Source organism: Amblyomma americanum, chromosome 2 (assembly GCF_052857255.1).
Source record: "Amblyomma americanum isolate KBUSLIRL-KWMA chromosome 2, ASM5285725v1, whole genome shotgun sequence".
In the NCBI taxonomy this organism is placed as follows: domain Eukaryota; kingdom Metazoa; phylum Arthropoda; class Arachnida; order Ixodida; family Ixodidae; genus Amblyomma; species Amblyomma americanum.
The window spans coordinates 219,570,300-219,714,478 of NC_135498.1; the positions used below are offsets into that span (position 1 = coordinate 219,570,300).

At 48.0% G+C, this 144,179-nt stretch overlaps 1 protein-coding gene across 1 annotated transcript; it reads left to right on the plus strand.

The window, feature by feature from the left end:
- Positions 1 to 12,921: 12,921 nt before the first annotated feature.
- LOC144119473 (uncharacterized) lies at positions 12,922 to 109,393 on the plus strand. Its single transcript, XM_077652073.1, has 4 exons — positions 12,922 to 13,125; positions 44,357 to 44,425; positions 65,280 to 65,369; positions 109,328 to 109,393. Exons 1-4 carry the CDS (start codon positions 12,922 to 12,924, stop codon positions 109,391 to 109,393), a joined length of 429 nt encoding a protein of 142 aa, XP_077508199.1.
- The last annotated feature ends 34,786 nt before the right edge of the window (positions 109,394 to 144,179 follow it).

Below are 144,179 nucleotides of genomic sequence, written 5' to 3' on the forward strand. Positions count from 1 at the left end.
GGCCGTCCTTACCTGCCGGTGAGGCTCGTCCATCCCCTCCTCCTTTCGCGCCTGACCGTCGTCTCACCTACGCCGAAGCCCTGCAGTCCCCTGCTCCAGCACCGGCGTCCTTCGTTCCGGCTCCTGCTGAAGTGCCGGGGCCGCCTGCACCCGTGCTGCAGTACGTGGAAGCTCCCCGACCGTCCGCGCGCAAAGCCGACGTGTGGCGCACATCCGACAGACGCCCCCTATGCTTTCACTGCGGGGAACCAGGTCACCTGTATCGGCACTGCCCCTACCGCCGTCTGGGCCTCGAAGGGTTTCCCCCCGATTCTCCTCGACCCCGCTATGGCGAACGACCCAGGGCCGTCGCGGATTTTCTTGAAGACCAACGTTGGCAACAGTCTCGTCGCCAGCGGGCTCGATCCCCATCGCCCGGGAGTCGTCCTTCACCTTCTACCGCGAGTTTTTCCCGGGCGGCGCAAGGCCGGTCGCCCAGCCCACGGCGGGAAAACTGCAACCAGCGACCTTAGGGGGTGGGCTCGCTGGACGTCGTTCTGAGGGGGACCCCCCATCGCCGCGGGCACGACATGCCGACGCCTCGCGGGTTCCGAAGTCCGCGGTCACCATTCACTCCGACACAGCGACACTCCCTCGACATAACGACGCTTCGACGGTTCCGAGGTCCGCAGTACCCGTTCGCTTCGACACATCGACACTGACACATGACGGCGCCTCACCGATTCAGACGCCCGCATTCTCCGATACTTCCGACGCACTGACCCCATTAGAAAGCACACGCCACGCCGACGAACTACCGGTGGCACAGCCTGCAGACAACGACGCCTGTGCCCGATCATCCTCTCCGGAGCCTGCATCTCGTGAGCGGCTTTCCTTAGACATACCTGTGATGCTGGATGGTCGCCACGTTCGAGCGTTATTAGATACTGGTGCTGATTATTCGATTTTAAGAAGCCAGCTCGCCGCCGTCCTCAAAAAGGTTCTCACGCCATGGGCTGGCACACACGTTCGCACTGCGGGCGGTCATTTGATTGCACCTCTCGGCATGTGCACCGCCCGAGTTCAAATCCGGGAGTCCACATTTGTCGTCTGCTGTCTTGTTCTGAATAACTGTTCGCGCGACCTCATCTTAGGTGTCGACTTTCTGCGTGAATATGGGGCGATTATTGACCTACGCGATAACAAGGTCACGTTTTCAACTGAGAGTGCTGTCGCCCTCCCCAACGCGCCGCGACCAAGTCAGACACTTCGAGTTTCTACGGACACAGTCACCCTGCCGCCTCGAACCAGCGCCTTCATTACGGTTGAGTGCGAATCATTTCAAGACGGTGACGCCATCGCCGAAACCAACCTGTCATTACTGTTGACGCAAGGCGTGTGCGTGGCCCGCAGTCTGATCCATCTTCACAGTGGCCAGTCACAGGTACTTGCTACCAATTTTTCGCACGAGCATCGGCATCTTTTTCGCGGTACTTCCGTAGCCTTTATCGAACGCATCTCCGATGTTTCCGAGTGCTTCTCCTCAGAACCAGTGCAGCCTCCTTTTCCCCTCGAGAGCCTCGATGTCAACTCCGCGCTGTCAACCAGCCAACGGGAGCAGCTGTGTGCACTATTGCTCGAATTCAGACAGTGTTTCGCCTCCTCGTCGAAAGTGCGTCAAACTACCATAGCCAAGCACCACATCGTGACGTACGATGACGTACACCCGATCCGTCAACACCCCTATCGGGTATCGTCTACAGAGCGCGAAGTCATTAAGTCCCAAGTTAAGGAGATGCTCGAAGATGACGTTATTCAGCCTTCCAACAGCCCATGGTTCTCGCCGGTCGTCCTCGTTAAAAAGAAAGACGGCACCCTCCGTTTCTGCGTCGATTACCGGAAGCTGAATGCAGTCACGAAGAAGGACGTTTACCCATTGCCACGTATTGACGACTCTCTCGACCGCCTTCGGCGCGCTCGTTATTTTTCGTCCATCGACCTAAAAAGTGGCTACTGGCAAATTGAGGTCGATGAGCGGGATCGTGAGAAGACGGCCTTTGTCACTCCCGACGGCCTTTATGAATTTAAAGTTCTACCTTTCGGTCTTTGTTCTGCGCCTGCCACATTTCAGCGGATGATGGACACTGTCCTTTCTGGTCTTAAATGGCAGTGTTGCCTAGTCTATCTCGACGACGTGGTGGTTTTCGCCGACTCATTTAGTCAACACCTTGATCGCCTGCGGACGGTCCTCGAAGCCCTTCGTTCAGCTAACCTGACATTGAAGCCCCAAAAATGCCACTTCGGTTACCAGGAGCTGAAATTTCTCGGCCATGTCGTCAGCGCCGCCGGCGTGAAGCCCGACCCCGACAAGCTGGCCGCGGTTGCGGAATTTCCACTGCCACGTGACAAGAAAGCTGTTCGGCGCTTCCTAGGGCTCTGCAGTTACTATCGGCGTTTTATCGAAAATTTTGCTGACCTCGCAGAACCGCTGACTCGCCTCACCCGTGACACCACACCTTTTGTTTGGTCCCACGAGCAAGAAATGGCTTTCGCCGAGCTCCGCCTGCGACTTCAAACGCCGCCCGTTCTTGCCCATTTTGATGAGCGAGGTGACACTGAGATACACACCGACGCCAGCAACATCGGCCTCGGCGCGGTTCTCGTGCAACGCCAGGATGGCGTTGAACGAGTCATCGCTTATGCAAGCCTGACATTTTCAGAAGCGCTAAAACACCGAGGACGCAGAGGGAACAGACAGCGCTTCTGAAAATGTCAAATCTGCACCAACTAGCCCGATCCGCTACCCTTCTACCCTTATGCAAGCCGCGCTCTGTCACGCGCAGAGATGAACTATTCGACGACAGAAAAAGAATGCCTCGCCATTATTTGGGCTGCTGCGAAATTTCGCCCCTATCTTTATGGACGCCCTTTCAAAGTGGTCACTGACCACCACTCCTTGTGTTGGTTGACCAACCTGCGTGACCCGTCTGGACGCCTGGCACGATGGAGCCTTCGCCTGCAGGAGTTTGACCTCACCATTGTTTATAAGTCCGGACATAAGCATGAAGACGCCGACACCCTCTCTCGTGCGCCTGTCGAACTCGCAGCCCCCGACACGGACGACGACATCAGTTTCCTTGGGGCTATCAATTCTTCTGATTTCTCAACCCAACAACGCGCCGATCCAGTGCTACGACCCCTCATCGATTATTTGGAAGGCCAGTCAGCCACCGTTCCTAAATGTTTTTCTCGACACCTGTCGTCGTTTTCCCTGCAACGAGGCGTGCTCTATAAGAAGAACCCTGGTTCCAGTTCGCGCGCGTATCTCCTCGTCGTGCCGACAACACTTCAGGAGGAAATACTTTCTGCGTGCCATGACGAACCAACCTCTGGCCATTTAGGATACTCTCGCACGCTTTCCAGAATCCGCCAGCTGTCCTACTGGCCCAAACTCGCCACTGTTGTCAAACGCTATGTGCAGAGCTGTCGGCAATGTCAGCGCCGTAAGGCCCCGACCGCCAAGCCTCCGGGACTCCTCCAACCTATTGCACCACCACGCGCCCCATTCGATCAGGTCGGCATTGACCTTCTCGGTCCGTTCCCTTTGTCCTCGGGTGGCAACCGGTACATCATCATTGCCACAGACTACCTCACTCGATACGCCGAGGCCAAAGCCTTACCCCGTGGCACAGCGTCCGAGGTTGCGGATTTCTTCGTGCATCAGATCGTACTTCGGCACGGCGCCCCGACCTACGTCATTACCGACCGAGGAACCTCATTTACTTCCCAGATGATGGCCGAAATTTTTCAGCTAAGCGGGACGACCCACCGGAAAACTACTGCTTACCACCCGCAGGCAAATGGGCTGACAGAGCGGCTTAATAAGACTATGGCGGACATGCTGGCGATGTACGTCGATGTACAACACAGGAATTGGGATACGATCCTACCGTACGTGACACTCGCCTACAACACAGCAGTTCAAGAGACGACCCGTTTCACACCGTTCCGCCTCCTCTACGGCAGGGAGGTTCAGACGATGCTCGACGCAATGCTCCCTTGCGCAACCGATGACCATCTTTCTGCTGACGCTGAGGAGTTTACCCACGAAGCCGAGCAGGCTCGTCAGCTAGCCCGTATTCACATCACCCAGCAACAAGACAAAGACTCGCGGCGATACAACCTCCGGCACAGACAAGTCTCCTACCATCCCGGCGACCAGGTTTGGGTATGGATACCTGTTCGACGACGCGGCTTGTCCGAAAAACTCATTTGCCGCTATTTTGGTCCCTACAAAGTCTTGCGGCGCGTCAGCGACGTTAATTACGAGGTAGAACCGGACGCTGAACTTTCCCAGCAGAGATCCCGTCGAAAGCCCCGTCCAGAGATCGTCCATGTTTTGCGCCTGAAGCCGTATTTGGCACGGTGACCCACCCAGAATCTTCGTGCCTCTCTTGTGTGATTAATTGTGCTTGTGTGTGCTTGTGTGTGTGCTTGTGTTCGCGCGCTCTTCTGCGCGTGTTTTTTTTTTAAGAGGGGAGGAATGCCAGGTGGCGTTCGTGGCGCTCGGAAAGAAGACGACGCTCGTGGTGCTCTCGTTTTTGAAAGACGTTGAAGTTCGCCGTCTCGCCAACTGAAGGACGTGCTGCCGAGCCCTGCCTTCTAACAGGTCCTCTCTTGTCACCAACACCGTGACACTATTTAAAAAATATAAACATTAACACGGGCACAACACATCGTCTACTCTTTGAAATAGACAAAAAATGAGCTTCCTAACAACTTTAGTTTCAAAACGCGGCTTCTTGTTCGAAACAGAAATTCGAAAATGAATCAGTGTTAGTTATGGATGCGTCTAGACGGTTCCATTCTCTTGTTACTATTGGAAAGAAAGAATCTTTGAAAGTGTCGCTGTGATGAGGATATTCGGTTAGCATATACGTGTGCTGGTTTCTTAACGCGCGTTTTTGTGACTGTGAATTGTACTTCGATGACTCTATCTTAAATGTATGATTAAGAAGCTGATAAACGAATTTTATTCTCGCGCGCTTTGCCCTTGTTGATATTGTTTCGAGCACGGAGACCACAGCTAGTTGTGCTGGTGAGTCGGTTTTTTTTATCGATTGCTAATAAACTTTAGTGCTAGCATTAGGCTGTATTCTTTAAAGTTGTGAAATATTGGTTAAAGACAGAGGAAACCAAACAGCGTAAGCATATTCTAGTACAGGTCTAACAAACGTTTTATGAGCTCACAGTTTACTTTCTGTTGGCGTAAGATGAAGACACCTTTTAAGAAAAAAACAGCTTCCGTAATGCAGTTGAAGTGATGTTGTGGATGTGTTTGCCCCATCTAAGATCGTTAGTTAATGTAACTCGTGAGCATTTGTGTTCGTTGACGAATGCCATTGGAGTAGCATTGTTTTTGTACAAGAAACTTGATGGTTGTTTTTTTCTTGTTCCTGCAACAGATTCCACCTAGTTAACTGACGTTTGCCAATCATTACACCAGTCCGAAAGCTTTTGTAGTCATTTGTTAAGTATGGCTTGATCTTCATGGCTTCTCATTTCTCTGTAAATTATACAATCGTTTGCAAAGAGTTTGATGGGGGTGGTAATGTCATTGGTAAATATCAGAAACAACAGTGGCCAACGGACAGAGCCTTGAGGAACTGCGGATGTGATTGGCTCCGTTTCAGATTGAACGTTATGATACAAAACGATTTGGGAACGTTGCCGCAAGAAACCTTGTGTCGTGTGTGTGTGTGTGTGCATGTGTGTGTGTGTGTGTGTGTGTGCGCGTGCGTGCGTGCGTGCGTGCGTGCGTGTGTGTGTGTGTGTGTGTGTGTGTGTGTGTGTGTGTGTGTGTGTGTGTGTGTGTGTGTGTGTGTGTGTGTGTGTGTGTGTGTGTGTGTGTGCGCGTGTGCGTGTGCGTGTGTGTGTATGTGGACTAACATTAATAGTTATTAGCAACGCAAACCACGTAGCAGTAAATATCGTGCTCTTTAAATCAGCTTGTATTTCTAGCGCAAACGGGAGGGCCTCAGCGATCGCGGGAACATTGTGAAAAGGGCCAGTGGCCCGCGCCAGCGTGAAGCCCCGCGCCTTGTGCGACTCTTTTTCCCAAATGGAAGACTAACAAAAATATCTGCGAGGGTGCAAAGTTATTTATTAAACGCTCTCTTCTGTCTGGCTCGTGTACCGTTTCAACACACGTATGGGAGAAAAGTTGTTGCACGACTCGGAAAACTATGCCCATCAGTCATCGCTCCAACCTCGCCCCAAAGCAGCCACGCCCTGCACAAACTCGCTTGTCGCCCTGGACGCAAACACTGCTCTCGCTGCCTTCCCTTCTGTCATTTTCATCGCGGGTTCGTTCAGATTCATTAGGCAGTCAAAATGAGATAACATTTGCGCTAGTGGTGCACGCGTCAATGCTTGAGTGACCGCTCGCGTCTTCGCGCACTGTGGTCCCCAAAAGATAAAGTTCAGCAATCTATCTTCGCCCCTATTTACACAATAGGCGACATACGCTGTTCGTGTTCAACTCTCGTCTGCTCTAATAGGAATAACGACCTGGAGGCCTCAGTCCTTGTCCAGCAGCAAACCTTGTGCCGCTGGAAGCGAACCAGCTTGCGTGTGTGGCAGGAGACGCACCCTGAACTCCGACGGCGACGACCGAACCCCACGTTCGCAGTGCTATTCAGATTACACATAAGCGCTTTTTCACCTCGGATCGAGACGATGACCCTGGCCGAAGATCAGTTTCGGCGTTCGACGCGCGTCCTTCGCTGGTCGGGAGCGTGGTTCGTCCAAGACGCGACGACCGGTGGCGGACAAGCGCCGCTGAAGGCAGCGCTGACACGACCGTACACTTGGTACTCAGCCCTCTGCCTGTCCATCCTGTTCATTATCGAATCTGGACTGATCTTCTGGACTCTACTGTTCAGCTTCGGCATGCGCAAGATGTTCCTAAACACACTGTACGTCGTCTTGCACGTGACCGTCGTCACCAAGACGTTCCTGAGCGTAGTTTCGCTCTCGCTCTCCTCCAAGAGGTTCAAGAAGCTCATGGCCAAGGCGCGCCATTTCGAGACGTCGCGCAACTTCCTGCCCTTGCCGCATGAGAAGCGGGTCGTCACCAAGGGTCACCTTCGCCTCTGGGGTCAGGGAACCCTCAGCCTTGTGTTCGTGGTCATCCGCAACATGGACATGATGTACATGGTGGACATTAAGAGCATTCCGCTGCTGGTGCTGCTCAACTTCGTGCTGGGGTCTGCCAGCGTGCTGCTGGTGGTGTATGACGGAGCCTACAGCACGGTGCTCAAAGCCCTCGTGGAGATCTTCCTGGCCTACCTCGAGAAGGAGGTGCACACCCTCAAGATGGCCCGCAACATGACGGGGCCTGCGGCAACTTCGATCTTGGAGGCCTGCCGCCTCGACGTCAACTACATACAGGCGAGATAAGTCTCCGTAGGTTTAGGCCGACAAGAAAAACGAGCTGGTTGCGTGCATAAGACGTAACTGCAGCACAAGAATCACACAGACATGCACGTAGGGACACTTTACTCATAACACGGTTTACTACAGAAAGACATGCTGAATGTAAGAGTTGCCGCACGCATGCGCGCACGGAACTAGAACACATTCCCACATTAAAAAAATACACGTGCCAGAACCAAGGCTAGAATGGTCATAGACAGAAAGAAACATCTTGTGGCAGATAAAATAGCAAGCCAGTATCGGTCAAGAGAAGAGTGTACAACAGCTGTATCTTACCGGTACTCACCTACGTGGTAGAAACGGGGAGGCTAACGAAAACCGTTCAGCATAAGTTGCGCACAACGCCGCGAGGTATGGAAGAAAAATATAGGTGTATCGATAACATACCTGTAGCGGGCAAAGTGCGTGAGGGAACAAACGCGGATTAATTACACTCTAGACGAAATAAAGGGGAAGAAATGGGCATGGGCAGGGCACGTGTTGAGAAGGCAAGATAACCGCTGGTCCTTAAGGGTAATGGAGTGGATTCCAAGAGAAGGCAAACATAGCAGGGGGCGGCAGAAAGTTGGGTGGGCGGCTAAGATTAAGTTTGCGAGGATAGTGCGGCCTCAGCTGGCCAACGGCAGGATGAATTGGAGAGACATGAGAGAGGCATTTTTTATTTAATATTTATTTGAAATACTGTCATTCTCTGTTAGAGACCTTAGCAGGTGGCCATTACATGTATCATAGCAAGGGATAACATTTCTAAAAGCGGCTGTGCAGAAGACAAGTATAACCTAGACAAATCATAGCACAAAAAATAATTGGAAAGAAGTGGACAGATTTGCACAAGTAACTTAAAAAAACATGCTATTTAAAAAATATAAACATTAACACGGGCACAACACATCGTCTACTCTTTGAAATAGACAAAAAATGAAAAGCTTTCTAACAACTTTAGTTTCAAAACGCGGCTTCTTGTTCGAAACAGAAATTCGAAAATGAATCAGTGTTAGTTATGGATGCGTCTAGACGGTTCCATTCTCTTGTTACTATTGGAAAGAAAGAATCTTTGAAAGTGTCCCTGTGATGAGGATATTCGGTTAGCATATACGTGTGCTGGTTTCTTAACGCGCGTTTTTGTGACTGTGAATTGTACTTCGATCACTCTATCTTAAATGTATTATTAAGAAGCTGATAAACGAATTTTATTCTCGCGCTCTTTGCCCTTGTTGATATTGTTTCGAGCACGGAGACCACAGCTAGTTGTGCTGGTGAGTCGGTTTTTTTTTATCGATTGCTAATAAACCTTAGTGCTAGCATTAGGTTGTATTCTTTAAAGTTGTGAAATATTGGTTAAAGACAGAGGAAACCAAACAGTGTAAGCATATTCTAGTACAGGTCTAACAAACGTTTTATGAGCTCACAGTTTACTTTCTGTTGGCGTAAGATGAAGACACCTTTTAAGAAAAAAACAGCTTCCGTAATGCAGTTGAAGTGATGTGGATGTGTTTGCCCCATCTAAGATTGTTAGTTAATGTAACTCGTGAGCATTTGTGTTCGTTGACGAATGCCATTGGAGTAGCATTGTTTTTGTACAAGAAACTTGATGGTTGTTTTTTTCTTGTTCCTGCTACAGATTCCACCTAGTTAACTGACGTTTGCCAATCATTACACCAGTCCGAAAGTTTTTGTAGTCATTTGTTAAGTATGCATGATCTTCATGGCTTCTCATTTCTCTGTAAATTATACAATCGTTTGCAAAGAGTTTGATGGCGGTGGCAATGTCATTGGTAAATATCAGAAACAACAGTGGCCAACGGACAGAGCCTTGAGGAACTGCGGATGTGATTGGCTCCGTTTGTGATTGGCTCCGTTTCAGATTGAACGTTATGATACAAAACGAGTTGGGAACGTTGCCGCAAGAAATCTTGTGTCGTGTGTGTGTGTGCATGTGTGTGTGTGTGTGTGCGCGTGCGTGCGTGCGTGCGTGCGTGCGTGTGTGTGTGTGTGTGTGTGTGTGTGTGTGTGTGTGTGTGTGTGTGTGTGTGTGTGTGTGTGTGTGTGTGTGTGTGTGTGTGTGTGTGTGTGTGTGTGTGTGTGTGTGTGTGTGTGTGTGTGTGTGTGTGTGTGTGTGTGTGTGTGTGTGTGTGTGTGTGTGTGTGTGTGTGTGTGTGTGTGTGTGTGTGTGTGTGTGTGTGTGTGTGTGTGTGTGTGTGTGTGTGTGTGTGTGTGTGTGTGTGTGTGTGTGTGTGTGTGTGTGTGTGTGTGTGTGTGTGTGTGTGTGTGTGTGTGTGTGTGTGTGTGTGTGTGTGTGTGTGTGTGTGTGTGTGTGTGTGTGTGTGTGTGTGTGTGTGTGTGTGTGTGTGTGTGTGTGTGTGTGTGTGTGTGTGTGTGTGTGTGTGTGTGTGTGTGTGTGTGTGTGTGTGTGTGTGTGTGTGTGTGTGTGTGTGTGTGTGTGTGTGTGTGTGTGTGTGTGTGTGTGTGTGTGTGTGTGTGTGTGTGTGTGTGTGTGTGTGTGTGTGTGTGTGTGTGTGTGTGTGTGTGTGTGTGTGTGTGTGTGTGTGTGTGTGTGTGTTGTCTTTTTGTGCCGCTTTTAGCGCATTCCTTCCTATACCTTCAATCCAAACCGAAAGTTCCCCATCTCAGATGTAACCCCGTAGTTTTGCGATCAGTTTGGAATGGCATAGGCAGTCGAAGGCTTTATTAAAGTGGAGTAATATGATTTCAGTTTGGTTGTTATTGTCAATACTTAAAGCTAGGTCATGTAAAACTTCTGTTAACTGAGTAAGTGTTGATAAGCCGCGGAGAAATCCATGCTGATAAGGGTATAATGAGTTATTGTGCTCTAGAAAGTCTGTTAGGTGCTTTGAAATATTATGTTCTAGTAGCTTACACGCCGTGTTAGTGAGTGGTGTCGGCCTGAAGTTGGACACGAAGTATTACCTGATTGATGGAGCTGCAATACCTCGGCGATTTTCCAGGCCTCTGGCAGTCTAGAAGTGGCAAACGATTTACGATAGATTAGACCTAGGTACCTGCTCCAGGGTTCGGCATATCGTTTTTAAAATTCACAAACAAAACGGCACGAAATGCGGGGACAAAAAGTGACATACATGACAGTACCAGCGCCAACTTACATCTTAATTTTATTTCGCGTCAAACCTGCCTTTTCTTAAGACAACACGCCGTAACATCCGTGCAGTCACGCATTTCGCAAACTCAAGAAGCCTACATACGCTATACAACAGAGCACTGAAAGAGATCTGATGCATATAGAACGATAAGTAACCACGTACCATATGTGATTATGGCCATCCGGAAGAAAAATCCAAACAACGTCAAGAAAAAATATAACATACAGATTTGCATCAGCATGAAAACGAAACGATCATGACTAAGCAAACCCTTAACAACCGAAAACTATAGAACCTCATGAGGTGTGATGCCAGATAACCAACAAGAAATGTGGAAAAAAAGGTAATGAATAATTAAAACCAAAGGCGCGTCAAAGCTACAAAAGACGAAAGGTGTGAAGAGTGCAAAAACCTTTAACTGCCAAAACCGACCACCCAGCACCCTTATGAATGATATCCGATGACCAACAAGAAACGACTTGAAAAATTACAAACCGATCAGCTTACTGTCCATTGTCTAAAAAGTATTTGCAAAGATAATCGCTAATTGATTCAATGCAGCCTCACACCTCAATCGAGCAAATGAAGAGGCAGGTTTTCGTAAAGGCTTCTCGAGAGTAGACAATATTCGCACTATCAACGCGGTCGCGTTAAAGAACCCCGGGTGGTCGAAATTTCCGGAGCCCTTCACTGCGGCGTCCCTCATAGCCCGAGTGGCTTTGCGACTTTAATTCCCCATAAACTAAAGGAACTATCAACCAGATGACAGAGAAGTGCGCAAAATATTAGCGACCCTCATAAGCAGGCTTTCTATAGATTACAAGAAAGCATTTTAATGAGCAGAAACTTCAGTAGTCATGCAGGCATTACGGAATGTGGGTATAGATCAGCCATATATAAAAATATTAAAACATATAGTAGACATCGGATCCACAGGCGCCCTACTCTTTCATAAAGTCACCAAGAAAATACGAGTAAGGAAGAGTGTAAGGAAGGGAGACGTGGTTTCGCCAGTGGAATTCACCCCCTCTTTACAACAGGGATTCAGAGGCTTGGATTGGGAGGTGTTTTGGATAAGAGTTAATAGAGAATGCATTAGTAATCTGCGATTTGCTGATGACATTGCCTGACTAAGTCTCTTATTGTATGATTGCAAAGCGTGATCAATGGCTTAAACAGGCAAATCAGAACTGTGGGCCTAAAATTTAACATGCAGAAAACCAAAGTGATGTTCAAGAGTCCCCCAAGGGAACAACATATCAGAATTGCTAGCGAGGCACTGGAGATGGCAAAGGAATACTTAGGGCAGGCAGTGACCGGAAATGAATGGGGATAGAGCGCATTTGACAAGTTCTCTGAGATAATTAATGGCAGTTCGCCAATATTCCTCAAGAGAGAAGTGCATGACAGCTGTGTGTTACCTTTACTCACCCATGAGGTGAAACGTGGAATAACGAATAGGGCTCAGCTTAAGTTAAAAATGACGCAGTGAGGTATGCAAAGAAAAATGATAGGGGTAAAGTTAAGAGACCGGAAGCGGGCACAGTTGGTGAGGGAACAAACGCGCGTTAATGACATCCTAGTGGAAATCAAGAGGAAGAAATGGGAGTGGGCACGCCATGTAGTGCGAAGGCAAGATAACCGACCGTCGTGAAGAGAACGCAAGGACAAAAGGTTGAGTGGACGGATGAGATAAATAAGTTTGCGGGGATTAGGCGGCCGCAGCAGCGACAGGAAAGGGTTAATAAAGATGAGAGGTATAGGAGGCTTCTTTTTCCTGCTTTTAACATTTCCATACGTCATGATCACTGACCTTGAATCTGCTAGACGCTATTGGTGGAGGACTGCCATTACCTCTGAGTCTGAGTTCCTGCTTTATGGGAGAGGTGAGTGACTGATAGCGCCAAACAATTTAAGTTATATTTATGATAGCTGCGCTGCTTGGATACACACGCACCCATTCAGCAGAGGCAAACACTAACGGCGTGTCTTCGCTAACTGCCTGCGTGTAAATCCAGGCCGCAAATATAATTGAAAAGTAAAGTGCCAACAGTCCAGTCACGAGTACTTTTTAATTTTATATTATGTTGCCAGCGTTAGAAACAGCAAGCTGTGGCCTGCTCGTTGATTTCGTGCACGCGTACAGTAGGCGCTGCACGAAATTCTCAGAGTGAAACCTTGACTGGGGCATGGCCGCTAGATACTCACCAGCCGACAAACCAGCAAAAGGAGAGAGCATTGTGGTTCCCTGGTCTAGTACGGCGTTGTTGGAAATTTTGACCGGTTTTCAGGGCAGTGGGGAATGAGGCTCTCAACTGCGCAGGGCATGATCCGGTACACGAACCGCATCCTGAGAGTCGCCATCGTGGTTGCCTACGGCGGCAACCTGGTGATGCTGTGTGGCATTGCGTACTGTCTCGTCGACCCGACGTCAACCTGGTCGTTGCGCATCTTCTGCTTCTGCTACGGCTTCCTCATCACCCTCGACATGGTCGACGTGGGTTTTCTCGTCGAGTCGCTCAAGCTCCAAGTACGTTGGAATGAAAAAGAAATGTGTAGAAGCATGTCTTAGTTGAACGTAACTGCTAAATACTGGAAGAAGGCTAACATTGTTGCGACCGTTCTCAAGCACATTTCAGCATGCAATTTAAAGCCCCCAAGGCATTACTCACGTACTTTGAACTGACGCAGTTGCAGCAGCATGTTGGGTTGTTAAACAACCACTTAGTAGGAAGTCCATGGTAGGGAGAGGTTGGTCAGGTGATTCCTGATAATCACGAAGTGAACTAAATAGGGAAAGCCTCAGGGGTGCTTGCCAACGTTTCGGCAAGAAGACTTGTCTTCGTCTGGGAAAAGCGTTCATCATTAGCGGGCTTTAAATAGGGTCGTCGCTCGAAGGAGCAAGGTCTGGTGTGGGGGAGGATGGTGTGAAGTGGGAAAGATATGAGGATGGGGAGGGTGAATCTTGTCCAGTCATGATGGCTGCTGAAGTTCATTAACCGGCTGACCCGTAAAACTGTCAAAAGGGCAGCTCATCATAAAGGAATCGGGGGTGTAGACCGGGGGAGATAGCGAGCGTGGGCTTTAAAAGCTGTGCGTCCAGCTGCGACAGGTGGCTTGGTATGACTGACTGCATTTATTTTATTATTTATTATTTATTGTCATTCCAGGTACATCTCGAGTACACAGAGCTGAGCGGATCCATAGCCACGGATCCATACACATGCATAGGACCTGGAAAACTGATATAAGAAATTATTCAGCATGGCGGGTCGAAATACCTGGAAAAAATAAAAGGAAAAAGAAACGGTGGCGAGTTCAGAAAAAGCATGAAATGAAAGGGGGGGGGGGGGGGTGGAAAGGAATGCGGAAGACAAGTGCTCGTGAGAAATGATGGCAAGAGAAGCAGGGCACAGGCTGAAGATAAAACTGAAGAAAGGAAAGAAGGAAGAAAAAACTGTCATTGGGGGGGTAAAGGACAGGTCGGGGCGCAAGGGTAGGATCAATAAAATAAACTATAAAGCGGCAGTAAATGCTGGTAAATGCTCTGACCATGCACAGACCCTGTTTAAAGAACTACGGCAGTGCCCGAATGTACCTGAGAGATTCTAATTTTCCTCTGTGTATGTTAATCCCAAATGGTTGTAAGGTCTTAAAGTTGTGTATCAGGAAAGCCTCTCTGTATTTTCTGCCCCTTGCAGATTTGAAGCCTGATTGAGGAATTATCAGTTTAAGTTGCTCTGACGTATAATGGTGATGCGGTGTCAGGCGCCGCTGTGTTAAGACGGCCGCAGAGACAGCGTGTACCCCCACGGCGTTTCGCATACAGGACGAGCTATTCTTTGTGCAGTGAGCTGATCCAGCTGTGCTTACAGACTCCCCTTTGTTCCTTGTTGTGAAAGAAGAAATGTGTATAGTATGTGCGATGGGCAGCGTGCGCATTGCCGGCGGATTAAAGGGCAACCGATAAGCATCTTGAAAGTAAGCACTGCGCTTGCCTTCTCGCCCTACTGTCGGTATAAATACGTGCTAGTCAATAAAGCTGGGCTTTTTTGCCCCCTGGAATTTGGCATGTCATGACTTCTATACTATCGCGTTGATTAAAATGTTGCACCACTGCCTTGAGCAGTAAGGCATGTTGCTGGGCAAGTTGGTTAAGCATTCTTGGAACTTGTAAAGAATCCACCTTGGCGCAAGTAAAACCACACACACAAAGGAAAGACAAGGAGACAACGGACAGGCGCCAACTTCCAACTGTTTATTCCTCAAGAAAACCACGCAGATAAATAGTCTCAGGATACGCCCACTTTTTTTCCACTCCATGTGCCTATCACAGCCATAATCTATCACCCTGCATTATCAGTTTTTGCACAGAAAATTGCACTCCGCCGCATACAAATTCACTGACGTATCACTCACACACAAAGCCGCCTTTTTCGTTACGTGAAACGCTTCCAACAAAAGCCTCGCCTGTTTAATCTTGCTCCTGCCAAGAATCCTTGCCTTTTCCAGTCGAGGTTCGCACTTGCACATATTAACATGGTTGACCAAGTTGGCATATTTATCTTTATTGTTTTCAACCTTTTTGCAATGTTCCCCAAGGCACCTCCCCGTTTGCCCTATATAGGACTTTCCACAGGTCAGGGGTATCTCGTACACCACTCCTTCCATACAACGGGTGAAGACACGCTGATGTTTTATAATGCATCCAGGGCGCTCAGTGCCACAAATCCGAGGTATAAGTTTGTTCAGCTTGTTTTGTGCTGAAAATACTAGCGGTACTTCGTGTCTGTTAGCCACCTTCTTCAGATTATGTGACACTTTGTGCACATAAGGCATAACTTCAGGTTTTACCGCAGGGCTCCTTTCTTCTGGATTATTTGGCCTGGTACAGCGTTTTGTTTTTTGGAGGAGGGTTTCAGCGACGGCAGTCAACACCACCGAGGGGAAGCCAGCAGCCAATAGGCGGCCAATCTGATTTTTTAAGCTATCGTGCATTTGGTGCGGACATGACTTTGAAAGCGAGGACTCAATGCAGAGAGAGGCGATGGCGCGCTTCACAATTTTTTAGTGTAGCCCCTATTTTATGTGAAATTTTTTTAGCTGTTTTGGACCAGGATCTTGCACAGTTGTTTTTAGGAGGACCTGTTTTTAAAATTTTTAGATATGTTGATGATTTTCGTATCCTTTTTTCCACCGGTTTTGACAATTCTTTTGAAGCTAATCTGTCCAGGATTTTAAGTGTTTTTAACCTCAAAGGTCGTGGTCTAGTTTTTACGCATGAAGTCCCAAGTGACAAAAAACTGCAATTTTTAGATCAAAGCTTAGCGTTCCGGGAGGACCATTTATGCTGGGGTTACTATCCCCGTACTAGCAAGGAACTCCTGCCCTTCAATACGGCGCATTAAAAAATTGTGAAGCGCGCCATCGCCTCTCTGTGCATTGAGTCCTCGCTTTCAAAGTCATGTCCGCACCAAATGCACGATAGCTTAAAAAATCAGATTGGCCGCCTATTGGCTGCTGGCTTCCCCTCTGTGGTGTTGACTGCCGTCGCTGAAACCCTCCTCCAAAAAACAAAACGCTGTACCAGGCCAAATAATCCGGAAGAAAGGAGCCCTGCGGTAAAACCTGAAGTTATGCCTTATGTGCACAAAGTGTCACATAATCTGAAGAAGGTGGCTAACAGACACGAAGTACCGCTAGTTTTTTCAGCACCAAACAAGCTGAACAAACTTATACCCCGGATTTGTGGCACTGAGCGCCCTGGATGCATTATAAAACATCAGCGTGTCTTCACCCGTTGTATGGAAGGAGTGGTGTACGAGATACCCCTGACCTGTGGAAAGTCCTATATAGGGCAAACGGGGAGGTGCATCAACAAACGCCTTGGGGAACATTGCAAAAAGGTTGAAAACAATAAAGATAAATATGCCAACTTGGCCAACCATGTTAATATGTGCAAGTGCGAACCTCGACTGGAAAAGGCGAGGATTCTTGGCAGGAGCAAGATTAAACAGACGAGGCTTTTGTTGGAAGCGTTTCACATAAAGAAAAAGGCGGCTTTGTGTGTGAGTGACACGTCAGTGAATTTGTATGCGGCGGAGTACAATTTTCTGTGCAAAAACTGATAATGCAGGGTGATAGATTATGGCTGTGATAGGCACATGGAGCGGAAAAAAAGTGGGCGTATCCTGAGACTATTTATCTGCGTGGTTTTCTTGAGGAATAAACAGTTGGAAGTTGGCGCCTGTCCGTTGTCTCCTTGTCTTTCCTTTGTGTGTGTGGTTTTACTTGCGCCAAGGTGGATTCTTTCCAAGTTTCAAGAATGCCTTGAGCAGGTTCCTTGCTGTGCCACCTCGATGACCATTTAGTCTAACGCTCATCGATTGCCCGGTTTCTCCGATATATTGTTTCTGTCAAGCGGAGCTTTGAGGCGTGTAAATAACATTAGACGATGCGCAGTTAAAGCTAGGCTTTATATCGAAGCTGAAGTCGCTTGCCGTGCTTCTAACAGCAGTGTCAGTTTGTAAATGCTTTATTGTCTTGCATCTAGGTCGACGACATGGCTTACTGTCAGCGGGGGTTTCTTATCAATCCTAGCGTGTACTAGGATGTCTTCAGGATTGTGTCGCGTCTGTATGTCACCCTTGATGCGTCGGGAAATTTTTTCTTAAGATGATCGTTGCCAGAGTAAATAGGGTAGTATTTCCGCGGAATATTGTTTACGTTTGGAAGGGCGTTCGAGAATTATGTTATTTAGTTATTTATTGGTACTATCAGCCCAAATAGGGCCTGGATAGAATACAATGATACATGATATAAGAACAAATAAAAAGACAGCGCAGAAGAGTTCAAACAACAAAAAGTGCGAAAATACAACAATAGGAGCCATTTCGTGCTGCATAGTATCAAGACGGAATGAAAAAAAAAAACGGTGGAAAACTGTAGAACACAAGAGTGCAAAACTCTTCACTAGAATTATTGTAATACATCGTAATGTGACAACTGAAAGGAGCAGAAAGTGGGAAATAGGCTAGATAACAGCGATGAAAGCACTTCACGACTCTCAGCTGTTACTGCTTGTTTGGGCAGGTTGTTCTGATCCCGCGATGTTATAGAAAAAATGAGTATTTAAAGCAATCCTTCGAAAATTATCTCTCTTGAACTGTCGTATTATGCTTACTTTGGCTTATACGTGAGAAAGTTGAATTGATGTACTTGCGTTTGTCTAGGAATGTTCTGTTATTCATAATATTATAAAAAAGATTCTACCTTTTTATTTTCCTTCGAAGAGGGATAGGTCAGCTTAGATATACGATGACGAAATATGCTACTGCCTCTGATACTTGGAAAAAAATGAAACACAGTGCATGTCCCTGGACATTCGCGAATTTAGATGTTGGGGAATTACTGCCGGGGTCCCAGACTTCACAAGCGTATTCCAACATGGGGCGTACTATCACGTTGTAAGCTACTAGTTTTGTCTCTGGTGTGCAAGTCTGAACGTCTTAAAGGGACACTGAGGAGAAATTGAAATTGGCTTGTATCGATAGAATACCAGCTCCTGATGACAAAAACTCCACTCTTACTGAAAACAAAGTTCTTGTGAGGTAGAAAATAGCAAGAACCACAATACAAGTATCGCCGCCACAGCCCAATCTCGCAGGTACAAGCGTGATGACGTCATAGGACAGGAGACGCCACCTTGGAGGAAATTTCCTTCCTACATAGAAAACCGCGAAGCTCTGCGGCTGACAAAGGAAGGTATTGAAGTAAGTTTTGTTTTAAAACCGATAATGCGCTTTTATCACACAAGGAAGGCAGACAAAAGACAACCTGAATGTTGGCAGCAAAGAAAACCGATGCTTGGCGGCGCCACAGGCGGCCAGGAGAGTTTGGATTTGTTATGGCGCTTCGCGTCCATGAGCTTTGCGTGCCTCATGGTTTTGTTTTTGACGCGCCTCGATTTACAAACGCCGAACAGCAGAGGACTCCAAGTGCCGCTTGAAGTGCTAGTTAACCTTTGAAGGAGCTGGCTGGTCACATGATCGCCACGGACGATGAAAAACTGATGGCACGATGGTCGGTGATCGCACAACGCATTTCGTAGTATAAAGAGCACTTGTGTCTTCGCACGCTCTACCGGCGAAATATTCCCGGTTCCGCCAGTCAACTTCAAAATACTTAAAGCAAATCGTTTATTAGGGACGAGAGGCAATGCACAAGGCAGTTAAGAAAAGTTGCTTATGGCCTAGCTCTGTTAGGCCAGGATATCCGTAGCGAAACCGCGGAGACTTCTGCATCGGAAGAGTGCATTCACTAGATGCGCCTTTATTCATGGTTAAATCTTTAGCCGTCGTGGCGGAGTGGTAGCGTCTCCACCTCAAACGCTAAAGGCCATGGTTCGATTCCATGCCTCGGCGCAGGTTTTCCATTATTATTTAGTGAGTGGGCGGGGAGTTTCAGTGGCTCCCATATATGCCGCTGCCGAATGCGTTGGTTAGCGGCTAAGCGCAGGCTCTGCTAAAGGTACTTTGCAATAAATCAATTGATATCACAGCCGCCGCGGTGGCTGAGTGGTTATGGCGCTCGGCTGCTGGCCCGAAAGACGCGGGTTCGATCCCGGCCGCGGCGGTCGAATTTCGATGGAGGCGAAATTCTAGAGGCCCGTGTGCTGTGCGATGTCAGTGCACGTTAAAAAAACCCAGGTGGTCGAAATTTCCGGAGCCCATCACTACAGCGTCTCCCATAGCCTGAGTCGCTTTGGGACGTTGAACCTCCTTAAACCAATAAACCAACCAATTGATATTACATAAAGCAGACGAGAGAAAGGAAATTCATCACTCGTCACCCCAACGCAAGAATTTCTAAGCTAGCATCAATAACACCGAAGACATAGACGATTAAAAATTACGCTCCTCCTCTCCCACCCCCCCCCAACTCGTACACGCGGGGCCACCAGACAAAATAAAGAAAGCAGCTCTGGGACTAGGCCCCCCCCCCCATGAATACGTCATCCGCTGACGTTCATTTTGCAACTTCCGGTTGTCGCTCCTACCACCCCCGCAGCAGCGTCGGCGGCGTGATTGCGGCGCGCGTCGGGTTTCTTTGCTTGTCGTCTGTTGTAGATAGCAGTGATGGGCCCGGACCTCGAGACGCGACTGCTCGCTCTTACGGCCGCGATGGGAATCGAGCCCTATGCGTTCATGCATTACCGGCTGAACGCCAGTGACGACAGTAGCGACTAGGCGAGCCACGGCGAGTGGCTCCGGAACTCCCGACAGAAGGAGGCGGCTGAGGAAAATTGAAACCATATGCGCGAAGGTAGTGCCCTCCTAGCTCGCGCTTGCCCGAGAGGCTCGTGCGGCGGCACGAGCAGACGATTTTCACGGCTACCGGAAGTGTGCCCGTGACGTCGTGGCTGCCGTGGCTCCAGCGAATGAGAGCGTGTGGCGGCCTGGCGACGTCGTGGTACAGTGACGTCTTTTTTCACAATTTTAGTTTCAAAATCGGTCACTACGAGGACCCCAATCGGCCCGCGAATTTTAAAAAAACACGGTTTCTAAAAATTCATAATAAAATGCCGGCTCAGCTCCGAAGACTCATACTTGGTGTGAATGCTGCTTAGCATCATTTCTAAGAATTGAAAACATTTACAAGCGACTTTTTATTCATTGCATAGTCCCTTTAAGGCGCGTTTATACTACGGCGTAACGCGCGCGCGCGCGCTGCAAGGCGACGTCATGTCGGCTAAGGCGAGACCCTCTAAACTCGAACCGCGCTTGACCGCCGACGCGTTCGGCGGCTTCGGCGCACTCTGAACGCACTGGCGGAGGCTTGGAACATGTCTCTATTTCGCGCCGAGTGCGCCAGCCGCCGCCGGCCCGGCTAGACCGATTCGGCTTCGCGGAGAGGTGCTTGATGTTACGTCATTCAATAGCTTCGGCAGTTGGGCGGAACAGTTCTTTTCGAGCTCTCGGCTAATTTAATCCACTCACAGTACACATCTGAAGGTACATGCAAGTGGGCGAGAGAGCCCGATCCAGTGGACCCCGTACCTCCGGCAACGAGAGGAAGCCGTAGCAGCGTCGTGCGTCGGCTTTACTTTCAAGCCGCCAACTTTAAACGCGAGCGCCCTTGAGCACCCATCCGTTTGTGTGGCAAAAAAGTAAATAAATAACCTGGCCCTTGCAACCATGGGAGACCTCGACGCCACCTGCTGCACCGTGCAACCGCGCCGTTCAAGGAATCACAATCCGTTGGCCCCAAAGCCCCGGCCAGCCTCCGATGGGCGCGACGTGCCGACCTTGTCCTGGCCCCTAGCGACTCCCCGCACGGGGGCATGATGTTTAATTTGCAACGGCTGCTCACAGCGCAAGGGGGAAACGTCCCGCCGGCGCCTAACCTAACCGTGCTCCCTCTAAAGGATCGCACGCTCTGTGGGGTTGAGGTCGCTGAAATGCAGGCCGGAGTTTTTGCGACAACTTCGTCGTCGGGTTCGGGAACGGGATCGATCGTAACGCTGGCAAGACGCCGATACAAACGTAAACGAAGCGACGGCCGCGACCCCCGATAGATCCCTTCAACGTGCGGCGGCGGTAGCTTTATTTTCGGCTGCTGCTAGACCGCACCGCTAACCGCCAGAAATAACGGAGTGTGCTTTTACGTCACGTTCACGTCATTCCGTCCTATGACGTCAAAATATTGCGCCGTGACGTCATAAGAGTTTCCGAGTTTGAATCGGAGTGGTGGGAAAAACTTTTTCAACTTCGAATCCAAATTTCTTTGAAATAAATGCATCTTTCCCTCTCGGACAAGCAGCAACAAAGCGATGACTTGCCGAACTATCAGATTTTGCTAACAAAAAAAAATTTGATAGAGTTCTCCTCACTGTCCCTTTAAGTGCCCTGAACGTTCTATTTGCTTTCCTTATTATGGTGTCTATGTGCGTGGTCCATGCAAGTTCCGAATAATTTGTTGCACTTAAGTAATTACATTCTGGGACCTTCATTAAAGCATTGTTTTGTAATTTGTAGTTTATATTGCAGGAATTCACATTTATGGAAAATTGTCATAATACGGTTTTCTTCAAGTTGAGAGACATTTGCTAGTCCTTCCACAAGTCGCTGATTTATTTTAATTGTTCCTTGGGTTTAATTTGATCGGCTACTAATTTTACTTCAGTGTAAATAACGCAATCGTCTGCAAAGAGTTTTACTTCCACAGATGACGTTTCAATCAGCTCGTTTACATACACCAAGCACAGCAAGGGCCCAAGGACCGAGCCTTGTGGCACACCAGACAGCACGCTGAATGCATCCGACCTGTATCCCTCAATACTGACAAAATGGTGTCCATCTTTAGTAAAAGCTTCTATGCATCAAAAAATACTATTATTCCCTAATACATTTCTTAGTTTAAGTGCCAGTTTGTCGTGTATAGCAGAATCAAATGCTTTTTTTAATCAAGGAATATTATATCTATTTGACTTCTGCGATAAGTGCCTCACTGATATTGTGCACTGTTCAGTTAGTTGTGTGACAGTTGACAGTCCCTGACGGAAACAATGCTGGCACTTGCTGAGGAAATTGTTTGTCTCTAGATGTTTACGAATATGTTTGGAAACAATGTTCTCTAAGATTTTACAACTACTGGATGCAAGCGCAATTGGCCGGTAGTTTGACACGCACTTTCCATGACCACTTTTTAATATGGAGATTATTTTGCTTACTCTCCTGCCTGTTGGGGTTGTGCCAGAGGTTAGTGACTTCTGGAATATCAGTAAGAGCTGTCCATTCAGCGCATCGTTTAAGAAAAGCGTCGGGAATTTCATCAGGGCACGGAGATTTGGTTTCTTTGAGATTAAGTAGCTGCATCAAGATTCCTTCAGTGCCTGAGGCCGCTCACTGTTAGCTTTTGTTCGTTTTTTAAGTACCTCGCCTCATTTTATAGTGAGTGCTAGTTGGAAAACATTATTAATGGAGTTACTAGCGTGTTTAAAATAGTTATAATTGTCGATACGTTTTCTTCTCATGCTCGTTGCCTGTCCTGCAAATATTCCTCGCTTACAGTGCCTTGGATGATGGCCAGTATTGCTGTCAGTCTTCAGGCGTCCTGTAGAGTGTGGTTTTAAGCTGGCTATTTTCTAAAAGGATGGTAGCGTCGAGAAAATGGATTTGCGCTGTAGAGTAAAGGACGGTAAATTTCATGCTTCAGTAATACCAATTGAGGTGCGATACCAATGCTTTTAGGGTCTCAGATCCCTGTTCCTATATCATAAAAGTGCCGTATATGTAACGCAGGTATATGAGCAGGTTTTTCTGAAAATGAATCTCGAAGTTTAGACTCCAGTAGCCCCATAAGAATGTTTGCATTAGTTGGTGCGAAATTAGTGCCCATATTTTTTCCAAATACTTGAAGGCAATGTGAAGAATCGAGCTCAAAATAGGTGAGCGTGAAAACCACATGATGTCCCGGGAGGTACAGTTCAGTTTCATGCGGGTGCGGAATTGTGTCAGAGCGTTCGAGAGCGCGTCGATCACTTCATTTATACAGGAATACTTGTGTAGAAACCGGCGTTGTCGAGTGCAACCAGTATGCTATCCGCTGGTATAATGGCTGCGTCATTAAGCGACTTCATTATTCGGAGAAAGTGCCGTGTGTCCTGGAGAAAAGAAGGAAGGAGGGTTGGAATGTCTGTAAGGCAGTGGTTTAGGAAATTGAACAAGCTCTCTGTAGGCGTGTTATTGATCGAAACGATAGGCCGGCCCGGGATATCTCCTGTAAAGGAAGCATACATAAAAACCGAATAAAACGTATTTTCGAGATTGTGACGGTCCTCTATTCCCAGTAAGCTGAAATGAAGTCTTATTCAGTTATTTGAAGCTCAGCAGCGAATCGGTGGAAGGAGAGAAGGATCTTAACTTTTGGCCTTTCAGGTGTCTTTCGAACTGTGCTAGATTCATTAATGGTTTTTCGGGATATTCATTGATGGTTCATTTTTAAAACTGAAATTAAGAAAAGAAATTAAACGATACCAAACATGTTCTTTCCAAGCTCCGAAAATTTCAAGCAGCTATGCAGAGCAGAGGCTTCTACTGCGGCCAAATATTTTCAACTTTCTTTTGTCAACTCGGCGGTCACTAAACATTGTGTGAGTGTGTCTCACCTTTCTGCCCATGTCTTAAACAGCTGGTTTTGATGAGTGCATAACTAACTAGCTTAACAAGACACTTTGTTGAACGTAAAGTTCTGCAATGCGCATAAAATATTCGACCAGTTTCTGCGAACACGTTGTTTTTACTGGAAGGTCATTGCTACTTACTCCGTGCACTTTGTCAAGGACAGAACGAGAAGAAAGCTTCGAACAGAGTTGAAGACATGACAAAGTGGGCAGATTTCATCAACAAAAGCCTATATGAATTCAATGTACCTCCTGAAAGCAAGCTTAAACAAATAACTTTACAACAGAAAGAAAACTTCCTATGTTCGGCAACGGATCTACAGGCTTGAAGAAGCATTCGCAGAATGCGAAAGGTTTTTAGACATGAGCGGTACAGGAGAAATAAAAATATCAAAATACAGAGTTTAAACTAAGAGGCAATTGAAGCCTACCTGGTAATAATAATAATTTCTTAACGTGAAATGAAAGGCGCAGTATCAGTCTCACTCCCAGTTGCTATATGAAAAGTGCAATAGAAACATAAATATTGGTTTCGAGCAATCGAAACACGCTGCAGCTGCCTCACACTTCGCGGTCACTTCAGTCACGTCGTGACTGAAAATCTGGAGAAGGATGTCAACGAAGAAAGAGAGGCGCCGTAATGTGGACAGTTCTCGGTTCCCTTTAATGATTTATTGCCTTTATTCAGGTCATCAATGCTCAGTGACCCAGTCGTTTTATTATTTATTTCTTTAACACAAGGGAGGCCTTTCGCCGGCTCATGCAGGATGTTCACACAAACCATCTACACAAATTACATAAAGCGAAATGGGTGTTCGCACTTATACTGAATAAGGGAAGGCAAAAGAGACTATTACACAATGAAGTCAATGTTCTGAATATATTTAACAATGAATTTATATTCGTACATGATACAGCATCATCGCGCAAATTATTCCAGAATTAAATGCCATGTGGGAACTGAGTACAGCTGTGGATATTTACACAGCTAACCTGTTGACGAACTGTCTCACTATACTTTGTCCTTTATGAATGTCTCAAAAGACGGTGCAAGTATTGAAATAAAGCATGAATTTGGGCCAGTTGGTTTGTTTGGTCAGTCATATTTATGCTTTCTATGTTTTTAAACTGCCCGTGAAACAGGAGGCATATGAACTTTTGTATTGCGATAATTTTGCATTGGGACAGTATTTGTAAATTTTCCCGACCGATGAGGTTACTTACTCTTCTGTGTTGTCAGTTAATAAATCGTACTGCTCGTAGAAAGATGACTGACGCCAACCAGGTTAATTTTGAAAAACACGACGTTTCGGGACTGGCTCGGGCCCTTCTTCACAGTGTGACCACGGGCGAGGCGCAGCTTGGCTTTTTAAGCCTTCGTGATGAATACCTCCGGGTCAATGGCCGCAATCCATGGATGTAAGACGAAGGAAGTGTCCCCAGGGAGTGATTAACATTCCTTCGTGTCTGCTGTATGTGCCACGAGTCCAGCAGAAGCCTCCTGCGCTGGTTAGCTTCGGTCTCCAGTACAATAGGGCCGTCAAAGTCAATTCGCTGGTCACATTCCTCGCAGTGTTCGGCCACCGCGCTGCGCTGACGCTTCATTTGTCGGACGTCCGCTTTGTGTTGCCTAATTCTTTCGGCGTAGTTCTTCGTTTCCCCCATGTACGAGGCCGGGCAGACTGAGAAGGAAATCTTGTACACAACCCTTTGGGCCCTTTCTTTTGGCTGACGGTCTTTCGGGCGGGGAAGGAAGCGTCCGATGGTGGTAACCGGTTTGTGCGTTGTTAGCACCCCTTCTTTACCGAGAATTCGAGCCAGCGTGTCGCTCACGCCTCCACGTATGGTATGCAAACCCGTTTCCGGCTCTGGTGTGTGCTTGGGGAAGAAATAGAGCTGTTTTTGTTCTTCTCTTTTGTTTTTGGCTGTCGCGTCGGATGAATGAACGGGAGTACCCATTTTTTTGGAGATCGTAGACTACTCGGTTCTTCTCGTTTCTTTTTTCTTCATGTGAAGAACATATGGTGTCGGCTCTCTTCAATAAAAATGTAATGACAGATCCCTGGTGGGGAGTGGGATGATTCGAATTGAAATGGAGGTACCGTCCCGTGTGGGTTGGTTTTCTGTATACCGAGAACCACAAGCCTTTGTCGTGCTTTGTGACTAGAACGTCTAGAAAAGGCAGACTGCCCTGCTGCTCACGTTCAGCTCTAAATTGTATGGCCGGTTCAGTTGAATTTAGATGGATTAGGAGGTTTTCTATTTCTGACGTTTTCACCACACAAAATCAGTCGTCTAATATCGAAGGAACAACTTTGGCTTCGGATTGAAGGTGGTAAGCGCCCGGCTTTCGACGTCTTTCACGGCTAAATTAACCATTGTAACCGATATCGACGCCCCCATGGCAGTTAATCGCTCCCTGGAGACACTTCCTTCGTCTTACATCCATGGATTGCGGCCATTGACCCGGAAGTATTCATCACGAGGGCTTAAAAAGCCAAGCTGCGCCTCGCCCGTAGTCACACCGTGAAGAAGGGACCGAGCCGGTCGCGAAACGTCGTGTTTTTCAAGATTAACCTGGTTGGCGTCAGTCATCTTTCTACTAAATTAATTTCACAACCAGACAGACTTCTGTGAACTGTTTTCTTTTGAATCGTACTACTAGTTTATGGATACACCCTACTTTCTCAAATATTTTTGATAGAGGCTGCAGATTATAATGGCATTTTCCAAGGCAGGTCGGTGGAAAGCATTATATGCGGTGAGTTTAATGTGAGCTGGTGCGTTAAGCAATTTCTTCCTCATATAAAAAATTTACCTTTAGCTTTTCAAGGAATCCATTTATTGCATGGTTCCCAACGAAGACTAGTTGTCACAATGAAATCAAGGTGCTTCACCTGATCATACGGTTTCACCCCTCATCCGCCCACCTAACCTTCTGCCGCCCCCTGCTACGCTTGCCTTCTCTTGGAATCCTTTCCGTTACCCTTAAGGATCAGCGGTTATCTTGCCTTCGCAATACATGCACTGCCGAAGCCCATTTCTTTCTCTTGATTTCGACTAGGATGTCATTCACCCGCTTCGTTCCCACACCCATTATGCCCTCTCCCTGGCTCTTAATGTTACACATATTTTCTTTTCCATGGCTCACTGCGTTGTCCTTAAAACATAAGCTGAACCCTTTCATCAGCCTCCACGTTTCTACCCCATAGGTGAGTAAGTACTAGTAAGGTACAGCTCTTGTACACTTTCCTCTCGAGGGATATTGGTAGCCTGTTATTCATCTGAGAAAACCTGCCATATGCGCTCCACCCCAATTTTATCCTTCTAGTTGTTCCCCTCTAAGGATCCGGATCAGCTGTCCCTACCTGCCCTAAGTAGACACATTCGTTCACCACTTCCAGCCCCTCGTCGCCGATTGTGAACTGACGTTCCCTTGCTAGATTGTTGAACATTACCCCCTGCATTAGCAATCATGTATGTGAAATTTTGTGGCAGTGTCGCATGAGAGCGCCACTGAAGTAGTCTTTCATCGTGTTCAACTGATTTATCTAGAGCATACTGCAGGCCCAATAAACGTCCCTGGTAGGAGGGGCACCATGATAACCACAACAAATGAAAAATACGAAGCAAGATATGAACAAAAACAGCAGGTAAATAAAAGGCCCTTTCTATGGCATCATTGTCAACGAGTGACGAGATAATGGTAGCTGATTACACTCGGTTATGATGCGCGTGAACAAAGAGAGACGTCTGTTCTGACGAAGTAAAGTTTTAACGATTCAGTGTGCCGATTCTTCTTGACCTGGTTGTTATCGGCAGAATATGCAAATTGGAAGCTATTGACAGTTTCTTTATTTTGAGTAGAAAGAGAAATATTAATCCTTGTATTCGGCGCTGAGCTTTAAGGGACTGTATATTAAGTTGAAGCATTAATGCAAATGGCGAGTCAGTGGTACAACATTTATAAAATATAAGCCGAACAGCTCTGCGCTGAATTCTTTCTAGAGCATTAACGCTAGTCTTTGTGCAAGGATCCCAAACACAGCACGCGTACCTTAGTTTTGGTCTAATCATGGTGTTTATAACAAATGTTTAACCTTAGCAGGAGATTACGAAAGGAAGAGGGACGTACGGTGTTAATATGTTCATTACAGTTAAAATTATTCGTTAGTGTTACTCTAAGGTACTTCTATTCTTTCAGTTCTGAAAAGTGCCGGGTGGGAAGATTACTTGAAAAGGAATGTTTGTTTCTTCTGTTGGTGATCCGCATAAATACTCGGTTGGCAGCATTTAGTTTCATTGCCCACTTCCACACTATTCTCTAATATTATGTAGAAAATAATTAATCAAAATTTGGTCACCTGGAATATCATACTTCAGTAAACAAAACACAACGGCGGCAAACAACCCAATTTGAACCCGATGAGTGATAATGTCGGTAATGTCATTTTATGTGACGGCAAGTCGATGAAGAGAGGACTAATGACAGATGGCGATGGGCCTAGCGCGAGCGCTCCGTGCGCGCCACGGCCCACTTTGTCGTCCTAGTCGGTTACACTACCCAGGGCTGCCGAGCGATCGTCCCGACGGTGAGAACTATGCGATCAATGCAATGACGATGAAACGTAAGACGTGGCGATGGGCGTGGTAGAAAGGATGAACAGATACCAGAAGATGAAGGGCTTGCCGTGACGATGAGAGATGAGCAGATGATGAGCGGATGAAGCCAGGCCCACGAAGACTGAGGAGCCACCGGTCTCAGGAACTCTACGCCGAGGCCTGTGGACGCATCGAACGGCAGGGGCGGGAGGGGGGGGGTTGAAGGGGGAGGTAAAGGGGGTCTCTGGTTTGGAGCGGCGTTCTCGGTTCAGTGGGGCCGTAGGTCGTCAGTTCTCATGTGTGGGTGGTCTGTGGGGTCTCAGGTCAGTGGCGGCGGTCGTCCTGTCTTCTGGTCGGGGCAAGGGAGAGAGGCGGCATCTAGGTTTACCTGGACGGCAGGTGCGAAGGCACGAGCACTCCACAGAAGACCTCGGTGGACAGAAGGCTCCTGGGCTCCGGTGCCGGGACGATGAAGGTATTCAGCACCTTACACCAGATGTTACCTGACGGCAAACCGATGAAGAGAGGAATACATGACAGATGGCGATGGAATCATTTAATGGAACGATGGAATGGGCCTAGCATGAGCGCTCTGTGACGACGATGATGACGATGACCTCAGGCTTAAAGGCACATACCCAGGGCAGAGGATTGGCCAGGGTGCATTGGTAATACAAACGCACTCATGGATAAGGAGTGCAGTAAATGGATAAATTTGTGGCCCAGACTCAAATTTGGATTAAAAATAGAGATCAAAAAACGGAAACGAAAAAGCATTGAATTATCATTCTAGCCGAGGAATCTATCTGATGTAATTTTTTACGCGTGAATAAAATCGCACACTGGTTTCAAGGAATATCCCTTGGCGCTTGCCACAAAGAAGAGGAGAATCGGAATAGATAGAGGAAGCCCCAATCGAGCGAGGGGGATCTCCAAATAAGCTCAAGGAAGAGAAGCGAACCGACGGCAAAAGAGGAAATAGTGATCTATCGACTCAATTTAACCACAAGGCTCACAGAGGTTGGTCAAATATAACACTGATTGGCATAAATGGAAATTTTGTCGCGGTATTCTGCAGCGCAGGAGGGTCATTGACACCTCACATTGCCTAATTGAACTGCACATCCACACGCTCCAAGAAATTTCCAGATGTTAAAAACCCGCTGCAGCAAGGAGATTCCCGTAGCTTAAGTAGTGGAGACGCTGGAACCGTTGGAAGCGTGATTCAGTCAAGTGGAGAGTATTAGAGACGAACGGGAGAGTAAGTCCACCAAGGGCGGACTTCGCTTTTAAAAATCAACCCTCTCATTAAAAGCAATGCCACAGCATCCAGAGACCCTGTGAAAGCGCACTTCTGTAATATATGGTGGAATAAAAAAGGGAACGGCTCATAGGAGTATCCCTCGATTTTTCGAGCGCTGTCAAGACGGAAAGGCTCTGTGCCTCTCCGTGCCGCGCCGCGGCCTACTTTGTCGTCCTCTAGTTTGTGACAGTGTAGATAAAAACAGTGCTGGGACAAGGACACTCGAAAGGACAGCATAATCAATTTCCTTACCTAGTCAACTATTTGTCTGAAAATCACCTACGCGTTGCACAGTCGGATAAAGCGGGGTTTCTTTTTCTACTGTCTGAAGAGCAGTTCGCCAAAAAAGCCCGTGAACCGGCTCAGAAGAATTTCAGAAGTGTTAAAAGAATTCCTGCCCGATCTAAGGGGAAGGTAGTGGCTTTACTGGAGAGTTTCAGTATAGAAAATTTACCGAAAAAGGTTAACGAAGCGGAGCTTTCAGTGCTTGAAGTGTTGTTTGCGGCAAAAACTCACAAACCTGATATTCCGTTTAGAGCAATAGTTTCTGGGCGCAACTCTTGGCAATTAGTTGTATATACTTACCCGTGCAGACATCTCTCTGCACTTAAGGTAGTGGATCCTTTCATGGTTACCAACTCGGAAACTGTGGCAAGGTTCCTCAGGGATAAAAATCCCGGTCCTTGCTCTGGTTTTAGCGTGGATGTAGTTGATTTATACTATTCACTTCCACAAATCCAACTCAAGATACGTTCAGCAATGTATCACTGAAGACAACGATGAATGCCTCTTCCAGAATTCTTGCGGAATTCCAATCGCGTCCTTTCTATAACTGTTGTCATTCTACCTCAATAACACCTACAGTATGTGCTAAAGCAAAGTACTTATGCATACGTCGGGTGTCTGCATAGGTGCTAGGGTAGCCCCTATCCTGCGCAATATTTTACTGAGCCGCCTTGATAGACAAGTGTCGAATGAATTAGCCAGAACAGTCACACGCATTTTCCGTTACGTGGATGATTTCCTGGTTTTTGGAAGGCCCCTGAATCTTGAATATGTGTCACGAGTTCTTGATGTTTTTACGCAAAATGGCTCGCGACTGATGTTTACGCATGAAATCCCCCAGCAAAATGGCTTGCAATTTCTTGATTTAAAACTGACTTTTGAAGCAGACCATGTGTGTTGGCAATATTCCCCCCGAAGCGAGAAGCCCCTACTGAACTAAAAGTCGTTCCATTCCAAACTTGTATAAGCTAGAATTGTTACTAGTTGTTTAAGTATGTTATAAACAAAAACGTAGCATGTGGATGGGACGAAGGGCGAAGACAGGACGGCTGCTACAATATAGCAACCGTCCTGTCTTCGCCCTTCTTCGTCCCGTCCATATACTACGTTTTTGTTTATATGTCTGACCAACTGGCCCCTCAGTATACTCTGTATGTATACTGTATGGCCGTAAATAAATCTTGTCTTCATCAAATTAGCAGCAGTTTCCTAGCCCAAGTGCAGCGAAGCAGGATACCCGGACTCGGTTACTGTATCAAGTACTGATAAAGTGCTTTCTTAAAAGCGTTGAAGTCCTCTGAGAGCACCTCGGATGTGCAGTCTAGTCAAAAAGAACGAAAGAGGGTGACTGTGATGCCATATGTTCGCAACCTGTCAAACCGGTTTAAAAAAGTGGGGGTTAAGTGCGGAGTTAATGTTCTTTTTTCAGCTCCTAATAAACAATGTAAAGTAGGGGCCGCAATACAAAGAAAAAGCGATGGACATAGAAAGAGAAAAGTGTGTAACATCAACCAAGTCAATGAATATGTCCCCTGCAGGGCTGGCATTGTCTACCAGATCCCGTTGTCTTGTGGTTCTACGTACATAGGTCAGTCCGGCCGATGTATTAATGTACGCCTCATGGAGCACGCCAATTCCTTCAGGAAAAAGAGAGCCTAGCCTAGCCAGGCATTGCTTCACCTGTAAATGCACACCGTATTTTGTCGACACGGAAGTGTTGTTTGTGCACAATGGTCGGCCTGCCAAAGATTCACAAGCCTGACATCCCTCTGCGCCCTATAGTGGATTTTACGCGCTCGCCGCTTCAGAATCTGTCCCAGTTTCTGCACAGAGTTATCTCTCGTCTCGTCGGCAGGAGCCCTACGCACCTGCGCAACACCCAGCACTTCATCTAAAAGGTTCAAAAACTTAAAATCAACGCCGGAGAAATCATGGTTTCAGTCGACGTAAAGTCACTCTTCACAAGTGTGCCGATTGACCTTGCCGTGGAAGCATGCACCGCTGCCCTTGAATCAGACCCATCACTGCCAGAAAGAACCCCGATAGATGTGCATGACCTGACCCGCCTTCTGAGATTTTGCCTGTCAAACACGTACTTCACTTTTGAGGATGCCCCGTTCAGGCAGATTCACGGAGCCGCCATGGGTGCATCAATTTCTGTGACAGTTGCGATCTTGGCCATGGAAGAAATCGAAGGCCGTGCTCTAGCGTCCTTCACGCCTTCCCCAAAAATATTCCTGAGGTACGTGGACGACTGCTATTGCATCCTGAAGAAAGAAGCATTGCATCACTTTACTACTCACATCAACAGTTTGGTGCCTAGCATACAGTTCACCGTTGAAGAGGAAGTCAACGGCCGCCTCCCATTTTTAGATATACTCGTCTCCAGACAGTCCTCACGTCTAAATTTCACCATTTACAGAAAACCCACGCACACCGGCCGGTACCTACATTTTAAGTCCGTTCACCCTGATTGCCAGAAACGTTCTGTGGTGTCATCGCTCCTCCGACGAAAAGAAATATATTCCAGAGGAGAAGACCAGATTGCTGAAGATGTGCGTGTACTGCGTGACTTGTCCACATGTGGCCATCCAGTACACGTCATGGACTCCGTAGAGCGCCAAATGGAACGTCTTAGGCTGCAAGCTAGTCCCGCTACCCAGAAACGAGCCGCGATTCCCTATGTTCCTGGCATCAGCGAACCTTTGGCGCTCATATTACGGTCCTACGAAGTTAAGACCGCGCATGTGCCAGCTCGAAAAGTGAGGAGTCAGCTTGTGCACGTCAAAGACAAGCTAAAGAAAGAAAAGTTCTCAGGTGTCGTGTATTCGATACCCTGTGCGGACTGCCCATCTGTGTATATCGGCGAGTCGGGTGATTTTGAACGAAAAATACGGGATCACCAGAGTGACGTCAGAAACCGGCGCGCAGATCAAAATGCGCTTGCCGAGCACTCGGTTTCCGCCGCACACAACATAGACTGGGCCGAGGCACGTGTGATTGCAAAAGAAAGGGACAGCAAGTCACGGCTCTATCTGGAATCACTGATTATTCAGACGACAGCGCACACGCTCAATCGAAATGACGGGAACTTGCCCCCAATCTTGAAGTTTAAATTAAAATTTAACTTGAAATTTTAGTCAACAACGAAACAGTGAGTGGAAAACGACTAGCAGATGATTTCAATAACTATTTTGTGTCTCAGGCAGACGTGAGCTACAATTTTATGAACATGAAGTGTCTTGACTCGCGGGTTGTTTGCAGTGCTTTCTTGTCTCCAACTGATGCGAACGAAATCAAAAATTGTCTTCTAGCTTTGCGTAACGGCAAGTCGTGTGATATTGATGACCTGAAAATTTCACCAGTAAAATATGGCGCTGATGTAATTAGTCCTGTGTTAGAATGTATTTTCAATAGCTGTATTGAACACTTGAACACGCAGTGTTCCCTAGAAAATGCAGTTTGCCAAGGTCACAGTTATTCACAAAGGTGGAGCCAAAAACAGTCTGTCAAATTATCGTCCAATATCTATTCTACCTGTTTTTTCAAAGTGCTTTGAAAAGATCTTGTTCAACCAGATATCTAGCTTTTGTGACAAAAATAACATAATAACGCCCAGTCAGCATGGGTTTAGGAAGAACCTTTCGACGGAAACCGCGCTGCTGACACAAAAAGAGCTAATTTTAGAATCTTTCGAGCAGAAACTTCTCACTCTTGGCATATTCATCGATTTTTCGAAAGCGTTTGACCGCATTAACCACAAAATAATGTTAACTAAGTTCGAGCATTACGGTTTCCGCGGACAGTTTCTTGACATAATTCAGTCTTACTTAAGTGCTCGATCGCAACAAGTAAAAATAAACAATGATTTATCTGATATTAGACACATAGTTTCTGGTGTCCCGCAAGGTAGCATCTTGGGACCATTGCTGTTTCTTCTTTATGTTAATGACATCGTCTGTATTAGTAATCTTCCGACCTTTGTGATTTACGCTGATGACACCACTTTATTCTTTAGAGCTGCACAGCTGCCAGATCTTGAGAAACAAGCCACAAAATGTTTAGTCACTCCAAGAATGGTCTCAAAATAATTTGATAAACATAAACACTGCAAAAACGAAGGCCGTGCTTTTCCGGCCTCGTAACAAGTTGACAAATATGCCACCATTCTGTTTGAGGATCGGTAAGTCGCTCATCGAAACGGTCCCTGCGGTCAAAAGTTCAGGTGTTATTTTTAATGAGCATTTGAGGTGGAATGATCACGTTGACATGGTGATGAAAAAGCTGTGAAAGGTTGTCGGTATTTTGTGTCGACTGAGATATTTCATGCCGAAGAGTATCAAGAAAATGTTGTATAGTGCACTTTTTTCCGCTGTTATAAAATATTGTTTTTTGGTGTGGGGTACCACGTCTTTTACAAATATTAACCGCTTGTATCTTCTTCAAAAGAAAGCTGTTCGAAATATTATGAATGCTCCTCGACTAGAACACACCGAACCGTTTTTCAATGAACTTCGAATCATCCGTTTGCCACAGCTGTACGATGTTTTACTACTACAACGGTATAAAACCGGTATTAATCACAATAATTGCAATATGCTAAATCTGTCAAGATTACAATGCAATGAGCCAAAGTACACTACACGTGCGACACCCAAATGGTATGTGCCTAGGATGCGAACAAATTATGGTTATCAAATGTTGAGCTACGCTCTCCCACATCAACTAAATAAGGAGTCCGAATTGATCTACAGCTAATGCCAAATATGTTACTTTTGTTCTTTTCCTTTTTTTTATCCCTCGAAGTACTAACATGTTGTGTGCCACTGCAATGCCCTTGTGGGGTGCGTCGGCCTCGTCAAGCCTTCCCAATGGCTTTTTGTCGGCGCACCCAACATCGTCATGATGTTAAATAAACATGATTGATTGATTGATTGATTGATTGAATCTACGCCAGGTGTCTGGGGTCGCTCATGCGCCGTGTATAAATAAAGGACGAAGCTACGTTATGCCTCATTGTGAACAAGGCTCCCGTGGGGGAGCCGAAACGTCATCCCATCTGTTCTTTTGGTCGGCGCCTTCTTCTTTCGTCAGAAGGGAGATAGCAGAGGCCTTCCATATCACCAGAAAGACAAGCAGTTGCATCAGCACACCGTCAGTAACCCTACCCTCCAAATAAATGAGTCTGTTGCATATCGGTGATAACAGCACGAGCCTTTGATGCGGTGTTATCATTATTTGCATTTTAATGAGTACATCTGTGTTTGACCATGCGCATGTGCGTAGTTCTCGTGTACGTGTAATTTGACGTGCTTACTTCAAGTAAAATTTAGCTATAAGATCAGCGCCGTTGTGTGTGTTCCCTTCGTTCATGATCCCTGTTGCTTATAGCACTGTTTAAATATTATGAGACAAGGACACTGTCACGCGGAACACCAATAGTGACTGGAAGTTTCTCAGAACAGTGACCATCGGCACTGACATCTTAAAAGTGATTAGATTAATAAGCAGAAACCCAGGTAAGAATGAAAGGAGGAGGGCCAATAGTTTCAAGCTTATGGATATATTCACTGTGCGGAACTAAATCAAAAGCTTTTTAAAATCGAGCAATACGACGTCTATTAGGGTCGGAATTATCAAGAACCCGAGCAGAACTATGGATTACGAATATGAGCTGGGTGACCGTAGAAAAGCCTTTCCGAAATTCATGCCGGAAGCCGATAACTTGATGTCATAATGAAATGTTCTAATGTAATTGGCTGTATATTGTAACCGACAAATGGTTGTTGTACACAGTGCAGGTTAATGCAGATTTGCTGGGATGCACAAGACAGCAGCGAGCTCGAGAGAGGAAGACGAGGAACCACTAGCCCCTAAAGTACCATATTCTTGTCAAGTGCTGGGTAATACAGTTCGGCCGCAGTACGGCGCCACTAGTGTATCGGACACGTGTACTGATTATATCAGCGCGGATGCGCATCAGTGATGCGCAGTTTGTACAGCGCGCTGCGTTCATGGCTTTATAAGCCGCGCTCTCAATAAATTTGGGTGCTTTCCTGCACCGGCCATGTAGCTGTAAGAGTCGTCTCCCTTGGCACGTTATATGGTGTCAGAAGTTGCTCCGCTGCCTGTCGACGCCTGAGGGGAATCGTACAAGCGAAGAACACGTAATGGACCTGCTGAAGGCACCACAGCCATTGCGGCTGACGGGTAACGTCACGGAAAACTGGAAGCGTTTTAAGCAGAAATTTGAGTCATTTCTGTAGGCAACAACGGCAAAGGACCAGCCGGTAACGGAAGCATCGAAAGCGGCCCTCCTGCTGAGCATGGCGGGTGACGACGCGCTGGACGGCTTAAACAACTTCCAGTTCGCCCTGGGTGAAGACAAGACCGACTACAGTACAGTGGTGAGAAAGTTTGATGCATATTGTGCCGAAGCGAGCAATGAAGTGCACTAAAGATATCTATTCCGTTCAAGAAAGCAAGCGGAGGGTGAACCATTTGAAAAATTTTTTCGTGACCTGAAAAAGCAAGCAGCGCAGTGTAATTTTGGCGTTTTGCAAGTATCCATGGTAAGAGACCAGATCGTATTTGGCACACACGATCCTAGACTACGGGAGAAAATGCTTCGGGACAGCCAACTGACTTTTCAAAAAGCAGAGGAAATGTGTAAAGCAGCGGAGACGGCAGCGCAGCGAAACGAAGTATGGCGTAGCGGGGAAGACAGAGTCGACGCCGTATCGAGGCGCACGGCGCCACCCTCAAAAGAGTGGAAGCAAGAAAAAGAACAGTTTCACTGTCTTAACTGCGACCGCTGGCATAAACCGAAGAAATGCCAAGCGTTTGGAAAGAGGTGTCGTTTGTGCCACAAGCTGAACCATTTTGCAAGTAGTTGCGCGTCAGCGGTAGTCAGCGAAGTCAAAAGACAGCAAGACGAGGACTTCGACATTCTCGAGATCACGACATCTATTCGGGAAAGGGATTGGACGGTTAAAGCCCAAGTTCGCAATCGCGAGATAAGCTTTAAAGTGGACACGGGGTCGCAAGCAAGCCTGTTTCCCATGTCAATTTACCGCCAACTGAGGGGAGCTGAAGAGTTGAAGCCAACAAATTCGGTGCTGAGGGCGTATAATGGCGGTACCATAGCGTGCTATGGAACGTCTACGCAGGAAGTAAGGCTTCGTAATACTTCTGCTACGGTCACATTTTTTGTTGTGAAAAATTGCCGTCAGGTCATACTCGGGCTGGAAGCTAGTGAGGCTTTGGGGCTGGTCCAGCGTAAAGTAGACTCCACAGACAAGCTTTCCAACGACGGACTTCTCAAGAAATTCAGGCATGTCTTCGAGGGCCTAGGTTGTTTGCAGCAGGCATACAGTATGGTCCTGCAACCTGTAGCGGTGCCAGTCGTGCAACCAGCTCGACGAGTCCCTTTTGGCACTGTAAGAACCTCTAAAGAAGGAATTTGAAAGAATGGTACATGCTGGCATAATTGTTAAACTGACCGAGCCTACCGACAGGGCCGGTCCGTTAGTTCTGGCAAAAAAGAAAGATGGCACGCTACGGGTGTGCATGGACCCCAGAGCTGTTAACAACTACATAAAGCGGCAGCATTTCCCGCTTCCTACGCGCGAAGATTTGGAAGCCCGTTTAACCAATGCCGCGTACTTCAGCTGTCTTGACGCGAACTCCGGCTATCATCAGATACCGCTTGACGAGCGCACATCTAAGATCTGCACTTTCTCTTCACCGTGTGGGAGATACCGTTTTTAGCGTCTGCCCTTCGGCATTTCGTCCGCACCGGAGGTATTTCAACAAACTATGAGTCAAGTATTCAAGGGCCTACCTGGGGTGCTGGTATACATTGACGACATTTTAGTTTGGCGTGCCAATAAAAAAAGAAAGCGATGAACGGTTGACGGAAGTGCTTAAGGCTGCCGGGAAAGCAGGGTTGACTTTCAACGCGCAGAAATGCAAGTTTGGTGTGAAATCAGCCAAATTCCTTGGTGATGTCATAAGCCGAACGGGCATATCGCCTGACCCAAAGCTTGTCGAAAGCCTGGCGAACATGCCGACACCAACGTCCAAGACTGACGTCCAGCGGATGCTGGGAGTGCTGAACTGTTTCAGCAAATTCGTGCCACGGTTGTCCGAGCGAACGACGCTTTTACGAGAGCTTATCATGTCCCGCGCAGAGTTCCAATGAACAGAAAACCACGCGAAAGAGTGGAAAATCTTGACGCAAGTTTTGACTACCGCCCCCCCACTTGCAATCTTCGATCCGCAACAGGAAACTAAGATAACGTGCGACGCATCAAAGGAAGGTGTCGGTGCAGCATTATTGCAAGGCTACAATGGTGATCGGCGACCGGTAGCGTATGCATCACGTGTATTAACCCGAGCCGAGCAAAGCTATGCACAAATTGAAAAGGAGGCACTCGGAATTTGTTTTGGCTGTGAGGGTTTCACGAGTTGGTGTACGGAAGAAAAGTGCTTATCGAAACAGACCATAAGCCGCTTATAGCGATCGCGCAAAAGGAAATCGCCGACATGCCACCGCGAGCGCAAAGATTCTTTTTGCGGCTACTAGAATACAACTTTGTCTTGCAGTACATTCCCGGGAAACAGCTGGTTCTCGCTGACATGTTGTCACGCTCAACGGCTGACCAGGGCAAAGCTCAAGTTGGCACTACTTGTGATACCACCGACGACGTGGAGATCCATGCGGTACAGTCCTTGGGCTACATGGTCACTTCCGAAACGCAGCGGTTACTGCAGCAAGAAACGTCTCGTGACGTATACCTACAGGCCGTGAGGAAGAGCTTAACAAGCGGGCAGCCGGTGAACGGGGAACTTAAGCCTTTTGCGAAAGAGCTGTCAGTCGTTAATGAAATAGTGCTGAAGGGCTCGAAAGTTGTAATAGCAAAGAGTATGCGACGAAGCATCCTGAACAGAATACATGCTGGCCACCTCGGGTTGCACAAGTGCAAAGAGAGGGCCAGAACTCTTGTACTTTGGCCCGGTCTGAACGGCGAAATAGCTTCGCTAGTAGAAAGCTGCGCAACCCGCCGAAAGTACGCGTACAGGCAACCACATGAACCACTTTTAATGCGGCCAGTTCCAAAATGTGCTTGGTATAGGGTCGGCGTAGATATCTTTTCTTATGGTGGAAATTCGTACGTGGTTGCTTATGACGCCTTTTCAAATTTCCCTGAGGTTGAGAAACTTGACGACACAACTGCTGCAACTACGATCGCAGCCCTTAGCGCCATGTTCGCCAGGTACGGCGTACCTGTAGAAGTTTGCACGGATAACGCACCCCAGTTTTCATGCCATGAATTTGCCAGATTTGCCAAAACATACGACTTCAACCATGTAACCTCCAGCCCCCGTTATCCGCAGTCGAACGGTTTGGCTGAGAAAGGTGTCCAAATCGTAAAGCGCATCCTGAAAAAGACTCGAGAGGCGATGGAGGACTTCTGGCTGGGTTTACTAGCCAATCGCTCAACGCCACTGGAAGAGGGCCATTCTCCGGGTGAGTGCTGCAAAGAAGGCGACTTCGTTCTAACCTTCCTGACTTCGGTAGGATGTCCCGGACCCCTGTGAGGAAGCACCACCAAGCCAGGGCCGGGAAGCCTTTGCCAATACTGCGCAGAGACACGAAGATGAGGCTTTAGGATCCGACTGCGTGGTCCCCAAAAGCAAAGGTCGTTGGTGAAACTGCTCCACGTTTATATTTGGTACTAATGCAAGATCACCGGGTTCTGCGGCGAAACCGCCGACATCTACTTAGGACGGGTGAACAGTATAGCGGCGAAAGTGATGACGACTGCGAGGAGATTCCACCTTGTGAAAGCTCCCGTGCGCCGGCGCCTGAAGCACCAGCTGAACCAACAGCGCAAGCCACCGAGGCGTCATCTCTAGAATCAGCCGTAGGATCAATGCTACCAGCAAGTGACGGCGATCCTTCGACTGGCATCCACCCGACGCAGGCTACTAGAAGGTCGACTCGTGTCGTCCGGCCTCCCCAGAAGCTTCATTATGATGAACATTTTCAGTAAGTGTCATAAGTTTTGGCAAATGTGTATATGTATCTAAGTCTCTTTTGTGTGTTGCCATAGGGAGGATGTATCGGACACGTGTACTGATTATATAAGCGCGGATGCGCATCATTGATGCGCAGTGTGTACAGCGCGCTGCGTTCATGGCTTTATTAGCCGCGCTCTCAATAAACCTGGGTGCTTTCCTGCACCGGCCATGTAGCTGTAAGCGTCGTTTTCCTTGGCACGTTACAACTAGAGGGGTTAGTAGTGGAGGAGCCAACTGTTCCTTGGTGGGAAACTTCATCATTGACCTCACTGAGTTGGCGGAGCAGCTCGTAAGGGCTAAAGTATCGGAGCACAAGCGTTTCAAAGCACTCATGCATGCGGATTGGGCTCAACACCCAGACTTGTTCGCCGGGCCGGTAACACGCATCTTTGTGGCGGAGGTTTTAGTGGCGAGCGTCGTGGGCTTGCTGGTGCCAGATTCTGTGCCGTGCGAGTTGGCAGGCAGCCACAGCGTGACTAGCAGCACCCCCAACAGGGGGTCAGTACCATGTGTCAGCAGCACTGCGCCCAGCATGGTTGTGGCTCCACAGCCATGCACTAAACGAAAGGGAGCATACATGGGAAGCTACCCAGCTCTGTCAAATATGTCGCCGACAAATGGTTTACGTAACAGTGCAGATGTACTTAGATGCGCTGGGACGCACAAGAAAACAGGAAACTCTAGAGAAGATGACAAACCTTCAGTCATCGAATGCCCTAGGCTGGCGAGGTGCCAGAAAATACAGTTCGGCCGCGGTACGGCGCCCGACGGAAAACACAGCTGCTGTCCCGTTTCCGACCGAAGTTCCCCATGGAGCTCACGACTAGGGACCCCGACCACCCGGCTCCATCGAATTAATCACCTAATTATATGTTTTCTCTTTCACCGAGAAACTAGCCAGCGCAGCCAGTGGAGGTGAGGCCGGTGAGACTGTAAGCTGCGTAGAGAAATTCCTCCATCGGTTGTTATGCGCAAGAACGCAGTTCATGTGCTTGTGGATAGTGTGCCCACAATGGCCTTAGTGGATACGGGTGAAGCTATCTTGATTATGAGTTTGTCGTTTACGAACCTGCTAGGCCGAAAAGTGATGTTTCTTTCAGACCGCAGTGCGAACCTTCATGGCGCTGGCGGTGAGTTCTTCTGCCCTCTGTGGATATGCAAGGCTGTGGTGTACCTCAGGGGAACGGTTCTTACAGCGTAGTTTGCAGCGCTTCCGAGATGCATGCCCGATATTATCCTAGGCATTGACGTTTTGCGAATGTGTGGCGCAACGGTCGACTGTCGCACTGAGGAGCAGCATTGACGGTTCCCTTCCGTCTGGACTCTTAGAGGATACGCCGGCTCGATAAGATGTGTTTTGCCTATAAGGGGATACCAGTGTGCCCCCGTTTTCTATAATGTGCGTCCCAGTTTCATGTCCCAGCCGTGCTTCTGATCCCTTCGATACCACAGTGGTGGCTCTCTTTTCTAACTGCGCCAAGACACTGATTCTGGTTCTGCATTGCCTGGTGTCAGTATTCCGGGGCAAGATACAATTGTGGACCAGAGGCTGTTCTTCCCAACCTGTGATTTTGCCTGTTCACATGAAGATCGCCACGTGCAATTAAGATGGCCTTGATTAGGTAGCTTCGGTTGCCGACGCATCAGCCAAAGTTGCTGCTGCTCCAGCCACTGACTCACAACTGCGTCGGATCATTAGCAAATCTGTGAACAGTGCAGAGCATGATGCCTTTGGAAACCTTGCTTGTGAAATGCTCGTCCATCTTTGACTTTTCGGAGCTCAGCGGCTCAGGTAACATTCCCATGTCACGTACTCGGCGTCGTATTGACACCGGTTACTCACATCCGATTTGACAGAAGCCGTATAGAGTTTCGCCAACAGAACGCCAGGCCATCAGTGAAGTTCGAGATATGTTGCAAAACGGTGTTATAAAAGAGGGCCGCCGCTGTAATTACGGTCAAGAAAGATGGCACATGGCGCTTTTGCGCGGACTATCGCCATCTGAATATTACAACAAAGAAAGACGTGTACCCACTTCCCAGGATTGATGATGCCATAGACTGCCCATTTTCTGCATTGTATTTCTCATCCGTCGATCTCAGCGATGCGTCAGCGCAGCGATGGCGTAGAGGTAGAGCTTTCGCCTCGTGTGCAAGAGGACCGGGTTCGAATCCTGGGGCCGCAAAATTCTCCACCAAGTTTCAAAAAAAAAAAATCCCCTTGTTGATGGAATTGCATAACCAGGCCTGGAGTGCGGCCTGATCTCGGTGACCAGAACCGACAACGCACTCTCTCACCAGAGCCGGATTTGGCCACTCTGGCATAGTACTTGGCCGCAACCTTCTATGATCAAACCAATTAACCTTCTATGATCCGTCGATCTACGGTCGGGCTATTGGCAGATCCCTATACACCTGAGGTCAAAAAGAAAACTGCGTTTATCCCACCGGATGGTCTTTTTGAATTTAACGTTATGCGTTTTGGGCTATGCAATGCTTCTAACTTTTGAGCGATTTATGGCCGCGATACTACGGTGCTTTAAATGGCAAATTTGCATGTGCTACCTCGGTGATGTCATTTTTGGCCAGACATTCAATGAGCACAACGAACGCTTGTACTGGACTGTCTAAAACGCGCTGGTCTGGTGCTTTATTCGTACAAGTGTCGCTTCGGTGGACGTCAGGCATTGGCGCTCGTGTACCTGGTCGGCCATGGAGGTGTCCGACCTGACCCGCAGAATACCGCGGCTGCTGCATCATTTCGGACATCTCAGACTGCGAAGGGACTTTGAGGCTTCGACGGACTTTGTTCGTATTACCTCGCACCTCCAACCGCGCACATTTCAAGATAGAGTGACGCCTGACCAGCCCTTACGTGCGCGATCCGAGCAGCGAGCTTCATATCCTGTCGCCCGAGGTTACTGCAACCCCGTAAGACTCGGGCACTGCAACAGAACGCACTTCGCCACCTATCCGCAGCATCACCCAGTCGGGCTGTGAGCCTGCTTATTCCGCTGTGCCGCCACCTGATCTCCAAGAGGAACCTTACACCCAACCGCAACCTAATCCTTAACCGCCGCTCCGACGCGGCACGCGTATAAAGAGAGCCTGAGACCGCTATCGGCCATAAATACAAATGAAACTCTTGAATGATGTGTAATTTCTCTTAAAGCAAGCTGACTTGCGACGTCACTGGTCAGGCTGGCGCGCCAATAGCTATAAAAAGCAGCCGTCTTCTGTCCTGATTCTTCAGAATCAGCATCTACGTGTGAAGCGCTGTCTAGTATGTGTGCTACTGACGTGAAGAAACAACAAGCAATACAATTTAGCTTTCGTGTTCCTCTATTGTTTTTTTTTCTATTTCAACATGTGCGCTTGCTGACATAAGCGTGAGCATCCGGAGTAGTAAAATAACATGACAAAAACAACCCGTTCATTTTACCTCGCCTCTGCCCCGAAAAAGGCATAATACGAAACTCCCTATTCGCTCCACGGGGGTGCCCACGCCACCTATTCCAAGGAATGTTCCACCAGCCAGCTGTTTCTATGGTAAATAGGACTACACAGGACGCTCTAAGAATCACAGGGGTAGATATCCCGCTTACGCCTTAATTTTCGTTTACGGACTGGCAAATTTAGGGAACACCGTGTCAGGAGAAACCGCACAGCGAAGTTTATAGCACGTGTGTACTACACATATGCAATCCCAAGCCAACGAGAAGCTGCGAGAGGCCAGCTTCGTAGCATCTGCATCGATTCTCTCTATGTTGATGAACGTACTGCGCCTCTCATAAAGCAAGTAATTTGCAAGCTCGTTGCTTTAGGCCGTTGAAACATTTTGTTACATTCCCACGCAAAGAGTCTGGTATGGGATGGCTTCAAAATGTGCAGGCGCGCGTATTTGTCTTGTCATTTCTTAATTATGGCCACTTGAAATATAGTGGGTAGTCCGTTTAACAGATGCTCGCTTTGTACCCTCACCGTCTCCTGATCCTGCATTGGTGCATAGTGCTGCACTGAAGTGAACCAGCCGCCCTGTGTTGCTGCATTCGTCTTGTTACGGCGCACAGCGAGTGGACAGACCGAGAGGACACGGCGCTGAATATTGGATGCAGAGCGCATTTTTGGTCCGGTTCAGTGCCAAAAGGCCTTCTCTGGGCTGCCTTTGTCTGGCGTCCAGCTGGCGGCACCTCGCGTGCTTCACGTCTTGTGGGCCAACTCTTCCCACAGAATCTTGTTGCCACTAATGTTTGCATCATTAACGTGAATAAATAATTCTCAGAGGCTCATTTTTTCTTTCAGACGTCCAAAATGAAATGGGTCCTGCAATCTATGAACTTTCTCGGACTTCCAGACAGCTTCTCAAAGCAGGTGAGTATACTATCCTCTCAGCCTTATAGAGTGCGGACTTGTAGCATATTATCTAAATTAACAGCAGACAGCAGTAAGCAAGCACATAAAGCGAATTCCAATGATTTATTCATAAAGCTAGAAACGTCAAAAAAGGGAGACACTGAGAACGGTGCTGACTCTCAAGAGCGTATTGCTTCTCCATGATGCCATGCAACTTTATTCAGTTTTCAGGACTGCGCATTCTATCTGCAAGTTTTGCAGAAGTGCGCTAGGTGCAAATGATAGTTCCACATTCTCCGTAGAAGGGACACTGGTGAAAGGATAAAAAATTATTGACGATTAAACCTATTTGTAAATGCGTCAAAGTATGTGCGACTGCTAGCCTTCCGGTCCCTGTGAAGCCCTGTCAGGCTACGAACTCTGTAGAGATCAAGAAGTACTTGCAACTGGGCTTGTTGGTGCATATTCGTGAAAGACATAAGAGCGCAAACTGGCAACACGGACGAGGAAGGGTACAGGACGAGCGCTACAATTTCAACAGGGCTTATTTAGGGAAGAGCGTTTATATAGCCTCTGACCTTATCCATGCTCTTAATCTCAATTTGACAAACATCTACCTTTCACAGATATGCCTCAAGAAACATCATTTCACTGTGCCGGTTGATAACGTAGGTATCACTGATGCAATTGTCACCTCGTTTATTGATATAAAAGGCTTCCACGAGCTCACGTTTGGTCTTATATCGGCGTTTCAGTGGCACTTTGCATTCAGGCAGTCGGGGCTTGCAGACTATACGTTTCTCTTTCGAGCATGCTTAGCAGTGGTCTGGAAGATGGGCTCCTTTCTTATTCAATGAATTCTTGTGCTCAAGCAGGCGCTCAATAATACACCGGCCGGTCTGTCCAACGCACACCTTCCCGCATGTAAGCGGGAACTCGTACACCACTCCTTTCTTCCAGCCAACAAGTGGCGTTCGGTGTCTGATGGCGCACTCTTGCATTTCCTTTCTCCCAATACGTGAGCACATTCCGGCTAGTTTTCGCGGCGCTGAAAATACCACGTTGACGCCGTACTTATTGGCCACCTTCTTGAGGTTATGAGAGGTATGGTGTACGTAAGGTACAACTTCCGGCCTTTCCAGCCTTTTTTCTTGAGGTCTGTTGTTTTCATTGCTGCCCTTCAGCTTTTTCAGCAAGGTCTGCGTCACGGAGAGAACCAGGGGAGCCGGGAAGCCTGCATTCTGCAACCTGGACACCTGACATGCAAAGATGGCGTGCATGGCATGGTGGCAGGACTTCTTTAGTGCGGACGCTAGGCACTGGGAAGCGATAGCCCTCTTAACGGTCTTAGAATGGTTTGAATGAAATGGCAACAAATCTTTCTTGGCGCGTGGACAGTATCGCCAGGAAACATGTGAAGGGTGAAAGGTTAGGGTGAGTTCTAAAATCTGTAATTGGTTATTACTGCTGTTTCGACCAAACGTACCTAGAACATCAGCTACTGCTTCGTCAAAACTAAAATCGCTATCTGCCAACAAGACCATGTAATCGTCTACATATCTAAAAACGTGGACTATAAAATACGTGTCAAGTGCTTCACTCAAGGAGCGGTCAATTTCAGATAAAAATATATTACAGAATACCTGGGCGACACACGAGCCAATGCAAATGCCCTTTTTTTTAGATACATTTGGTCATTGAAATCAATAAAAGTGGCCTTCAGATAAAACTCAAGTAATGACATGAAGTTGTTCACATTCAAACCAGAAGCGTTTTGAAAAGCCGTGGCTTCATTCCTATCAATGCAATCATGCACTGCAGAAAAGAGATGTCGATGCGAAACCGAGCAGAAAAGATCTTCTACATCAATGGAAAAACCAGACCTAATGTTCCTATTAGTCTGAAGGAAGGCTATCACATCATCAGAGTTATTAGTTCCAATGGGGTCTTCTATTTCCAGAGTCTTCAGGTCCTTGAGCAAAAATTGACTGATTTGCCGTTGCCAGGTATCATTTTCGCTTACTATTGTCCGGAAAGGTATTTCCGGCTTGTGAGTTTTGGCCAAGAAAAAGACCGGAAGGCAGTTCTTTTCACACTTCCTGATGGCACTAGCTAGTTTATGCAGGTGCAATTCCTCACAAAACGACACTGCACCTTTCTTCATTTGCTTCGTTTTCACTTCCACGGACCTGAAATTCTTCTTGACTGCTTCTATTGCCTTTTTGTTGTACAATCCGGACGGTATTATAACAAAACCGCTTTTTTTGTCAGCCTGCACAAGTTGCAGATCATTCGCTCTAAAAAACGAAACGACCTTCGCCGTGGGATCAGCTCGATGGCAGTGAGGGTTTGGATCTCTGAGATCCACGGCATATGCGTGTCTTTTGAAACCGAGTCCGAAAGGTAGGAAATTTTGCTATCCATTTTCTGCTTAATGTTTACGATAATCGAACGGTCGTCCTCGATTTTACGCGGCAAAGTGGTGAGCATGGTTTCTGTCTCTGCAGAAACGTTAACAGCCGGCCCCTTCATCCGTGCTGACGCGAATTTTACAAGAGTCGGCGAACCTGCATAAACGGGATTCGGAGGGAGATCAAACGTTCCGCAACCGGATTTAACGGAAGGAAATTTGCAGGTTTTGGTGTTTCGTATAACCATTACTCACAGAGTATAAAGGAACATTTTGTTAACTCAACGACATCTTACAAGTCGTGAACACAGCAAACCAACTTGCAGAACTCACCTCGGGAAACGTTGTATCCTGTATTTGTATGCTGTAGTTTTCTTTTTATTCTTCATTTATTTCTTTTTTCTTTTTTATATTTTTAATATTCCGACTCCTTCATGATCAGTATGATATACAATTTTTATGCTGTTGGATACTTTTCCACTTCTGCGGTTTTTTGCTGATGATGATGACGACAAGAAAATTTTCTTCGATGGTAAAAGCATGCAGCTTCGCTCTTTCCACCCGATGAATCACTAACTAGCCCCTGTAATTGCTCCCGAGGGGCTCCTTTGCTGCCTGCTGACCGCCGAACCCAACGCCGGTCGATGGCGACGACTAGCAGTTGAGCCTAACGAACATCTATTTTATCGGCTAGAACATTCTTCTGCAGTGTACTTTCGTGTGTTCTGCCTTTGCCTATTTCGTCCGAACCTACCGTGGCTGTGACTCTGCGCCACGAGGTGGGGAAACATGTTGCGTTTGAGTAACATCTCTGTCTAAGTAGAACGATCTTGCGGGCTAGTTGGTTCATTGCAGAAAAAAGGTTTGTACGGCGCGAATTAGACACTATAGGAGAACAGGAACAAACACGACCACACAGGCGCAGACTTCCAACTGTTTATTCGAGACCGAAAGGCAAACGCTATATAAGGTATGAACCGTAACACATAACCATCATTGTCATTCATACATGTCCTGATTAAAATCTACCACATTGACCAAATTGTTACGTTGCAGCAGGGCCGATAGACCACCACAGAGTACTCAGTCAGCATGTCCCCAGACACTAGCCATGTAAAAAAAAATGAGAAAAAGAAAAAAGTAAGGAACCTAACAATCAATCTGAGTAAAGAGGGTGAAAAATACGCGGAATGAGAATGCAGGTGATTCAACAGACAGCAACAGTAAAAACTATGAAAACGAGACAAAATTATGGTGTGACATATAGAAAAATCGGCATGAGAGCATGAAAACAACGAACAACACGTGGAAAGTGGAGATTAAAATCAGGTAAAAGAGCGGCATGAGGTATGAAAAAAGAAGCATTTTTTGTTTGTCATTGTTCTTCCTTTTGTGTGTTTCTCGAATAAACGCGCAGTTGCGAGTAAGCGCTTGTGTTTTTTGGTCTCCCTTGTCTGTTGTCCGAAGTGCGCTTTATATAATTTTTGAAAATAAAAAACCAACTAGCTCAGATGTCAATTCTGCTTCAGAAGCATGACATCGGAAAAAAAGAACAAGTGCAAAGGTGAGCATAAAATCTGATAAAACTACATTTTCGGCCTTAAGATACATACATCAAGGAACAAAATTAGGACAAATGAAACAATTATATGTGGCCTTCTAAAAACGCGATTTCACTCACTGAAAGCAAAATAGACGGAGTGCTGATACATTTTCTCCCATTTTTTACGAAGTGATAGGATTCAGCCACCTCCCTTTCCGTCTTATCTCTCGATTTAAACAAAAAGTGTTGTGCAAAACTCGCTTGCAAAGTACTTTATTCGTGCCCTTGCCCTTCCCTTTACAGTTCTTGCAATGATGTGCCAGATGACCTCCCATATTGTTCTTCACTGCCAAGTTATGTTCGCCTGCCCGTTCATTGAAACACGTACCACTCTGCCCAATGTAAAGTCTACCGCATATGAGGGTAATTTTGCGCACAGGCCACGAATCGCACTTTGTGAACTTCTTTTCGTGATTTATATAGCATTGCGGCCTGGTTCTCTTCTCTGTCGACAGCAAAGGGCAGACGCTGCTCAGCTTGATCGGTGCCGAAAATATCCTGACACCATATCAGTTCGCCATTTTTTTGATGTTGTGGGATACTCGGTGTTTGTAGGGCATCATCTGCAATGGCTTTTCCTTGTCTTTTTCATTCTTTTTACGGCCTTTAAGCTTCTGTAACAGGCTTTCACAGGCTGCGGTGATGAGGTGGAGCGGATAACCAGCTGCGTAAAAACGTTGGACTTGCTGGCTAAAGGTTTCTTCTAAATTGTGGCTGCATGATTTTTCTGACAAACAGTTGGAAGCCTGCGCCTGTATTGTCGTGTTTGTTCCTGTTCTCCTGTCGTGTCTAATTCGCGCAACACTAACCTTTTTTCTACCTCCGTCTAGCTGGCGAAAAAGTCGGCTGGAGACAAGGCAGTAGGCGAAAATGGCGAAGGCTCTAGAATTTCGGGCGGTGTTATGTAGGCCTACGCACTTATATCCATCGATGATAAGCAAATCGTCGAAAGCTATTATAAATACGAGGAGTCAGCACGAGCAAAGTAAACAGTTTACACTGATCAGCGGCTGCAGTGCCAAGGTAGCGAAAAAGTAGGCTGGAGACCAGGCAGTAGGCGAAAATGGCGTAGGCTCTAGAAATAGCGGGAAGGTGTTATGTAGGCCTACGCACCTACATCCAGCGATGATAACCAAAGCATCAAAAGGTATTATGAAGATGATCAGTCAGCACAATCAAAGTAAACATTTTACACTGATCAGCGGCTACAGTGCAAAGGTAGCGAAAAAGTAGGCTGGAGACCGGGCAGTAGGCGAAAATGGCGCAGGCTCTAGAATTTCTGGCGGTGTAATGTAAGCCTACGCACTTATATCCATCGATAATAAGCAAATCGTCGAAATCTATTATAAATACGATGAGTCAGCACGAGCAAAGTAAATACTTAACACTGATCAGAGGCTACAGTGCCAAGTTAGCGAAAAAGTAGGCTGGGGCCAGGGCAGTATTCGAAAATGGCATAGGCTCTAGAAATACCAGGATGGGGCTATGTACTCCTGCGCACCTATATCCGGCGATGACCTCCAAAGCATCGAAAGCTATTATAAAGACAAGGAGTCTGCACGAGCAAAGCGAACACTTTACAGTGCTCAGCAGCTACAGTGCCAAGGTAGCGCAAAAGTTGGCTGGAGACCTGGCAGTAGGCGAAAATTGCGTAGGCTCTAGAAATAGCGGGTGGGTATTATGCAGGGCCACGAACCTACATCCAGCGATGATAACGAAATCTTCGAAAGCTATTATGAAGATGAGCAGTCAGCACGAGCAAAGTAAACACTTTACACTGATCAGCGGCTACAGTGCCAAGGTAGCGAAAAAGTAGGCTGGATACCAAGCGAATGGCGACAATGGCGTAGGCTCAAGAAAAAGCAGGTGGGAGTTGTGTAGGCCTACGGGACTACATCCAGCCATGATGGCCAGAATTTCGAAACCTATTGTGAAGAAGTGGAGTAGGCACGAGGAAATTAAACATGTCAGACTGTATGATGGCTGACTTCAAAGCCAAGGAAAGGAAGAAGCATTCTGTAGACTATCTTGAATGAGACAATGGCATAGACTCCAGAAATCGCAGGTGGGAGTTTTGTGTAGGCCTAAGCGTCTACATCCAGCCATGATTACCAGATAATCGAACGCTGCTATCTAGACGTGGAGTTGGCATGATAAAAGAGAACACCAAACACTGTTTAATGGGCGACTTCAATGTGAAGGCAGGGAAGAAGCAGCTTTGCACGGTAGCCTTGGTGGATACCACATCGGCTGAAGAAGCAGGTATCGCACTAGCGATATCAAATAACAGCGAGGCAACGGTTATGTCCGACTCACAAGCAGCTGTACGCAATTACCTCAGAGGTCGCGTTGGCGCTTCCTCTTGGGAAAGTTTGAAAATATCTAATCCTTCCAACGTCGAGATCTTCTGGACGCTAGGGCACCTCTCAACGACGGGCAATGAGGCGGCCAACACATCTGCTCGAGCTCTCCTCCTCCGAGCATCTGGCACGCAGCCTCTCTCTGACACAGTTAACGACACCTAACCCTTACTAAGCTACGCTGAAATTACGGAGTAGTATAAGAACATAAGAAGGAAATATCCTCTTCCTCGCAAAACCCTTAGTAAATTTGAAGAGCACATAATCAGGCGACTACAAACTAATACTCATCCCAATCCCTACTTGAAGAGTAAATGGTATTCAGGCACCTACAACTCGTTCTGCTCCTCCTGTGGAGCAGTTGGCACACTCTTTATCACAGTATCGGAATGTCAAGAAAACCCAGACTTGGACAGCAATCCCGATCTGACATCACTGGTTGAGAGGGGCCGGATTATGATGGCGACCAATAGGTTTTCCTACGTAACCTACCGAGTATTTATGCTCTTAATAATTTTGACCTCCTCCTTTTTCTCCGTCCCCACTTCTCTAAACCATGTTATCCCGAGCTGAATGTTCCTTAAAAGCGCTGTCGTACTTATGTCTATTGGAATCATTTTTACCGCATGCTTCCGCACACTGGAATAGGCTTCCCAAAAGCACTGGTGAATGTAAAACGAATTCGTATTCTCTTTCTTTATTGTCACACACTGTGCCGTAGATTTATATCATACCGTTTACTTCATATCGTGTGGCTGGCATTGCGCTTCATGTGATAGTGTACCCTCTCCATTTGTGTGTTGTAATTTTGCACTGCGGTATACTGAAGACCGTTTGTTGTCGAGATGACTTATTGATGTTACGTATTTTGTTACTTTCTCGCTTTTACCAACTGTCCTTAGCTGTTTTAAGTTTTTGTCACCAGTTCATTTTCCTCCAATTGTTCCCCTGCAATAAATCTCTTGTGGTGATGTAGGTACTTGTATAAATAAAATAAAATAAAAAATTCAAAGCCAAAGCAGGGAAGAAGCACACTAGAGACACACTAGTAGGCGAAAATGGCATAGGCTCTTGAAATAGCAGGTGGGAGTTATGTAAGAATACGCGAATATATCCAGCCATAATGACCACATGATCGAAAGCTGCTATGAAGTTGTGGAGTCGGCACGAGGAAATTAATAACGTATTACGCTGTACTGGCGGGTGACTTCAGTGCCGAAGTATTGAAGACACACGCTGGAGACCAACTAGTAGGCAACAATGAAATAGGTTGTAGACATAGCTGGTGGGAGTCATGTAGGCCTAGCGCCTATATCCAACTACGATGACCGGATGGTCAAAAGCTATTATGAAGATGTGGAGTCGGCACGACCAAAGTAAACACTTAACACTGTATGATGGGCTACTTCGAAGCCAAGGTACGGAAGAAGCGGGCTGGATGCCATCTAGCAGGCGACAATGGCATAGGCTATTGAAATAAGAGGTGGGAGTTATGTAGGCCTACGCAGATACATCCAGCCAGACCATTTGAAGCTTCTATGAAGATGTGGATTTGGCAGGATGAAATTAAAACATATTATGCTGTACTGATGGGTGACTTCAATGCCAAAGTATTGAAGACGCAGGCTGGAGACCAACTAGCAGGCGACAATGGCATTGGCTGTAGAAATAATAGGCGGGAGTTATGTAGGCCTACGTACCTATATCCAACCAGGATAACGAGACCGTCTAAAGCTATTATGAAGATGTGGAGTCAGCACGACCAAAGCAAACATTTCACACTGTATGATGGGCGACTTCAAAGCCAAGGTAGGGAAGATGCAGGCCAGAGACCAAGCAGTAGGTGACAATGGCATAGGCTCTTGAAATAAGGGGTGGGAGTTTTGTCGGCCTACGCGACTACAGCTAGCCATGATGACCAGATTTTCGAAAGCGATTATGACGACGTGGAATCGGCACGAGCAAATTAAAAATTCATAACGCTATACGGATGCGCGTCTTCAAAGCGGAGGTGGGGCAGAAGTAGACTGGAGACCAAGTAGTAGGCAACAATCGCATAGGCTGTAGAAATAGAAGGTGGGAGTTATGTGCGCGCCTACGCAGCAACATCTAGCCTTGATAAGCAAATCGTCGAAAGCAATTATGAAGATGAGCACTTAGCACGAGCAAAGTACACAATTTACACTGATCAGCGGCTACAGTGCCAAGGTAGCGATAAAGTAGGGTGGAGACCAGGCAGTAGGCGAAAATGGCGTAGGCTCTACAAATAGCGGGCGGGTGTTATTTAGGCCTACGCACCTATATCCAGCGATGACGTCCAAATTATGAGCCAGCACGAGCAAAGTAAACACTTTACATTGATCAGCGGCTACAGTCTCAAGGTAAAGAAAAAGTAGGCTGGAGACCAAGCAAAAGGCGATAATGGCGTAGGCTCAAGAAAAAGCAGGCGGGAGTTGTGTAGGCCTACGCGACTACATCCAGCCATGATGACCAGATTTGCGAAAGCTATTGTGAAGAAGTGGAGTCGGCACGAGGAAAGTAAACATGTCCGACTGTATGATGGGCGACTTCAAAGCCAAGGAAAGGAAGAAGCAATCTGGAGACCATTTTGAATGCGACAATGGCATAGACTCCAGAAATCGCAGGTGGGAGGTGTGTGTAGGCCTACGGGTCTACATCAAGCCTTGATTACCAGATCATTGAAAGTTGCTATATAGACGTGGAGTCGGCATGAGAAAAGTAAACACCATACACTGTATGATGGGCGACTTCAATGCGAAGGTAGGGAAGAAGCAGGCTGGAAACCAACTTGTAGGTGACAATGGCATAGGCTCCTGAAAAGCAGGTTGGAAGTTTGTAGGCCTGCCCTCCTACATGCAGCCTTGATTAGTCCATTTTTTAAAGCTTTTGTGAAGACGTGCTTTTGGCACGAGCAAATAAACAACACACTACGCTGTACTGATTGGCGACTTCAAAGCCAAAGTAGGGAAGAATCAGACTGTAAACCAAGTTGTAGGCAACAATGGCATAAGCTCTTGAAATAGCTGGTGGTAGTTATGTAGGCCTACATAGCTACATCGAACCTTGATGCCCAGATCGTGAAAAGCTGCTATGAAGATGTGGAGTCAGTACGAAAAAATAAAGACACACTATGCTGTGCTGGTGGGCGACTTAAGAGCCAAGGTATTAGTGGAGTTAGCAGAGCGAAATAATGTATGCATCAAGAATACCTGAACGAGAGAACAGTGAATGGACGCGGTGGAGCCGAATGGTGAGAATAAAAATGTAATTGACTTCATACTTTGCGCTCACCATCGCATCGTGCAGGCTGTGGAGGTCCTCGAGAAAGGTGCTTTGTAGGACTACAGAATGGTGAGGTCTCGAATTAGCAGAGACCTGAAGAGGGAAAGGAAGAAACTGGTGAAGCGGGAGCCCATTAACGAGTTAGATGTGAGAGGTAGAGCAGAGGAATTCAGGATATCCTTGCAGAACAGATGTTCGGCTTTAGCTGAGGACAACGACCTAATTTCTGCACCAGTGAACGATAATTTGACGCTTATAATTACGCAATACAGAATAGATTTATGCGGTAGGTTGGTTCGAAAGAATACTGGCCAGCTATATGAGCAGAAGAAAGACCTTAATAAGAAACCCCAGAGCATGAAGGCTTCTAACCGCACAGGCAGAAGAGAACAGCAGAGTTATTAAAGTTAATCGATAATAAATGTCGCCGCCATAAGGAACTTTAATGTCGAGAGTTTCGTGTATGATATAAATAACGAGGTAAACGAGGTGTGTTGCTGAACTAATTGGTTTTTTTCAGACATCATGGATTCGCAGATCTTGCAGGCTACGATACAACGGGGACACACTTGCGGTTGCGTCCTTTGTGTCCTCGTCTCCAAGCACTGCGAGTACATGATGTCTAACAGAGGCAGCCTACAGGCTGTGAAAATGAAAGTAGGCATAAGGTGAAGCCAGGATTAATCGCTACGCGAAAATGAAGGCCATATTATCAGGAATATGAATACAATATTAATTTCGAAGAGCAAAAAGGCTGGGAAAAGATCGCAGGACCAGGAGAAGACACACTCTGACACACGAAGACGCTATTCTCCTGGTCCTGTTCTTTTTCGCGGCTCTTTATAGCTTGAACATTTACCAACTTGCCTAGCAATTCACGCCTTTGAAACGTTAATGTACCCAGAGAGTTATGTAAAAATATATTCTCCCCAATGCAATCGGGATGTTAATGAGAGAGGCAGTAGCCCACACAGCAATGGGACATGCAGCCTGTAGCGAAAGAGAAACTAAAGAAATCTTTTGTAGCAATGAAAAGGGACAAGCAGCTGGTTAGGATCAGGTCACAGCATATTCAGAGCTGGACAAAGCGGAGATAGTGCGAGAAAAACTTGCCACCTTCTATACACAATGCCTTGTGACCTCACTTGTACCAGTTTCTTGGAAGAACGCTGACATCATATTAATCCATAAGCCGCCGCGGTGGCTGAGTGGTTACGGCGCTCGGCTGCTGGCCCAAAAGACGCAGGTTCGATCCCGGCCGCGGTGGTCGAATTTCAATGGAGACGAAATTCTAGAGGCCCGTGTACTGTGCGATGTCAGTGCAAGTTAAAGAACCCCAGGTGGTCGAAATTCCTGGAGCCCTTCACTTCGGCGTCTCTCATAGCCTGAGTCGCTTTGGGACGTTAAACCCCCATAAACCAAACCCAAATCATATTAATCCATAAGAAAGGAGATGCCAATGACTTGAAAATTACATACCGATGAACTTACTGCACGTTGCTTATAAGGTATTTACTAAGGTAATAGCTAGTCAAGTCAGGACAACCTTAGTCTTCAATGCTTTCATACTTTTCTTCTATTGATCTGAGATCAGGCTACTGGCAAATCCCCATGCACACAGCAGATAAAAAAACGGCCTTCATAACACTAGACGGTCCTTATGAATTTAAAGTTATGCCTTTTGGATTATGTAATGCGTTCGAGCGGTTCATGGATACAATCCTGTGTGGACTGAAGTGGCAAATTTGTTTATGGCATTTGGACGATGTTGTAATATTTTGCAAAACATTAAGTGAGCACAACAGCCTTCTGGATATCGTGCTTGATTGCATGGAAGGAGATGGTCTTGTCCTGAATTCAAGGAAATGTCATTTTGAGAACCGTGAAACAATTGTTCTTGATCACTTAGTTGATAAAGAAGTTGTTCGACCAGATACCAAGAAAATTGAAGCTGACAAAAATTTTACGGTTCTCTAATCAATAAAAGAGCTGCAGGGCTTTTTAGGCCTCTGCTCGTACTTTCGACGCTTTATACCAAGGTTTGCGGACATCGCTTACCCACTCACTTGTCTGCGGTATAAAGATGCACCAATCAATTGGACCAGCGAGTCTGACGCAGCTTTCCGTCATCTGAACTTTCTTCTGACCTCGGGCCCCATCCTACGCCATTTCTGCCCATCAGCACCGAATAAAGCACGCACTGATGCAAGTAGTATCGGTGTCGGAGCTGTACTTATACAAGGCCATGGCCCCGATCAGCACGTGGTAGCATATGTCAGCCGCTCGATGAGGAAGCGCGAAAGGAATTAAACGCTCACCGAGCAAGAATGCCTCGCCGTTGTTTTCGCTTTGCAGCGCTTCCGCTCCTATCTGTACAAAAATGCTTTCACCGTCGTGACCGACCACTATTTGCTTTGCTGGCTAGTGAGTCTTCGTGAGCCCTGTGAACGGCTCGCTCGATGGGCTTTGCGCCTAAAAGATTGTAATTTCACTTTGGCGCATAGAAGCGGCCATAAACACTGAGATGCTTATTTGCTTTCGCGTTTGCCGCTTGAAACGATTCATGACGACGCAGACAACTTATATGTATACTTTGCTTAACTTTCAGAAGCCTTCCCCGATGTTCGAGCTTTCCGAACTGAGACAACGTAAAGACCCAACATAAACCTCTTTGTTTCATGCCGCCAAAGATTCCCGAAAAAACACTTTTTGCATTCGCGAAGCACAGCTTTATAAGAAGAATTTCGCTTCTGGGGGAGCGCGCATGCTTCTTGGCGTGCCAAAAAGCCTACGCATTACAGTTCTTGAAATGATGCACGACGACGCCACGTCTAGGCACTCGGGAGTGGCCCGAACACTCCACCGCACACAACGATTTTACTGGCCTAAGATGCGTTCAACTATCCATCGCAATATAGCCAGCTGTGCGCAATGCCAGCGTTTTAAGATGCCGACTTCAAGTCCACCGGGAAAACTGTGGCCAGTAACTCCTCCAACAGCACCGTTTGAGCAAGTTGGCATTGACTTTCTTGTACCTTTCGCGTGGTCCTCCAAATGATCGAAACTTGTGTGCGTAGATTACCTAACCCGTTAATGTGAGACAGCCGCGATACCAGCCGCTACTGCGTCTGAAGTATCTAATTTGCTGCTTCGATTCATCATTCTTCGCCACGTTCCTCCTGCAGTTCTCATTAGTGACAGTGGACGCCAATTCACAGCGGACGTTGTCGAAGAACTTCTCCGCCTCAATGCGCGCAGTTTTCGCCACTCGACGCCATATGATCCCCAAACGAATGGCGTGGTAGAACGTACTAATCGGAAGCTCACCACCATGCTGGCTATGTACGTCGCTGCAGACCTGCGATGGCGTCCTCCCGTTAATTACTCATGCATGCAACACAGCGCAACTTGAGACAACTGGCTACAGCCCCTTCTGCCTGCTCTATGCTCGCTCGCGTGGCTGTGGCCTCGACACCATACTGCCATTTTTCATTCATGATGACCCTTCTCTAGCTACCACATTCTGCAGAGCTGTAGAAGCTCACTAGCTTGCCCGCGTTTGAATTTTATCTACGCAAGAGTGTCCCAAAAACCGCTACGACGCCCGACACCAACAAGTTTCTTATGTTCCTGGTGACACTGTGTGGTCGTGGACACCTCTACGCAAGCGTGGTCTACTGTAATATATATATATATAGCAACTGCACAGATTCCATAGTATTCCACAGAGTCAGCACTAAAATTGGACTATGAAAGGGCGTCAGGAAAGAAGACAAGATCCCGCCGATGCTATTCACCGCCTGTTTACAGGAGGTATTCCGATGCCTGAACTGGGAATAGTTGGGGCAAGAGTGAATGGAGAATACCTTGGAAGTTGGTAGCGAGGCGCTGGAGGTGGTAATTAGGGCAGGTAGTGAATGCTAAAAAGTTTGCTGGGATCAGGTGGTCGCAGTTCACACCAGACAGGGTTAATTAGAGAGAAATGGGAGAGGCTTTTGTCATGCTGTGGGCATAGCAGTATCCTGTCAGTTTTCACCTAGTGATAAAACTTGAAGGGTAACAAAAATAAATAAATACAGGACCAAGGATCGAGGAGGTGTTGTCAGATTGAATCCCATGGAGACGAAAAGGTAAACCGCTCGTGGTCTGAATTTATCTTTTGTTACGGCGTCGTCCCCTTTATAGCCCATGTGTCGCTTGGGGACGGTCAAACGCACAATCCAATAGCGGCACCGATTAGTGGTGACGAAATTAAAAGGGCAATATTTGATGACAGGCGGAGAGCAGAGTGCGTCAGCAAACGATCAAGAGTTGAGGACCGGAGAACAGTGGAGTAGGGTGCAAGAAAAGGTAAGTGCAGCAGAGGTCAGGTGTCGGCTGAGATCGGAAGCTGGCACAGGGAAGGGTTAATCGGAGGTGAGTGGGAGACGTCAGTGGGAGTTTGAAGATGGTGATGATGATGATGCTGGTTGAGGGATGTTCCTGGTTGCTATGAGCGATTTTTCCGCGCTGTGCATAGCAAAAGATCGCCGCCAGGTGGTTAGCGCAAGAGGATAAGGAAAGCAACGTGTTACCCGCCATGGTGGCTCAGTGGTTAGAGCGCTCGGCCACTAAGTCGCGGTTCCCGGATTCGAACCCGTCTGCGGCGGCTGCATTTCGATGAGGGCGAAATGCAAAGGCGCCCGTTAAAGTGGGTGCACGTTAAAGAACTCCAGGTGGTCGAAATTATGTTTCTACCACCAAGTGCCAAACTCACTGTTATATTAATATACATATGCATCGTTCGTCATTGCTGATGGGTGACTGGAGCTAAATCAAGCCGCATTAAAGCTGTTTTATCATCAGTCTCTTTTTTTCGCAGTACATGGTATGCGAGAATAAAAGCTGATTGATTAAATGACTGACTGATACATGGGGTGAGACAATATCAAAACAAAATCAATATTGTCACGAGGGGGTGACGGGAACTCCGCCGGGGTCACGTAGCACCGACTGGGGTCCGGTCTTGAGGAAGGCACAGAGCAGCTCGTAAGAGAATACTTTAATAGGCTGGCTTACGCCCACTAAGAACAGCTCTGAAAACTCAGCGGCGGCGATAGCAGCGAACGTGCTCGGCGGTCGTCGACTAACAGAATGCCCACTGCTCTTAGCCGTGCTCGATTTTAAAGGCGGCAAGGAAAGTTCCAGAACATAGTAGGCACACTTGCGCGAGGCTAGGAAAAATAGAGATAACTCTGGTCGCGTCTCGCGTCCCAGAAAATTGATAATGCGGCGTGCCTGCCGCGATAAGAAGATCAGACAAAAAACAAGCTTCGCGGCATTACTCCCCCCTTAAAGAAGCATCGACCCGATTTTTAAAAACAGGGATAACGGACATAAAGATACAGAGCATACAAAATAAATACTCATAATGTAAACACAAAGAGTCATTAGCGCGAATAGTAAGGCTTCAGACGGGCGACGTGGACAACTTCTGAGCGTGTGCGGTGTCTCTGGGATGCTGTAACTCCGTCAGGGACGACTTCATAGTCCAGATTACCCAGTGTGCGAAGAATCCTGTACGGGCCGAAATAGCGGCGCAGAAGTTTTGCACTCAGTCCGCGGCGGCGAATCGGCGTCCAAACCCAAACTCTATCGCCTGGCTTGTATTGCACTGCGCGTCTTCGAAGATTGTAGCGTCGGGCGTCGGTGCGCTGCCGGTCTTGTATTCTCTCACGGGCAAGTCGTCGAGCTTGTTCTGCGCGCTGCAGGTAGGCGGCGACGTCGAGGTTACTTTCGTCGGTAACGTCGGGCAGCATGGCGTCGAGTGTGGTCGTGGCCTCCCTCCCGTGGACGAGACTAAATGGTGTCATTTGGGTGGTCTCTTGCACAGCGGTGTTGTAGGCGAACACCACATAGGGAAGAATGACGTCCCATGTATTGTGTTCTGCGTCTACGTACATAGAAAGCATATCGGCGATGGTCTTGTTGAGGCGTTCTGTAAGCCCGTTTGTCTGCGGATGGTACGCAGTTGTTCTCCGGTGACTTGTATGGCTGTGCTGCAGAATGGCCTGGGTTAGCTCCGCCGTGAACGCTGTCCCCCTGTCTGTTATCAGTATTTCGGGGGCGCCGTGTCGTAAAAGAATGGATTCGACGAAGAATTTGGCGACTTCTGCTGCTGTGCCGTTCGGGAGGGCCTTTGCTTCGGCGTACCTAGTGAGATAATCGGTCGCCACAATAATCCACTTGTTGCCTGTCGTTGATGTTGGGAAGGGGCCAAGCAGGTCCATGCCGACCTCCTGGAAAGGTCTTGATGGCGGTCGCATCGGCTGCAGGAACCCTGCTGGTCTTTTCGGTGGCGTTTTCCGGCGTTGGCATTCACGACAACTCTTAACGTAGTGCGCGACGTCGGAGGATAGACGAGGCCAGTAATATCTCTCTTGGATTCGGCGGAGGGTGCGAGTAAACCCGAGGTGGCCAGCCATTGGTTCGTCATGCGAAGCCTGCAGAATTTCCTCCCGAAGGCTCTTCGGGACGACGAGAAGGTAGGCGGCCTTGTTCGGTGAGAAATTCTTCTTCACGACGATTCCCTGTTGCAGACAGTAGGACGATAGTCCACGCCTGAAGAGGGCAGGAGGTGAAGGAGACTTCCCCTCAAGATATTCGTGCAGGCGCTGTAGGTCAGGATCAGATTGCTGCTGTCGTGCGAAGTCGCTGGAACTTAGCAGTCCAAGGAAAGCGTCGTCGTCATTGTCGTTTGGCGGCGTGTCGACAGGGGCTCGTGACAGGCAGTCAGCGTCGGAGTGCTTTCGCCCAGACTTGTAGACCACCGTGACGTCGAATTCTTGGAGGCGATAGCTCCATCGAGCGAGACGGCCAGAGGGGTCCTTCAAGTTAGCCAGCCAGCACAATGCATGGTGGTCGCTCACAACCTTGAACGGGCGTCCATACAAGTAGGGATGGAACTTCGATGTAGCCCAGACGATCGCAAGGCACTCCTTTTCAGAGGTCGAATAGTTCGCTTCTGCTTTCGAAAATTAACGACTTGCATATGCTATTACTTTTTCGACTCCTTCGTTTTTCTGTACGAGCACGGCACCTAGACCAAAGCTGCTTGCGTCGGTATGGATTTCTGTCTCGGCGTTTTCGTCAAAGTGCCCTAGCACCGGTGGAGACTGCAGGAGACGCTGAAGTTCGTTGAAGGCTTCCGCTTGTGCCGAATTCCATGTGAATGGTACGTCTGCCTTGGAGAGCTTGGTCAGAGGTTCCGCGACGCGCGAAAAATTCCTCACAAAGCGTCTGTAATAAGCACACAATCCCAGAAATCTGCGGACCGCCTTCTTGTCATGAGGCTGCGGGAAATTGGCAATGGCGGCTGTCTTCTGCGGGTCGGACGCACGCCATCCTTGCTGATGATGTGGCCGAGAAACAATATTTCGTGGTAGGCAAACCGGCACTTTTCAGGCTTCAGGGTAAGTCCGGATAACTTGATTGCGTCGAGTACTGCCTTCAGCCTCCGGAGGTGTTCCTCGAAGCTCGCTGCGAAGACTACAACGTCATCTAGATAGACGAGACAGGTTTGCCACTTGAGGCTTGCCAACACTGTGTCCATTACCCTTTGGAAAGTTGCGGGTGCGGAGCAAAGCCCAAATGGCACGACTTTGAACTCGTACAGTCCGTCCGGTGTGATGAAGGCAGTCTTTTCCCGGTCTCTTTCGTCGACTTCAATCTGCCAATATCCACTCTTGAGATCCATCGACGAGAAATACTTGGCGTGGCAGAGCCTGTCCAGAGTGTCGTCGATCCTCGGGAGGGGGTAGACTTCTTTTTTCGTAATCTTGTTCAGTCGCCGATAATCGACGCAGAATCGAAGAGTACCGTCTTTCTTTCTCACTAGAACGACCGGTGCCGCCCATGGGATCTTCGAAGGTTGGATGACGTCGTCGCGAAGCATTTCCTCTACTTGGTCCCGGATGGCCTGTCGTTCTCGCGGCGACACACGGTAAGGGCTTTGACGGAGAGGTCTGGTGTGTTCGTCGGTTATAATTCGATGTTTGGCTATCGTCGTTTGTCGCACCTTTGATGACGAGGCGAAACATTCGCTGTAACTTTGAAGAAGAAGGGTGATTTTCTCTTGTCGGTCCCGGGGTAATGCTGGGTTGATGGCGAACGTGGGAGCATGGCCTTGCATTAGGCTGGCATTTGCAGGTTCGTCGGAGATGATGAAGGCGTCCAGTAAATCAGTTGCTTCGTCCAAGAACGCAATTGTAGTGCCTCTGTTGAGGTGTCGGTATTCTTCGTTGAAGTTCGTGACCAGTACTTCGGCTTTTTCATGCCGCAAAAGAGCGATGCCTCTTGCGACGCCAAGTCGTCTGTCTAAGAGCAACTGCGTGTTTCCCTCCATGATGCCTTCTGCGTCTTCGAAATTTCTTGCACAGACGGGGACGGTGACGCTGGACCGGGGTGGGATGGTTAGTTCTTCATCGAGAACACTGAGGGCCTTTGACTGCTCTGGGGTCGTTTTCGGATGTAAAGCTTCGTCCGTCGAAAGCGTGATGGACTTGGACTTGAGGTCGATGACTGCGCGGTGCTGTGTCAAGAAGTCCATCCCCAGAATGACGTCACGGGAACATTTCTGAAGTACGACGAATACTGTCGGATATGTGTGTCCGTTGACAGTCAGTCTCGCAGTGCACCTTCCTGATGGCGTGATGAGGTGTCCGCCTGCTGTGCGTATCTGCAGGCCATCCCAAGTCGTCGTCACTTTCTTGATCCGGTCGGCGAAGGAACCACTCAGCACGGAATAGTCAGCTCCCGTGTCGATTAGAGCAGTAACGTTTCGGCCGTCGACAGTCACCTCTAGATCGGAAGTCCTTGCTCTTGCGTTGCACGTAACTTTCGGCGTCGGGTCACGGCTTGGTCGGTGATTGCGACTGCGGCTGCAGGGGCTTGTCGATGTCGGTGGCCTGGGGGCCTCTAAGTTGCGTCGTGTCGTCGTCGGTGCGGCGTCGCCGTGAGTTCTCGTCGTTGGGGGGTCTTCGTTTTTTTGCCGGGAAGCGACCTCACCTCCTAAGGTTGCTGTTTTCAGTTTCCCCTACGGGGGCTGGGGGACCTTCCTCGCACAGCCGCTGCGTAGCTGTGGCAGGGCGACGTGAAGCGCGAGGCTCGCGGCGAGGGTGAGCGGGAAAATCGGCTCGACACGTATTCGTCGCGGCGCAGGTAGTCGTCGATTTCTTGTGGATGTTGGCCGAAGCGTGGTCGTGGTGCGTCAACGGCGAATCCGCGAAGACCGATGCGTCGGAACGGGCAGTGACGCAGGACGTGACCGGCTTCACCGCAGTGGAAGCACAGCGGACGGTTGTCAAGGGTTCTCCAGGTGTCGCATTTCCTTAGGCCCGAACGTTGTTCGTAGGTCGGGTGGGCGGGGCCCGGAGGGCGGCGGTCCAGCACTGCTGGCTAACGTCGAATAGGGCTTGGGGTGGCACGTCGAGGCGCGGGCTTGCGTACTGCAGCGACGTAACTCATGGCTGGAGCTTGAGGTTCAGTCGTCGCAGAAGGGGAGCCAAGCGCATGCCGCACTTCTTCACGGACGACTTCCGTCAGTCTCGCTACTTGAGGTTGTGAAGATGATGGCAGCAGCCGGCGTAGTTCTTCGCGGGCGATTTCACGGATGATCTTCCGCAAGTCGCTGGTTGTAGTCGTCGTGTCCGGAAAGCTGGAGCAGACCTGCGGTGGTCGGTTGTACTGCCTTGTGCGGGCGTCCAGGGTCTTCTCAATTGTTGACGCTTCTTCGGCGAATTCGGCGACAGTCTTGGGCGGATTTCGTACGAGGCCAGCGAAAAGAGACTCCTTTACGCCCCGCATTAGATATCCGGTTTTCTGCTCCTCCGTCATATTCGGGTAAGCTCGGCGGAAAAGTCGCTGCATTTCTTCGACGTACATGCTGACAGTTTCGTTTGGGTGCTGCATCCGTGAGTCCAGCAGCATCTGCGCCTTTTCCTTCCGGAGAATGTTGGTAAACGCCTTCACGACTTCAGACTTGAATAATTTCCAGGTCTTCAAGGTAGTCTCGTGGTTTTCGTACCACGTTCTTGCAGGACCGTCAAGGGAAAAGAAAACATAGCGGAGCTTCATGTCATCTTCCCACCTGTTAAATGTAGCCACGCTCTCAAAGTTGTCTATCCAATCTTCCGGGTCGTCGCCAGGGTAGCCGTGGAAGGTTGGAGGCACCCGTGGCTGGTGGAGCATGACAGGGGTGGACGTCGCTGGCTCGGTCATGGTGGGCGCTGGAGCTTGTTGTCGTTGTCGAGTAGGATCCGGTAGTAATCCGTGCTGAGCTTGCAGGCCTTGAAGACGGCGGCTGTGTCGTACCTCGGGATCTTCTTGGCTCTCGTTCTCTACGGTGGATCTTCCAGGTTGGGTTGGGTGCATGTACCCAGCACCTCCACCAGATGTCACGAGGTGGTGACGGGAACTCCGCCGGGGTCACGTAGCACCGACTGGGGTCCGGTCTTGAGGAAGGCACAGAGCAGCTCGTAAGAGAATACTTTAATAGGCTGGCTTACGCCCACTAAGAACAGCTCTGAAAACTCAGCGGCGGCGATAGCAGCGAACGTGCTCGGCGGTCGTCGACTAACAGAATGCCCGCCGCTCTTAGCCGTGCTCGACTTTAAAGGCGGCAAGGAAAGTTCCAGAACATAGTAGGCACACTTGCGCGAGGCTAGGAAAAATCGAGATTACTCTGGTCGCGTCTCGCATCCCAGAAAATTGATAATGCGGTGTGCCTGCCGCGATAAGAAGATCAGACAAAAAGCAAGCTTCGCGGCAATATAAGCTGTAATATTTGAAACGATTCCACAGATGTGCATTCGACCACGTTTATTTCTGGTTATTGCCACACATAAATGACATAAGGAAATAAAGGGTTCTGATCAGCGCTCGACATCTGATCTCACGTACCTTAAAATATGATCACAATGTGGGAATATGAAGTGTGGCTGATGAACATACATAGCTTTATCTATAACAGCTTTGCTGGAATAATTCGCTAAGACATTTCTTCTTAACATCACAGGCGCGGAATGCTGAGTAGTTTGCAGCTAAAGGTTCTTCTATCGCCAGCACAAGCATCTATCTCTTGCTGACCGGCACTGTGCAGATCCTAGCTGTACAGAAATGGCAAAGCGTGTTTTCTCTCACTGCACCTTCAATTTGCAGGTCCGCTTCCTTCACGACTGCTTGGACTCGGACCAAATGTGCTTCAGTGCCTGCGGGTTCTTCAAGGTTAACCTTACTCTCCTCATATCGGTAAGCTGCACAAAGAAACGCTTTACCTTACTTCCATGGTACGCCTAACATGTCGGAATGGACGCAGCTTTAGAGGGTCGAGATTTATGCACTTCGTAAGAAGACGAAGCGCAAAAAAATGTCATCATGCAAGGAAGACAGACAAGACATGTTTCCTCACAGCGGGCACGATACGAGTGAACGTCAAATAGAGTAAAATGTGAAAAAAATGAGCAAGCAAGCCATTGTGAAAGTGTGGGATGAGCACCGGTTAACCTAATAGGCTAACCTGCGGAAATTCATACTCTGGCCAGACTGACCGATGTATTATTTATCGCCTAGCAGATTATAAACGTGCGGTAACAAATGGCGCGGGTACTCATATACCACGTCATTGTAAACATTGCGGAAGTAGTAAACCTACCCTCGGCAACAACTCTTGGAGGAAACAGAAATAACACGTTTCGGCGACAGTACGGCTTCTTTGATCACATGCAGTGCTACGTGGAACGACGGTGATGCAAGAACGGTAAAATTGCGCAGTGAGCAATTTTTAATTTCAGAATGTTTCCACTTGTTCTACTAAGAGAATGCTTCGTGCTCTGTGTTTGGAATTATCCTAAAAGAAAGCGCTTTAAGCTTTTCTCTGTAGCAATGACGGATACTTCGTCCTATTCAACGGTGTGTCCTGTTGATGTGTTCCGCCACAGCATTAGACGTAGAGCGGCAGTTCATGACGTCAATCTCATGCTCCTTGAGCCTTCGTCGGAAGTTTCATATTCTGCCATTGTACCTTGAACCACTTGACAGCTATGAAGTCACTCAGCCGCCACCGACGCCGCCACCGAAACCGAGTGCTCGCCTCTGTTTCTATAGGTCATCGGGGTTCATTGTGTTCTTTGACATTGGCGTTGACTATATTAACTCCAACGATTTTTACGAAAGGAAGGGCGCATAACTGCTCCTAGGGTCAGTGGACGAAAATGGAAAATTGGTTTTTGGGGAAAACAAATGGCGCCGTATCTGTCTCACATATCGGCGGACACTTGAACCGCGCCGTTAGGGAAGGTATAAAAGAGGGAGTGAAAGAAGAAAGGAAAAGAGAGGTGCCGTAGTGGCGAGCACGGAATAATTTTGACCACCTGCGGATCTTTAACGCGCACTAACATCGCAAAGCGCACAGCGCACGGGCGCGTTTGCGTTTCGCCTCCATCGAAACGGGGCCGCCGCGGTCGGGTTCGAACCCGGGAACTACGAATCAGTAGCCGAGTGCCCTAACAACTGAGCCACCGCGGCGGGTGTCAGTGGACGCCTCAATTGCGCTTTGAGGTACGTGGCGGTGGTGTGAGAGACATGTGGGTTGCATGCATTAGCGCTGACAGCGCTGTCACAGACACGCGGCACTGAGGAAATAGGCCGCAGCGTTGACTAGGGTGACCAACCTCTCGCGATCAACCATTAACTTCCACCTGCCAGGATGGCGGGGTGGGAGCGCTGCCTACCCAATGTGCGGAACGCACTCAACGTTACAGACGCCAAGCCGCGCCTACTTACCCGATACAGAACAGCTTTCGGTCTCTAACCAGGTTCAGGAGTAGTTAAACCGCAGCTAATTTTTCACTTTAGGTATTCCACAAAGTGACGAGAGTCCTTAAAGGCATACGCGGGTCTTGAAATGATCAAAAAATGCGAAATATCAAATTTGCAAAAATGGCATGCTCGGCATCGGTACACTCCAATGTTCCTGCCTAAAATGTTTGAAGGTCTCAATTCGACCTCGAACTGCTATAATATCTATAGTTCGTCCCGTAAATGACGATTTCGGAGCGAAATGCGGCAGGACTTCGTGCACGTTGTTTTCTAGAACCGCGTCCCCGATGCCCGCCATCTTGGTTTTGTTGGAAGGGTCGGCCGCTTCCCTACCACCTGGTACTACTCACAAATGTGAAATAGCTTTGGAACGACCAAATTCAGCTCTTCTTTCAGGCCTCTACAACCAACTCTGAAAGGCTGGCACGCACACTTCAAATGCGACTTTCTCAGCTTCGTATTTTTTGCCAACGGGATTAGCCTTGTGAATGTTTTTAATATATTTTATGTGGAATTTCAATTATTCTTGTACCTTTGAAGTGAGAAAGAATTAAAATTTGCATCAATTTTTTTTTGTTGCACCGAGTCAAACATTTCAACCTTTGTGAACCAAAATGTCAACTAACTCTACATCGGAGTTATGGTGCTTCGGAAAAATTTAACATTTCAATATGATTGCATACTTTAACTGCATAATTACCATAGCTTTAGATTTCACGTGTTTGGCTGCAGCCCTGTTTCAATCGAAACTACGAATTCTAGAAAGAAAGTGTCTTTACAACCCGTAAGGACTTAACTAGCTATACTTCGGTTTTTTTTTTTTGCTATAGTGACATCTTGAAGGGTAAAACCGCAAAACAGGACATGACTCAGGCAGGCGAAAACACGGGGCGGTGTTGTCGCCCTGTGTTGTCGTCTGCCCCAGCCCCGTCCTGTTTTGTGCTTTTTCTCCTCACAACGTCCTACCAACTGGCCTGCAACCAACCTTCTAAATTTTGCGATTGTATCGGACGTAACTGCGATATAACTAACCTAATTATATATTGAAACCAAGAAGACGAAACACACATGTACACCCAGTTTCGTTACAATATATTTAATAATAACGCTGTTCATTTGAAGAGCCGCATCTTACCTTACCCGCGTCGTTTGTGCAACTAGTGGGCGAAGAACTTGGTGCGGATCTCGGTACAGTTGGTACAGTGCTGAACGCCTGCGGTCTACAACTGGTCGCAGTGGTACACGTGGCGTCTCTACTTTTCGAACTCCGTAGATCGCGGGAGCCGAATCGTTCTGTCAGAGAAGCTTGTTATACATTTGTTTTTTTCAGGAGGTACGTACTTGAACACTTCAGTCAACACATTCTCCACTTCGGATTCAATTTGCTTGGTTGGATCGCGATTGAATTTCATATAGGTGTCCACATCGGATGTCCTCGTACAGAGGAGAAACCCCACGCTTGAAACCTCAGTGTATCGAAAACAGACGCATGCTTGACCCCGACCCGTGAGGGACTGGGAGGCTGCCCTGCTCGGTTTCTCAACTATCCAGGACCAAAGAACCCTGGCGACAAAAGCCCAAGCTGCCGCGAAAGCCACAGGTGTCCCGGACTAGGGATCCCTCTTAATGATTGTGAGGGCCGGGCCCTTCAGGCCCGATCCTACCAACATCTTTTTGTAAATAGTAGAATAAATATTTTACACCACTACCCCCCCCCCCCCCTAGACAGTACGTGACTTTTCAGCCAGAACGTCTTATTCGACAAAAGCGGTCGGCCGTCAAATCGCTTTATAATCGTGAGTCCACCAGGTGCTCGAGCACCGGAAAACGCCGTTGCGAAACCGGGAAAGTGAAGGAAGAGTTTCAAAACAACGGATACCCTCAGCAGGCACTGAAAAACCAAGAGCGCAAGGGAGAGGCTTGGCCAAGAAGAGGAAAACGCACAAACCAAGAAAGCGAGCATTCCTTACGCTTCCAGAGTGAGCGAAACACTCACATATTTTGAAAGGCTATCGCGCTTATTTCTCATGTGCCTGCCAGCAGCTGGCCCTGGCAAAAACCATCTAGGTCTCTGAAGATACCCTGGCGCGATGTACAACATAACAGAACATATTGACGAGACGGAAAACTTAAGACAGGAAGCTCAAAGAGCATCAGAATGACGTCACGAATGACTGCTCTGCGTCTAATTCTTTGGCGTAATAGAACGCATCAACAGGACACACAGTTGATTGTAACGAAGCATCCGTCATTGCCACAGAGTAAAACGTATAATCGCGCTTTAATTTAGGATCATTCCACATGCCTAGTATACGAAGCATGCTCTCAGTGGAACACGTGGAAATATTTCAGAAATCTACAACGGGCCACTGCGCAATTTTAACCGTACCTAAGCCGCCGTCGTACCATGCAGCGCTATATGTTATTGTGGAGGTCGCCCAGGCAGGTCACCGCGGCCATATTTATTGAGGGCTGCCAAAAAGGAGATAGCCGCGGAGCGGCGGCGGTAGCGTCCGGCCCTGGCCAAGGTCCCGAGCGTTCCCCAGTGCGTCCTGGGGACACTTCGTCCTTTTCGGTATCACGCGCGCTGCCATCCGCGCGGGTCGTTATAGCCCCCCCCCCCCCCAGATGATAAGTCGGTATGTGTCAAGAGTCGTGCAGGCCATCCGGGGTCCAAAGGCGAGGCTCAGGCTGGCGACTCTGGCATTGGAGTTGAGGCCGAGCTTTCAGTGGGCGTCGAGGGATGCGTACTGGCAGGTGAGGAATGTGGGTCTGCCCGCTAAGTGGACACAGTGCAAGCGTTTCTGGTGCAGCAGCTGATGACTGGCGCATGAAGGGCGGCGCAGCAGAGGAAGCTATAGTTTGTCGAGGGTCGACAGATTAGCGCAGCTGACGACGGGCCAAGCTGTCCGGTGCTCAGGTGGGCGGCTACTTCAGGCGTAGCGTGGTGCGAGGCGGGGGACTGGCTGTGGTGGACTGCATGTGTCTGCTGGGACACGCTCACAGCATGCCGTGGACCAATGGGCTTAAACGTGACGGGCGGCCGCACGAGTAACGGCCTCGCATCTGGCGCCGAGGCATTCATGGAGGAGGACGCCGGCGATGCAACGGCAATCGGGCGCAGCCACGGCACTTTTCTTGTCCCAGAACCCGCAAATTTGTTTGCGCTAGATCAAAGCGCACTTTCGCCTTTCCTGCATCAGCTCGGAGACCACGCGCTACTACCATGTTGCCTAGAGCCTTCCTCCTCATGTTGCCGGCGAGCTCTCCGACGTTCTCTCCGCCCCCATGGGCGCTACACCATATCAGCACCTGAAAACCAAGGTGCTGCAGAGATTTATGCCCGCGGAACGCACCCGCCACCAGCATCTCGTTACCGAAAAAGTCCTTGGCGACCGGCGCCCTTCCCAGCTTCTGCGTCGGATGCGACAGCTTCTCGGGTAGCGCGATATTTCCAACCACTCAGCGTTGCTTCGAGAGCTTTTCCTCCAACGCCTTCCGTAGCCCATCCGCCTCGTCTTTGCGGTAGCCGTTGACGTCAACCTCGACCGTCTGGCTAAACTCGCCGATAATGTTCAAGAGGTGACCTCCGCGTCCGTCTTTGCTGTTTTGCCGCCTACAGACCCGGCGATTTCGCGCATTGAGGCCCGTCTCTATGAGCTTGCCGCCTCAGTCGCCGCACTCCGCAGCCCACCCGAGGTGACTCGGCCGCCTCGTCTCGATCATCGCTCTCTTTCGCGCACACATCAGGCTCGGAATCCCAGCCCTCCGTCTCTCTGCTAGTACTACCGGTGTTTTCGACACCGGGCCACGAAGTGTACGCCGTCCTGTTTGTGGCCGGGATCCCGCCCGCCAGGATCATTAACGGCGGAGTGTGGTCCCGCCGGTCGTCCGAGCAGCCTGTTTATGGTAACTGACAAGTTCTCCGGCACCCGGTTCCTTATAGACACGGGCAATGAAATCAGCGTGGTTCCACCGTCTAAGCCTGATCATTCCAAGTCTTCAGGGCACTCGCTCCGTGCTGCCAACGCCTCGTCTATAGCCACGTACGGACTACGATCTCTAACCCTCGACTTCGGGCATCGCCGCAATTTTCCAAGGGTCTTCCTCATCGCAGACGCGATTCACCCGATCATCGGCTCGGACTTCCTCTCATACTTCGATTTGGACGTCAGCGTGCGGCATCGGCGCCTTACCGACGGTTTGACTCATCTCTCCATCTCGAGAGTCTTGTCCGACCTTGCTTTCATGGGCATCCGCACGCTGATAGCTTCCTCTAAGTTTCAAAGAGTGTTGGCGGATTTCCCGGAGCTCACCTCACCATGCAACCTCGCTCATCATGAAGGAGCTAGACACCGCAGCGGACACGGGACAGAGAAAGAAGACGAAGCTCCTTCATGTCTCACCAACTGGCCTACACATCTACCCTCCTAACTCACTCACCATGCAACCTCACGCAGGCGCCTGGTGACGGTGACACCACATCGTAACCCGGGGTCCACCCGCAGCTGCTCGACTACGCCGCTTGTTTGGAGACCGTCTAGCTATCCCCAAACGTGCTGCAGCTAGGCATTATCCGCCCGTCGTCCAGCACCTGGGCGTCTTCACTGCATCTAGTGCCTAAGCGTGATCCCGGTGACTGGCGTCCCTTTGGCGACTATCGGGCGTTGAATGCCAAGACTGTTCACGACAGCTATCCGCTGCCCGACATCCAGGACTTTATGTCGCGTCTCGCCGGCTGCACCATTTTTAGCAAAGTTGGCCTGGTTACGGCGTATCACCAAATTCCCATCTAACCCGCCGACATACACATTCAAGTACCACGACATGGATGCGTTCCTTGGCGCCAGTGGACAGGAGGAAGAAACGCCTGCAGACAAGCAGTTGATAGTTCTTTCTAAAGCGTTTAACCCTACAGATGAAAGCAACGGGACTTAATTATTTAGAACATTGGGGTATAAGGACTGTGGGGGAAAAATAGATTTTTAACCAGTAGAAATACGAAGGTAATCTGACTGATGGGTAAGATCGAGATATGTGAAGTTTTACCCGTCACGGCTAGGTGGCGTGAACCACCGCTCGATTCATAGGGTTCAGCCTTATCCATCCATCAAGTCGGACAGGCTGGAAGACAGGCCGTTTTCGAAAGGAGACTGTTTATTTGGCGATATTGTGCCCGCAAAACTGAAATTGAACTAAGGGGCGAATATATGCGCTTGGCGGTCGACATGGCATCGCACTCAGAGGACAGCGAACTATATTCGTAAAGGGCTTTTAGTTATCTGCAACACAGAAGAATAATGTACCGAGCGCTGTGGTACTTGGAGGGGTCATGTTTGAAGCACGAAACTTAGTTCTTTGTGCTGAAAGTCTGATCCCACCAAATCAAAGATGTTAAAAAGTCACCAAAAGTATGCAAACCGCTTCGAAAGTGTGTGGTGGGCGTGTGTCATCCCATCTAGCTAACGTTCAGAAAGTCGCACATTAGCCGATGTACTATTGATCTGGCCGATGTATTATTGATCGTCTAGCAGACCATAATCACGCGTTAACAAAAGGCACGGGTACTCATATACCGCGGCATTGCAAACGCGGCGGGAATATTAAACATACCCTTCATAGCAATTCTTGAAGGAAACGGAAATACGAAGTTCGGTGACAGTACGGGTGCCTTGATCCTGTAGCGACCCGCGCGGCTGCCAGTGCGCGTGATGCCGAAAAGGACGAAGTGTCCCCAGCACGCGCTGGGGAACGCTCGGGACCTTGGCCAGTGCCGGACGCTTCCGCAGCCGCTCCTCGGCTGTCTCCTCTTTGGCAGCCCTCAATAAATGTGGCCGTGGTCACCTTCCCGGGCGACCTCCACATTGTGGTGATCGGGTTAAGCAGGTCTGCAAAGTGCGGAATAAAGCTCCTGGAAAAATTCACCATCCCCAGGAATTGTAAGTTGCGTAGTGTAGTAGGCTGGGGATAATTCTCGATGGTCTGGACGTCGGACGCGAGAGGGCGTGTGGAGACATACTCTGCGGACATTTCCGCGCAGCCTCCACCTAGTTATCATCCATCCCAGCCCAACACGGCCACAAGCTGGACTGCGTTGCCGATAAGACACAGCGCCGCCGCTGCGTCACCGACGGTGACTACAAAACAGGCTGCCCGGCTGGGAAGGGGGCTGTTTTCCTTCCGCTACCCGGACGAGCGTAGTGTGGGCATGCTCGTCCATTGCCGTCGCTAATAAACAGTTGTTACGCTTTATGTTGGGATTCGTCCTTCGACAGAATGGCATCCTACATCTGATGACCCGGACAACGAACCATAACGCATCGCCATCCTTCAGCGTCCTACGACTTCCCACATTTGGTGACCCGGACGCCGGCATCCTCCCACATCTGGTGACGTATCGAGCGCACCTTCTACAGCAGCTGCGCTTCTGGATGGCTTACTGGCAGGACCCAGGCCACGACACACCGCTTCCGGCGTTCCGGCCTCAAGGCATCGTCGGGTGGTTCGATCAGTTCGAGGCTGCGATGTACCTGAATGGCATCACCATCCAGCCGTTCAAACACGCAGTCTTCTGCGATATCCTCCCGAAAGACCTGCTGCGCCGGATCACCTGCTTTGCCTTGGGCAGCCGGCCATACGACAAGCTGCGCGTTGCCATTCTGGCGGACTTCGGCGTCTGCTACTGCCCGCTGCCGTTCTACGACGCTGCAAACCCGCTGTCGCCGCCGCCAGCAGCTTACCTAGCTTAGCTCTCGCCCATGCCCCTTCGTCGGAAATCTGCCCACCTCGGCAACCCCTGGCCGCCTCCCCGCCACCCCTGCCTAACAACTACGCTGAACCGGTTCCTGCGCCTGTCCTCCCGCCGCTCCTTGGCATCCCGACGGCCCCGGCTTTCCTGACGCTCCCCGCACTGCAGACAGCCTCGGCGCTCCGGGTGCCCTCGGCCCTCCCGGCAGCCTCGGCCCTCACGGAAGCCTCCGCCCTCACGGAAGCCTCGGCCCTCACGGCAGCCTCGTCCCTCTCGGAGCCTAGGCCCTCTCGGCAGCCTCGGCCCTCCCGGCAGCCTCGACACACCCAGCGCCCCCACCATCCTCGCGGTCTCGGCCCTCCCGGCACCCTCGGCTCTCCCGATCCCTACGGCCCTCTTGGCGGCCTCGGCTCTCCCGGTGCCCACGGCCCTCTCGGCGGCCTCGGCTCTCCCGGTACCCACGACCCTCTCGGCGGCCACGGCTCTCCCGATGCCCACGGCCCTCTTGACAGCCCGGCCCTCTCGATAGCCCCGGCGCTCCCGGCAGCCACGGCCCTCCCGGCAGCCCCAGCCCTCTCGACAGCCCCGGCCCTCCCAGCGGCCCAGACCCTCCTGGCAGCTCTGCCACTCCACGTTCCTCGCTGCACCCCGTAACCTCGGCCGCAGCGCCACAGCCAGAGTCGTCCGCCTGAGCCGCGTCCTCGGACCCCGGACGGCCTGCCCGACTCTCGACACATCCTATGTTTACAAGCCCTGAGGGCTCTCCACTCCGCGTAGGGGGAGGGGGGGTGATGTGGCGACCTACTGTGCGCACTATCCGCACAGCCTCCACCTTGTCATCCTCCGGCCCAGCCTAACACAGCCACACGCTGGACTGCCTTGCCGATAAGACAAAGCGCCACCACTGCGTCACCCCAGGCTTGCGTCACCGACGGTGGCACAAAAACAGGCTGCCTAGCTGGGAAGGGGGCTGTTTTCTTTCCGCTACCGAGACGAGCGTAGCGTCGGTATGCTCGTGCGCTGCCGTCGCCAATAAACAGTTATGTTTTATGTTGGGATTCGTCCTTCGAAAGACTGGCATCCCACAGGCGGATACCCTCTGAGGATATCTGATGACCCGAAAATTCGAGCTCAGATGCACCAAAAACACACTTGTAGGCGTTCGCAACCAGGCCTTACTGCTGTAGACGCTTGGACAAAGCACGTTGGTACTGCTCATGATCTTCGGTCATAGCGCTGGCGATGAGGACATCATCAAGGTACGCAAATTCAGTCGGTAGGCCCCATTACGCTAAAGCTGAGTTACCCGCTCCAAGCCATACAGAGTCACAGAAATGTTAAAAAGCTCTAAGAACATGACTTATTCCAATTAACATGCAAAACAGAGACGTAATAACAGTGAACCTAGAAAGCTGGACTCCTTCTCTGAAAGTAAAATTGAAGGCGTGCTGAAGCAGTTGTCTCCTGTTTTGGCGATCATCCGTACCTCAATAATGGCCCTTTCAATTTCGGTCCTCGCACGTGCAATGATAACCGTGCGCGTGTAGCATGGTTCGCACCCTTTGCAAGTCTTGCAATGGTCGTCCAGTTCCCGCCAATTTTGTTACGTAACTTCCGACGGTGTTCAAGCAATCTCTCGTTGAGGCATCTGCCGGTTAGCTCAATATACACGCTTCCACACTTGAAAGGTATCTCGTGGATGACACATTAGGACAATGCGTGATTGGATCTACATGCCTTATAGGGCAGACCTTTTCCTTTTGCTTTGCCTGCAGAGTACACACTTGAGACAGTTTGCACGGCGCCGAGAATACAAGATTAACATTGTTCCTTTTCGCAACCTTCTTTAAGTTATGGGAGAGCTCGCGCAGATAAGGGATTGCGGCCAGAAGAGGTCGTTTTTCTTACTTTAGCTTGCCTGCGTATTTGATGTGCACTTTTTATTTCTGGAGAAGGGTCTCTTAAACGCTACGCACCAGTGCTGGTGAGTAGCCAGCACTGTAAAGACGTTGGACGTGTCTCTCAACGCTGCTCTGCATCGTAAGGGGAAAACTTTTCGTGAGTGCTGCCTGGATGGCAGAAGAAAAAAATGCATGGCTTAATCAGTTTCGAGTGAGCGTTATCATGCGGAACACTAAGAGACAGTAGTTAACATGTGAAAGGAAAAGTGAATTGAAAATGTGTAATTTAACAGCCGTCGGTAAGTACGATTTATTTTTAGTTATGACCCCGTTTTTTGCCACTGGAGAAAAACAGTGGTGTGTCATATGATCTATTTATGTTGCTGGGACTATTCAGTCTCTGGAAGAGCTGCATGATGAACCGCCACGCTGAATCACCACAGTCGTCGAAATTTTTGCTTCGTGAACAAAGCGTTTTGGTGCGGGGAGTATATGCTGCCCTGCAAGAGCCGCCTATCCGGCTCCCCTATCTGGATGCATGTTTGTGCCTCCCAGACTTTTGATGTTTTGGAAGCAGCGGTCATGGAGGGGTAAGGTGGCCTGATGTTTTGTGGCGTAAGCGTGCTTGGGCTTTTTTTCGGCACTATTTCTATGCAATAAAGAAAATAAAGAGCCGTCATGGCGGAGTGGTAGCGTCTCAGCCTCAAACACAAAAGGCCCTGGCTCGATCCCCCGCCTTGACACACGTTTTTTTTTTTAATTCAGTTATTGTGCGGGGGGTTTTAGTGGCTCCCATAGATAGCGCCACCGAATACTTTGGTTAGCGGATAAGCGATGTGGGCGGGTAAGGGCGGCTCCGCGGCGAGGTGCGTGGTGTGACGTCATGCCAGATGACGCGGCCAGCGCGCGGAGTCCGCCAGCTAGAGCCGTTGCTAGGCAACGGCTCTGTGCCTCTTCCTCAGGAGCGCCACAGTGAAATCGCAAGTTCGCAGGCTGTGTAGCTTTCACTACAAGAGGCTTCCAGAAGAAGCATAAGCGGAAGTTTGTCCACTGTCATGTCGGTGTTGCTTACAAGACACCGACCTCATGCGGCAATTTCTGAATCGGTGAGACGGGACGCAGCATAAACGATGGACTACGTTAACACGCAAAAGATATAGAGAACAAGTAACGCAGAAACCATCTTGCATTGCATTGCACAAAGTGTAAAGATTGCGAGGCGCATTAAATCGGACCACTATAATCGCCTGGTATCAAGATGCGACCCCGATGTTCATTTCGGAGGCCTGCCATATGAAAAAGCAAGGTAACACCTGTTTCAGGAGCCCATCGATAAATCTTTTACCTAAGGAACAAGCGTATCTTTATCAGTGACGCGCCTTTTTTCAGTCAGGTTGTGTGGTTGTCCGGTATCTTTCTTTGATGTTTTTCTTGTGTTTTTACTCATCTCATTTCATTTGTATGCTTCCTCACCTGTAGCAATAAACCATGTGGTTTTTAGTCAACGCTGGTGCTTTTCCTTCTCTTGTCTCATCTTCCGTTGCAGTGTTTTATCCAGTTCTTCAAAAATATACCTACCAGTCCATATTTGCCCTCTTCTGGTATTCTTTGCTTTTTACAGTGGCACCTGGTGGAAACAACCACACCTTTCTTTTTATTTTTTCTTAGCTGGGTGGATGATGATAACCTGCAAGGTATATCAGATGGCGACTTCAATATATACGTAACTGAAACGTCAAGTATTCAGCAAGAGGTTTTGCTGTACTGGATGGTAATACACTGGCGTACGTCATAAAAGAGACTACCCGCATTACAACCGGCACGTCAACACTGCTAGACAACTTCTTTACTGACGCATGTCGAGAAGCGCAAACCCGTGGTGTGTTGGCTCATCTGCCAATTTACTTAATTACTGGAGCCGTGTCTATGAGAGCACGAATACAAACGAAGCTTACCTACATTTGTTCCTGCTCTTAGAGAGAGTATTTTAACTGTTTTCCTTACAAGACGAATGCAGATGATATGAAGTTCTTTGAAGCGATACAAAAGAACGACATGCTTTATGAGGAATTTCTGAAAACTAAATACTGCTGATCTTTACAAGTTTAAAACTTCAAGAAATAGAGTGAATATTAAAGATGAGAAAGTGAAGAGAAAGTCTATAAATTGCTTACTTTACGAAGAAATCTGAAAACGACTCTCTACCTTGCAGAACATAAGACAGGAGTTTCCTGTGGATGCTATAACTGAAGATTTCACACCCTTTTCCACTTATCTGTTCGCTGATGCATTTATGGTTGCGTCGTGTTCTCTGCAGACAGGACACATTTCAGCCATTGTGCAAACAGTACTGGTAAAATATTGTGAAAACTTCTTATCCGGCCCCTGTTACAACCACGTGGTTTGCATCATTACTGCTGTGTTTAAAAAGTAATAAAGGCAAATAAATGATGGTCTCCAAGTAATTCGAGCAATGTGTACGCGCCAGATGTTTGCACCATGATTAGAATACATAATGAACCTCATGTTTTTTTTGGAATATTACCGAAAATATTGCAGACTGCCAAAATTATAGCGATTTGTAAAAGTGTTGAAAAAATAAATTTTATAATTGTCGGCAAATATCAATCTCGCAAAATTTCTTAAATGTTTTAGCAAAGAATGAAAATTTCGTATTTGTAGTGCTGTTAATAAGGACAAAGCAATCTCAGATTCGCCGCTTGGTTTCACCAAAGGAATGTCAGCCAAAAATGCTTTATTAACAATAAATAAAGTTGTTTTAAACTTTAGAGAAGAACACTTTCTCTCGGCATTTTCCTGCGTTCTTTACGAGCTTCGAATCCTAAGAATCACACAAATTTATTGCACAAAATTTTAGCACTATGAAGGAAGCAAAAAGCCGCAGAAACCAAGGCTCATAGAGGACCTTTCTTATTTTTTGGTGTTGATCAATAGAGATTACTAGTGATTATTTTATCGCTTGAAAATAAATGACCATAAAGCAGAAGAAAAAAACAACCACGTGCCGCTTATGGGATCTGAACCATCGTACTTCGAGTTACGCTTCCTGTGCTCTGCCAACTGAGCTACGGCGACGGCTGTCCAATCTGCTTTCGGGTGTGTTTACTTTTGCGTCTAACCTAACCATTAGAGTGTTCACGTGCCACCTTGTGCTTTTCGCGGTAACTACCTTCGACTTATTGTAACGTATTAGAGCACCGCCAAGAACAGCTAGTAGTTACCAGGTCCTCATTGCACAATGCAAGGTGGCGCTGAGACAAAAAAGACGTTCACGCTGGTGGCGCGCGGATTGAAGGACGTTGAAGTTCGCCGTCTCTCCCACCCAAGTACGTGCTGTCGAGCCCTCTCTTGCCGGGTCCCGGTCTTGTCACCAACACCGTGACAAATTTGGTGGAGGTGGGATCGATCTCATGTCCCGTACCCCAACGGTTAGCCGACGCTCCAGTCCTGTACCCGTCAAGATTCGAGGCTTACCACCTGAGCCTGACCCATCGGGTACGTCCTCGGAACAACTTGGCGCCGCCTCAATGTCTGGCGCGACCACCTCAATGCCTGGGGCGCCCACACCCTACTTCACACTCCAGAAACCCCGCATCCCGAAGTCCTAAGCTTCCACGGCGACATCTTTGAGGACGAGGAAGACTGGTTGCAGTACTACGAACGAGTTGCCGGCTTCAACCAGTGGGATAACGCCGCCCAGCTCAGGAACGTCTACTTCAGTCTCCATACCGTCCATCTTCATCTCCATCATCTCCATCCTCAACGTCCATCCTCTGCTCCTGTCTCGTCTGACCGTCGCCTCACCTACGCCGAAGCCATGCAGTGCCCAGCTCAGGCTTCGGCGTCCTTCGTTCTGGCTCCTGCTGAAGTGCCGGGGCCGCCTGCACCCGTGCTGCAGTACGTGAAAGTTCCCCGACCGCTAGTGCACAAAAACAACATGCGGCGCACATCCGACCGACGCCCCCTATTCTTTCACTGCGGCGAACCAGGTCATCTGTATCGGCACTGCCCCTACCGCCTTTTGGGCCTCGAGGGGCTCCATGCGGATTCTCCTCGACCCCGCTATAGCAAACGACCCTGGGCCATCGCGGATTTCCTTGAAGACCAACGTTGGCTTCAGTCCATAAGCGCATAAGCGGCACGCCGGTGCCTGCTCGTCTGAGGGCGCTTTACCGCCAGGTCGTTCTGCCAACGCTTTCCTATGCGTCGCCCGTTTGGTGGACTGAGCATCCCCATTCGGGCCTATGCTCTCGCTTAGTGTCCGTGCAGCGGTCCCCGCTTTTGATGTTGACGGGGGCCTATTCCACAACGAGCACGCGGGCGTTACAGATTCTTCTGCACTCCCCACCTTTGGCAATTGACCTCGACAGGTTAAATGCGGAGTTTGACCTCTTCTCCCGTCGGCAGGACGTAGCTTTCGGGACGAGATCCTTTCGTGCTGTCGAGGTCGAGGAGCCCTTCGACAGTTCCGCACGGCACCCTTCGGAGGCTGTAGCTTTTCCGCACTTTCGTTTTGATGTGGAGGCGGCGGCGGCTGCGGCGTTGCTGCCGGCGCACCACATCTACACCGACGGTGCTTACACCTCAGTCTCTACAGGCGCCGCTTTTGTAGCGTTCGGCTTGCGCGGTGGCCTTCGGGCGGTTGGCCGCTTTCGGGTGAAGGGTGCGACCTCTTCCTATGCTGTGGAGCTGGTCGCCTTTGCGGAGGCGGTCACCTTCGCGCGGTCGCTTCCGGGTGCGGCGCCTGTTTGTTTCTACACTGATTGCCAGGCAATATTAACGGCCTTGGCTACGTACGCCACGCATGATTCAAATATTGATAAGCTTAAATCAGACCTTACGGCCCTGCAGGCCTGTAAACCGTTTAAACTTTTTCACTTGCCGGGACATTCCGGTGTCCTCGGCAATGAAATTGTAGGCGTCGTGGCCTCGCGCGCAAGTTTGTCGCCGCGGGTGAGGCGCGTGCTGCGCTCTAGGGCCTCTGTTCGGGTGGCTTTTCGCGCGGTAGTTCGTGCCAGGTGGTGCGTATGGTGGCGCGATTTTAACGAGGGCACCGGGACTTTTTCCTGGGTGCCCGACGTTTTTTCCATACCTCTATCGTTTCCGCCCTCGCGCCCTCTCGTCTCTCTCGTGACCGGGCATGGCCGTTTTCCAGCATACTTGCATAGGTTTAGGATTGCGCCTTCTCCGAAGTGTCCGTGTGGCGCTCCTGAAGGTAGCGTTCTACATTAATTGACGCAGTGTCCATTTACACGCGATGCGGTTGCGAGGTTGCCCGGTCATGGGAACCGCCTTCTGCTGCGCTTTGGCGCAGATGGCTTGATGATCGCCGTGCGTCCGCCATCTTGTGCCAAATTGTGTCTATTGTCAGTGCTCTTCTTCCTGATTATGTTCGCGGCAGACGATAGTGCTCCTTTGCCTTTTTATGTTAGCCCTGCTGCCGGACGGCCGTTGTGGCCTCTCCGTGGTTTATGCAATTAAAACTCCTGCTAAACCTTCTCAGGGTTCACGGTGTGTCCTAGAGCCGCCCTCTCCTCTTTGGGGTTTCGGGTTTTGTTTACAAAGACAATTTTGTTCGGGATCAATCTTGTTTCCGAACCTTTCCGGTCGCCTCTGTCACCAGACAGGTATTTGGCCTTATTGGTTTTTTCAGGCCCTCATAACTCGGGCCAAACTTTCTGTCGAGGGCGCGTCCTTTTGGCGCCCTCTCCTCTTTGGCCTGCTTTTTAGGGCAGTCGTCGAAAGAAAAGTTTTCTCATTTTCCCGATGTGTTTTCCTGGGCGCGTCCATGGGAGCATCCGTGGGTTTTCTTTTCATTTGCATATATCTTGTTTTTTTTTCAATGGTGTTTTTTGCATTATGCTTTTTTATTTTATTATTGTTTATTTTTTATTACAATTATTTTTGTTCTTCTCTCGTTCTTTTCTTTCTCTCCCTCTCTCTTTCCCTCCCTTTCGTGGCATTGTGTTTTCTCGGGGGAACTGTCTGGCCATTTGAGGTGGACATTTCATATGTCCGCCCCTCTGAGAGCCACATGCCGCGGTTTTCTTTCCCGCGGCATTGTGGTTTTTCCGCGGAGCCTTTCTGGCCATTTGAGGTGGGCGATTTATTGTCGTTTCCTCCTCTCAGAACCACATGGCGCGGTTTTGTCTGTTTGTGTGATTATGTGTGTGTGTGTTTTTGTGTGTGTGTGTGTGTTTGATTTAGAATTTTTGCTCTTTCTTCCCATTTTTGCTCTTTTCTCCAGTTTATTTTAATTTTCTTTTCCGGCAGGAATTTTTCTGTTCTTCACCTCGTTTCTCCTTTTGTGTCTTTGTCTTTTATCTTTTGCAGATCTCTTCTACTGTTCATCTCCTGCCCGTCTCTTTACTATCATGTATTTCAACTCTTCATTCTCCTCTTTTCCTTTCCCTTTCTTTTTGTGTCTATTTGTCTTTTCTTTTTCTTTTGGGCTCCCTCATTCTGAATTAAAATCAATTTTCATCAATAAATCAGCTCGCGCGGGGATTTTTTATCCCTCTGTGCTCGTTGCGCCCTTAGGACACCGTTTCAGTTACCGTACCCACCACTTTATTTTTATAATTGGATTTTTCCATCAAATTAAACTTTTGGCCAATTGGGTCTTGTTCATTTTTCTTTAATTAGTTTAAGCCTGGTGATGCTTCGGCAGGTACAGGCTACTTCTCATTCCCACTTTATTTTTGACGTTGCTTTTCTCCGTTTAACCGGGAATGAGACTTTGATTGGGGCGGCACAAGGTCGGTCGCCCAGCCCACGTTGGGAAAAAACTGCACCCAGCGACCTTACGGGGTGGGCTCGCTGGACATGGTTGTGCGGGGGACCCCCCATCGACTCGGACACGATATACCGACGCCTCGATGGTTTCGAAGTCCGCGGTCACCGCTCACTCCGACACAGCGACGCTCCCTCGACATAACGACGCTTCGATGGTTTCGAGGTCCGCAGTACCCGCTCGCTTCGACACATCGACGCTGACACGTGACGGCGCCTCGACGATTACTACGCCTGCGCTCTCCGATCCCTCCGACGCACTGACGCCATCAGAAAGCACACGCCACGCCGACGAATTCCCGGTGGCAAAGCCTGCCGACGACGACGCATGTGCCCGATCATCCCCTCCGGAGCTTCCAATTCGCGAGCGGCTTTCCTTAGACATACCTGTGATACTGGACGGTCGCCACGTTCGACGGTTATTAGATACTGGTGCTGATTATTCAATTCTAAGCAGCCAGCTCGCCACCATTCTCAAAAGGTTCTCACGCCATGGGCTGGCACACACGTTCGCACTGCGGGCGGTCATTTGATTGCACCTCTCGGCATGTGCACTGACCAAGTTCAAATCCGGTGGTCCACATTTGTCGTCTGCTGTCTTGTTCTCAATAACTGTTCGCGCGACCTCTTAGGTGTCGATTTTCTGCGTGAATATGGGGCGATTATTGACCTACACGATAACAAGGTCACGTTTTCAGTTGAGAATGCTGTCGCCCTCAGCAATGCACCGCTACCAAGCCAGAAGCTTCGAGTTTCTACGGACACTGTCACCCTGCCGCCTCGAACCAGCGCCTTCATCACGGTTGAGTGCGAATCATTTCATGACGGTGGCGCCATCGCCGAAACCAACCTTTCATTACTGCTGACGCAAGGCGTGTGCGTGGCCCGCAGTCTGATCCATCTTAATAGTGGCCCGTCACAGGTACTTGCTGCCAACTCCGAGGTTTCTGTGCTTCTCCTGAGAACCAGTGCAGCCTCCTTTCTCCCTCGAGAGCCTCGATGTCAACTCCGCGCTGCCAACCAGCCAACGGAGATGGCTGTGTGCAATATTCCTCGAATTCAGAGAGTGTTTCGCCTCCTCGTTGAAAGTGCGTCAAACTACCATAACCAAGCACCACATCGTGACATACGATGACATGCAACCAATCCGTCAACACCCCTATCGCGTATCGTCTACAGAGCGCTAAGTCAATAAGTCCCAAGTTATGGAGACGTCCGAAGATGACTTTATCCAGCCTTCCAACAAACCATGGTCCTCGCAGGTCGTCGTCTTTAAAAAAAAGACAGCACTCTGCGTTTTTGTGTCGATTACCGGAAGCTGAACGCAGTCATGGAGAAGGGCGTTTGCTCATCGCCACGTATTGACGCCTCTCAACCGTCTTCGACGTGCTCGGTATTTTTATTCCATCGACCTAAAAAATGGCTATTGGCAAATTGAGGTCGATGAACGGGATCGTGAGAAGGCGGCCTTTGTCATTCCCGACAGCCTTTATGAATTTAAAGTCCTACCTTTCGGTCTTTGTTCCGCGCCTGCCACCTTTCAGCGGATGATGGACACTCTCCTTGCCGGTCTTAAATGGCACTGTTGCCTATAGTCTATATCGAAGACGTGGTGGTTTTCGCCGACTCGTTTAGTCAACAGCTTGAACGCCAGCGGACGGTCCTCGAAGCCTTTCGTTCAGCTAACCTGACTTTGAAGCCCCAAAATTGCCACCTTGGTTACCAGCGGATGAAATTTCTCGGCCTTGTCGTCAGCGCCACCGGCGTGAAGCCCGACCCCGACAAGCTTGCAGCGGTTGCGGAATTTTCACCCCCACGTGACAAGAAAGCTGTTCGGCTCTTTCTAGAATTCTGCAGTTACTACCGGCGTTTTATCGAAAATTTCGCTGACCTCGCGGAACCGCTGACTCGACTCACCCGCGATGCCACACCTTTTGTTTGGTCCCACGAGCAAGACGTGGCTTTCGCCGAGCTCTGCCTGCGTCTTCAAACGCCACCCGTTCTTGGCCATTTTGATGAGCGGGGTGACACTGAAATACACACCGACGCCAGCAACATCGGCCTCTGCGCAGTTCTCGTGCAACACCAGGATGGCGTTGAACGAGTCCCTGCTTATGCAATCCGCACTCTGTTGCGCGCGGAGATTAACTATTCCACGACAGAAAAAGAATGCCTCGCCATAATTTGGGCCGCTGCGAAATTTCGCCCTATCTTTATGGTCGCCCTTTCAAAGTAGTCACTGACCACCACCCCATGTGTTGGTTGGCCAACCTGCGTGACCCGTCTGGATGCCTGGCGCGATGGAGCCTTTGCCTGCAGGAGTTCAACCTCACCATTGTCTATAAGTCCGGACATAAGCATGAAGACGCCGACACCCTCCCTCGTGCGCCTGTCGAACTCGCAACAACCGACAACTACGAAGACGTCAGTTTCCTTGGGTCTATCCATTCCTCTGATTTTTCAACCCAGCAGCGCGCCGATCCAGGGTTACGACCCCTCATCGATTATCTGGAACGTCAGCCAGCCACCGTTCCTAAATGTTTTTCTCGACACCTGTCGTCGTTTTCTCTGCAACGAATTGTTGCTCTATAAGAAGAACCCTGGTTCCAGTTCGCAAACGTGCCTCGTCGTCGTGCCGACAACACTTCAAGAGGAAATACTTTCTACGTGCCACGAGGAACCAACCTCTGGCAACGTGCGATACTCTCGCACGCTTTCGAGAATACGCCAGCTGTTCCACTGGCCCAAACTTGCCACTGTTGTTAAACACTATGTGCAGCGCTGCCGGCAATGTCAGCGCCGTAAGGCCCCGGCCGCCAAGCCTCCGGGGCTCCTCCAACATATTGCACCACCGCTTGCCCCGTTCGATCAGGTCGGCATGGACCTTCTTGGCCCTTTCCCTTTGTCCTCGGGTGATAACCGGTACATCATCATTGCCACAGACTACCTCACTCGATACACCGAGGCCAAAGCCCTACCTCGTGGCACAGCGTCCGAGGTTACAGATTTCTTCATGAACCAGATCGTACTTCGGCACGGCTCCCCGACCTACGTCATTACCGACCGAGGGGCCTCCTTTACTTTCCAGATGATGGCCGAAATTTTTCAGCTAAGCGGTACGACCCACAGTAAAACTACTGCTTACCACACGCAGGCAAATGGGCTGACAGAGCGGCTCAATAAGACCATGGCGGACATGCTGGCGATGTACGTCGATGTGCAAGATAGGACTTGGGACATGATCATGTCGTAGGTTACTTTCGCCTATAACACGGCAGTTCAAGAGACGACCCGTTTCAAACCGTTCCGCCTCCTCTACAGCAGAGAGGTTCAGACGATGCTCGACGCAATGCCCCCTTGCGCAACTGATGACCAACTTTCAGCTGACGCTGAGAAGTTTGCCCACGAAGCCGAGCAGGCTCGTCAGCTAGCACTTGTTCACATCACAGAGCAACAAGATAGACTCACGCTGATGCAACCTCCGGCACGGACAAGTCTTCTACAATCCTGGCAACCAGGTTTGGGTATGGATACCCGGGGCTTGTCCGAAAAACTCATTTGTCGCTATTTCGGTCCTTATAAAGTCTTGCGGCGCGTCAATGACGTTAATTACGATGTACTACCGGACGCGGCACTCTCACAGCAGAGAAGCCGTCGACTACCGCATGCAGAGATCGTCCATGTTCTACGCATGAAGACGTATTTTGCACGCTGACCCCTCCACATACTTCGAGCCTTTCTTGTATGCTTGAGTGTGTTTGTGTGTGCTTGTGTTCGCGCGCTCTTCTGCACATGTTTTTTTAAGAGGGGAGGAATGCCAGGTGGCGCTGAGGCAAAAAAGATGACGCTGGTTGCGCGCGTATTGAAGGACGTTGAAGTTCGCACTCTCTCCCAACGAAGAACGTGCTGCCGAGCCGTCTCTTGCCGGGTCCCTGTCTTGTCACCAACACCGTGACAATATGCATTGCAATCGCTCAGACGTGCCGAAAGGCAGCATTTTGGGACCCACGGTCTTTGATCTCTGAATTTGCATCATATTGAACGTTGACAATAACGACCTGAATTTGCATCATATTGAACGTTGACAATAACGCTAAATTTATCAAATATGCAGAATGAGGGAGCATATTTTTAACGGCTAAAACAATATGCAAATAAACAGTGCAAGCCGATGATACCTTGCGTAAAATATTCACTTGGAGTTCACAAGCCTCACTGAGAATTAACGCAGCCAAAACCAAAACATTTTTTTCCGATAAAAAAAGGATCTACCCGACCTTCTACCCATACTGGCACTTGTTTCAACATTAGCACTTTAAAGCACCTAAGATAATCTCTAATAATCGCCACAAAAACGAGTTTGCGCCTGTGCTGTCGCTTTCGTTCCTCTTTCACCTGTTCTGTTCCATTCACGCAGTCCTCCCTTTTGTCTGGAATGAACCAACTAGCCCGCACGTACGTTCTACGACTTGTTTCAACATTGGCAGCGTATGTCACTCAAGATAAGTTCGAATAACATAGAACGAGCACATTACAAATCGTTACTTCCATGTGCGTCTTTAGAAGCCTGCCATGTTTCTGTTCTCGTCTCCCTTATACTAAGCTGTTCTGTACAGTTTGCATTTCTTTCTTGTCTAGCATGCACGCAGCTTTCATAACTTTATTTGTGGCAATTTTTGCATCTACATCAGTGTTAAGTGGAAGCCCACGGGGCCGATGCCCCCCCGCACCTGTTACCAGGAGCGATCATGCCCGGGGAGGGGGGGGGGGGGGAATCGAGGAATGTACGTCGAGGCGTGACGCCCGCTTAGGGTGAGAGCTGCGCATTCCACTGTGCTCGGACCGGCGAGCCCTGGGCTCCGTCCACTAGTACATACGATGAAATTGCTTTGCTATTGGTCCAAATTGGGCGAGAGCTAGATTACTCAAGCTCCGCCCAATTATCGAAGGGGTTAAAACCCGCGGGAAACGACGACTTCGGACGAGCGCGCTGAGTCTCAAGCTCGGCCGTTTTTAACAGCCTTTTTTAAACAGCCTTTTTTAAACTGCCTTTTACTCACCTGCCTTTTTTATGTCAGTGCCGTCTTTAACAAATAAGTTCTGTTCTAAGAAGCTAGAATTGCTGCCCCAACCGGCAACGTGTCGCCGGACGAAGGCCTGAAGTACTCTTCGTACTGTTACCCGCCGTTCCCATCAGGAGGAGGGCAGATAAGTTTAACTATCAGTTTCTTCATAGTGTGGCATCATACTAAACACACACCGGCAAAATACACAGAAGAGGAGCGGTGCCTGTGTGTTTCGATCCACCAAATTACCATCGGCAGCAAAAGTTTACGCGACATGGGTCGTCTGAAACATGAGACCGCCTAAATTAATTGTCTTTCTCCACACCCTCATCACGTAAATTTCCGGTGCCGGCAGTCATCATCAGGCTGTCATAGTTTATTACTGTACACTAGCCCGTTATACTTAGTTGCACGGGCAGGGACACTATTTTTCCTTCTTTTGACAGTCTGACAATAATGTACACTAGAGGGAAAGCTGGCAGCTCTTAACTTCATCCTCCATGGTCGCCCGAGGCATACCGGGAAGAAAGCACACCGGATTGACATCTAGTAGTTTTGCTGACTTCGCTAAAGATTGGCTTTTTTTGGTTGTTCAGTTTCGTTTCCATCACTGTATTTTTACTGATGTTTTGTGCGCTTTGTGGTTGTGTAGCATCCGAAGGCGCTTGACTCGAAGTGAGCTGAGCCCAGTGTCTGCAGCCTGATAGACCTAATTTTAGTGTCCTCCTCAGTGGAAGCCATTTACGCCGCAAGCTGGGTTTTGCTCAGCGGGAACCTGTGCTAAATCTGCATTGAAATGTGAAAAAAGGGAACAAGGTTTTTTTAGCTTAAAACACGGCAGTCTGCTGCTGAGAGAACTCGGCACATTTCTCTTTGGAGTCTCGGAGACACTTTAAAAGCGCAAAGCAGTTCGACAAGCGAAACTTATGTTAACCGTACCCGCTGAGAATTGAGTTTGCTTCATTTCGAACGCTGGCAGTGGACGCGCATTGCGTGCAGGAACGAGTTCCATTTCAAGAATTAATTCACACAAATACCCGCATGCTGCACTAGTAAGCATGAGCACGGCCGCCTCTTATTAGTGGTAGGAGAGGTTTGTGCTTCCTAATTCCTTTTTCTTGGCAAAACCTGTCAACGCAGCGCCACGACATGCCGAGAGCCGGCACGTAGTGCGCGCAAATTAGTTTCTCATAGAAAAGCGGGGCTTGGGGCAAGTTTCTGGCGGCAGGAACATATCCTATGCGCGGACATAGGGCGCGTCCTGCAATATTAGACCACACCAATGAAACGTATCTATTTTGCACAAGTGAAAACGGAAGCTTCTAAAGTGTAGTATTTTAAGACCTCAGTTTTATTTTTTTTCAGCAATGTTTACTGTAAAAACTGTGCCTGTTAAACGCAAAAAAATATTTCCCACGATTCGCTACATTTGGCGGCATGACGAGAAAGCCCTCTCTCGCCATGGGCAAATTTGGTGGTCGTTTACGCCTATACGCTTTTATGCTAATTTACTGTACGTCACTGTAAGTCACTGTACGGGATGTACAGTGACAATATTTTATTACAGGACAAAACGACTCCAAAACAGCGCTTTCTTGCAATGTACGTTTTGCGAAAATTTCTATTTCGGCCGTCGCAGTCATGTTTTACGGCCAAACCAAGTACGCCATGCAGTCTTCCGGCACTCTAACGGTGGATGGAGTGCCGTTTAAGGAACTTGCATAGAGAGTGTCACCAGCTTTCCCCCTGAGTAATGTTTAGGAACTATATGACGTAACTATGCCGACTGCAAGACAAATTCCCTCCCACATCCCTCTAACTAATATTCTTCTGCTCCAGCTGCGGCCATCTTATCCCTCCAAACTCCCTAACCTTATGCCCTCGTATAGCTCGCTGCCGCCCCCTGATACGCTTGCTTCCTCTTGGAATTGAGCCGCCGTGGTGCCTCACTGGTTATGGCGCTCGGCTGCTCACCCGAAAGACGCGGGTTCGATCCCGCCCGCGGCGGTCGCATTTCGATGGAGGCGAATTGTTAGAGGCCTGTGCACTGTGCAATGTCAGTGCTCGTTAAAGAACGGCAGGTGGACCAAACTATCCAGAGCCCTTCACTACGGTAGGTAGGTTAAAACTTCATTGATGAACCAAGTAAGGGAAGGCGTTAGGGGAGGTTTGGTTGTCTTGGTTCTTAACCCCGGGTGGTGGCCATCAGCCCATGACTTCGGGCGACCCTCTCCGCCCACTCCACCAGCCTTTTCTGTGAGGCCGCCTGTAAGCTAGAGACCGTGATCTCACAACCTTCTAGGTCTGTGAGGTTTCAGCGAGAAGGTGGTTGGAGTTGTCCGCGTAAGAATAGTATGTGCTCGAAGTTTGCTCTCGGATCCCAACAAAGAGAGCATTCGGGTTTGTATTGACGTGAAACATATTGACTAGCGCATACACAGACAGGGACCAAAGTAAGAGTAAGAGACGGGACACACACTAGACCTGCAACTAGATATTTTACTTGAAACACAGTATTTATAGACTCTACTTCTGCGCCGCCAGTGCCACCTATAAGTTGCTGTCGCGTCAAATGACGATGAAGAAATTGAAGCTTGACGGAGCTTCGATGAGCTTCGATGAAGCTTGATAAAGCTGATTGAAGCTTGAATGAGGTTTAACCTTGAACTTTAACCTGACGCAAATGGTGCTCGAACCGACACGCGTCGCTCACGGATCTTCAAATATTCTGGACTTAATACTGACCAACAACCCTGAAAGCTTATCATCGATTACTTACCTGCGTGAAATCAGTGATCATAAGGTTATTCATGCCATATTCAAGTTCTCCCCCACATCCCGCCAAACGTTCAAGATAACCATCCGTATGTACGACAAAGGCAATTACGAAGAAATCAACAACGAGCTAGAAGCATTCCTGCCCTATTTTCAATCCACATTTCATCACCGGTCTGTCAACGATAACTGGTCGATTTTCAAAAAGAAGATCGAAGAACTGACAAACACATTTATTCCCTCTATCAGCTTTCGAGCAAACCGCCAAAAACCGTGGTTTTCACACAACCTTAAGAGATTAGAAAGAAGAAAAAAACGACTTTATAGTGCAGCGAAACGGAGCCAAGACGCAGATGCATGGGATAGGTACTATCAGGCCGAGAACACGTATTACAATGCAATTCGCTGCGCCAAACAAGCATTTTTCCAAACTGATCTACCAAAAATCCTAACGAATAACCCCAGGAGGTTTTGGGAAATAATAAATCCGCAAGCAACTCGCATCATCGCTCTAACGAATGCCGCAGGCGAGGATGCCAGTGATACTGAATGTGCCGAAATATTTAATCGCGCGTTTGTATCTGTTTTCACAAACGAAACTGCCTCACCATTGCCCACTCCTCCTACTCTAACACTGCCAGGAATGTCTCCCATCGAAATCACAGCGCAGGGTATCGAAAACCTTATCGACAGAATTAAACTTTCGTCAGCCGCTGAAGTGGACGAAATGAACTCAAAAGTACTGAAAAACACAAAACACATTTCTGCCATTTATCTCTCATTACTGTTTCTGCAATCGCTGTCGACAGGAACTTTACCGGACGACTGGAAGGTGGGGAGGGTCATCCCGGCCCGCAAATCAGGTCAAAAGGATTCTCCGCTAAATTATCGTCCCGTCTCCTTAACCAGCGTGCCTTGCAAAATCATGGAACATGTCATCTATTCCCATAACATAAACTTTCTAGATTCAAACAGCTTCCTTGATCCGGCTCAACACGGGTTTCGTAGGGGGCTCTCCTGCGAAACCCAACTGGCAATCTTCACTCACGACGTGCATGCTAACCTTGACCGCAACCTGCAGACCGATGCGTTATTTTTAGATTTTGCGAAGGCATTTGACAAGGTACCTCACCAGCGCCTAATACTAAAACTCGCCCTTTTAAATTTACACCCTAATATTCTGCAATGGATTAAAGAATATCTAGCTAACCGATCTCAGTTCGTTTCTATTAACAACCACCGTTCAAGCGCTCTCCCTGTTAAATCTGGCGTCCCTCAGAGATCTGTGCTCGGCCCACTCTTGTTTCTAATATATATTAATGATCTAGCTTCACATGTGTCACGTAAAATTCGTATCTTCGCTGATGACTGCGTAATCTATCGCACTGTCACTAACATTTCTGATCAAATGGCCCTTCAAAACGACCTTAACAGCGTCCATAAATGGTGTGACCTCTGGCTAATGACGCTAAATGCTAGCAAATGCAAACTCATTTCCTTTCATCGACAACACAACCCTCTTATTTTTTCCTATGCAGTTGCTAACTCGTTTATAGAAAGCGTCCAATCGTTTAGGTATCTTGGTGCCACCCTCTGCAGCGATCTTTCTTGGCGAACACACATTACCACAATCATATCATCTGCTAACAGATCTCTAGGATTCATGAAACGTCATCTTCGTCATGCGCCGCAACACGTGAAGCTTCTGGCTTATAAAACCCTCATCAGACCCAAACTTGAGTACGCCAGCCCCATCTGGAGCCCACACCATGCATACCTAAGAAATGCACTCGAATCAGTTCAGAACCGCGCCATTCGTTTCATTCACTCTGCATATTCATATACCACCAGCGTTTCAGCTCTGAAGAAGAATTCCGCTCTTGAAAGTTTCGCAGACCACCGCCACATTGCCAGCCTCTATTTGCTCCACAAGTTTTTCCATAGTTCTCTAAATCAACCACCCTACATTACTCATCCGAACCGCATATCTCACCGCACTGCCCATCCGTTTCAGATCGCCCGCCCTGTGTCGCGTACTGCAACGTTTTCAGGTTCATTTTTTCTCCGAACTGTTGTGGACTGGAATGGCCTCCCCACCGATATCGCTGCCATCACACACCTGTCTGCATTTTCAGATACGCTAAGCAATTATTTCAAAGAAATGACTTGTACTTGTTGATCAACATATTAACCCACCCCTTATGTAATACCCCCTGAAGGGGGTCTTTAAGGTGAATAAAGTGAAGTGAAGTGAAGTGAAGTGTATTGACTTGGGTGTATTGCGGTTCTGGAGCCGCTCATTATGAGTGTGGCGGTGGATGAGGCCATGGCCAGTGCTATGGCCGCCTCTTCCGCTTCGAGGGAGGTGGTTGCTGTTTCGAGCCCGAGTCATTGCGTTTGAGGTCGTGTCACACCACGCTTAGGGCTTAGGCGTTCTCGTCAACTCCTTTCATAATGTGCCCGACCTTAGCGGCCTCAGACATATGACAGTTGACATGCTGCCACCGGGCCACCACATCTTCTACGTAGCTGGTGAAGGTCTCACCCCGCTGCTTCGTACGCTCACGCAAGCGCTGCTCAGCGCGCAGCTTGCGCAGACGAGGACGGCCAAATACCTCAGTGATATTCGTCTTTATGCCGACCAGGTGGTGATGTCCGCTTCATGGTTTCGGAAATAGAGGTTGGCAACGTCAGCGAGGTAGAATATGACGTTTTTGAGCTTCACTGTGTCGTCCCAGCCGTTGTGCGCGCTTGCCCTCTAGTAGGACGCCAGCCAGTCCTCGATATCATTGTCGCCGGTGCCGCTAAAGACAGCTATGTCCGGCTGCCGCGGCATGCCGGCGTAGATAACAGGTGCTCGAGGCGGTGGTGACGGCTGGGCGGTGTCTTTCGGCTTTTTCGTTGTATAGGTGCCGTTTTTCAGCTCCAGGACGGAATGAGAGTCCACCTCCACCGCTTGCAATGGCTTTTTCGGGCACAAAACACAAGGCACCGCACGGCACAAAGCACAAAGCGCAGAACGGCGTTCACAGAGAGACAGCGTTCCAGCAGCCACGACACGAAGCACGCGCTCGCCGAGAGCAGTCCCGGTGCCGCGTGGGCACTTCGTCGTTAGACACTAAACAGAAATTAACCCAGATGGGTGTTTTTGGCTTGTCCTCTAGCGTCCTCCGAAATCGAGGTTCGATATACACCGTTACACTTGGGCAGATTTATACCCAAAAAAAATACGGAGGACTTACGGTTGGCGAAGGGAGCAGATTTGGTGTACATTTTTACACCAAAAAATACGAAGCACTTGCGGTTGACAATGGGAGCATATTTGGTGTAGATTTTTACACCCAAAAATACGATGCACTTCCGGTTACCAATGGGACGTTTCAACCGCGGCGATACGCTGAGCGGTGGCTGCGGTGTCGTGTGCATGCAGGCGCCAATATTTCGCAACGCCGGCATCCAGAAGGAGGTGATGACAGCGGTCCGTTTTTCTATATTGCATTTTTGCTCTTTCTTACAGGGGTACTAGAACTGCTAACTATATAGGCGGAAAGGTGCTAGTTTGTTAAACACAATAATCAGGTTCGAATGCGCTTTGTAATCATGAACAAAGCCCAATCGAACTTCAATGTTGAGATATAGCTAGCCCCGTTCCGTCCATGCCGTTACGAAGTAGTACTGTAAGGAAGAGGGAAAAAGCGCTGGATACTAAGTGCATCGGACCGCTGTCTTCACCTCCTGCTGGATGCCTGCGTTGCACGATCGTGGCGCCACGCATACACACGACGTCGCAGTCACGTCGCAGCGTACTGCCGTACATCGCGGAAACAAAACGAGACCAGCGGCGGCGGCGGCAAGAAAACGTCTTTTATCAGACTCCACTGTGTATACGGCACTTCTGTAAAAATACACAAACCATGGCTCCGGCGCTAGTCTAAAGTACGTTGACGGGGTGGTTCGCAATGGGCAAGAAAAACAGAGTTGGGGCGAAGACAGGCAATGAAACTGAAAACAAAACCGTGGTAACGGATCTACGTGCCAAATTCCTGCAACACATTTTTTCTTCTTCTCGTAAAAGTATACCATCTGTTCACTGTGGTCCAAAAACTGAATCCCTGAAGTTAAAGAACCTGAATGTTGCACAAGCCACTTGCGGGCGGCTCCACATTGGACAAATAATGTTTGCTATCTGTTCGCCTTTAGAAGTTTTTATAAAGAATGCATTTCTATATTGTATCCTTAAAATCCGTTGATTGCTGTCACTTATTTTTGCAGTCCATAATGGACTTTTATAAAGAAAATTTTGAATTCCGTGCTCCACTTGCGCATTGAAAATATTTTTCGAGAACTATTTTCATCCAGTCTATAAGTCCTCAAAAGTCGATAAAAGCAGAAGGATTCGCAGTAAGGATTGCACGAAAACATGGCATATAGCTTGTGCTCCGTGGTTTTATTTTCGAACAAAAATATAGTTCTTGGATTTTACCTTCATAGTACAAGGTAGCTGTGTAAGTTTGTTGCACAATTTTTTTCCGAGACTGCCGTTTTAAGCCCTTTACAAAACATTGTTGCTAGCACGTCCTCAAAACACAGTTCGCAATTTAACTTGTGCATGCGACTTACATTCATTCCACTGAATGTTCGAAAACACTTAATTACACAGACCACCGCTACAAATAGCACTGGATTATCACAAATGTCAGTTACTAACCTACACACATATCTGAAATATTAACACCAGCAGCATTAAAAGGCTGTTTATCATGTCAAGCTTATTCAATTGAAAAGAAATGGAAGAGTCTGCGTGAAGTAAACAAGATGTCACGGAGACCTGTAGATTACAATTTCATTTTTTTAAGTGGAGGACAATAAACAACATTTGAAACCACAATTCTTGGACAGGTATTAGAGATAGGGACTAACCTGAAATCAGCACCTAAAAGTAATCAAAACGATACACTAGCAAATCTTGAAAAACAATGCCGAGTTGTCTTGAAAACTTCTTCGCTACACTTCAGGATAACTGGTGCTATCAGATAAGATTAGCTAAAAAATATTATGCACCAGACAATTCCCAGTGGGTAATTCCAAGTGGCTAACTTCAAGATGCAGATTACAAATTACAGTAAAAGAAATACTGAGCAGACATCCTAAAGCAGCCCACTACATCTACAGTAAAATATCACAAGTATCCAAGCTCTAACGTTTGTGTTTGTTTTTGAGAAACACATAGGACGAACATAACCTTAGAAAACGTATAAAATACATTAAATTTAACACACAATCACATAAAACAACACAAAACAAAGCTTTACACTCAATATATGGAGGTCTGTGCTCTAAAGAAAGTTTATGTGCCCCGAAAAATATGTTAGCCACCCAATTGAAGGAGTCTGTCGGAAATAAAATGCAGCATTCAAAACTTATATGGAAAAAAATTAGAATACAGAAACACATGCACACATGCTTTTCAATGTAGCTAACAAATAATGAATAATGCTGAAACACAAGGAATTAGACAACCTGGTATTATACCTGACTGTGCGCACTACAAGAAAAGCAAAAACACATGGCTAAGGTCAAAGCATTAAGGACACAGGCATCCTGTTTGATTGGGAGAAAGGCATTCATCACCTTCCCTTTAGGACGAAGTGAAGACAAATTCCAGAAAATTTCCCATGGCAACTGATCAGACTAAGGACTAGTAACGTTATGATTAAATAAGTAATTGAATTTCTGAAGACCTGTGTCTAAGGACGTATTTGCTTGAAAACTTAATTGTTCACCCAATCTATTATCACTATTATTTTGTTCTAATTAAAGGATATGTATACATGCTAGCAAATGTGTCATGGGGCAGAACGGGTGATCACGGGAAGTCTATAAAAAAAACAAAAAATTACAAAATGCTGACAGTGCTCCCGGGAAGCTGTAGAAGCCAGATACAAAAAGATAAAAACCATGATTAGCCCATGCAGGGAGAAGAAACCAGTAGGGTGATGATTCTTAGGGTCAACGAAATGTTGCTGTTTGTCATGTCTTTCCATGCTGTCACATAATGCGAGTAAAGCATTTGTCAAAGATTACAGCCCAAGGAATTCGCTTCTGAGCCTTGTTGTGCACCGCTAGCATTCCAGATGTCTTGAAGGTACAGAAAAACTTGCCCTGATCACCGTGAATGTTGGACATACATGGATGCTCAGAGGCCTTCTTACATGGCTTAGAAGCCAAACCCGTTGGCTCTGTACTTTTTGACAAAGGCTATACATCAGTTTTCTCACAGATTCATGCTGATATTGCTTTCTTTTTTCTTCACTCTGGCCAACTGTATCATGTTAACATTGATAAGTTACAGCAGCACAGTTTGTGTTCCACTCCCAGTGTTCCAAACAGTACTAAAAAACTAGACATGTAAAACATGTACAGGCGGATAGAAGAGGCAGCTGTGAAGGAAAGACGAAGTGGTTTTTAAAAACCGCTGAGCTCAAAACCATCGAAGCGTGGTTTATTTTAGGCCAAGTCTCTAAAAGCACTCTCAAGAAAGGTCAGCAGACAGAGTGCCTTTTTTAGAGTTTCCAAACCGAACACCCAGAAGGCTGCAAACAGCAGAATCCCCACAGAAGCGATGAGGTTTTCACTAGAAGGTGATGGCCAATGAACAGGAAAACTGCGCCTTGATAGGTGAGGAGGCATGCTGTAAGTGCTTGGTCCTGCAAAATTAAAAAACGAAATATCACTGAAATTTTTAACACTTGTAGAAGTGCAAAGAAATATTATCGCATTTCAGTATAATGCACATTATGACTACACTATCCTAGGGTTAAATTCATGAGGGGATGGTCTCCCCTCCTCAAAGTGGGAAATTTTACATAGAAAAACCATGCTCAGCCCAATTTTTCAAAAAATAAAGTCAAAGAAATGCAAGGTTCAAACATGTCACTGACCAATTTTTAAAGATAATGGTAACCAGGCTAATGTACTTGGAGCTATCAACACTGTCTAGCTTCGACTTCATTGCCCACCACTATGTGCAGGAGACCTTGGTGACAAATCTTGTATCAAAACTTTTTTATTCATGATTCGTTAGTATGGATGAATCACTTTGCGAGAATTTTGCTCAGAAACCAAAGTGTCCATATTACAGAGGCACGGCTGTACATATTATTTGTCCGTTAGAGCCATGATCACATTTAGTGGGCCACCACAACTATGCAAAAGTTAAACAAAATGCTGCAATGGCCTCCCTTCCAAAGATTTGAAAACCATATTCTAGCTATAATAAAACTGAGCTGCTCAATTTCATTTAATTAGAACCAGTGCAGCAAGAGCCTAACTGTAATCGAACTAGAGGCTAAAGAAACAATGGTGAGCCATTGCTCATTAGGGAGCGTGATACAAAGTGCGCATTCGAAAGGTATAGCTGCACACGAAAGTTACCACTCTTGCCTTAACCGTGACATTTGATACATATGGCGACTACAGGAATTTTTGCTGAGCATCAAAGAAGCAAATGTTCTCTAGGGAATCACATTTTGAGCACCTATAACAGCACGCGAAGCAATAATCAGTACTGCCCATGAATCATATTTGTTTGTGTATAATGAAGACCTAAAGATACAAAACTTGAATGGTGTTGTTCAAAGTGTATATCGCCATTATACACAGCTTGTGAAGTAGCACTCTACAATGATTGGACTTTAAAACAAAGCACTCTTTTCCAACTGAAAATAAAAAATAGCTGCACCGTATCCAGACCACATTACCATTTGTCAATATAATGACAAAACCACAGTCACAAAAGCAAATAACGGTTATCGCCTCTCCATAGTTTCGTGCAAGTCTAAAGAAACCACAACAGTCTCAACATTGGAATATTCGTTATTGAAAAGAATGGTAGTGAACACGCGTGAAAATGAGACAGTAGCAATGCAAATCCAAAAATAGCAGCGTGCCAGTACGCTGTATCTGGTTTAGTCATGAAAGTACTCTATTTTCAGAACTGAGCATAGTTCCAGCAGTTACACTGGCTCCTTATTCCTACTATTGCCTTTTTTCTAATTGCAAAGTAACTATGCCTGAATTTTAAAGAAAATCCTTTGGGGGTCAGTAGCTCCTTACTGTCACTGTTTGCATTCCGCCTCTTTGCATTATAACGAAACATCAGCGCTTTGTGCCAGCCCCATTCTAAAATAAATAATCACAAAACCCATGGTTTGCTAAAGCTCGTGACATCAAAGCCTAAATTTGAGTAAATTCTGCGCCTAAAAGGTAGTTATCAGAGGCTCAGATAAACACTGAGCTGCTATTTTCGTACAAAAATTTCAGTTGTTCAGCATGTCCACCAATCGTTTGCACAAAAATACCTACAAGTGTTGCAGGGGGCATCTTTCTTTGTGACTTAACTCTGAACTGTTTGGTACAGCTTGTAGATTAAACTGATACAATCTTGTAGTGCTTCATGGATTAGAACCTGGATAAAACAATGTCCAGTCAGGTTTGATACCAAACAAATCATTATGAATAAAATGTATGTCGTTTGAATTACTGACTCCAGTACTAGTAAGTGAACAAGGCAATAAGGTATGAGATGCTTTGAAATTAAAGCAGCTGTTATATTTTGCACAAATAGTGACAGCACGTTTATACTGCACCCATCGAAGTTATGCCGCAACGAACCGCAGAACATAAGGCAAGAACTGCCAGCCGTTGCTTTCTCGCTTCATCTCGTGTTCCAGTGACAAAGAGATTGCGTCATTGACTGAAAGCAACAAATGATCAGATTGGAATTCTATATATGGCGGCCGAAGCTATGACGGCAGAATACAAGTATGCACTTCAGAAGCTTTGAGCACATTCATTTGCTGCGACGCGCACGATAAGCAAAATTATGTTTTTTGTAAGGAACCATGGCATTCTAGAAAAACAACCTGATTTTGTTTATGTTAATAGCGATGCCGCATACCTCTTTCTGTGAACATGCATGAAATTAAGAGTGGCCAAAAATGCTGCACATATCCAAACTAAAAAGACACAAATGCTTCGGATGCCACTAAAATAAAGATGCCGAAAACCTACAGCCGCTTGCAAGGTGCACTTCAGTGCAGACGCAAGCAGACTTGTACAGAGCGCTCGTGCGGTGCTTTGAGGAATGAAAGCGAACTTATAACGCAGGCAGTGGGATTGACTGACAATGCAGGCGCTCAAGCGGTGGTGCATAGTCATAGAAAACAACCTATACACTTGCAGCGCGTCGTTAAGAAAACTGCGTTAATGTTTTGCTTCATTCCGCAGCACAGTGCTCCAGCGCTCCACACAGGCCTCACGTCTTTATCGTACAACGATATTTAAGACGCAAAATCACTTACCATGCCGGCGAGACGGATGTGAGACGGCAGGGATTCAAGAATATCCTTCCGGGCAGCAGTGTCTCGGTAGAAATTTCTCTCCCGCTGGCCAAGGGCGCGGCAAAACCAGCGCTTGTCTCAATTCGCTCACAACGGCGCCATACCGCCATTCGCAAACCAGAGCGAGGGGCAAGCTCAGCCGTCGTTTACGATATCCACTTCAATGAACTCGGTTAAGCATCCATCATTCCTTTCTCCGTCGCGCATCGAAAAGCAGCAGCGGCGGCAAACGCACAGTGCCGCTCACGATATCCGTTCAGCACTCACGAGTAACGACTCTCTCGCCGTCTTCTGATCCTTTGCGCCGCTTGGTGTCGATTGCATCTCGACCGAAACCAAAACTTGCTGCTTCGTTCCGGAACTAAGCGAAACAGATAAAGGTCCACAGCTCCACTGGCGCGTTCTTTTGAACAGCAGCAGCAATTCGACCTCGCTCCGTCTCAGTTGCCGTACGGTGTTTTTTTTTTTCACCGTTCGGAAGGTTCGGAATGGCGACAACCACTCCGTTAGAGACGGCTGATGAAGGATTGCGAACATCGTTAACACACCGTCAGTTCTAGCTGGTGTAGTTTCGGTGTTTATGGTATCATGTGAACCGTCTTATTGGTGTTCTCGTCTGGCGATGCGGAGTTTTAAAGCGGACGAACACTGATAAACCTCCCATCTCGTGTCATTCGTGTTTAGTGTGGTATACAATGGCTTCGGCGCGTGCTTCGCGTCTTTCCCGGTTGTGGGTTGGGTGTACATACGTTCTTGGGTAGTGGGTGGACGATTAGCTTTTCCTTGATTTGTTCAGGAATAGAATGTTGTGGGTGTTGTTCGAAGGGGACACATTGGTTGAATCTTTAATGCGGCTAGAATTTGTCTGCCCTCGCTTGTGGAGGATAGTCTGCCCAACTGTGCTGTGCGGCGGACTTCAGTCTGTTCTTGTAGAGTGTTTTGAACCCCCATGCGGAGGATACTATTGTTTGAGGTCCCTTGTGGGAGATTTAGGGCCGATTTGTAGGCCTGTCTTATTAGCACATTAACTCTTTCCGCTTCTATCATTGTGAGATGAAGATAGGGGAGTGAGTGTATCAGTCTGCTATCAAGAATCCTTGTACAAACCACCTGAGGTCTTGTTCTCGCATGCCTCGGTGCTTGTTTGCTATTTTGATTGGCCTGATGGTTTGATATGTCATTTCAGTAGAACACGTTCTTGGGCAAGTTGCTTCATAGCTTGAGTAGATGAAGCGCACAAAAACACTGCACACACAAAATGAATACATGAGACGAGCGCTACTTGCAACAGTTTATTGAAGTCAAGAATGGCTTATTTATAGCCAAGAAGAAGGCGTGTAGGAAAGGGGACAAAAACAATATAACAAACAACAGGTAAATGACTAGCGCGAGGGGAAGGATACCACAGAGAGGGAACAAAAGTGAGTGAAATCTTTCTAAATGTATCTAAAAATATACTTTCATTCCTATGAATGACCAGCGATGGGGTGCAGGCACAGGAACTCCCGCTTTTTTTAATCCGGTGGGCTTCTAGCAGTTCACGGCCAGTCTTATCTTTACTCCGACATAATATCCGAGTTTCTTGGAGTTTCGCTTCCCAAATTTTTCGCTCTTCTTTCCCGCAGTCCTTGCAGTGATGCGGCAAATGTGATCCGGTGCCTGTTCTTAGCGAGCGTTTATGCTCCGTTAGGCGTTCATTACTACATTGGCCTGTCTGGCCGATGTACACCTTTTCACAAGTCAGCGGGATGCTATAGACTACCCCCAGAGCACATTTCAGAAAATGGATTGCATACTTAGTTTCACATTCTGCTGATTTTGCATAATCATTTACAATCTTCCGACACAGCGATGCAAGTTTTCTGGGTGCAGAGAAGACCACCGGGACTTAGTATTTTATGGCAACATGCTTAAGATTATGGGCCCCTTTGTGGGAGTATGGAGTGACCACAGAACTGATTTTCTTTTCAGGTACTTCACAATACTCGCTCTTTTTTTCTCATTCTTTTTTTTCCTTTTGCAGCAATGATTTCGTCACAGAGCTCATCACTAGGGAAGGATAGCCTGCCAGTTTAAGTTTTTTTATCTTTGCATCAAAGCTTTCCTGTACATTATGACAGCACGATTTCTTTAGCGCTGAATCAAGGCACATGATGGCAATGGCACGTTTCACTGTTCTCGAGTGCGTCGAATCATAGGGCAACAATTCTTTGCGGCCGCGAGGACGATACATACAGCAAACACCTTCGTCAGTAATATGTCAATATCTAAAAACTGTCATTTGTTTTATTTGGCTAGTTCATACGTAAAATCCCAACGCTTAGCATGTTGTTTAATATCCGATAAAATATCCTGCACAGTGTGCGAGTAAGTCAAGAGTGATTGTTTAGTCAATATAATTTAAAAAATCGTCAACGTACCTAAAGGTCTTCAGAAATTTGCCTGCGTCAAATGCCCCCGATAAGGTTCTGTCAATGCCCACAAGAAAGATGTTGCACAGTACGGGAGCGACGCATTAACGAATACATATACCACGTTTTTGCACCTACATTTTACTGTGAAAGGCAACGCTTGTCGAAGACAAATAAAACTCTAAGAGGGCTAGAAAGTTATCTACAGATATGTCGGCAGTATTTTGGAAAGAAATCACGCCGCTCGTTTCTACGCAGGCTAAGACAGATGCCATCAAGTCTGCATGGGGTATAGAGTAAAAGGGATCAACCACATGTACAGAAAAAATACAACCTAGTGACTTGTTCTCCCGCAGAAATTCAACGACTGCAAGACTGTTTTTGACCCCATCGCTTGTCATTCATAAGAATGAAAGTATATTTTTAGATACATTTAGAAAGATTTGATTCACTTTTGCTCTCCCTCTGTAGTATCCTTCCCCTCGCACTAGTCATTTAGCTGTTGTTTGTTATATTGTTTTTGTCCCCTTTCCTACACGCCTTCTTCATGGCTATAAATAAGCCATTCTTGACTTCAATAAACAGTTGCAAGTAGCGCCTGTCACGTGTCTTCTTTTCCTTTGTGCTGTGTTTTTGTGCGCTTCATCTACTCAAGCTATGAACCAACTTTCCCAAGAACTTGTTCTACTGAAATACCTTTATTCTACAGTGGACCCTTTTCTATGTGTCTCTTCAAGTCCGCCGCAACCTTCACTGGTGATCTGCCATATCGCCCTTACGACGTGCCGTGCGAGGGTTTATGTTTTCTGCATCAGGAAGGGACTTATACCTCTTGAACTCGCCGCATTGTTTGGTTTCGCCAGACCCTCCATCGGTCATGTTAAAAGGACGTGCCGGATCTAACGATCCGAGCTATGGAGATAGGTTCGTGTTTTCTACAATCGGCTTCGTTTATTGTGCTTTTTTCTGGACCCTATGACCATCGCCGGCAGGAAGCTACAGTCTCTGCGGAAACTAGCAGCGCAGACCACAGAATTCTTGTGGCAAAAGACTCTGCTTTTCCTACCCAAAGGAAGTAAAGAAGTCCAAGACGGCGGCACGGCTCCTCAGATGTGGGGGGGGGGGGGGGGAGCATACATTCCGGACGACATCGTTGAAGTCCTCAAGAAGGGTTCGAAGTACAGCCTTGAGCCGAGGATCCCGGAACATGAGCTCCTCTCCCTGAATCGACGGATTTCCAACAAAGTCGATGTGGAGGACAAAGAAAGGTGCTTGCTCGACGGTGTTGACAGCCTCTTCAGGACGGTGCCTACTAACGGGCCTCTCCAACAATCTCCAATGAAACTCGTCGTAGATCTCTTCAAGGACAATGACCTACGACTCGTGCAGGCCGACAAAGAAGGAGGCTGCGTCGTTTTGCCGTCACCCATGTTCAACGAAAAAGCAGCCCAAGCTATCCAGACGAACTTCAAGACCACTAAACAGAAACTTGGAAAGGTAAAAAGTCGGGCAATTTCTTTATGTGAACAACTCGGTTTGCAGAAGCTCGCAAAAGGCATTCAGGACACCAAGCGCAATAGTTTGGATGTGTTCTTCACTGCGAAAACACACAAGCAAGGTGTACCTTTCAGGTGCATAGTGAGCGAAAGAGGTGCCTGGCAAAATCAAGTTAGGCGCTACCTTCTAAAGCAGCTCAATACACTGGTTTAGAAGATCCGTTTGGCGTCAAAAACAGTCTTGCAGTAATTGAATTTCTGCGGGAAAGCAAGTCACTAGGTTGTATTTTTTCTGTAGATGTGGTTGATCTCTTTTATTTTATACCGCATGCATAGTTGATGGCATATGTCGTAGCCTGCATACAAACGAACGCTATGATGTCTTTCCAAAATACTGCCGGTATATCTGTAGATAACTTTCTAGCCCTCTTAGAGCTTTATTTGTCTTCGACAAGCGTTGCCTTTCACAATCAAATGTATGTGCAAAAACGTGGTATATGTATTGGTTCATGCGTCGCTCCCGTACTGTGCGACATCTTTCTTGCGGGCATTGACAGTACCCTATCGGTCGCATTTGACGCAGGCAAAGTTCTGAAGACCTTTAGGTACGTTGACATTTTTTTAATTATATTGACGAAACAATCGCTCTTGACTTACTCGCAAACTGTGCAGGATATTTTATCTGATTTTAAACAACTTGCTAAGGGTTTGGATTTTGCATATGAACTAGCGAAAGAAAACAAATTACAGATCTTAGTTATTGATATAACCATTACTAACGAAGGTGTTTGCTGTATGTATCGTCCTTGTGCCCGCAAAGAATTGTTGCCGTGCGATTCGACACACTCGAAAACTGTGAAGCGTTCTATTACCATCATGTGCCTTGATTCAGCTCTTAAGAAATCGTGCTGTGATAATGTACAGGAAAGCTTTGACGCACAGATAAAAAAAGCTTAAACAGGCAAGCATTTCTTCCCTGGTGATTAGCTCTGTGATGGAAGCATTGCTGCAAAAGGTAAAAAAAAGAAAGAGAAAAAAAGAGCGAGTATGGTGAAGTATCTGAAAAGAAAATCAATTCTGTGGTGATTCCATACTCCGACAAAGTGGCATTAATCTTAAGCATGTTGCCATAATATACTACATCCCGGTGGTCTTCTCTGCACCCAGAAAACTTGCATCGCTGTGTCGATAGATTGGAAATGACGATGCAAAATCAGCAGAATGTGAAACTAAGCATGCAAACCCTTTTCTGAAATATGCTGTGGGGGTAGTCTATAGCAACCCGATGCCTTGTGGAAAGGTGTACATCGGCCAGACGGGCCGGTGTATTAATGGAGGCCTATGGGAGCATAAATGCTCGCTAAGAACAGGCATCGGATCACATTTGCCGCATCAGTGCAATGTCTGCGGCAAAGAAGAGCAAAAAATTTGTGAGGCGATGCCCCAAGAAACTCGGATATTATGTAGGAGTAAAGATAAGACTGCCCGTTGAATGCTAGAAGCCCACCGGATTAAAAAAAGCGGGAGTACCTGTGTCAGCACCCCATCGCTGTTCGTTCATAAGAATGAAAGTGTATTTTTAGATAAATTTAGAAAGATTTGAATCACTTTTGTTCCCCCCTCTGTAGTATCCTTCCCCTCGCACCAGTCATTTACCTGTTTTTTGTTATATTGTTTTTGTCCCCTTTCTTCCACGCCTTCTTCTTGGCTATAAATAAGCCATTCTTGACTTCAATAAACAGTTGCAAGTACCACCTGTCTCGTGTCTTCCTTTCCTGTGTGCTGTGTTTTTTTGCGCTTCATCTACTCAAAAAAAAATTGATGTGTCATGACGGTGGGTTTGGAGCTGGCCTCTGTATTGAGGCCGTTGCTTTTCATGAACATTCCCAGAATGCGGAGTTTCTGCAGCTCTGTGACGGGAGGCCGTCGACCTTCACTTGTATAAAGGGTTCCCCTTTTGTGACGGTCCACGGTCGGGTCGAGCAGCACGATTTCGGATTTGGTAGGCGATCATGCGAGGCCTATACAGGCCGCGCACTCCGCTCCCGCGTCCGCTCCCGCTGGGAGGGTTTCCTCCATTTCGCCGACATTTCCTGTCGTCGTCTACAGGGTTATGTCATCTGCGTAGAAGGAATGGGATAGATGTGGGATGCGCTCTAATTTTTGGGCCATGGGTGTGAGGAAGATGTTGAAGAGCAGTGGAGATAAAACTTAGCCTTGGGGCGTGCCCCTGCTTCCTGTGCGCGTGTGCTGTTGCGTTTCGTTAACGAATGTTAGGCCCTCGTTTTGCATTAATTTCCAAATTTGTGAGCCCTTTCTCCAGTTGTGCTTGTAGCCCAGTTTATGTGTTTCGCGTTAAAATCTCCTAAGAGTAGTCCCGGGTTTTTCGCTGTGATTTTTAGCGCTTTTCTAATTACCGCGAAGTGGGGGCCTCCGCTGCATTATGGGGCGCTGTACGTGTTGAGGGTGAATAAGCGAAGGTTTCTTCTGGTTGTGGGAATGAGCTCAATCAAGTGGCAGTCTATATTTTCTAGTTCGATTAGGTGATGTGTAGCGGTGTAGGCTCTGTCGACAAGGGTGGCTATCTGCTGGCTGGTTATTGTGTTTGGGTTGTGAGGTGTGCCGTTGAAGAGTTTGGCAGAGGTATGCGTTTCCTGCAACACGATGACCGCTGGGATCTCCGCGTCGGGAAGGAATTGTATGTGGAGCAGAAGGTTACTGCGTTTAGAGCGGTAACCTCTGCAGTTGCACTGCCATACTCTAAGTTCCTTGCTGGTTGTTTCCATCATAGATTAGCTTAGTGGGGGCGAGTGGGTTGAATTTGCTTTCGGTAGAGTTTGCCTTGGCTGCCCTGATGGTGAGCGATGACGGCATCTTGTGCGCTCACATTTCGCTCGAGCACTGCCACGCGGCTATACTGTTGCTGCACAAGTTCTGGTTTCCTTGGACGTGTTTTCTTTTGTTTCAGAATGCTAATAGCCCTAAAGATTGTCTCGAGGGACACTGCGCTGTCTTGTGGTAGAGTTCGGTTCTTTGGTCTTGCGTTTCACGGGGAGTCCTTGTGTGGGGGAGCTTGGTGGGCTAGCTATTGGTGTAGGAGTAGGGGTGTCTCTAGGGATATCCATCTTTTCAGGGGTTGTTGATTTTTTATTAGCAGTTCCATCTCTTTGCTAAGGTTTTCTATTGTTGGCTCTGTTGTTGAATATGTTTGTTCTGCTTTTCTAGCTGTGTCTTTAGCTGGTTATTCTCCCTAACCAAGGAGGGAGATCGCGGGTCCCATCCGAGCTGTTTTTAGAATGCGGCTTGGCCTCCGCTGCGCAGGGGTGGGAAAGACGGTGATCTGCTCTTCGTTCCGTTAAGTGGGATAGAGCTCTTCCTCGTTCCGGACTTGGATTCGGAGCGGGAGTTAGCGCGGCCTCTCGAGTTTGACCACTGCGGACTGCGTGACTCTCGGTGGGTCGGCCACCACTTCCCCCCCCCCCCCCCCCTCCGTTTCTTCTTTGGTACAGTTGGCGGTGGTGCCTGGTTTCTTGTTGCCCGGGCGGTTGAAGCGAACCTTGCATTCGGCGTCCTTCATAGCCTTAGTCGCTTTGGGACGTTAAACCCCCATAAACCAGATCATCCTCTCGGAATTTAGTCCGTTTCCTTAACGATCATCACGTATCCTGCATTTGATCACATGACTTGTCAAAGCCAATTTCTGCTCCTTGGTTTCGATTAGAATTTCATTAACCTGCATTTGTACTCTCATCGACTCTGGCCTGTGCTTGTTTCTCAACGTTACACCTGTCATCTTTCCCAAAGGACGCTGCTTTTTCAACATACGTACCAAAACTTATCCGATATTCGTTTAATAAATCAGTTCATGTAGAGATTGGTTTATGTACTTCTTTCTTGCTTGAACCAAAGGCTTAAGATCTGCAGGGTTGCATAAATATATAAAGAAAAATTTAAGCTGAACCCTTTTCGTTAGCCTCCACATTTCCGCCCCGTAGGTGAGTACTGAAAATACACCATTGGTGTGTAGTCTTCGCTTGAGTGGTTCATCTATTTTACTTATTTATCTGATATCCACAGCGCCATTCGGCAATAGAGGGACGGGGGTAGGTTTACAAATACAAAAGTATAGAGTACAATACAAAACGAAAAACGCGGTCACGAACACGTAAAAAAAGACAAAGCTTCGGGAGAATCGTTTTGAGATTAGTGAAAAGAGACATGACCCCTTTCCATCACTGCATTGGGATGACATTAGAACTAGCACGAAATGGGAACCCACCCATGCACTTACATAATAAGTTGGACAAGGCTATCATCAGAATTAATCGCCAAGTATGTCAGCAGTGATACGAAAAGTCATAAGGAAAGAAAGAAAAAACTACAAAACGGGAACACACACGTACACAAGCATTGGTAAAAACAGGGAAAGGTTATCACATCTAGTGGCAACCAAAAAACATTGTCTGCAGCGAAATGGAGCCATAAATGAAGAATTAAAAAAAGGCGGGAGAAGCGGGTAATTTCAGAGTCTCCAGTCCTTTTAAAGAAGAGCAGAACGCGTCACTAATTGTGCAGGCAATGACAGATGAGGGCAATCGGTTCCATTGTCGAATTGTTTCTGGGAAGAAAGAAGAACTGAAAGATTCAGATTTTTTGTCGTGATCCAGACGTAAGGACACATAATGAGGTGAAAAGATGCATTTTTCACGTAGGATACCAGTTCGGTATTGTTAACTCTCATGAAAGAGCTTCAAACGAAGCACAACTCTGCTATACTGTAATGAATCCCTGCCTATTGCTTGTTTACAAAGTGTAGCACTAAATAATATATCCTTGGCTGACTAACCTAGAACGTAACGAGCAGATCTGTTTCGCACTTTTTCAAGCTTATATTTATGGAGTGCAGTGGGAGGATCCCATGCCGGGCAGGCATATTCGTAAACGGAGCGCACTTTTGACTTGTATAAAAGTTTCCTGGTCACTTGGGAAAAATTGCTAGGGCTCCTGCGTAAGAAGCCGAGGGATTTAGAAGCTTTGACAACAATGCAATCTATGTGCCGGTGCCAACTTAAATATGAGGTGAGATTTACTCCTAAATATTTATACCCGTGAACTACATTTAGGATTTTGCCTTTTATGATATAGCGAGAACCATTCGTTGCTTTCTTCCACGTGATTTTCATACACACGGTATTTTTCTAATTTTAAATTCATGGTGCATTTTTTACACCAATCGTGTATTGAATCTAGATCGTCTTGAATTGTCTGGCAGTCACCATTGCAGGTAGTTTTTCTCCATATGATCTCAATATGTACCCCATTCTTATTTTCCTAGTTATTCTCCTACAGTAAGTAATATGTACGGTTTTGTCGTTTGCAAACATACATGGGTGCTCATGTTGACACTTGCCCTTCTGGTATCAATGGCGTGGTGTTTGAAATCATTTGCACAGGCGCTTATTGCGCTCGTTTTGATAAGGCAGCGCTGCGCGTAAAGCATTCCGCGCAGTGTGTGATAAGACGCAGGCGGCGCGCCAGCTTGCGATGCTTCTCTTTTTTCCCTCGGGAAATTGCTCGAAAAGCGCTCCCTCTTCAAATTGGTAGTGTTCTGGGCTAAGTCGCAATGTCATCAGAAAAAGATATTTTCGACAAACGCGGGCAAGAGTAGAGCCGAATGTCATGGAGCAATGTTTGCGTGAGCACCAATGCCTCTTGCTTTCCGCCGTTTCTCTTCGCAGGTCCGCGAATCATGACTGGTTCTTTTTTGCTTCTTCGCAGATGGGCGGAGCCATCATCACGTACACGGTGATCTTGGTGCAGACCAGCCAGGGGCTGAGCCTCTGAATGGCGACCACTTCAAATATAACAGCGCAATTGCACCGAGGCCGATTGTTGGCCGGACATTTTTGAAACGCTTACTGCGATTGCACAGAACAATACTATTGGCGCACAACGACGCACAACACAAGCAGAAACTGCTTGTTGCGCTTTTAAGGAGTCGTTTTCATTGGACACGAAATAATGGCCTGTTGGCATTCCAGCTAAAGATGAAGTAGCGCACGGATTGAAAAAAAGCAGCGAGCAAGCAGTAAATGAAGGCTGTCTTTAAGGTAAAGAGAATTCATCCGCGTAAAAGAGGAGTGTCAAGTCACAAGGAGTCTGAAATTGTACACGCATGTAAAAGTTTATTGGCTGGAGGCCAGAGATCACATATCAGACTCCAATATCCTGAGAAAATCGATGCATTCGACAGTCTATCATGTGTGCTAGAACGGCGCGACTACCACTTTATAACGACTACGGTAAAATACAGTCCGGAAATCTACCCTCGGATTGTAACTGCTGCGGAGAAATATGCGAGCCATAGTGTCATAAAGCAGACATCGTTGAACGGAAAGGAGAAGGAAGAGAAATCCTTGATCCGTTTTCGATTCCAACAGCGGATGTAGGAACGTGTGTGAGTGAGCCATGAAGCGCACTTTCACAAACAGAGATTGAACAGTTCAGGCTAGAGCGCGAAGAAATGGGCAAGATGAAGATGCTGTCCTGAACGCATCAGCACAGATGGACAAATTTTCTAATTTATGCCTTCCTTCCCCAACCTCGCCATAAAATACTTGGTCCTTCCGCGCTCTCACACTCAAAAAATTACCTGGCTCTCGACATCATCATCGGCCCTCCTTCACAATCGCCCTCAAAATCATCACTGCTAACATTCGGGTTGTTTTTCTTAGTAGAGATATGCGCCGACATTAACGAGTACCGCAGGGTGCAAACTATTACTGTCTGATCTGCTTTCCACTGAGCCGCCATCATATTGCTTAGCATTCGGAAGTTCTCAGTGGCCATCAATATATCCGCAAGAAATAACGCAGAATATAGGTTTACGACCCATGCGGGTTTAATGTCCCAAAGCGACTCAGGTTTTAAGGGTCCACAGACTGCGGCATGTTACTAGCGTAAAATGCACACAAAGTACAGAGAGCAAAACACACAGGACAGACGCTAGACTTCAACTGCAGTTTGTTGCACACGTATGAGAAGAAATCACTATGCGCATCTGCGCGTGCTCGATACAAAAAACCCTTGATGAACACGATCGCTGGTTATCGCCGACATATAGAGTACAAAACAAAAAGAAAAAGTTAATTAAAAATAGATTGAAGCGCGTGCTTTTTGCCAGGTATGCAATCTCTTTACTCGCGAGGGCTATTGAAGGGGTGCTCACGCATTTCTGTCCTGCTTTTTTCATACAAAAAGCCTCAAACATTTTCCTATCTACCTGCTTGTCTAAACGCTTCAGAACGCGAGTGCTGCGTTCCTCTATTTCTCCTGCGTTCCTCTATTTCTCCATGCTTCATTGTTTTGCACTTGCGGCAACTGGCCGCCAAATGACCGCCTCCCATCAGCGCTTCAACTTTTGTTCGAATCTTCCGCAGTCTTTCATTCAGGCACTGGCCCGTCTGGCCTATGTAGCACTTCCGAGAAAGTTCCGAGAAAGTTGAAAATGAGCATCTCTTTGGTGGATAAACCTAGTTGGAGGTTAGCGCTCGTGCTGTTTGTTTCACCTTCGTGTGTTCCCTTCTTCGCTACAGTCTCGCTATGAGCATCAGTACTAGTGCTCACAACTGCACCAACTAGAAATCAGCAGAATAGAATTAGAATAGAATGGATTTGAATGCCTCGAGACGACTCCAAGCGCGGCTCAGGCTGTTCCCCTTCAGACCGTATACAGCATCACTTCCTTTATACTACGTAGTCCCCTAGAATGACATGAGAGCTTACCCAGTGATATGATTTCGGATCAGAGATTGTGACTCTCCAAATTTTCTGATAAGCACGGAGTCGTTTGCATTCAAATATGCGTGAGATGTGGCACAGAATCGCTAGTGGCGACGTGAGTCAGCCATGAAACGGGAGTTGAACCTATGGCACACAAACGCATGGGAGTCTCTGGGAGCGGGTAACTCTTGTACTGAAGGCTAGTAGACGCAAAACGGTGCCAGCGCATTGTTATATGTAATCACGGTTAAAATTTTCATAAGGAAGTGATGAAACTTCAGTGTACCTAATATACTATATCTGTTATTAAACTGCGCAACTCTATAAGATTTAAAAGCGTTGCTCTCAAGCAGCCGCCAAGTGAAATGGGGCTGCGGCTTTGTCAATCGGTATAATAATAATAATTGGTTTCTGGAGAAAGGAAATGGCGCAGTATCTGTCTCATATATCGTTCGACACCTGAACCGCGCCGTAAGGGAAGGTTAAAGGAGGGAGTGAAAGAAGAAAGGAAGAAAGGGGTGCCGTAGTGGAGGGCTCCGGAATAATTTCGACTACCTGGGGATCTTTAACGTGCACTGACATCGTACAGCACACGGGCGCCTTAGCGTTTTTCCTCCATAAAACGCAGCCGCCCCGGTCGGGTTCGAACCCGGGAACTCCGGATCAGTAGCCGAGCGCCCTAACCACTGAGCCACCGCGGCGGGTCCGTCAATCGGTATCTGTCAGCGTTTTCTGCACCTCCTCTGTATTTATCTCTACAAGGCCGAAATATATGAAATTGAAAGAGAGTATCCCTCTTACATTTTTTTATATTGCGTTGTCTGCCGGGAGTGCATTTTAAAAATAACTTCACTGAGCGCACGACGGTGTTTCGCAGCGTCCGCCCCTAACGCAAACGTACAGCCGCCCGCACACTTAATACGAACGACGGAGAGCGTGGCTTAGATTGACGCCAGCGGCCCAAAGCTTTAGCGCCCGGCGGCGAGATTATACTCAGTGCATTTGCGGGTGGCTGATGATATCTTGTGCGCACTTTGGTTTCACTGCTTTTTCCCATGTGCCAGATTGCCGCATGGACAGCGCGCCCGTGAAGGGAGCAGTTTTACGCGTTTCGCTACCGGCTGCGGGAAGCTGAGACCATCGTCATCATCATCAGCCGGACTACGCCCACTGCACATCAATTAATTGTGTCCTGTACCAGCTGCGGCCATTTTATCTCCACAAACTTCTTAATCTCCTCCTGCCACCTATCTTTCCGTCGCCACTCTGCCAGGCTTCCCTCTTGGTATACAAGCTGTTACCCTTAACGTTATAGGTTGTTTTGTCTTGCCACATGCAGAGGCCAAGCCCATTTTTCCATCTTGATTTCGACAAGGAGGACATTAACCCCCGTTTGTTCCCTGGCCCACTATGCCCTCTTCCTCTCTATTAACGTTATGCCAACCATTTCTCTTTCCACCGCTCGCTGCGTTGGCCTCAATTTAAATGAAACGCTTTTCATTAGCATGCGCGTTACTACCCCATAGCTGAGTGCCGGTAAGATACAGCTTGAGGGATATTGCTTAACTGCCATTCATGATCTGAGAGAACCTGCCATATGCGCTCCACCCCATTCTTATTCTTCTAGTTATTTAATTTTCGTCGCCCGGATCTGCTGTCACTACCTGTTCTAAGCAGGCGTATTCCCTTACCTGTCTTACTTTTTGCAGTTACTTGTCTGCAAAAAGAATCCGAGGCGCGCTGTCAGAGAACAAAGATATGAGGATGAACCTGACACAATTTCATATATCAGATTTATTTACTATCAAACGTGACCAGCTGCGCAAACCCGTGTTAGCCCCGCTGTTTGCTTTTGTCTTTACTTAAGTGGAGCCTACTGCTAATAAATCTATTTTAGACCAGCAGCCTGAGAATCAAGGTAGGAATGCTGGGTTCCCGCGGTTGCCCCATGCTATCCTCGGAGCGCGAGGCTGCAACCGCGATCGAAATGTGCAAAAACGTCCCCTTCACGACCGCGCTGTCTACGCTGCGATCGGCAAAGGCGAAAAAGAAGTCAGATAGAACTGCGCACCAGCTGTCATCGAGTATGTCACCTAAAGACGCTATCCAGGCGGTTTAATTAATTGCCACGGGCCTGCAAGAGCGGTTTTCGTCTCTACTGCTATTGCGACCAATGTTCTTTGCGTCAGTGGTGCCAGATATTAATGCCTCACAAGTTAATCTATCGCAGTTTTCTCAAGTTCTCCAGAGATCACCAGCGGCTGCTCCTGGCCCTGATAGTGTCATTACAAAGATGCTCAAGATTCTCTATGAGGAGTCTCCCGACTCCTTATTGAACCTCATAAACTACTCCATCAAGCAAGCTTGGCTACCTCCTGAGTGGAAGCGGACTTAGGGGATTCCTTTACTGAAAAATCAGGGTGGAGGCTATGAAATGGATAATATTAGTCCAATTTCTTTAAAACCAAACGTGGTAAAATTAATAGAAAGGGTGTTACTAATTCGGGTGTCAGCCTTCGTGGACAGCAATATATACTCAGCCCTTGTCAACTCGGATTCCGGCCACGGTGTTCGATATGGAGTGCACATGCTGATCTTTAGAGCAGAATTCTCCTTGCTTGTCGTCAACGCCAGGTCGCGGCTTTGGTTACGCTAGGCGTCGCCAAAGCTTGCGACAGTGTAGAACACTCCATCCTAATACATAGGCCACAGTTTCTTCACTTTCCAGATTATGTAGTTGCTTGGATATCTGCATTTCTTTATAACAGGGAATTCTTTTGCGTCCATAATGGTGTGCATTCAGAGAGGTACAAACAAACAAGAGGTGTGCCGCGAGAAGCTGTTCTTTCTCCTGTGCTCTTTAATATTCTGTTGAGCTCAATTCCTCTCCATCGCCATGAAAGCACTTACGTCTATGCGGACGACAGTGCGTACTTTGCGGCTGCGCCGGATATAGATTCCCTGCATAGTCTGTTGCAGTCATATCTGAGTACACTTGAGCACTGGCTGAGCAGGTTACAGCTGAAGTTAAACGTTAGCAAGTGCGCCATCCTTGTTTTCCCTCTACAGAATCCTGCAGTGGTCTCTCTCACTTGCCAGTTACAACCAATACCCCAGGTTCAATCCCTAAGATACCTAGGGGTCATTTATGACGAGAACACTCCTGGCGACCCACATTGACCATGTCGCGCATTGTCCATGCTACGTAGACTGTGTAGTCACCGGTAGGGCATGCTAAGAGATGCGCTATTAATGATTTACAAAATGTATGTCAGGCCAATTTTAGAATTTGGATCTGTGTTGTTTTCAGGCTCGGCTACATACAAACTTCGTCTCGTTCTTTTGGAGAGGGAAGCACTTTCTATGTGCCTCGGCCTCCCAAAGTTTGTGGCTACCATTGTGCTGTACCTAGAAGCCCGCATTCCCCCTCTCTTATCTCGACTTCCATTTTTAACTGTGCAGACTTACCTAAGAATCTGCGAATCCCATTTTCACCATTCACAAAGCATTTTCTGTTGCCAGCCGACCTCCTTTTTTAGTGCCCCCTGGTCTCGTTTTCATACCCCACACGTAGCGTTTGTGCAAAGATTACTTGAGCCTTTAAATGGGACATCTTCCCCCAAAATTCAAATCTTTTGCACCAATGTATTTTAAATGGTCTAGTACACGATCATCTAAGGACCCTATCTAAAAATATTGCAACAGCAACTGACGCATCGTAGTGCAATGAAAACGCAGGTGAGGGAATATTCTGTTCGCATTTAGACTGGTCCTTTTCACTGCGCCTTCCAGATTTCACCCCTATTTTTCAAGCACAGTTTCTGGCAGTAGTACTTGCTCTACGCAAGCTAGACCCCTCTATTACCGCAGTGGCAGTATTTACCGATTCTTTATCTCTGTGTTCGTCCCTCGCCGCGCATCTTGACGGTCCCATTTTCAACACATTCTTGTCCCTGCTTCCTCCGCATTTGAGTTGTTTATTTAGTATGGGTTCCCAGTCACAGCAGTGTTACAGTAAATGAGATTCCTGATAATCTCGCAAAGGCTTCCCTAAGCGGCGCCGTGTTGCCTATCATCCTGGCTAGAGACTATATTACAGCATCTAGATTTCGGCGGCGTGTGTTTTTTAGCACGCAAGACAAACTTGTAACATCGGCGGATTATCATCACCTCAGATATTCTTGGAACAGGCAAGTTTGTCGGTCTCGGCAGCTTGAAGTATCTCTGACGAGGCTGGGGTGCCGTATCCCTCCTCCAAATTTCTATTTGCACAGATCGGGTTTGGTGCTCTCTCCCCTTTGTGCGTTTTGCCGTGAGCCGGAATCTATTAAGCATTTTTTTGCTCTGTTGTCGCCGGTAGACCTCTTTGAGAAGGTTGCTGGAGGAGCCCTTGCGCCCCTTGGCCATTCAACCATGACTGTTCTTTTTTTCTGTATTGCATGTAAGTACACCCACTCTGACAAGCTTCAGGCCCGACTAAACCAGGGCGCATTCCGCAGCCCGTCATACACAAGCTCTCCAGCCTTCTTCGCTCACTTTGCTTGCACATCAAAATTCCACGAGACACACACATTGTGCTTGACAGCGCTTAGACACGCGGTCAAGGGACAGAAACAGAACAGACGACGGCGCAGGCGCTGTGTCATCGTCTTCTCAGTTTCGCTCCCCTGTGCGTGTGTCTATGCGCTGTCAACCACAATGAACCAGCACCAACTAGCCCCGACAGCTTGTCCACTTCAAGTTGATTTCTACTCCAGCGGGCTCTTTCACTTCGTTACTCACCTAATCCTGCCATGTATGGTCAGCGCTTGTGCCGTCGTATTTTCTGTTTCTTTCCCTCGTGCCTGTGTCCTTCCCGGCAGCCCGTGCTTTCCCTTGTTAGGTTAGGTTAGGTTGGGTTAGTGCTTTCGCGACAGCTCGAGAGCTTTTCCGACACACACATGCATCGAGTAACGGCAGCCAGGCAGACGGTCGATCCTGCGCAGCATAAACGCCTCCTCCATAGCACACTGCTCTCTGAAAAGAGACTTCGATGAACGTGGCGGCTCTGCGTGGCGATCCGACATGCGGCGTAATCTTAATGTCCTTTTTTAGAGCTCGTTGAAGAATGTCGTTGAAGAATGCCCCCCGCCCGCTAAAAAAAAAAAAAAACAGGGCATCACTACAAACCACAAAGCAGTGATCAATGGTTTCTTGCTGCTAGCACAAACGACAGTTCACTGACTATGGAACAAAGGCTCCTTTTCATGAAGCCACGTTTTAAGTGGTAAAGCTGACGTGTGAAGTTTGAAAAAGAAAGTCTTTGTGGCGGATTGAACGCACACCTGTTGAAGCTATCAGTACATCGGTACAGGAAACAACTAAAGTGGCTGTTTGGGCTTGTAGGTCAGTGATCATGGTTAAAGAATGCAGCGCGAAAAGACAAACACAAATGAAGAAGCGCCAGTCCTGTGCACTTCGTTTGTCTTTGTCTTTTCGCGCTGCATTCTTTAACCAGGAAACAACGTCCCAGTTAGAGCTTTTGCAACCTCTCTTCAGGATAACCTGTATAGGAATTCCAAGGAAAACCGTACAGTGAGGAAGTGGAATGTGCGGACGACTTCTTTAAGAAAACGTCCCAAAGACCCCACACTCCTATGGCCAGTCGGAGCAACCAGAACACGTAAACAAGCACTTAATCGTTTATTAAACGCAGCTAGGAGGAACGAATGGTTTTCTGTTTAAAAAAAAAAGAAAAACCTTCAATCATGATGATCAAGAAACAAGTGCTGAAGACATCTCCACCAACCTCTAGAGGGAGAAACAAACTGTCTCGACGCATAGGCTCTCTTTGGCAACGCCGCACAAAAGACACAAAAATTCTGTTCCTTGCATCTACATTTTTCCTTGTACAATGCAACACCTGTATGACATAGATAAGATTCGAAACCAAGAATATGTGGCAAACTTGTGCTCGTGCAAATAGAGACAGCTTCTGGCCCATCCAAGCCAAGGTTTGTCTCCTAACTAACGAGATGTGAGAATCTCAAGGAGGCCCATGGAGCGTGCAGCGTTGTGCCCGAATCCAGAAGAAGACGACATATCACAGCACGCTCGGCGGGCGCGCTCAGAAAAGAATTCGGTGGCTACGCGATACGATCTCGGCACTGCGCCATCTCGGCTTGCCGGCGGCCCGCTGCCTCCTGTCTGAACTAGTCATTTTAATAAACTTGTGGACACCAGAAAACTTCGGCTTGTGTCTGCGATGCTCCATTCACGGCTACTAATATGATAATGAAGCAAGGGAACCCCTAAATACTGTAAGTTAATTACTACTGTTCGCCTCTTAGAAGTGAACGAAGGTGCGTCTGGTTAATGCGCTTATGTCTAAAAAACGTATCTTCGTGGTATGTTCTGAGACGTGCATGAATAACTTAATTACGAGCATGAAAATTAGATATCCCAGTGAAGCGAGTAGCGAATTACGTTTCCGGTGAATTTTCTTCGTTCATGGAGTGCAGTAGTAGCGCCATCCTTCGGCAGCCACTGAAACCCAAACACCCAATGTACGGCGAAGGTCCAGCTGATGGCACGCAGATGGCGCCGAACTCTGGCACGCAGATGGCGCCGAAAGTCCCCGATGAATGGCGATTAAGTAGAATGAACATGATATATAAGGGAAAGGGGGACAAAGCAGACGTAAGTAACTATCGCCCCATAACAGTGACGTCTGTGGTTTACAGGGTGGTGATGCAAATTATAAAGGATAGACTGCAGGCTTGGGTGGAGAACGAGGGGGTGCTAGGGGAACTACAGAAAGGGTTCCGGAAACAAAGGAGGTTGGAGGACAATCCATTTTCATTGACACAGTGTATAGAAATTGCGGAAAAGGAACATAGGCCCTTATTGCTAGCATTTCTGGATATTAGGGAAGCCTATGACAACGTTACTCAGGAGCATATGTGGGACATATTGGGCACATTGGATGTGGAAAATGGAGTAATTAATCTTTTAAAAGATATATATAGAGGTAACAGAGTGCTCATAAAATGGGAAAAAATGTATCAGGGCCTGTAGAGATACAGCGGGGGCTTAGACAAGGATGTCCTCTGTCCCCTTTGTTGTTCATGTTGTACCTGCAAGGTTTGGAGGCCAAGCTAGAGGGGAGCGGACTAGGTTTCAACCTATCTTTTTTCAAGCAAGGGGAATTGATTAAACAGACATTACCGGGACTAATATATGCGGACGATATAGTGATAATGGCTGACAACAAGGAAGACCTGCAGAAGTTGTTAGACATATGCAGTACAGAGGGAGATAGATTAGGCTTCAAGTATAGTAAGGAAAAATCTGCAGTCATGACATTTAATGAAGAGGGCGGCGAGCATAGAATACAGGAGTTCGTGCTAAAGGTAGTGAATGAGTACAAGTATCTTGGGGTGTGGATAAATAACAGTGTTGAGTATCTGACAGAGCATGAAAAATATGTAATGAATAAAGCTAGTAGGAATGCAGCTGTCATGAAAAATAGGGCACTGTGGAATTACAATAGGTATGAGGTGGTAAGAGGGATCTGGAAAGGGGTGATGGTCCCTAGCCTGACCTTCGGGAATGCGGTCCTGTGTATGAGGCCAGATGTTCAAGCAAGGCTGGAAATTAGGCAACGGGGAGTAGGGAGGTTAGCTTTGGGAGCACATGGCAATACACCAAATCAGGGGGTACAGGGTGATATGGGATGGGCGTCTTTCGAGAGCAGAGAGGCTAGCAGTAAGATAGCATTTGAGGAACGTTTGAGAAGGATGGAGGAAAAGCGGTGGGCTAGGAAAGTTTTCAGATACCTGTATATGAAGAATGTTGACACGAAATGGAGAAAGCGAACTAGAAAATTGACAAGCAAATATCTGGACAGCAGTAAGGGGGCAAATCAGCATTTATCGGTTAAGAAAAAGGTTAAAGGAACAGAGAGAGCGTTGTGGAAAACAGGGATGCTGACGAAAACGGCACTGGAAACATACCGGACCTTTAAACAGGAAATTGTCAAAGAAAATATCTATGATAATTGTAGGGGAAGTTCTTTGCTGTTTGAGGCCAGGACTGGAGTTTTACGGACTAAGACGTATAGAGTCAGGTACCAGGAGATAGACACTTTGTGCATTGCGTGCGGAGAGGAGGAGGAAACGGCTGAACACTTGATACTTTTCTGTAAAGGGCTTCACCCTACAGTGGAAGGCAGCGGGGCTGACTTACCCAAGGCATTGGGGTTTAGGGATAGTGAAGGGAAAGTGGATTTTAAGAGGTTAGAAGTAACCAAGCGAAGGTTATCTGATTGGTGGCTAAAAGCAAGACAGGAGTAAAATTTCACAAGACATGGCTAGGTGGCTTGAGCCACCGCCCGATGTAAAGGGTTCAGCCGTATCCATCCATCCATCCATCCATCCATCGGTAGGACGTACATTTTATAGGCCGTTTGCAGCGCGCGGCTCTTCCGTTTGAGACCACATAGCGCCGCAGGTGCGCCAAGGCGGATTTATAGTGGTGGCGAAGGCTGGGCCGAAAAGTGGTTTAGCGCGACTGCAGCGAAACCAGAGGATGGGGGGGCAAAACACTCATATAAATAAATGATAAAACTACAAAATTGGAATGTAATCTGCCAATAGAAAAGAAAAAATATATTAGCACCTTTTTTTATGAAAGAGGTAAGTCATTTTATTAAAACCTGGCAAATTTTGTATTTTTGCAACACTCTTCACCTGCCCCCTATTCATGAGTGTGCGGTGCATTACAGCGCGTCTTTGCAGGCCTTGTTTCGATACCCGGCTAACCCGGCCACAGTGGTGGGAGCTTACGAAGCGATCTCTTATCGCCAGCTGTCTGCGATGGCGCGCCTGGTAACGCGTATAAATTTAGCTCGCTGGTCTCAAAATGCTCCTTTTGTGAAGTTTTCGTCGTCCTTGCACGTCGCTTCTTTGTCACCGTTCGGTAAGATTTGCACCCCGCTGCACCGCTGCGGCAGTTTTCTCGGTTTTGTCGTTTCCTTCGGCGTGCGGCCGTGCGGCCAGTGCGAAGTCTTTTTTCCGTCTTTGCACGCTTCGCGCTCTTCTTTTGAAGCGCTTAGCGCTTCATTTCAAGATGAGCTTGCGGCATGTGAAGAAACGATGCTCCGTGGTACGCTGCGACAGCGTGGATAGTACCATTGGTGTCACGCTACACCGATTCCCGCTGTACTTTCACAGGTGTGTCGTCTGCTCTAGGTATGCGCGATAGCTTCGATATGGTTTCGCCGGGCTGTTCGCTCGTGTTTCATAGCTGGCTGTAACCCGTTCGTGCGTACTTGGCTTCATGTTTTCGGGGATATTTATGTACTACACTGCAGGGCACACACTTTCAGTGCTGAGGTGTACGAAAGCTGGCTTTAACATTGCCTTGCAGATGTAAACGCACCTGCTATATTCTTTCAGCTGAAGAAATTAAATGTGAAGAATAATCCCAGTGTGCTCTATGGTCTGTGTTGATGCGCCTACTTATGTCATGTTATGTTTGCTTCAATTGAAGCTGTCGTAGCATTGTTTTCTATACTTTTCAATTTCCTAACTGACTACGTTCGTGGCACTTCAGGGCTTTTTCCTTCTGCACTGTGACTATTGAGATGATTAGCCAACTTAAACAATACTGCTTGTGCAGCCTGTGACATGTATTTTTTGTGTGCCAAGGGTGTGCTTTGTGACTGTATTTGTTTGGTTGCTGCAATAAACAATGAATATGAAACTATGAAAACCATACTTGCCGTACACTCTATTGCGAACTGTGCACTTGAGCCAGTGCTTTGTGCATCATACCTTACATCATACATTGCTGTACTCAAAAGCTCTCAAAAGTACTAGCACCAGTATTTGCACTACGAATCATGCATGCTTCGCCAGTGTCTGGAAGTGTTGCTGCCTTTCTATGCGGCCCCTCCTTTACCAGTCACTTTCATTGCGTTCCCAATTGCACATTAACAAGGCCATAGCTAGCAGGAACCCGAGCACATTTGACTGGCAAAGGTTGGGGTGCGCTGAAAGGCAGCAACCTTCGAGAGGTACGGGCTCGAAAACGCGGATTCTACAGAAATACTTGTATTTGGGCGTGTTGGTTCATATCTTTTCAGGAGGACACAGGGGCGCAACAAAAACACACGGACATAGAAGTAGACAGGGACGAGCGCTCGTCCCTGTCTACTTCTATGTCCGTGTGTTTTTGTTGCGCCCCTGTGTCCTCCTGAAAAAAAAAATTCTACAGAAAGACCGCTTTATAATTCGCGCCAAAAGCATACGTATGCGTGACGTCATTCTACGTCACGTTTGCGTAGTTTGCCCCCCAAAATCCAGGGGGCGCTAAAGTGCCCATGAGCCGCCATTTTTAGGACCAATGGGCGTCTATGGAGCCTTCGCTACCAGTATACATCTACCTTGGGTGCGCTAGGAACACGGCGCTATTACCGGCCTCGTAAGTCGCCAGCGTCTACGCCTAGACGCAGCAGTGAAAATATCGCGGGTGGCTGTCGAATCTTTCTAGGAATATGCGGAAAGGCAGAGGAAATGCGTGCTGTGCTGTGGATTGCAAGAAATGCGACGGAGACATAAAGGTGTGGGATGCGATCGTTTCCCATCACCACGGAACCGAACTGTACAAGGACGTACTCCCCTGTCGTGCCCGTTAGGCATGCACCCTTCCGAACGAGCGAACGCAACAAAAACGTTCGCCAGTGCTAGATAGCCAAAATGGGAAGAAAGGTTTCGATCTTGGAAATTCCGCTAGGACAAGTGTCCAACATAGCCGCATGAACAAGCTGTTCCGCCACCGAAACCGTAACTTGTGCTTTCAGATGCTGTGCAGTTGCGTCCTAGTGTGCAGCGAGACCTCATTGCTCGTAGGTTAAGGTGTGCGGCCATTAGTAACAGGAGCAGCCGAGGACGAATTGGGAACAGCAACTAAGGATGCATTACGCTCCTACATACCGCTACTGCAGATTATGCAGTGTACAGCCGCGCGAGGAGACAACGCTTACAGTCAGTCCGTGCATTACATGATGTCGATCGTGCTACTGTTGAACAGGTTGTAAATAAATGCCTACGATGTACATGTGAGCGTTTTAGGGCGGTGTCTGCATGCATGTACACAGCACGAAAACGATCTGCGAGCATTAAACCTTGCCGTTTTAGATAATAACAATGTATACGTTCAGCAAAGCCTTCAGTGGATGCAAAGACAAGCATTCAGGCGATCCATCCCTTGGCACGAAGAGGAAAAGCTGAGCGGCTCTCCGTGACATGAAGCCCGATCACGTTTTCACGCCTCAAGGGATCAAACAGGGCTCTCACATGTCCTTCGAAGCTTTGGCCAAACCATAGTGTCGCCTGCCCTCTCCTTAAGAACCGTGTGAGCCGAAACACTGCCTGTCAGAACCGAACCATCGAGCGCAGCAGCCGTCGCGAAGATGCGCGTGCCGAGCAGTCAGGAGGCGTGTAATTGCGGCGTGATCGTGTGCTCAAAGATGGCAGCCCCATGATACGGTGCTGTAAAGGTTTTCATATAAAGAGCTCAATAAAGCTCACATAAATTTCATATAAAGCTCATATAAGGTCATATAAAGAGCTCATATACATTTTCATATAAAGAGCTCAGAACTTCGCGACCGTATTGGCTGGTAGACTTTAGCAACCCGAAGAAAAATTTGCAGGCTGTAGTTCTTGCATAGCATTTACAATGATTGTACCGGTATTAATAAAAACACTTATTTAAAGCAACCATCTTACATTTCGGAGAGACTAGACAACACGAAAAAGATTAAGAGTTTTCAATGCCGCATTAATGTATTTAAGTATTTGTTTTTTCCTAACACAATTCTGGACAGGAATAAGCTTCCGAATGATATGGTTTGTGCACCTTTATTCCAAAGGGCTGTTGAAATGGTGATCTGATGTGTTTCTTCCAGGTCTCGTACGTTTTAGCACCGCTGTGCCGATCTATGTTACGTATTTTTTAGTCTACTTATATTATTGTTGTTACCTTGCTGAGATGTTTCCCAATATATTCTTTGCATGTGTTGTATGTAGCTATATCCCCTTACAATAATGCCTCATGGGCGCTGTAGGTACTTGCAATAAATAAATAAATACAAATCAGCAGAAGTGTGTGCCTTCTAATGCCTGACCTAGAACTGCAAAGCCTTCGCAGGATGCCATGGCCCGAACTCCTTTTGCAGAAACTTGCTCAAGGTGTCTCCACCAGGATGGAGTAGTGGCGTACATTGCCACAACATACTTCATCGTCTGAACTTGAGGAATGATGTGATTTCTATAGACCACGCAGATATTTACAGGATGAGAAACTGGGAAGACAAACAATGCGCATTTCTTCAGATTGAGGGGGGGATGAATTCTTCCTAACGAGCTATCATGAACATTGAGGTACTTCTGCAAGGTTTGATGAAGAGTGTGAATATCACTTGCGGAGGCAAAAAATGCGATATCATTGGAGTACACATAAGTATTGACATTATGAATGCATGGAATTGAGCTTAGAAAGATGTTAAAAATAACAGGGGAGAGATCTTACCCTTGCGGTACGCCTCTTCTCTGTCAAAATCTCCTAGAGGAATCACCGTTTCGGCACCAATAAAATTCTCTGTTTTCCAAGAAAGCAGAGGTCCAGGCTACAAAATAGTTAGGAAAATTAAGGTACTGTAATCTTTGTAACAACGTCGAGTGCTCAACGCAGTCGTAGCCTTTACAGACATCCAAAGTGACAAGCGCGGCAAACTGCTTATTGTTGCGAGCTAAATTAATACGACTCTCGAGGTCAGTATCAGCAAACCAAATCGAACAGCCTGGTCTGAAACCAATTTCACGAATACAAAATATATTTGGCAGAAAAGAAATACATGACACGACAGAGCAGGGCCATTTCCACGAATTTCACTGGTTCGATGTTAATGAAATAGGGCGCACGTTGTCTGAAGTAAAATCCTCCGCTTGCCGTTTAGGCAGTGAAACTATTTCTGCAAGACGCCACTCATGGGGTATCCAAGGGCCTTTAATGGAAACGTTAACTGTAGCCAATAGGTCTTCAGGGGATTCGTTAAACAAAATTTTGATCATAGGTCAATACATCTTATCGTGGCTAGGAGCCGCTAGGTTTAGGCGGAGAACAATTTGCGATAGCTCAGGCATAGAGGCCTCAATAAAATCACTTGAGGTGCCGGTCAGTATAGGTGGAGAAAAAAGAGCAGATGTAAAGAGAAGCTCGAGGCCACACGCAATGCCCTCTAAAGCCTGGACGATGTCAGCAGGACACTGAGTGAGGGATTCAATGTTGACATCTGGCGGAACCAATTTTTTGCTACTCATGATATTGAAACTAAACTCGTTTTTTCCTGATTTTGAAAGAAAATCATAATGACTTGTATTATATTCCTCATTTGCGTGGGAGACAGTAAGTGTTGCTACGAAGTACTTATAATCCAACCAATTTTTGGGTATTGATTGACGAGAAGTTTCTTCCAGCCTGCTTTCCGTCCTCTATATGCATGCGTGCGCTCAGCAATCCACCAATTACTGGCGATTGTACCCTTGGTTCCCTTGAAAAAAAATTCAGACTTTTGCCTTGCTCTATGCTTCACTGAGCATAGATGTGCTGCCTTGCATTCGGCACTTGTCTCGGCGTTTGGGTCTGAAGTGACTGTGGGAGCTTTGTTTAGGGTGTCTTTACATGGACTATAAATTATGAAGCAGCGCTCTTGTCGCGCTTCTTCTGTATACCTCGTTCTTTTTTGTCCTCTCTTTCCTAGTTTAGCGCGTTATTTCCATCAGTATGTACAACCAACTATCCCCTATTGCCGTCTTGCTGTTGTCATTCGGAAATAGTTAATTTACACGAAAGCTTGAAACTAATCGGAAGATGATCACTTTGTTGCACAGTCAGCAGGCGCCCAAGACGTAACAGACTCCTGGCGAGAAAAATGTTAACTCTAAGGCAAAGCGCCATTGACCACATACAAATGCAGGCAATCCTGAACTGTTACAGAAAATGTTTCTGTCAGAAACGCCATACCATAGTCTAGAGCCAAAGCTATTTATTTTAAACCCACCCGTGACATGGTGCGAATTGGTCTCCAATTAATAAAACATGAGATCGACTCCTTGACTTGAGTGAGTGAAGAGGCCGAGTGTCATGCTCAACTGATGAGAAATAAGCATTACCTAGAGGAAAGGGCTTTTGACCTGGGATATATTGAGATCAACCACTAGGATTTCACATTCATTGTCTGCATATTGAAAAGAAATACATCCCCTGTGGCAAAAATTTGAGGAGATTAGCCCTAACAACCATCCCCCTGGTCATGACCGGTCAAGTCGGATTGAACGGTAATATTTGACATGATAATTGAAATCTGCACTGAGTCATGTTTCCTATAACGCAGGTAAATCCGGTAGAAGCTGATTGCATAGATATTTTAAATCTGCCCAAGATGTGAATATAGAAGGGCAATTTCACTGGAGTACACTTAACAGGACTTGTCGGGTATAGTTGGTTGATCATAATTCAAAAAAGACGAACTGCGCAACAAGAACACGGACGAAAGGGAGGCAGACACACACTAACGCAGACTTACAACTTTACTAAAGGAAGGAATACACGGCAAATATATATAGCGATCCCCAACGCACTTCAAATCTGATCAATATGGCACGTGACAATCTGCCCAGGCGATAAACAGACCACACAAGAACCAACCGCTTACAAGATAATCTTATACCGGGCCGGCCCTTTCTATGAAAACAAAAAGCAAAGGAACACCTGGCGACAGTGCACACTTGAGAATTACGCGTTCTGCAAAGTAAGGAAATTCATAACAAAAACCACACCACTGTAGCCATCTGATACCACTGAAGCTCGAACCGCTTACAAGCGCAGGTGCTGGCACCAAAACCAAGAGACGAAGCACTCCCCCTTTTGAAAGCAAACAAAACGGGAAACAAAAACAACCACATCGGTCAACGTCAAAAACAAAAAAAACAGTGAAAAAAGGCAAGAGGTCAAAAGGGTAAAAAACCATGAATCAGCTCAAGAAGCTACGTCACAAAAACAGTGAAAATAAGCACCGAGTCATTTAAAAAAACAAAAAGATGAAAGACGGGACAACAGTTTAAGACAACAACGGTTTTGAAAAAGGGGGGTGAATGAAATCCAAAGCGTAGGAAAACATCTCAAACCATGACAGAACCGAAACAAAACTGAGATCGCTAATCAAATGAACAACGAAATCATCAAACGCAATCAGGAGGCACTGCTCAATCACCAGGGCACAAACAGGCCACTAGGCTACACATGCCCCCGCAAAAACGAAAATTCTTTGAATGATAAGGAAATGGAAGCCTTGCTAACACAGTTGTCCGTAGTGCCGATGTAAAATGTTTCGACGACGAGACGCTCCCATTTGTCATTCAATCTGGCCAGAAATTCCGTCTTTTCGAACCGTGGTACACAGTCCCGTTGCTTCATTTTTGTGCAGTCCGCGCAATGCTTAGCCAAAAACCCTCCATCGTTGTTTGCCACGCTCAACCGGTGCTCCCTTGCTCTTTCATTAAAGCATCTGCCGGTTTGGCCTATGTAGACTTTTCCGCAACTAAGGGGAATGCGGTAAACAACGCCGGAAACGCAATCTTTGAACTTCCTTAGATGTTTGATTTTGCAAGGGGTCTTCTTAGTGTTCTTAGCAGCTGGATACCCTCCGCACGTCATTTCGAGTGTGTGTGAAAATGTGCTTCAAAAAATTAAGAGAGGACGCAAAGACAAAGAAGACGCCGAGCAAAAGAAGGCCCATGTGATTCCATACATCCACAAATTCTCGCACAACATCAAGAAAGTGGCGAGAAAAGGAGGCGTCAACGTTGTCTTCTCGGCTCCATGCAGACTGTCCAAGGTGTGCGTGATGATGAAGAACACTAAGAAGACCCCTTGCAAAATCAAACATCTAAGGAAGTTCAAAGATTGCGTTTCCGGCGTTGTTTACCGCATTCCCCTTAGTTGCGGAAAAGTCTACATAGGCCAAACCGGCAGATGCTTTAATGAAAGAGCAAGGGAGCACCGGTTGAGCGTGGCAAACAACGATGGAGCGTTTTTGGCTAAGCATTGCGCGGACTGCACAAAAAATGAAGCAACGGGACTGTGTACCATGGTTCGAAAAGACGGAATTTCTGGCCAGATTGAATGACAAATGGGAGCGTCTCGTCGTCGAAACATTTTACATCGGCACTACGGACAACTGTGTTAGCAAGGCTTCCATTTCCTTATCATCCAAAGAATTTTCGTTTTTGCGGGGGCATGTGTAGCCTAGTGGCCTGTTTGTGCCCTGGTGATTGAGCAGTGCCTCCTGATTGCGTTTGATGCTTTCGTTGTTCATTTCATTAGCGATCTCAGTTTTGTTTCGGTTCTGTCATGGTTTGAGATGTTTTCCTACGCTTTGGATTTCATTCACCCCCCTTTTTTAAAACCGTTGTTGTCTTAAACTGTTGTCCCGTCTTTCATCTTTTTGTTTTTTTAAATGACTCGGTGCCTATTTTCACTGTTTTTGTGACGTAGCTTCTTGAGCTGATTCATGGTTTTTTACCCTTTTGACCTGGTGCCTTTTTCACTGTTTTTTTTTGTTTTTGACGTTGACCGATGTGGTTGTTTTTGTTTCCCGTTTTGTTTGCTTTCAAAAGGGGGAGTGCTTCGTCTCTTGGTTTTGGTGTCAGCACCTGCGCTTGTAAGCGGTTCGAGCTTCAGTGGTATCAGATGGCTACAGTGGTGTGGTTTTTGTTATGAATTTCCTTACTTTGCAGAACGCGTAATTCTCAAGTGTGCACTGTCGCTAGGTGTTCCTTTGCTTTTTGTTTTCAAAGAAAGGGCCGGCCCGGTATAAGATTATCTTGTAAGCGGTTGGTTCTTGTGTGGTCTGTTTATCGCCTGGGCAGATTGTCACGTGCCATATTGATCAGATTTGAAGTGCGTTGGGGATCGCTATATATATTTGCCTTGTATTCCTTCCTTTAGTAAAGTTGTAAGTCTGCGTTAGTGTGTGTCTGCCTCCCTTTCGTCCGTGTTCTTGTTGCGCAGTTCGTCTTTTTTGAAGTACACTTAACGACCCTATAATAGCGGGAGTACCGCAGCGGCTACTGCTTTTGCTAGAATCCTGGTTTTGGGATTTTGACTAGAGTGATTTTTTTTATTTCGATTGTGGGCAAGACGGAGCTGCAATACTCAAAAGATACCCACTTTGTTTCTGGGCGCGGATATCCGATTCCATATCAACACAGTCGATAGAGGATGCGTTCATAACGGTGTTTGGTAGAGAGGCTTCAGAGGTCGTTTGTCACTCATATTGACTTTGGCCCTGTGGAGCGCAATTGGTGACCACAGAAGGTGCAGGCTTTCGAAGCCAAAAAAGGCAATAGCGGAGCGGTGGACACCTGCAGCTGGTTACACATCTGGGTTGCTATGGCCTGGGAAATGCACGGGGATATGGTTTCCATTAAGCGTTCCATTGCATTTGTCATCTTTTTCTCCTGCCGCTGTGATTGCCTTCGACCAACTGGCATCCATTATTAGTGACCATTTGGCGCCCGCACTACATTAGCCTGCGGCCCTCTCTTTGAAGGAGGCAAATGCTCCTCGCCGCGTTCATCGGCGTTTGTCCATTAACTCTAGCTCTGAACTTCTTGAGCTCGTGCAGGACAGTCAGGCGAATTAGCAGAGTGATCACTACCACACAAACAACATTGGTGTTCGGGACATTCCCCCCTACCACGACTTTCGCCACATGCACAGCAACGCAGGCCCGATTTGCAAGCTTTGCCGCTGTGGCCAAATCTTCAGGAGTTCTGACACTGAAGGGGCCCAGAGTTACATGCACCCACACGAAATACCAATGGCCACACTTTTATCGCTTGCAAATGTGGCTACAACGAACTCAGTAGGAATTTTTACTGCGTCGACCTTCTGCTGCATCGATAAAAGCAATCACGCTTGCAGACGAGAGGTTCTCAAGCGTTTCCAAAAGGTTTCGTCCCCCCGGACGAAGCCCTTGGAACATGCTAGATGAGGCAGTATGAATGCGTTCACCGGGTGATTGGCGAAGGAAGTACACTTCAACAGGTCATCTACTCAATCCTTGTCCGGTGACCTGCACAAGATTCCACCTCTGTCGAACTGCCGCACATCAGTGATCCGCATGTAGTGAGGCGATGTAGTTTGAAGGGCTGCCTATACTGCCTCCGGGTTGTTCAACCGTATCGCGCCTCCATCGGGAGGAACTAAAACGACAGGAATTCTGGTAACACCACTGCGAAAGAAGGCATCAGTTTGGAGCTTGTCCCGGGGAAGACAGGCAGACCAAGGAGTACAGCCCCTGGCAGGGAGAAGAGGTAGACAATGAGACGTCGTCGCGCGACCAATCACCCTCGAATGGAAGCAGGCACAGGCAAGAAGAGGGAGAAATTGGACGAGCTAGCGCAACACCACCAGGTACTTAGCCGCTACCCTCCCCGCTTAGCACGACACGTCTTCGGCTGCAACTATATCCTGATATACGTACCTCCAAACCACATTTAGTAGCTTATCACTGCACTCGAACATGCCTCGTGTTAAGCTGCACCAGGCTCTCGCGCTGGGCATTGCAGAGCGCAGTCCCCATAAACTTCCGTCTGCCCGCTCATGGCCGTCTTCTACGCAGCATAAATTCTTGAAATTCAAAACCATATCTCAGAGAAGCTCAGAGAACATCTTAACTCATTAGATCCACCCACTTTACTAATTTAGTTTATCATTGCCGAGAGCGTCAATCATGTTTTCCTTCCTTATACTATAGTGACATATTGTATAAACACCCCGACCAATTGACCAGGGCAATCGTCGAAGCCTACCAAATTAGAAACAAAACAATCAAGATTGTGCGTCTGCAAACCATCCCTGCTCCACCGTGACAGTAAGGTTGCCTATCTTCACCCAAAGTAGCAACACGTGTCTTGTGGTTTTGTTGTTCGGGTGTTGCCTGTTCCCTTATATTGGCCTGTTTCCTGTGATTAAACTTTAGTTAGAGTAAGCGCTTGTCCTGTGTTTTCTACCCTTGATGTCCCCGTTTTTCGCACTTCTATTAAAAAAAAGCAAATGCTTGCTTTCGCACTGACTTGAACGTAGTAAACACTCTCTGTGGATTTTTAAAACGCTAGCACAAAAAATTGTAGAGCACTGCAATCTGCTGCATTGGAGAAATGCGAAAGCATTTGCGTTTCAGCTTCAGCAACATCTTTTTTCAAGTAACCATTGTCACGTTAAAATTATCACGTGACCAATGAGTTACCTCGGAAACTTTTTGCAAGTACGTGACCTTTAGATTACGCAGGCAACTTTTTTGCAAGTTATTGTTGTCACGTGACGCTTATCATGCAAGCCTTGGGTGATGTCAGTCCATCAGTAATACCAGTTCTAAATCCATTGCTTTTCACTCACCAGTCTATTCTGATTCTATTATAAACGCGATTCTATTGAGAATCTGATTCTCTTCTTATTCCATGGTTATTCGTAATTTTTTCTCACAATGCGGAGAAGCGATTGCGGAGAAGGCTAGCTCCCGCAAGGCTTACTTTAGCTCTTGGTACACTCGGTCGTCTCTGCCAGGTAGAGTTCCAGGGCTCCCGTCTCGTAAAACTGCCGCTGTGGCGTGATGAGTATGGTCACGCTGTGATGGCATGAGTATAGAAGGAGTTTATTTTAAATACTGTCACGGCCGTAGGCGCGTACAAAGACGAGGGCGAAGTACTGTGCGTGTGCGTTGCCCAAGGATTCCAGAAAGTATGACGCTGAGTTTTTCTGTTCATTTTTATTACCTATAGCACCCGGACGGGCATGATTACAGGGTAGAGGAATATACATAAAAATGGGAATCAGCAACTGTAACCGATACATACATACATAAACAGTATGGCTTCAGACACTGCGGAAATTTAGTTAAGCAACACTAAACAAGAATAGCCCAAGAAAAAGGAAGACATACCATTGCACATATTTCATGCGCAGACACAGCAGGAGAGCAAAGAACATATACAATGTAAAGCGTCGGAAAAGACGACGCTGCACCAAGCGCCTTGGTGACAGAACATTGCATAAGAGACTGGACGTGAAACGCTTCAGTTGAGTAGAAAAAGACGCCGGAGAAGCGTTGACAATGTGTTTTGGTAAATTGTTACAGTCATTGATTGTCCTTGGGGAGAAAGTGTAATTAAATATATTGACCCTACATCAGTATTCTCGGATTTTCATTCAGTGATCCGCTTGAGGAGGCTCATACGTTGGTTTCGTAATGAATATGTCCTAATCCGTGCCGGTTCGTTCCTAAAAAATGTTATAAAGAAGGCAAAATCTCAGGCATTTCTTTCTCTTTTCTAGAATTAGCCAACTCAGTTCGTTTCGAATCATTGCAGAATTTTTGCAGAAGTCACAGTCACCAGATAGAAACTGTGCTACGCATTTCTGGACAAGCTGAAGCTAATTTATGTTTTTCTTCGTGTAGGGGTCCCATACAGAACAGCCATACTACCATGTAGTGGTGACGGCAGTCCGGAGACAATGAAGACAACGAAAACGGCTTTTGGAAGAATGTTTACTGGGCTGACCTGCGCCCACGAAGGACTCAATGACCCGGTGGTGGCGTAGCACCAAGCGTGCTCGCCGGTCGCCGAACAGTATGCCTGCTGTTCGCGGCCGCGCTCAACTTAATGCTCGCAAGGAAACTTCGAGACACAGAAATTGCAGTTTTAAGATGTGATTAAAAGTTCAATCAGGGCCAGGAGCTGAGGCTACCTTGATCTTCTGTACCAGTAACATAAAACTATTTTCAGTAAAGGTTACGTAACTAATTTGCGTAAAACTAGAATATTCTGCTACGCCTATCACTGCGTCGGTCTGCTGCTAGAACAATTGCTGGAAGTATGAATTGAAATGTGCTTTTATTCATGTATTCTGGCACAGTTCATTCCATCGATAACATCAGGAATCTCCTTGTAGTGCATTTTTTCCTTGCTTTTCTGGATTCTTCCTACCTTTTCACAAAGGCTCTGCATGTAAGTACATTTTCGGGCCTTCCTTGTTTTCTTACTAGCAATCCTGTTCTCTTCTTTCAAATTAGAATGAAGGATTGCGTTCGGTGACCGAGAGTGCCAACGGAATAGGCTACGTTCTTTGTTTATCAAATACCGAAGTTTCTTATTCAGCCACCGCTTATCGCTTCGGCGCTGTGCCGAAATGACGTGGCTCGGGATGGGCGCCTGTGTTAATTTCGCTTTGAAAAGATTTCACGCTTGTTTATGTCAAGGGATGTGAAAGCCGATTGGGATTCCGCGAAAAAGCTAACTTATGGATGCCAAATAGTGTGGCAGTTAGATTTTTCGTAAAAGAGGATTTTGTGCAGCTGAAGAGAAGTAGCTATGCGTTGCAGCACAGGATAATTTTGCCAAAATCGCTTTCAGGTCACTTATGGCGGGAACGGTGACAGCCAAGGGTATAAGATCACGACCATTTCAGAAGAGCAGACCTAGTGCAGTCGCACTGCTGGATCCACTTTTTGGTGCTTTGTACAGGGTTGATGGAAAGAAACGCGAACAAAGCGGAGCCTAGGCTCTGCGCTGTTCACATTGGTTTTTAGCATGCTTTACTTGGCTGCTCAGCAGTCGGGTTCCTTCCCCCCACCCTTTCTATCCATCACCACCTGGCTCGACTGGCTTGGCGCTGAAGGGGAAGAAGAACAGCGGCTTCTGGTCGCCCAGGCGGTCGACATGCTCGGCCTATAAATTATGGTCGAATAAAAGTCTTTACTACTACTACTACTACTTGGGTGGTAGCAAAAAGACTCTAGAGTCGGCCGTGATGTATTCAAGGTTGACTCTAACCCATTTTTCTCACCGCTCAGGTAAAATCGGGATAAAAAGAAATTTGAACAGCGGAGAACGTAGGCGCCGCATTGTTCGTGTTTCTTTCCACCGCGGTAGTACGTACTGAAACAGTGAATGGGTGTAAATGAATCCGTGAATGCCAGTGTAAAGGAGAGATGTGGTGCTAAACGTTCTCTGTAAATCATTTCACTCTATGTTCAGGAGGCTGAAATCCCCGCCGAGTAGATGTGTTGCACCTAAGCCAAGTACAATACTATTCATTTCAAATACAGGTTAAACATTTATTAACCCAGACGGTGTATAAAATAAGCCAAAAGCCACAAGCGAACCAATCTGCAATGCAACCTTGCACGACACTGTTTCACATGATTGGCTGCTAACACTAATGAACGCACTTTGATGCTGTCATGAGCCAGAACAATAACGCTCCCGCCATGTGTGCAGATGTCCCGATAATACACATTGTTGTCGGCCAGAATGGTTTCGCCGTCGCTTATTGAACTGTATAACCAGCATTCCGTTTCGAATACAACTTGCGCCTAGGTCATTTTGTAACAACGAATGAAACTCGTTTAATTTATTTTTCAGGCTACGGCAACTTAGAGTGATGTATGTCCGATCACTCACACTACTTTCTTTCTAAGCGATTGCTTTGATGGCTGTTCGGTTACTCTGCGGGGATAGCTTGGCCGCTGCTGGCGAAGAACCGGTTAATTCAGAAGATATGGCAAAGGCCTTTGCGCTGGGTGGTGGTAGTGGTTTTATTAAAAATAATAGTAAAAAGGAAGGAAAAGATTTTTGCTAGCCCCGGCATCTGCCATCGATACTGAAGCACCTGAGCTGGGGCAGCGGAAATAAAGGACAGCAGGCAGAATGGAGAAATGAAATGAAAGAGGTGAGGGGACAGGAGTAGAGGACAGGGGGAGAAGTAATATGTACAAACTATTTACACAATAAGTAATGTGTCCAGGTTGTGCGCGTGATTAGTTCAGTTTAGAGAAATTAAATCACACACGCGCACAGCACTGTGTAGGTTACAACTGGAGTGGGGCGTCCAGTTATTAATCGTTCAAGGTAGAACTCGCGGAGCGTTCGGTCACTGCGTGTAACTACCTGACGGAGAACAGACGGGACGTCAAGCCCGTGTGTTCGAGGAATCCACAGAGGCTCACCAAAGTTCGCTCACGAGTGCGCGCACTGCCCTGCGGCCACAATAGCGTCTTGATGGAGTCTGGTAGTATGCCCTGCGCCCTATAGGCCGCGAGCATATCGCGACGAGCATCGGCGAACGCGGAGCAGCGAAGGAGCAGATGTTCTAGTGTTTCCACTGCACCGCATCCGTCACACACATCACTCGTCGCGATTCCGTGACGCACCCGTCGTTCCCCGGGCCACACGCAGCCGATGCGCGCGCGGAGGATCATTGCACGTTGCGACCGTGTAAGTGCGCGACAGCCGGTGACACTGTCGATGCGCTCACCTCCCGCGATGCGTGGGTCGGGGTGCTGCTTTCGGAGATGGTCGTGAATTACCGCACGCACGTCCTCCAGCGCAAGGGGCAGATCGCTGGCAGGTAGTTGGTGTGCAGCGGTCGCGAGGTCGTCAGCTTCTTCGTTGCCGGCGATGCCGCAGTGACCGGGCACCCACTGTGCACGCACGGCACAGCCTCTCTGCGCGAGGCGCTCGATGCGCGAGCGAATTTCCCGCACTAGTGGGGTACCGCGGCCGTTAGATTGCAGGCGGCTGAGGGCGGCGCGGGAGTCGCACAGCAGAGCACTCCTGGGCGGCGGAGGGCCGAGGGTGAGCAGCAGATCCAGCCCGAGCCGGATCCCCATCAACTCCGCCGTGGTGGAGGAGCCCAGGAAGGTTGCGTGTTGCTGGCTGTGCAGTCGCAGGGCGGGGATGGTGGCCGCCGCAGCAAGGGAGCAGCTGTCGCGGGCCACTGAGCCGTCGGTGTACACGAGGAGATGGTCCTGGAGCTCCTCGTGTATGACGGCTCTGGCCAGCTGCTGCACAGCGCAGAGGGGTGTGCTCCGCTTTCCCCGCGATGCCGACGATCTCTCGCTGTACCTCCAAGGCAGCAGGCCAGGGCGCGCAGGAGCCGTAGGGGGGTGGGCCTTGGGTCAATTGCTCATACTCGAGCAGCGCCGCGCCCATTCGTGAGCGCGGGTGCGAGCGCATACGCTGCAGCAGCGAGCCGCCGTCCGGTGCGCGGTGAAGCCGGTCGATGTGATTCAGTGCCCTGCGCGCTGCTTGGAGCTCAAGGGGCCACGCTCCTGCCTCGGCCAACGTTGCGGCGCACTGCGAGTTTTTGGGCAGGCCTAGGCACACGCGCAGGGACTTGCGGTGCTGAAGCTCGAGCTTCTTCCAGCACGGCTTGCGCACCGTGACGAGCGGCAGCGCATAGAGCACCGCCCCCAAAGCTGCGGCATTGTATAGACGCAGCGCGGCTTGCTGGGAGATGCCCTGGCCTCGAGCGGTGAGCTTGTGCACGGCGGCGGTGATCCTCTTCATCTGCAGACAGGCCTTGGTCGCCGCGGGGCGGAAGGAAAGGCGCCAGTCGATGTCCAGGCCAAGGTACCGCACCGACTTACGCCAAGGAATCGGAGTCCCGTCCAGTGACAGTGGCGCAAGGTGCGCGCGCGAGCGCGAAACGCAGGCCATGGCCACCGATTTGTCCGCGCTCAGTGACAGACCAAGGCCGCGCAATCTGGCATCGATTGCGGTCAGGGCTCCCTGAAGGCACCCCCGCACGCGGAACGCCTCGCCCGGTGGTCCCCGGCACCACAGAGCTATGTCGTCTGCATATATGGACATGTACACATGGTGTCGCCCGCTCGTGGGGAGGGAGGCCGGCACCACCGACATGGCCACATTAAACAGAAATGGTGATAGGACAGAGCCCTGCGGCACGCCCATGTCGACCGGGCGAGGCTTGGAGAGCTTACCCCCTACTCGTACGCGCATGGTGCGCCCGCTCAGGAAGCCATGAACGTATCGCAAAAGGCGCCCGCTCACACCGGCCCCCTCAAGCACCGCGAGAATTGGTGCGCGGTGAACGTTGTCAAAAGCGCCCGAGACGTCCAGTAGCAGCAGCAGCGCAACCTGGCCTGCTGCCCTGGCATGCTCCAGCGCTGTAACAACGTCCGATATAGAATCAGCCGTGCACCGCATCCCACGGAAACCCGTCTGCCGCTCGTCAAACAAATCAGCCTCCGCAGCCCGCTCGTTCAGACGCTGCAACGCCATATGCTCCATGAGCTTACCTGCCGCCGATGTTAATGCCACTGGCCGGTATCCGCTCAGCTCCGTAGGTGGGCGCCCTGCCTTTCGGATGGGACAAACGACCGCGGTTCGCCAATCCTCCGGAAGCTCCCCGCGTTCCCACACCAGGTTGATCTGCTGCAGGAGGATCTGTCGTTGCTGCGCATCCAGGTTTCGCAGCATTTGGTATGTCACCCCGTCCGGTCCGGGCGCCGAGCGGCGGCGGCAGCGCTGCAGCGCATTGTTCAATTCCGCCGCGGTGAACGGCGCATCACATGGACCTTCCGAGGCGACGGGCGAGGGACTGGCGTCGCTTCTGGGGCTCTCAGGAGCAGCTATGTTAGCGGCGTTTGCGGGGCTGGGCGGCGCGAACCGATCGGCAAACCGCTCTGCCAATTCTACAAAGCTGAGCCCGCTGGAGATTGCGAGGGCGGCCAGCGGTTGACGGTTTGCCTGTGGTTCGGTGATGCGCCGCAGGGTGTCAAACAGCCTCCGCGAGCTGACATCTTCCTCCATCCTTTGGCATAGTGAAGCCCACTGCCGGCGGTATAGCTTGTTGGCGTGGCGGCGCGCTGCTGCGTCCAAGCGGTTGTAGACAGTCCAGTCGGCGGCTCTGTCAGTCCGTCGCGCCCGTCGCTCTGCGCGATCTCTCTTCTCGCGCAGATTGAGCAGCTTCATATCAGGTGTGGGCTGCCCTGCCCTTACCTCTGCTCGTTGGGTGGCTGCGAGAGCGCTTCGGACTAGACTTGAAAAGAAATCTGCGCCAGTGGCCGCCGCCTCGTCGACCGCCCGCCTGAACGCACTCCAGTTGGTAATGGAGTAGGCACGTTTGGGGCGCGCCTCCATCGCAGTGGGTTCAATTAGGATGGAGTAATGATCCGAGCCCCAGAGAGATGGTGATCGGCGCCATGTCGCCTCGATGCCTCTGGATGCGAAGGCAACGTCGATGCAGGAGCCGGTTGTTCCGCGTCGTCGAAAGGTGGGCTCGCCGGTGTTCAAGGGGGTGAGTCCCAGCTGCGTTGCTGCGTCGTGCAGGTCGTCTCCCCGCGCGGAGTGGCGCGCACTGCCCCACGCACTATGGTGGGCGTTAAAATCACCACAGATGATTTGGCGCGGGGCACAGCACGAAGACACAGCACGAAAACACAGCGCGTTCCACGCGACAGCTGGACGCACATAAACACTGGCCACCGACGTGTCAACACCACCGACGCGCACTGTCACCACCACGCACTCCTGGGCATCAGATGTCGCCGCCGCCGAGCCGACGAGGGTGTGCTGGACGTCCTGCCGCACGTATATCGCGCACCTTGATTTCCCGGGGCGATGAGATGCCTTTGCGCTGCAGTGCAGGTAGTCAGGCTGACGATGATAATGGGTTAATCTAGTCACTGGGTTGGTTGCAAAATATTACATTAAAGTTTATTCATTACAAGCTTATTGTACGGTAGCTTAAAATTTCCTCCACTTTCACGGGCGAAGAATGCCAGCAGTTTCCTTTCAATTTTAAGAGTCGGGGAATTCTTTACCGGTACCTGTGCTTCTGTCAATCAGCCTTGTGCAGGTGGCGAGTTTACGTTGCTTATCTCTGAAGCTTGACAGCTAAACTATTATTAGTCACGTTTTGTCAGATGCGTAATTCCTCAGCCGATGCCACCTTTCAACACAGTTAGGATCAATTTGTAGTCCCAGTTGCCCAGAGCACAAAGAAATAATGCTTTGTTTCGACTCGGAACAAGCCTCATTCTGGGCAACTGGGAGGCGATATAAGATCGAATTATTGATACGAAACCTGTCATCAAGTTGTCGTGCAATGCCTGCAGTGTCGTACACTGGACTCATGGTCATCACAACCGGCGATAAGGTTTTGTACCTTTTCTTTCAGCAGGAGTACGCATGCCACACCATCTTCAACGGACCTGGCCTTTGCTGTTAGTTCAGTTATCCTTTGCCCAAGCGTACGACAAATACACGAATTCATTGACAAGTTCAGACTCTTTTTGCTGAATTTCTGGTATAGGAATGTTGAACATCTCTTTTTCCTGGTCTGCAGTCATTAGTCCCGGGTTTTGCTCGACATCTCAGGTAAGCAAAATAGTTTCTGTGCAAGCTGAAATTGGTTTAGGTCCTTCACAATCATGCACAACGTTCGGTACAGCCGTGAAGCTGGCGAGGTGAGATTCGGCGCCGACATTTTGAACAATTTTTCGGTAATAAATCGATATGGAACGCCAGCCTTAAGAAAGAGCCGGCGTAAATTTCTGGCAGCCATGTCAGCCTCGGATCTCGAAGTGGTTAGCGAAGAAAGTTATGTAATATTTCACCCTCCAAGGTTACCCAAGGTTGCCAGTGGCCACCCTTTTCGCGCACTTGTGGAATGCGCTCACAGACACCCTTAGAGCGTGTGGGGCAGCGGTCTCGGCCACGGAAGAGATGCCCTCCGTAAAACACTAGGGTTTGACAATTCGCAAGTCAGGAGCAGGTACTGCTTGGCTTTCTCGGGCTAAAAAGCAAGGAATTCAAGCGTTGGGTCTTATTAGACGCATTGCTCCTAAAACAACTGAAGCCCGCTCTCATGTTGCACAATTGGTGCAGACGGTTGTGTAACCACGCCTCATTTACCAAGCCCAATTCCAGCATTTGACGAGGGCTCAATGGGGTCGCTTAGAAGCTGTTAATCGAGAGGCAATGAGGGTCATCACTTCCTTTCCCCGCATTACGCCAATCGTGGCGCTCCAAGAACATGTGCAGCTGAATACACCAGATGAGCTGGTGCAGCAACGAAGGGATGCTCGCCGCCTAAAGTCAAACCTTACACACACAACGTGTGCACTCAGGGCATATGCTTCATCGCACTCCATTCTACAGCCGCCCCCGCCAGTTCTTCCTCCCTGGCGTTTTGTGCAGCTAAGCGACAACAAGCCAACTGATCTACGTCGGCCATCATCTACCCGCGCGGCGTCGTCGTTTCGCGACCGAATTACAGAGCAGGACGCCAATCTGCCGCATGGATCCATCGTTATGTACGTTGACGCAAGCATCCAGGCCTGCGAAACAACAGCGGCAGTTTAGGGTCCTTGCATGCCTGCCCTGAACAAAACGTCAAGGTTTCTCCTCTCAGAACCTCCTTCCTCTTTCTGTGCGGAGATGCTTGCGGTTCAAGAGGCACTTTGCTCTGTGGCCGCCGTTCCCATGCTACGTATGTACAGCCCGCATTGTCATTCGCACCGACGCCCTTCACGTCACACTCCGACTACGACGCGTCAGTCGCACCCCAGAAATCTGCCAAGACATCCATCGTCTAGCGGCAGGTATCCCGCCGCAAATCCGTAATGAGTGGGTCCCGCGTGACTTCCTGAGTGCACAAAGCCGCGCAAATTCTGCGACCCGCTTTTCGACCCCAACCTCGTCTTTGACACGACTCCTCACACTGGCAGACACCACCCTCCTTTTTGACAAGAAAGGAGCACACCTCCGGCGCCGCACACATGCTCTGATCCTTCCGTGTGCGGTAACCCTCCCCCGTGGTCTTACCCGCGCAGAGAAGGTTGCGCTTCGGAGAATACGGGGCGGGGCCGGTTGCCCTAACTCCAGCTGTGACACGCTGGTGGCCGCATTTCAAAGATTTATATCCCCGCCCCGGGTATCCAGTCTGCAAGATAGGAGACTGTGAGGCGGATGTTCACCACCTGTTGTGGGTTTGCCCGGCGCTGAAGCCGACGAGAAATCGGCACCTGGCGGCGGTGGGTCTATCACCGGACAATCCGGATTCCTATTCTGCCTGGACACAGGGTCCATATCATCGTTGACTACTTCACTTCATTAGATCAGCCCACCTTTTTTCATTTATTTAAGCACCTTACTGATCTCTCATTTCATAACCTTTATGCCGTGAGACAATAAACATCGCTTGAAAAACAGATGCCCTCGACTCAGCGTGGCAAGCTCAGCCAAAAACCAGCTGCCAAGTGACAAGGCGGTCGTTTGGTCCTCAGCTTTGCCCGGTCGCAAGCCAAAGAATGTGTTGGAGTCAAAAGTTCACAACCAAAACAAACTTTTTACAGCAAAGGGACATTACAGAGGATTTTCTAATGACTCGTACGAGCACATAGCAAATGATTAAAAATACTATGCGACTCACGCAAAGTAACAGTCTAGAGACACTACAATGCAACAAAAAGATTTCCGACTAAACTGCACTAACACAAATATGCAAAAATATAAAAACAGAGTTTGTTCACCGGGCACAGCAGCCGTCCGACGACTGCATGATCACGAGGAAGCCGTCTCGCAGGCTGGACCTCACTGTCTCGCTGGTCCGTTGCTGGGTGAGTGGTGCTGACACGGGAGTCGAGCAGGCGCTCTTCTCTGAAGCTTGAACGGCGGCTCGGACTGACAGATAGCGGTCAACGCCCTTCATGTATAGGCCGCTCCGCGTCTGTTCCTTCTTCACGCCAAGGCCGGCGCACACATACACGCAGTATTAATAGCATAAATTCCTTCTCAGTCTCGCGCCAGGCGCGCGTCACCATTGGTCAGGCGTGGAGACCGGCTTCCAGAAATTTCGAGGATGGAAGGACGGACGGACGGGTGGACGTATGTATGTATGTATGTATGTATGTATGTATGTATGTATGTATGTATGTATGTATGTATGTATGTATGTATGTATGTATGTATGTATGTACGTACGTACGTACGTACGTACGTACGTACGTACGTACGTATGTATGTATGTATGTATGTATGTATGTATGTATGTATGTATGTATGTATGTATGTATGTATGTATGTATGTATGTATGTATGTATGTACGTACGTACGTATGTTTTGGTTTTATGGTTTTATGGGCGTTTAACGTCCCAAAGCGACTCAGGCTATGAGAGACGCCGTACATACGTATGTATATATGTATGTATGTATGTATGTATGTATGTATGTATGTATGTATGTATGTATGTATGTATGTATGTATGTATGTATGTATGTATGTATGTATGTATGTATGTATGTATGTATGTATGTATGTATGTATGTATGTATGTATGGAGGCTGAAACTTTTAAGTCGGACGGTGGTAAGCCGCGACTTGAGAAATTTTACTCGTCTTAATTTTAGCCACCAATCAGCCACCAATCTACCTTTCCTTCCGTGCCCTTAAACCCCAATGCTTTGAATAAATCAGCCCAGCTGCATTCCACTGCAGGGTGAAGCCCTTTACATAAAAGTGTCAAGTGTTCAGCAGTTTCCTCCTCCTCTCCACAAGCACCGCACAACGTGCCTATATCGTGGTACCTGACTATATATGTCGTAGTCCGCAAAACTCCCATCCTGTCCTCAAACAACAGAGCTTCCCCTACAATTATCATAGATATTTTCTTTCGCAATTTCCTGCTGAAAGATAATGTCTGTTCCCAATGTCGATTTTGTCAGCATCAATGTTTTCCACAGAGCTCACTCTGTTTCTTTTAACTTTTTCTCAACCGATAACTGCTAATTTGCCGCCCACCCCCCTCCTGCTGTCCAGATATTTGTTTGTCAATTTTCTAGTTCGCTTTCTCCATTTCGTGTCAACATTTCTTATGTACAGTTATCTGAAAACTTTCCTAGCTCACTGCTCTTCCTACATTTTTCTCAATCGCTCCTCAAACGCTATCTTACTGCTAGCTTCTCTGCTCCTGTACCCTGTACCCTCTGATTTGGTGTATTGTCATGTGCTCTCAAAGCTAGCTTCCCAATGCCACGTTGTTTGATTTTTAACCTTGCTTGAACATGTGGTCCCATACACAGGACCGCATTGCCGAAAGTTGGACTAGGAACCATCACCCCTTTCTAGATCCGCCTTACCACTTCATACCTACTGTAATTCCACAGTGCCCTATTTTTCACGACAGCTGCAATGCCTACTGGCTTTATTCATTACATATTTTTCATACTCTGTCAGATACTCATCCCCGCTATTTGTACTCATCCACTACTTATAGCCTGAAATCCGGTATTGTATGCTCGCCGCCCTCTTCCTTAATTATTGCGATGACGTAGAATACCAAGTGTACAGTGGCGCAGGTAGGAGTGCTCGCACCAGGCCGTCCGCCATAAAATCATATCATCGCCGTCTGTCATCATGTCTCGTTCTTCGGCTTGCCGTCACGTGACATTTGGTGTGAAGCGCGGGGGTCCCTTCATCGCCATCCTGGTCCCGTACCTTCGGCGTCCTGCGCCTGCCGTGGTCAACGGCCGTGGGTATCTGCTCCGCCCCGTCCGGCTGCGTCGCAACCCCCCTGACCTGAACCGACCTCGCCTCTCACTCCAGCCCCGTCGCCCGGCCGGATGTTACGAAATTCGGCGCATATTCGAAAAAGAAACCGGCGCTGCGCGTAAGCAATCGCGCCCGCGCGCGGTAAAAGAGAAAAAAAAAACAGCGGGGAAGGATCCCCGGAGCGCACGTAACTTTGCGAGTGCTGCTGGCCTTTCCACTCAGCTCGCCAGCGCGGAGCCAAAGTAAACAGCCACGCGCGGCGTCGATTTCTCTAGAATGTCTGAGAAGTTTCAACTCATTGTCGACGGAGAGGGCGTGGCCTTGACCGCGCTAAAGTGATACCCTCCCCCCTTCGCTCTTGCGCCGATGACTGCGTGGCGAGAATGACCCGGATTGTTCTGGAAGGTGGTTTCTGCGCTCGACCAATGGGGTCGCGCGCCCGGCGCGAGGAGGAGCTTGTTCAGTTGATATTGCGTGTATATGCGCGCCTGCCTTGGCGCGAAGAAGAAACAGACGCGGGCTGCGTCTATAAAGGAGGGACTGCAACCGCTGTCGGTTAGCCCGAGCCGCCGTTTAAGCTTATGAGAAACGCGCCCGCTCTACAACCGGGGGAGCACCACTCGCGCAGCCACGGACCAGCGAGGCAACGTGCTCCAGTCCGCGGATCGCCCGTCGTGCTCCTCAAGTCGTCGGACGGTCGCAGTGCCCGGTGAACAAATTGTGTTTTGTTTATTTGTACCTCTCGGTTAGTGCACTTTAGGTACAAAGGTTCTGTTGACTTGTTATCTCTCTAGATTGTTACTTTGCATGAGTTGCATTGTATTTTTAGATCACTTCGCACCTGCTCATACGAGTGATTGTGAAATCATCTGTATAGTCTCTTTCCTGCATAAACTGTTTTGTTTCGTGAACCTTTGGCTCCGACCCATTCTCTGGCTTGCGACCGGCGAAAGCTGGGCACCAAACGACCAACCCCTTTGTCACTTGGTAGCTGGTCTCTGGCTGAGCTTGCCACGCTGAGTAGACTGCATCTCCTTTTTGACCGAGACCGCTACCCCCACACGCTCTAAGGGTGTCTGGGAGCGCACGCAAAAGTGCGCGAAGGGGTGACACCGGACCACAAGATACGCCGAACTGACGACGCTGCCGCGACATGTATGACACGACCGACATGAGACGCTGCCCATACGTGAGGACACCGCCCCCCTGCCCCTGCCGTTCGGTGCGTCCAAGGACCTCGGCCGTCGACTATTGGCAACCTACGGCCCGCATGCTTGTGACCCGAGACTCATTCGCCGATCCTCACATCCTCCGTACCGGCATTCCTTTCACCTCCTTCTTCTGTATTCAACCATTTTTCAAGCCCATCGTCAGCTAC

Coding starts and splice junctions, on each gene's coding strand:
- LOC144119473 (XM_077652073.1), top strand. CDS start 12,922: ATGATCCGGTACACGAACCGCATCCTGAGAGTCGCCATCGTGGTTGCC. Junction 13,126..44,356: donor TCGAGTCGCTCAAGCTCCAA/GTACGTTGGAAT, acceptor TTTTTCTTTCAG/ACGTCCAAAATGAAATGGGT. Junction 65,370..109,327: donor ACCTTACTCTCCTCATATCG/GTAAGCTGCACA, acceptor GCTTCTTCGCAG/ATGGGCGGAGCCATCATCAC.